Consider the following 144,179-nt stretch of genomic DNA (forward strand, 5'->3'; position numbering starts at 1 on the left):
AATCAAAATTCCGTATCCAACATAGCACTATAGATGTATTTTAATGTATAAAATATAGTACGATAGCATATAGATTGTAAAAGTTAAAAGTCATATTTGCATATTTATTGTATCACAAAGTGAATTCTTAGCCGCTGCGGGTCAGACAACGCCTGCACTGGCGCCTGAACTAGAATAATGTGGTAAGTATTTTAATTATGTATTAGGCCTGAGGTTCTGTAATCACTAACTGGACTCTATTTACATAATTGCTTAGCTCAGTTTACTTAAAACTCTACCCCGGATTTCCTTTTATTCGTTAGAAATCAATACGTCACATTTTTTGATTGAATGACTTTTAAGTCCTTAGTAACTTATTAATTAGACAAAACGCTAATATTATATCTCGCTATTTTACAAATATAAATTCTATCATAATTTTTAATCCCCATTTTTGTTTACGAGCAAAATTTATTGTAAATCGTAATAAATACACTAGTTATCCTAATTGTTAAATAAAATTTATTATATGAGTTCTTTATAATACATTTTAATTTGACATTGACATTGACAGAACATTTTTCGTAGCCCCTCGTTTCACCATAAACATTCGATTAATTACATTAAAATGACACATACCTAAGTATCTCATCTTGTTTCTTTACAATAAACCTTTGATATTTGTTTATATAATAGAACATAATTAATTTTAAATATTATTGATAGCCTTTAAAATACGTCAGATTGACATAATAGGAATGTCACAGTGCTGTGTTAGATGTTATGAGAATATTTGTCATTATCCGGCATTTCTATTAATAACACCCACATTTAGTGATGTAATATATATACCGGTCATTCGATATTGTTTTGAAATCTCATTATAATCTTAAAATTATTACGGTAATTTATGTATCTGTATTTCAAAATACTAGATACATTCCTGTAAATATGAAATTATATGAAATATTGGTGTTTGATTGGCAAATTATTCAACTTGATTTTGCGTGTACGACTTAATCTGCATATATTAGTTATATTTAATTAAATTGTAGATGAAGTTTTTAAATAAAAAAAAAACAACATTGAATTAAAACGCAAACTATTCATTTTTATGTCTCTCTGTTTAGTTGTCAAAGAATTAAAAGAACAGAAACTAACCAATTGAAAAGCATTGTTATAATTTAAATTTAGTTTTTCTACTACGTCAGTTTATAAGAAAGTTTTATAAGATATGTTTTTTTTTTTTTCAAACGGTACACAAATCAAAGTGTGTATATAAGTTCCTGAATAAATGTTTATTTGTACATATATGTATGTACATTTTATAAGTACATTTCAAAATAATTATTACTGACCTCAATAACGAACCGCAAGTGATTTAATATATACAATTTTGTCTGCATATCGATCACTTTATAAACCTCAGTCCATCACTGTTTGTATAAAATGAGTAACCTTAATATATGCATACATTCTTATGACTATGGATAATGTGAATCAAATGAAGCAAATACGTTAGTAAACATCATAATTATCACCAAATATGAAAATACCTGTAAGGTAGAACAATGTCAAGAACTACTTCAGTAAATTTTTTAACAGATGTCGCTGTCATAATTGTTACCAAGTTTTCAGGGATTGTTAAGTTTCTTCGTATGAAAGGGTTGCCATATTGTAGCTTAAAAAAAGGTATTAGGTTGTAAATGTTTCTTTTTTTTTCTACGGCTTCATTCGCACTAGAATCTTGTAATATTTTATCAATATCAACGTTATTATATGTTGTATTCTAGATATTTTAATGAAAAGTAAACATAATTCAAAACAAAAACAAACCAAACCAAGTGTCATTATCATTAAAAATACATAATATATTTTTAAACTCTTTGATATCTATCAAACCTTTTTCTTTCGTTGTTAACTATGTTTATTCATTGACCCCTTGTTACGATAGTCGTGATGGTATAAAAAAGACTGAACATTACATTGCACGATGGATTTGAAATATATAAACTTTAATAGATTCGTAAAGAAGTGAACTGATAAATAAATTTACGCTTCTTTTATTAACAAGTTAATTAAAGATAACAAACTATTACTTATCAATCAATATTAATATCTTAAATACAATGAATGAAAGACGAAAACTGAGAGTTATATTTATAACCTTCTCCTAGTAGGTTCAGTTTTATTTGAAATAGTATGCCTTAACCATGGCTTTGGTTAAGTAAACAATATCTTACAAGTCGTAAACATTACTTTGACATACTAATAATATGACAAGATTAGTAAATTATTACAGCTTGTATTCTATTTATAGAAACTGGTTCGTCCTTAACATAACTTAGTTTATTTAAGACGGTTATTATAAACGGAACTTTTGTAATTATATAATGAAATACAGCATTCGAATAACGATTCCATCTAATGCTACATAAGATAGGTTTTATAGTGTATTAATAATGGATCGTATTAAAACGTTATGATAAATTGTTTCTAAGATTTTCACATAGCGTACATTCTAATTGTTTATTCTTGTGATGTCAGATATACCTGATATTATGTTTTATTAGATAATTCAAATACACGTATAAATAAAATTAATGTTGATTTCTTGTTTATTTAGGGAACGCAGTCGTCGTGCTTAGACACTTAGATTATCATCTGCTCTAATAACAGTTAAATTTTGATGCAATAAAATTAAGTAATTTATGTATTCGATTATAATAATTTTAAGTCTCGTTATATGTGTCTATATATCAATTTATATGTGTTTAATGTATATCATTTCAACATATCTATAAACATACATACATATACATACATATATACATTAGCATTAGCTTAGCATTTCAAAAATAGTAACATAATAATATATGTATGCTTGATGTTGCACGCCTACTCATGCACTTTCTCGTATATCTTGAGCTGGCTGGTAGAGAATGCTGCATTAGCGTTGAGTCCACCCTTTATGCATAACATAATTTTTTATGTGCAATCAATTAAATATGATAATAAATTTTTACTCGTACTGACAGACTCGTAAGTATTTAAACGGTTTCGAGGCCGGAACAAATATTCTCACGTTTGAATATGCAAAATATTACTTTATTAATTGATGTTTCAATAAAAATGGGTAAATTATACGCCAGTTGTTCTCGTGTTTGTAAGTGCATGCATTTATGTATGGTATTGATCTAACAGGACGATATTTAATACGTGAATTTCCTTTTGATAGCTGTGTCATTAAGTTTTAATGTTTAGTAACTGTTGAATAAAATTTTCTGCCAATCGTTTATGCGTTGTTTATAATACATTTGATTAATTTTATTTATTTCTTTATTACCGCCCTCGTATAGAATAAATTGCTTGTTATAAAGAAAAATATTTAATTCGTTTCTTAAAATATATATTTTTTGAGTCTTTGTTAGATTCAAACATATTTAGTATATAAGTTATTTAATAAAAACAATACATGTTGTTAATTGGTTTAAATGTATATTTCTTATAGGAATTGAAAATGAAAACTTCTCTGTCGTGATTCGATTTTGCAACTATTCTGAGAAGGGGTACAAAAGCTGAAATTTATATTTTTCACGATCATAATAGATATGCCGAGAAAAATTGTAGTAGGTAAATTCTAGTCTAGTAAATTGGTAAAATAATTTAAATCATATACAGTTCACAATATGCCATACTAACTATATATTGTATCAGCGTTTGGTATTAAGGTATGTTTGTATGAAAATTATAAAACAGATAACAGAATATCATTATACTATACTATATGTTAGTGCTATTAACAATTATCACAAAAAAATTTTAGAAGAATCTGTGACTTTTTCGTGGTCGTTCCGTCCACTATCAAACCAGCATCCTGTGGATTATTCGCTGTTACAGATATCGAGCTTATCAACATCCTATGTGCTAAATTTAATTACAATTAGAAAAACGATTTAGTCTCGAATTGAACGCCATGTTGTGTCTACTTATTTTGACGTTCCTTGTGACATTTTCCAATGGTCTTCTAACCTGTAAGCTATAATTTTTTTTTTATTACGTAACGCTAAAACCAAATCAAAGACATTATTACTGGCCACAAACAATGTTTGTATTTAAAATGTCATTAAATATATTAAAAATGTTCTCGATCATCAATACAATTTTAATATATTATTATATTTACATACAAAAATTATTATCCGTACTATACATATGACTAAAGCTAGCGCGTAAATTAATGATGTTTTATTGTAGAATCTTAATGATTTCATAAAAAGAATAATAACAATTAAATGTAGGACATAAAAATATGACCTAAAATTATTACATATAATAAAATATTCCAGCTTTATTCAATTCCAGATATAACAAAAAAAATCTCGCCAGTAGCATCACTGGAAGGTTTTTTTTATTAATGGATATGCAATAGTTTAAAAGAAATATTTACTCATTACGAACTCGCGTTAATGATAAAGACTTTTTAGCGGAGCTGACTGAGCCAGAATGGTTGGACGTAGTTTCTGCTGGTGGAATGCATATAGGCCATGGTCGTACTAAGAGATTCGTAGAGCTTAACGAAAATCAGGTAAGCACAAACTCAGCTCTATGATACATTATCTTCAACCCTATTATATAATTTATGTACAAAAATATAACATTAGTACTTAGCTTAGCTTAGCTTAAAATTTTTCCAATAAAAATGTCATTCAGACAGTTTCAGAAGTTCCATTTTAAGTAACTAAAAGACATGTAATTGAAGTAATTTTAAACTTTATTTATTAGATCACAAACTTTTGTGATCATAAACAGAAACATACATTTTATTTATATGTAGAAGTAAAAGCCATAACAAACTGCTGCGATGCATCAACTAAATTTAACCAATTAGATACAATCAGTTCTACCACGACTTTATCACGCTTGAATGTGCAGACGACATTTGTTTGAATAATTGACGCATTCGAATTGGAGAGAGTTTAACAAATTCAATTATGTGCGAGACGAAGCTTCGCGATGGCGCCTGCGAGTCGCGCCCACGTTTTGTGCCCATCCGCAATGATACTCGAGCGAAGTATCATTTGAGATACTTATATCACAATGGTTTATTTTGTAGCCAAACATACCGCATCAGGCATGCCTACTACCGAGTGGCAGAGCGGGACATTGTCGCCATTTACATTACTGTATCCAAGAAGACTTTAAGAGGGACTTCATGAAATTCATGGACTATCTTTGTATTATACAGCATTCGTGAGTATTTTAATTAGAATTCCGTGTTTTTGGGAAGAATTATTAGAAATTAAATACATTAGTATAACAGTTAAATTTGTAACTGAACAAGTAAATAAGATAACCTACATTTTGCTAAAGATATGTGGACAACTAAACAGATTTAACACCCACAGACAGATAACGAGAGAAAGTAAGCCTCACATTGATATATCACAGAAAATTTATAATATATTTTGAATGAATCATTTTATAGGACAAGACATCTTCCTCGGCATATTATTAGTAATATGTAATACAATGAAGTCATGAATGGAGGATATGAAAATCGACCAATTTTTATGTACATTTTATTTTAATTTTATTTGTGATTCTGCCTATGAGTCATGTCTTTTGAAATTATGAAATATGAAGTTATAAATTTATATAATTATCGCATAGATCTATCGGTGTGTGTTGTCCTGATGATCGTACCCCGGATGCTATAGACGCGGTCGCCGGAGACTTACCAGCCACGGCACCTAGAGACGAAAACGAAGTCACTCTGAAGATAGATCGCGCTGAGAATAGAGGTGTGTAATGTTTATATTAAAACATTCTATAAGACACGTTGTTTTATTTAGTCGACCTAAATCAGTTCTCAGCGTAATGAATGCAAATAAAACATTAATTAATAATGATTAAATGTAGTCTGAAACGCTCATTAACAACCAGTATTGTCTTAACTAGTCAAATTTTAGTACACAATTTGATAAGTGCATCCTTTTTTTAATAACATCAACAACACGCTGATATTCAGTTAATTAAGGCGATTGTATTAGAGAAAATGGAATAAATGATTAAAAAACTTATTCTGAATTCAAAATCGAGAGACTAAAATTGATTGTTCAAAACAGAGACTTAAACACTCCAGTCTAAGTATATCAATTTTCCATTGGGAGACATTTTCCAAAATACGTAGAGTATTTCAGGCTGTGGGTTGAGCACTCGCGCGCAGGCCCGAGTGACTGGAGCCAGTCCGGCCAATCCACGGGAATGGCCCTGGATGGCTTCCGTGACTCCCGAGGGAAGGGACCAGTGGTGCGGAGGTTCACTCATAACCGATCGACATGTACTCAGTGCGGCGCATTGCACTTATGGGTACATATCCTGAAGCTAAAGATAGTCAATCAGTATCAGAAACTATGGTTTTTTTTTATTTGACGTTGATATATCTCTCTTTATTAACTTTTTCATTTTGTATTGTTTATAACATTTAGTCCTATCAGTTTTGGACAGCCAGTAGATTTTATTTCTTCCAAATTTAACAGGTCCTGTCAGAATCTTTCATTCATAAAGACACAAAAAAAATATTAACAGAATGTTCTGTCCAACATGCAAAAAATACCGCGTTATTAAAAATTATTGGTTTACATTTTGATTTCAATCCGAATGTAAATATTTTTTTTATAACAGTGTTCATGGCACGATGATACGACAGTCTACAATAAGGGTCTTAACAGAAAATATGTGTTTTTTTTTAATACTATGGCTGCATTCGCATTGGAATTGTGGAATATGGTTTTATTTAAATACATACACAATCGCTAAACTCTGACACATTAACAAGTATTTCAATCGTTCCTCCTAACACATAATATTCTAAAAATTTAGATATACATTTATAATTAAATTCAAATATCCTAAATTATTTTAGAGAAATATAAAATATTTATAAAAATGCAGGTACGAACCCAGCGAATTGTTCGTCCGGCTCGGAGAATACGACTTTAAGAGAACCAACGATTCCCGTTCATATAACTTTAGGGTGATCGAGAAGAGGGAACATGAAATGTTCGACAGCGCTACCTACCATCACGACGTTGTCATACTTAAATTACACAGAGCAGCGGTGTTCAATACATATGTGTGGCCAATATGTCTCCCTCCCCGGGGATTGGAGTTGGACAACGAAATCGCTACAGTGATCGGTAAATACGTAAAAAAAAAAGAAATACTACCAATACTGAATCTCTGACTGGGATGACATAGACAAAATATAATCCTAATTATAATTTAGTAACTCTGTTTACAAGGTTGGGGCACTCAATGGTACGGGGGTCCAGCGAGTCACGTCCTCATGGAAGTTTCTGTACCTATATGGACGAGAGAGAAATGCACCCCAGCGTTTAGTGATTCAGTCTTCAACGAAACGTTATGTGCCGGCGGTCCGAATGGAGGGAAGGATGCTTGTCAGGTAACAAGTCAACATTTATAAAGAAATTAAATAAAACCATACATTAACAATAACCTATTAGATTCGTTATATAAAGACCGTGACCATTTTATTTCGAGTTTTCTAGCCATAATTCTAAACGTTATTAAAAATAATAATATTTTATCAATATATGTGCGTATGTTATCAATATACTTGCTATTAATTCTTCATTCATTTGTCAACAATATTTTTTGGGCTTGTATCACTCCATAAGTATCTAACAAAATCTACAATATCTTCGATATTTCGTCTGCTTTAATTTTTAAATGCCTTCGTTCAGGGTGACAGCGGTGGTCCTCTGATGTACCAGATGTCTAGTGGTCGTTGGACAGTGGTAGGGGTGGTGTCGTGGGGTTTACGCTGCGGCGAGGCCGAGCACCCTGGTCTATATGCCCGCGTCGATAGATACCTCGAGTGGATACTAAGGAATTCTATCTTCTAGTTACACCAATGTTTCTAACGTTGCATATGAATGTATTAATTGCCCCAATTAAAATTCAAAATTGTTATTGTCTATGCATTCATTTATGATAATAGAGATCGGACAATCCCAGCTTACATCCGAGATCATACTCTGATAAATTTAATTATCAAATTTCCGAACGTAGAAATAAAACAATTCATGCATTATGTCACAAAGTATTAATTGTAATTGAAGCTGCATTTTTTACATTTATATTTATCATTTAAAAAGCATCGCATTCACGAATATTCTACACTAACCATTCCAGTAAGCAAACAAATCGTACAGCGTTACATTTAAACCGAGTTACATATTCGAAATACACAGGAAGTGTTAAAGGGACAATTAATTGTACTCCCGGAGGTCACAAATCATTAACTCCTCTATGGTCAGTTAGACCATGTCCGTGTTTACCATTTCCCCACATTCCTCTATAGATTTTAATATCTCCAGGACGTGATTTTCTTCAACAACAGGGTGGAAGGTGAACGCTAGTCGGAAAAAATTCTTGTGATGACGTAAAGGGGTGTAAGCTATCATTAACCGAGAACTTAAGGTCAACAGCTCTTTCAGTTTCGGTGTAATCTGAAATAGATATCAATATTTTACTAAAATCATTTCAACAAATAAAATAATTTTCATACTACTTTAATGTACATATTCTGAACAATAATACATGCCTATTTTATTATCATTATAGTAAAGAGTTTATTATCGTCCTACACATATCAATTAGCAGTTTCCCGGAAGCACGAATTCACCTACTCTTCATAGTCGCTCGTTAGTTGGGTCAGGATAAATTAAAATTAAAATAGGACCTCGGAAATTAAAATGATACACTGGTCATTAATAAGACACGGCTTTGTAAAAATCAAAGCACCAGTTAGTAATGAGCCAGTGGAACTGCACCCGTATCGCAACTGCAATCCGGTGAAGTACCTCGAAATCGAAAGATAATTAAAATAGTAAACTTTCTAATGTAATTTTTTGTATAACGTAAAAGTAATAAGAAAAATTACACTACATTATCACATGTTCTGACATTTTAAGTTATATGGCGTTGACCAGCTTCGACTGTTTGCTGAATACTTTTATCAAACTAGCCATCACCACGAATATTGAGTGTTTAGTCTTTTTACATGTGATTCCAATCATGCTCATCGGATTTTGTGATTTTTCGTTGCTACGTAATGAAAGATTACATATGATACCTCGAAAAGAGAAATTTTAAAGAGAGATGGGACTCCCAGGATCAAAATAAACCACAGAAATATATATAATGATCCAGCTCTTTTGGCTTATCTAGCGTAAAGTACACGTTATGGAAACAATGTGGAGTTCAGGTCGTATAATATCATTTTCAACCCATTTTTTATTCTTAATATTGATAAGAGTCACAAGGATACATCAAATTAAAAAAAAACAGCTTCTTCGAACTCCCGTCGATCCGAATGTTGTGATAATCAAACAAATTTCTATTTAACACTACTTCATGTGTTATTATAAGCTGTGTATAACCGTTAAGTAATATTTCAAGAAAGATAATAAATTCACCTTTAACCGCATACACAAAAATATAATTGTTAGAACGTTAGATTAAACAAAGAATTAATCACATAACTTTCCATAGGATTGTCAATTTCTTACCTTATGAATGAGTGCCCACCACTCATCATTTTCCTCCCGTTTTCTCATAAAAACTGGAATGTACCAGAAACAAATGTTAGGACATTGCAAGGTATCCGAAACTAGTTTGAAACCTTCTCTTTCAGCAATAGATCGCAAACAGAACTCTGATATCCTCATAACATGATCCATCAGCTTACAGAGCCCGATATCTCCTCGCGCCTTCCACATCATCCACAATTTAAAAGAATCTATCTGAAAACAAGAAGACTGAATTAAATTTTGTAAATTTGTAACATAGAAACTAATAGTAAGGTTGACAAGCATTCGAAAATAAACTGTAAACTATCAAAGATAAGTGTGGTTAATGTGATATTGATATAAATGAATCTGAAACAAATAAAAAACTTTAATTTTACCTACAATCAATTCCTATTGACAAAACATAATTGAAAATCAATAGTCGCGAAAGTCTTAGAACTCAAAACCTAATCGACTTAAGTGAATTAGAAGTGAACCTGTCATTAAAAAAAATTTAAATAAGAAAAATATATTAGTGATTAACGATTAATTTTTTTTTTTTTTTGGCTAAATAAGATTTCTTGTCACCTTTCTCCCGCACTGGACACTTTTATCCCCTGTGTCATATCGAACGTCATAAAACTTGTCTTGCTGGAACAGGTACTGTGCTGCAGCAGCGTTGGCTTCGTGCAGCAAACCCTTTTCTTTCAGCAGAAATATCGAACATTGTAACGGAGCGCCGATCATCTTATGTGGATTCCAGGAAATGGAATCTGCACTGTAATTACATTTTACTATGAAATACCACATATTTAAGCCTTCATTTATTAAGGGTTTTATTTTATTTGATAAGCTCAGCAACTTACCATCAAAAGTATCCAAATAAAGGATATTTATCTATTTATTTATGGGAAAACATACAGCTTATATTACAATAAATAATTTCGGTAGGGTAAAAACAATTTGCCAGAACAGTTTTCGCAGTTGTTTTGACATGGAGTGTATTAAACTTTACATTAGATATAATACTAATAAAAATAAAAAGCTTCAAATATAACAAGAACATTAATAGCAAGGAGTATCAAACGTTATATTTACTACAATAATCATTTATAAAGGTAACAAAACAAAAATAAAAACAATTAATTTATATATACAATAATAATGATGAAAAGAAATACATCTGACATCTATCTGTATTTTCAACTTACAATTGAATTCCTTGCAATCTATTTCTTAATGTGGCAGAAAGCATCAAGCCTCCACCCCAACAGGCCTGCAAAAAAATATTTACATAAGTACCTTTTAAAAGAAAATAAACTATTCTTAACTAGTTATGACACAAAGCTTCGTCCTCGACACCGCGATTTCTTTGAAGAAAAATTCTATCGGGATCCGATCATTTGATTCTCATCCAAAACGTTTCTTTGGTTGAGGAAATTTAAATAAAATACACACCAACAAACTTGAGCACTTATAACATTGGTAGGACAACACATAAACTTACGTCAACATGCATCCAAATATCGTATTTTTTACAAACAGACGCAATTGCTTCCAAGTCGTCAATGGCTCCAAGAACCGTTGTACCCGCAGTAGCGTTTACGAACACAGGATATTTTCCTAGACCCAATTGACGTTCTATCGCTTTATTTAGTTCGTTTACGATCATCTGACCAGAACTATTAGTTTTAATAGATATAACACTTTCTGTGCCAAAACCAAGCCAATGAGCGGCCTTTATAATGGAATAGTGACTCTGAAATAGTTAAAGATTTCAATAAATAAAATGACGAGTACATTTTCAATCCTAGGGTTTATTTACTCATTTATTTATTTAAATATTGACAAAAAAACCGTATACATCCTTTCATATATTCATAGATTAATGGGTTAATAATAGTAGTAATTTAATGAAGTAAGAAAATTTTAATAAAAAAAAATTTTGTTAAATTTATATTTTCGGTTTATTACTCGTTTTTAATTTTATTTTAAAGCAACAAACTTCCTACTTTTCTGTAACTTTGCAGCAACCGTGATCACGGGCACATGAGATGAAAATGACATTTCGACAAAATATTAGTTTCATTTATCTTAGATCTAAAAAAAATATTGTAGTTATGATAATTTAATTTACATTATCTTACATCTTCGGAAGTGAATATGGTCATTTCTGGCAGTTTTTGCATGCCCTTGCTCTTGACTTCAGGGAATTTTTTAAATCTCGCAGCTACTAATGCATACAACATGGACACGCTCCCTCCTGGACTGAAGATACCATCCCCTCCAGGAATACCAAACAATTTTAATATATGCTCTATCATTTTGAGTTCTATCAATGTAAATACTGGGGCGACTTCAAATGTGTACCTGTTTATTGCAAAGTTTTCTTTTAATATTAAATATGATTTAAAATAAAATTCAAAACAATCGAGACATGTATATACTAGTATGTACAAGTGTATGGAATGGTGTAAGGATTTTTTTTAAAAACTATGTATTTACATTTATGTACATACGTAAACATTTTTTGAATACGTTAATATTTTTATAGTATATATTGTTTTTTTAAACGCTTATGGTTACTTTGATGGTAACACGTAATTAATATTGATTTGTCGGTCTTAATTTTATTAAAAATATATTAAAAGTATTCAACTAACAAGGACAACGTTATAAATATACCAAAATACTAAAAAAGAGAAGTTATTATGAACCTTGCAATAGTACTAAAGCCTTAATTAATCAATATAATTATTTTAACATGCTGTATATCATATTATTTACTAAATTCATTGTCAATTTAGTTTTTAATATAAAAAGTCGTCAACATACTTAAATTCTTGCGTCTATAAACATTTTATTTTACTTTGTGTTATATTATACGTTGAACTAATATGTAACTAACTGGCTGGTGTTGAAAGCCTCGGCTATCCACGTCCCGGCCAGTCCATAGGGATCCATGGGACCATACAACTGGTTCCTAAAGGTCACTTTGTTTGTTTTAACACTGTACTGCAGAATTTTTCTAACGGAGTTTTCCAGCTCTTTGTCATCCACGTTTATAGATATGTCGAGGTCATTGCTGAGTATTTCCTGTAAACGGTTTATAGCTATTTATTTTTATAGACTTAAAGATATTATTGTCAATATAAAAATTTATTTTGTTTAAGCTTTTGCTTTGTTTGTTTAATTTTGTTCGCGGTAATTTTAACCGAAAGACAAGCGGTCGGAAACATCAATTTTCAGTCTCTTCTTACAGAGATTTAGATTATATAATCATAGGTAGTTATTGATATAGAGAGCTCAACATATAGTTGGCAGCCTTGACAGAATCTTTTTAATTAAAGCTTGTAGGAAGTCAACAAGACTTATAATTTATAATATATTAAGTGATAAAATAAGGAACTTAAGTGACCCACGATAATTGTGGTCAATTAATTATTCATTATGCAGATTTGCGATTCCACTAACGTAGTGTAAACAAGTGATAGTCATAGACCTCAAAGAAGTGTTTTTTTTTATTCATATATATTTTTATATAAATCAATAAAAATGTACGTACACTAGTAAAACCATTGAAAGAAAAGCTTCGAAACTACATAGAAAAGAGTATAAAAACTATAAATACAGAAGCATATAAAGAAACTGGTCTTTCCAAGATCAGTAAAGAAGAAATGAATTCTTATAAGGCTAGTTCCACACTAGGTATTAATTTGGCGAAGACTGATAAAAAATTTATGATGATTCCTCCAACTCCCAAACAGCCTGAACGCGCATTTTTCTTCATATTTGTGCAACAATTTAAGAAGTATGCTTTCGGATATGACGTTAGATGCGTTTTTAATTCTTAGAATTTAGTTTCCTGACTTACATAAGTAATTAATAGCTTCTGGTATATCTAATCTAATATATGATTCCTATAAACATTGATCTCTTTATCATATAGTCTTTTTAATGTATAATGCCGTTGCTTTGTTTAGATAAACAAATCTTAGGAATTTGATAATTATTACTTAATTTATTGTAAAATAAAATCAACATAATAGTCAATATTTTTTTTTATTAGACATAATTATAATTTCGTTTTATTTTTGAAGATTTAAGCAAAGTTTTTAAATAAAAAGTTGATTTTGATATGTTTTACTTTATTTTTGTTACCACTTTCTATTGCCAATACAATCCCGGGATACTATCCCAAGATTAACTGTTGATAATCCCAAAATCCCGGGATTAGACAAATAAACCGTGATTGAATCCTCTATTTATACTACTAACTATTATTTTTATATTTATCTACTACTTAATCAACAAAATATTTTTGATTGTAATAATAACAGAAAATGTTTAGACACTCAAAGTAGAATTCATAATGTTATGAACAACCGTTTCAAAAAGTAGTTATTTCTTAACTTCAACGTTTGAATCTAACGAGATTATGCACGACAAAATTCCCTTAATTATTTTTAGGCATTTTCAAGGTACTCTTAAAATTAATTTAAATTAAATTTTATATAAGAAATAACACTTTGGTTTTATTCAATATTAAAGCCTTGAATCAAGAAAGTAGGATCTTTTGCGAGGTCTAAAGTCTCCCAGTCCTCGTCAAGTACGAGTTGGGATATTATTGTACCTAAATTGTACATCTTTAAAATTAATTAAAAGTAGTCAGCAGTTTAAAAACAATCTTATTTAAATGCCTTAGAATGAAAAAAAATATTTAACAATCTAATAATAAGATAATATAATTTAAATTATACAAAAGCTTGTCGCGAAAAACAATAGTTAAAATCAATCACGACAAATTATTTTATTTAGTCGTTTACTCAGAGGGAATATAAAATCAGTGAATTACCACATGTAATACTCTTTGCGTTTAATACGATCTAAAAAAAATATATATGTTAAGCTCATAAAAATTAACACAATGGCAAAATTTTACATAAATATCTTCTTATTATGAATAAATCTTAATAAATAAGATATGTAAAAATTGCGCATACTTACTTCTAACTCCTTTGGATGCTTAAACTGAATGAGAGGAACTTCGTCAGCGGTTTCATCCTTCAAAATATTAAAAACTCTGTCCAGAAATGAATGACCCTTAGTATCCATCACACATACAAAAATTCATGTGCTTTCGTTTAAAATGCATGTGTTGTATTGACGGAGGAGCGCGAGCAACTGTCACGGAACGTGGTTGGCCCATAACAGTTCATTAATACCATTAACGCGTACCGTAAATATTTATAGTCATTATTCACATCACTTTAAAAAACCAGATATACCGATGTTGCAGTCTGATCTGTGGTCGTAACCTTATTTGTGTATTCACGGTTTACTGAATTATTTCTTTCATACCCTACTTAGGTATCAGTGGTAGAACTAACAGTGAAGCAATCATGAAGAGATAAATATAATATGTATAACAATGTTTTTTAGTAAAACTAATTTTATTGTTATTAGATACTTAAAAAAAATATAATTTTTAAATGTATGTGTCTCCATATTACCCTGGTGTATGGAGACGTTTTTTGTATTTAATATTCGGTTTATTAGAAATCTATTCCACTTCTCGAATGAAAGGAATATTTAAATGATTAGATTAGTATCTTTGTTTCTATGTCCATACATACATCAATAGGATTCAATGTCATCTATAAAAGATAAACAGGTTAAACAATACGACAGGTTATATGTATTTACTTTAAAATATCTCCCATTGCTGACATCAAAACGACCTTCAGTTGTAATCATAATATTGGAATAAGAGACATTTTATTCAACGAAATTATGACTTTGAATGAAATCAAGACTGCACTTTCAAAATCTTTTGTTTCTTCCTGAATATACTAATATCATAAATATCAGAATTGAAATATAACAAGGAAGATCGAAAAACATCAGACGATAAATAGCATATTATTATATAATCTCCATCATTAGTAAGAAAGACAACACAAGAAATATTCTTCCTAAATTGGTAGTCAACTCTATATATATGATAAACAACTGAGATAAAAATATTATAATACATTTTGTATGTACTGGCTATTGTTAAACAAATCGTCTAGTCTCGAATATTTAATTTAACATATGATTTGATATTATCATAATATTTAGATTTAAAATAAAAGTACATTTTCATAGCTTGAACAGTTTCTCCTATATTACTTTAAACAATTTAAGCATTTCGGTTTATTCGTAGAAGCTTCGCATTGTTATTTTTTTTAATTTAATATATGGCTTCTTTCAAAATGGAACTATTTAATGTTTTGCCAATGTTAAGGTTTTCGTTTATCGATCGAATTATAATATTATTTTGAGTAATTTAAGGAGAAAACACGAAGGAGTATGTCTAATGGGATAATGAATAACTTCCAATAGCAAATTAAAATTTTGTAACTGCTGATTTGGGAGCCTTCATTTAAAGGATTAGCAAAAACATATTCTTGACACTTTATGGACATAAAATTATTTTCCTTTGATGTTCTCGCTATGTGACAATGCTATTTAAATATAATATAATTATATGTCTATATGTGTCTATTATATCAATTTAATAGTTTTTTTGAAACCTACTATCCCTATAAGACACTCTGACCTTGAAATAAAATTTAAATTAAAATAAGGAATCCATCCACACCAAACCTCTCATCCTATCCTGAAATTAAAACTACAACACAGGTTAGAAGTTTTTTATTTTACAATAGAATTGCTTTCCTTCCAACAAACAATATTTGTTTTTGTATTTCTTTATATTGATGGAATTTAATTACAGGGATGCGTTAAAAACTCTTTCATTCGACCAATCTTTAAAGTGGAATACATCGATATTAAATTTACAACCGCATGCAAAACTTTAGATCAATAAATGAAGGAACTAAAAAAAATTACATGTCAAAAAAGTATATCACTCCTTAGAAAAATGTTTTGATGTAATTGAAACTTGACAAATAAAAAATTTGACATGTTTATATTATTCCTGAATTGGATGGTTTTGTTTTAGCCTTATAGATTAAGTAATCATTTAAGTTTAAAGTGACAATAAAATATTTAGAATTCAAGCAAAATTCTTGTTTAACAGAAAAAAATGAATTTCCGAAGAGTCAGAGCTAGGTCTCGTAAAAATTCTATGAATATTATGGTAAGCGCCGAAAAATGGCGGACTTATGGTCGAAAAATGTCACGACGTGATAGTGACCAGTTCACAGACGATCAAGAAGATGGTCTGCCAGAAACAGGACTTGAAGACTGGGTTGAAGAATTTTTCATACAAAAATCTTTGGGATCTGAGCAATGCGACCAAGATGTTGAAGTGAAATTAACCAAAAAACAAACACTAATTTTATCTACTCTAGTACCAGATGAAATACTTCTTATGGAAAAGTAATTTAATTACTTTAGCATATGTCATGTTAGTAGTAAGTATACATAATTGGTATTAAATTTACTAACGTAATTCAATTGTGTTATAGCTTCAGTTCAGCGAATCCTAAACGTTTTGTCGGAGTTCTTATGATGGCTGATGTGTCCGGATATACGGCTTTGTCCGAGAAATATAATAATAGCGGAAAAGGTGGTACATACAGATTAACTGTGACATTGAACACCTACCTAGGTTCTCTTTGCGAAATTATTTACAGCCACGGAGGAGATATTATCAAATTCGCTGGTGATGCGTTTTTAGCGCTTTGGAAAACCGACAAACGAACTTTTTTATGTCATACAATTCATACAGCAATAGCATGTGCCCTAATAATCCAACATTCATATGGATCATACGAAACTGATGTCAAAGTAAATCTTAAAGTTAAGCTAGCCATATCAGCAGGAAACCTTATATTTTCTCCAATCGGCTCTGGAATCGACATGAATTATATAATAATTGGTTTGCCTGTTATTGAAGCAAAAATTGCAGAAAGTCTTTGCTCTTCTGGAGAAGTTAAAGTTACACCGACGGCATGGGGTCATTGTTATTCCCGTAACTATGATCACGTGATTTCGGATGACGGTCATGTATCTATAAAAGCAATACTATACGATCCACGCGAAAAAGACGTCAGCAAACCCTTCGTAGGCTTTGCCGCTATGATTCGTCAAGTCAGTAACAAGCCATTTGTTACGTTAGAAAATCTTCCTGATTTCGCCTCAGATGCAACGCAGCTTGATTCAAGCATGACGAAAGAGAGCGAAATATTAAGTCTTCGCAATACAATTCTACTAGCTGAAGAGAAAAACATCGGCGCAGAGATCAGGAAGTTTATGATAAGGCCTGTCCTTACTCAAATCGATGCACATCAACCTTTGGAATATCTAACAGAAATGAGACAAGTGTCTGTTTTGTTTGTTACACTTAAACCTAAAGATTGTCCATCTTCTCAGCTCATAACTTTGGTAGATAATTCTTACAAGATAACTTGTGAAATTGTATGTAAATCTATGGGATGTGTCAACAAAATTATTTTATTTGACAAAGATATTATGATTTTAGTCATTTTCGGATTAAGGGGATTTAAACATGAATCCGAAGCTCAAGCGGCACTTAAATGTGCCTACAGTATTAAAAAATCATTGTCAGCACTTGATGGCGTACTTGAAGTTTCAGTCGGTGTTACAACTGGGCAGGTCTATTGTGGAGTAGTGGGTCATCCACTAAGAAGAGAATTCACAGTTATAGGAGCTATCGTAAATAAGGCCGCAAGATTTATGTGCAGTTTTAGAAATAAAATTACTTGTGATGAAGCGACTTTTATTAAAAGCAAAATGTTTACAGATGCTTTTACTTTACAACCACCAACACAACTCAAAGGAATTAACAAACCGGGTAGAATATATGAATATACAGAAGAAATCAGAGTAAAAGAGCTATATAACATTCCTTTAATATCCCCATTATTGAACCGCAGCGACGAAATGGAATATTTTGAAAGTTGGCTCGATGACTATCAATTAAAATTTAGAGATTTTGATGCTTTATTGCTTATCGGTGAACCGAGATTAGGAAAAACTAGACTGTTAGAATGGATGATCAGATTAACTAAGAATAAAGATTTCAAGGTATGTCATTTGAGTTTGACATCGATACATTCTGCCACTCCGTATTTAGCGTTAAGCCAAATCATCGATCAAATTATTGATTTTGAACCACCACATACGGGATTCGAAAAGGAAGAAAAAATTGTAGATTTATTAACCCATTACAGTGAAGATTTATGTTATTTGAATGATATTATTAAAGTTCGTTTTGCTTACTGCGAAGGTGTTTATAAGCAGAATGAAGCAACAAGAAATGAAAAGGCTAAAAACATTTTTAAGAAATTAATCATGGCTTTTCAAAAAGCATGCGTTATATTTTTAGATGATATACACAATTTAGATGAATCTTCTTGGGAGTTTTTGACAATAATGTTTGAATCTATGAATATTTTTACTATATTTACTGTTACACGGGGTAAATTCAGTTCTTTGCACAGCTGGCTCTACGAGGTATTTATTAAAAGTAATATAAGAAAAATAGTCTTAGGTTCTTTAGATTCTAACTGGATAGCACCGCTAGCTTGCCAAATACTTGATGTTGACGCAGTACCAAATGATTTGTGCAATTCACTCAAGGCTAAGTGCAATGGCAAGCCTGGTCTGGTTGAAAGTTTCATCGTCCACTTGTTTTCTAGTGGAGCTTTAGAGTTTAAAAAAATCTCTAAAGCCGATGTAATTACAGAGATTCATGAAGATTTACAATTTCCTGATCCAAAGTTAGTCCTACCAGTCGCATTGAATATTAAAGACCAACAAAATTTAGACAATTTAATGGAAGAAAATTCAACCGATGAAGTTTCTGTTTGTGTTGTTATTAAAAAAGAAGAGCTTAATACAGATATAAATATTCAAAATATTGATGCACTCATCATGATTCAGATAGATTCACTAACACCCTACCAACAACTTCTATTAAAAATAGCCTCCGTTATTGGCAATATCCTCTCAAGAGACCTCTTAGAAAATATTATGTATGAAAACGATCCATTAATAACTGCAAAGGCTGTTAAAAGACTATTTGCGATGCGAATACTGACCTGTGCTAACATTAAAAGCAATAGAAGTGCTCCTTCCAGCATTGCGTCATATTGTCATGGAAGTTTAAATTTGTCATGCGATTGTTGTTTTGAGTACGATTCTGAAAGTAATGATAATCTTCCAAAATATGCATTTTGCAAAGTAATGAAATTTAGGAATAAAAATTCTAGACAAACCTTTTACGACCTGCTACCTCTTAACCAAAAAAAAGAGTTCCATTCTAGGATCGTAAGTTACCTGCAGAATAACAAGCAAAAGTGTCCCGACTGTGGTGGAACCATTATGGTAGTACAATCAGCAATAAGCCTACAATCGCAAGTAACAAATTATGGATATAATAATAAATCACGGCTTTTAGCAGATGATGACTTAAGTGTTTCAAACGAGGAATGTGAACTTGATACTGTTGATATGATCCAAAGTGAAGTAAATAAAGAAACTATAAAAGTAAAAAAGTCGCAATCCGAAGCTCTGGAAGATAATAAGACAAAGCCTAATTTCATAAACTCAACAAGTTCTTCACGACTCAGTGAACTAAATAACACCAACGTTTCTCAATGTGCTCCGATATTAAAAAGAAAATTTCACATTGACGATGACATTGACATACGAAGGAGGTCCACTAAGAGGGTGACGATGTCTAACATACTCAGTAAAAATGTGAGCTCCGAAGAACTGAAGAATCCAACTATATTTGATATGTTTAGATCTGTTTTAGAAGTATACGAAACAAAAGACTGGCATGATCTCGGAATTATAGATAGTCAAGATGATGTGAGTACCGAGGCTAATGAAAAAACATTCCACATAAAAATAGAAAAAGGAGTATCTCAAATTAATTTTAAAAAATGTTCATGTGCTGATCTTCATATCACGATATATAAACAATTAATTCAACATACAAAAGAAGCTGAGCTCACAGATAAAATGGTAGAGTTTATTTTACAATATAGTTATTTAAACATACTGGCACATAGTTTCGAAATGGCAATACCTAAACTTGATGAAGCCGAAAATATTTGCCTAGATAAGAAAACCCCCCTTACAAGCTTTGAAAGAAAAAGATTTCTTGGCAGAACGTATTCTTTGAAGGCAGCTACATTTTTGTTGAGTGGCAGGTTCTTGGCGGCCAAAATAAATGCCGAAAAAGCATGTAAAATTTACAATATAAACCTAAAGAATATAACCAATTTATTTCATTTCCCAAATATTATATCTGCTGTTAAACTAAGAAGTGAAAAATATCGACGTCAGAATATTATAATGAAACAAGATTCGATATTTTTCTTGAATGTTGCTGCAATACTTTATTCCACATTAGAAGATCAAATTTGCGCCAGGGTAGCCGCACTTCGTTCTTTACATTTAATACAACGTGTTGACTGTAGCTTCATTGATTTATGCGACGCTTTGACCAACGCAATCCAAATTGAACTTGATCGTGGAAATCCAGAAGTAACAGCTAATATAGAAAAAATTGCAAGTATCTCCTTAAAAAAATTTAATCGACCAATTGAGGCTGGCGAACTATTTTCTTTGGGCAAACTATTTTTGATCATATTTCAAGCGCGTTCAGCACGCGGTCAAATCACGGCTGCTATAAGATCAGGATTTAGAGCTCTTGTCATAAGCCGTTTTCTCTTTGCAATTAAAATATCAGTTGACATTATACCAGACGTTTTCTACTTATTATTATCTAGATGTAGAATTCGAGAAGCAGTGGACGTCATAAAATTGCTTTTACAATTAGATGAAAATCAGACAACACTAGAATGTGAAACTTGGTACTACGCTCTTTGTATGGACATGATTTTAGATTGTGGTTTTCAACTGGAGTCACCTATTGAAATTAGTCGTTTCGCTGAATTCTCTATCTGTAAGGGAAAATCTGCTGGTGAAAGTCGCCGGCGTCTTATCGTTGGTGTATGGACATATTGGCTTCGGGCGAATTTTGAGAGACGCGCTAAACAGTTCGAGGATGAAGCATTGAATTGGTTGTCACAGACCGACGACGATTGTACATTGAGAACACTTATAAGCGCCTTGAGACTTGCTGAAGGGATGTTGGAGAGCTTAGCAAAGAAAGTGGATGATTTACGTAAGGTAACCAGTAACGAACAAAATTTCTATTTACAAAATCATGACATGTAAACTATATTAACATCAGGATATTATTATGAAAAAATGTAGGTTGTTGACTTAATGGAACTGCACTCGTTGGCTGATCATGAACTAAGTAGGCTGGAAAAAGATGCTCGACTCTTGCGAACAATTTATCCAAGATGGATGTTAATTAAAGCTTATTCCATGAATGTATCTGGACGACACAGTGCTGCAAACACGTTATTTAACCAAGTGAGTAAAATAAACCTTTAATTTATTTGATAGGTATGTATTGTGTCTTGAAAAGGTTTTGATTGTGTTACTTACAGACCATGTAAAATAATCTTTACTTAAATTTATCAGACCCAAACGAAGGGTTTACAGCTAGTTTACTTGAAACAACCTACACTATCCTATATGAACAAAAAATAATGTTACCACTACATATAAATATAACTTTACCGTACTTATGCCATATGTTTTACTACTGCTGACATTAAGGATTTCAACCTAAGTCTTTCACTTTTAGACGGTGATAGAGGCGCGTAAAATACACAATCATCTGGAAGAAGCTCTTACCCTAGCGGCAAACTCAAATTCCAAGCATTGGATACAATGTGCACTTACTGGACAATTTTTGCCGTGGTACGTCGGAGCGGAGACTGCTAAGAAATCATGGCACCAACTTCTTTATAAAACAACTACTCATCGTGAATAACAAGTACTTACCTATACTGTCTAAATAGATAAAATATATTCTGAAATTTACCTAACTTTGGAACTTACTCAGTTCTTGTGATTATAAATAAAACTAAAATATTATACCTACTATTATAATTTTTTCATGCATATGGTTATTATTGATAATTTAATCATGTAGATTAATAACGGAGTAGATAATCAAATTAAATATTATAATACGTATAGTCATTCTAAGTAATCTTGTTATCTATATTTTTTTTAATAATTTGTAACCTGAATAGATAAAATTAAATACGAAATAGTCAATAGATTTCTTTTTATTTGATTGCAAGGTTTTTGTTAAAAAAAAACTTTTTGTCAATGTGTAGGTATGTACACATTTGAACACAACAGATATTCCATTGGGAAAAATATATATTTTTTCTATTTGAAATACTATACCTAGTTTGAGTATTTGTATATATAATAAAAAAATATTTATAAAAAATACCCATCGTCATAATAAAAAAATGTGTTCGTTCTTATAAGACTAGGTTCAGAATACTGATTACTGACATTACTGCCAAATGACATTTTCAATTCAAATTGAACTATTGGGCACCTAGATAGCATAACCTACCCATTCTTTGATCGCATATAAACATCAAACTTCAAAGTAGAACGTGGGAGCGTTGTTGCGTGAGTGAGTACTGACACAGTCGAAGCCGGTTCAATTATAAATAATACGTAAATACCGAGTGCACTTAATTACTGAAAACATTTAATGACACTAAATTTTCATTAATTTGTGATAAAATTAAAATTACTTTTGAAAATGACGGGAAAGTTTGTTTTTGCTGGAAACTTAGTAACTTCAGATGTTTCTATGAAGTTAAAGTGTTTTCGTGGATATATAGAAGTCGTTGATGGACTGGTAAGCTATTAATATGAAAAATAAAATTCAAAATTTTTACATATAAAATAAAACTTTTCTATTCAAAGTAGTAATTAAATTATTAAAGTGCCACAATGTTATATACATTTATTCAATCTGTTGCAGATAACTAAAATTGGTAATATAGAAGAGTTTCAAAAACAGATTGATAATTTTAGTGATTCAAAAATAGTTACACTTGGAGAGAATGAGTTTTTAATGCCGGGCTTTGTGGACTGTCATACTCATGCCCCTCAATATCCCAACATTGGTCTAGGATTGGACCTCCCATTGCTTGAATGGCTCAATAAATATACTTTTCCACTGGAACGTCACTACAGTGATGCAGAATTTGCTGCTAATGTTTATGACATTGTTGTGGTAAGCAAACTTTGTTACTACACAATCTATTCCTACAGCTTACATTATTCTTGCTTCATAACAGTCAGTTCTATTAAATATACAGATATAATGACAAATTTTAGAGAAGATTAATTAACAATGGCACCACAACGGCCTGTTATTTTGGATCCTTACACTTAGAAGGTACGATGAAGCTAGTGAAATATGTTGTTGAGCACAAACAAAGAGCATTGGTGGGAAAAGTCAGTATGAATGTAGAAAATGATGCTGGATACTATAACAAGACAGAAAAGGAACTGCAAGAGGTTGAACAGTTCATCAAAAGAGTTCTAAGCTATAAGGTCCATATATAACTTTATTTTTATATTTAATATATTTATATCAAGAAATGAGACAAAACCTCTCAGCATTCCATGGATTCACTGTGAGGGTGCCAAGTCCATCGCATTGCAGGGAGAGGAGCTGCAACAGTGCCTGGGACTTGCGACCCAGGTTTAGGTTCAAGGGGCCCCTATCTAACGCGCGTTAAACGCTCACCTCCACTGTCCAAGCTCCTCTCTCTACTTAACCAAATTTGAAACGAACATGCTAGGGCTGCTTTTGACGCACTTTCCAAGAATGAACTGATGTTAGTTCTTGATAGGCCTAAATCTTTTATCAGGTTGTAAAGAGATTTGGCTGTTATAACTCTCGTCCTACTTCTACCGCGTACAAATTTACAACGAACATATTTTCAGTGAGCTCGTAATACTTGTTGACCTTGATGGCATGGTCTTTGGGGATATTGGTTTCCCAAAGGACGCGCTTTATAATTCGCGAATATAAAAATATGTCCGGTCTGAAGGCCGACGCACAAATATCCTCTGGGACCTTATATTTGAAGCCGCTTTTATAATAGAGTAAGGCTTGACGTTTGATTTTCTAACCCTAGTGCCTTCTCTCACAGAACCTATTGATTGTTGGTTCGTGGTTATTTCTTTTTGCGCTTTATAAATGTCTAATCAATTAATCGTACACATCGTAGAAATTACGAATATTATTCATTGGTATCAGAGATCACTAAATATTACTTGTAATTTAAATTTCAGAATGATTTGGTTCAACCCATAATTACTCCGAGGTTTGCAGTCAGTTGCAGCAATGAACTGATGTGTGCTTTATCACAGCTAGCGTCGAAATACAAATGTGGCATTCAGGTGAATTGCAATATTTAAAAAAAAAAATTAATTACTTTCTACTAAAAAAACAGTATTAATAGTCTGAAAATGTTCATAAAAGCTAAATTCTACTATGAGCTGTATGTGTATAAACCAAGTCATGTACAAAGCAGGTGTAGGTGCAGGTTCTGTGGGGGCTTGTGATTGTATATACATACATACACTGTGGCTGAGAACAAAAGATTCTTATTGAAAGTCCGTTAGTAATTAAAAAAGTTTTATAAACAATTCCTAATAACCTTCACATTTTATCATTCTATATTATCTATAAGTCGAAAGGTCTTCCTTAAATAGTCACTTTATATATATGAATGTTAAGATAATATTGAGTATATATATAATTATTTTATAATATTAATTTTATATACTCTGATGTTAATATATTAGAATTGCCTTTATACCTTATGAATAATCACAAGGACTTATGAGCTGTAATAACCTGACAAGTCTCTTTGTATGCAGTAAAATCCTTAACCATACAATCGTTTTATAAATATTCAAGCTAATCATTATTGTTATATGAAATATCACTATATAGTTTACTTAGTGTTGTACTATATGTGGATTGCCATACTATTATTTACATTCAAGAAATTCATTCATTCACTCATTCATTCATTCATTCCAAATTTAAAATAACGAAATTATATTTTAATCATTTAAAATTTCTCATACCGTTTACCGTCCTTCGTACTGGTTTGATATGAAAAATGTCAAATAATTTATCAAAGTATAAATCATATACAAAATATTAAAAATTATCGATATTTTAACAATTATAAATTTATTTTACAAGTCGTTATAATTGTTGAGGTAAAAAACGTTTAAAATAATGCCTCAGTTAAAGATTGCTATTAAGATATGATTTTTTCCTTAAGTCATTTCAAGTGAACCAGTTATATTAAATATTTATCACTTATATATATTCATAGTTGGAGTGCTGTTATATGTTGTCCAGTAGATAATTACTTGTATCATACAAACACATCTACAACTTATATTTTTCATGTATGTCCATCTTTCTGTTTTTTTTTCTGAATAATCTGGGAAAGTAATGAAGGGATCGTAATGAGACTTTTCCCAAATTATAGACGATTTCTTTTAAGACTCTTGTAAGGTAAAAATTGTACAAATTCGTGGTTTAGAATTACACTTACATGTAGTATAAGTACTTGATACAAAAATATTATTTGTAAATAACCGATTTTGTTTCCTATGCTCTGAGGTTTCTTGTAAGGATTTTCTTTTAGCGCATTTTTATACTGCTTGTTATATATTTTTGTATGTGTGCGTCTGTGAATGTTTCCGCATGTGTTTGTATGTGCGGGTGTGTGCGTGCGTATTTGTACCTTTTATATATATATCGGCGCAAGCAGCTTCAATGACGGATGCAACATGAAAATAAGTGTCATCAATTATTATAACAACTTATTGGTCGTCGTTACTATTGTTAAAAGTAAAACGAAATCAAAGAGAATAGATTTATGTTTGAATTCTGGTATAAATGTGACGTCTGGACGCACGACAGCGGACTGCAGAGTTCAGCGAGTGCGGATCATAAAGAATGTGACTATGAAGAACCTTCGAGAAATACAAGAACATTAAGAAGAATTGAAGTTTCATTTTAAAATATCTGGAACGTACTGAAACAAGTGACATTAGTGACGTCAGCGAGGCTGGCGTCCTCTATATAAAATAATGAATTTGTAATAAAATCCGATACATATATACATATATGGAAAAATATAATATTTTAATATGAATATATATTTCAGAGTCACATATCGGAAAATAAAAAAGAAATCGAATATGTGCTAGAGACGAATCCGGAATGTGCGTCATATACTGATGTTTACCAACGATGCGGTATATTTAATGGTCCAGTGAGTAGTTTGATATATATAATATTGTACTTGTTTTTCTTCTTAGTGAGTTGTCTACCATAATCTAAAATACTATATATTTCGATCATAATATTTTTACAATTAGGTGACATATTCTAAATGGAACCTTAACGTATCGTTATTAGTTCGTAATTTCCTTAACAATTGACTTTTAAACAGATTTCAAGTGTTGTGGTGCTATTGAAGCATGTTTGTTAATTACTATTTCATTATATATGTACAAGAAAGATTCCAGTCAGAAAAATGTATATAATTGTCTTTTGTCATACGATCAAATTTATAATAATTAAAATAAATACAAACCTTTAAGTAAAGTTATATTTTGAAATGTATAGGTATATATATAAATCTATTTTGTATAAAACTTTTATTGACTTTTTTTTATCGTCTCAAATATATAGAAACATATAACAGACGTAATTTTTTAATAAAATGTTCAACAATATTTAATAATCTGTGAAAGCCAATTATTATAAAAATTAGATTCATAACGACGAAATATAGCTCAAATTAAAAAAAAATACTTTTTCTTGATCTTCTGTCATGAAAAACTACATTATGCTCACTGTTTTATTATAAAATTAACAAAGACTTAAAATCCATGAACAATAATTACTTTTTAACATGTCAGTGTATAATGGCGCACGCCGTCCACCTCACTGAGGACGAAATCAGTGAGTTCAGTATTCGCCAAGTGTCGGTGGCGCACTGTCCCGCCTCCAACACTAGACTGAACTCGGGGCTTTGCCCCGTCAGGAAGCTGCTAGACAGAGGCATCAGAGTGGGCCTCGGCACCGGTGAGTTTTTAATAACACGTAAAATTCTTTCTATTGAAAAGAATTCGTGAGAAATCTCATTTTCCTACTCACTAAATGAGTAGAGAGTATTTTTAAACGATTGATTTTATAATTTAATTAATTTATTGTCATAATATTAATGTTTGTAAATCCTTCAAGTGATATCTATTGAAAAATGTGCATGTATGATTTATACTTTATAAGAAGTCACGGCTCACAATAGATGGCGCTGTGAGTGGGTGAACATATACTGGTGAACTTTTGTACTGTTTTTTGTCTGGATTACATTCCAAATTCAGGCAGTTTCGGAGAAAACTTAGTATATATGAACAAACAAATTTGTATTTAATGTTATATAACTGTCAAACGTAATGCTGTAAAAGCGAATCTTAATAAAAATATCATTGTCCATTCAGCTGTACTCCCATACGAAGATGGGTGAAGCTTGGGTGTCATTGACCCGAGAAAATTACGTCATCATTTATAAAACATTGTCTTACCGTACATGGAGGTTTTATTTATAGTATACTTCATTGAGAGCTACAGACAGAAAATGCATTTAATATATATCCGTTACTAATGCTTCAGATATTTCTGGTGGTGACAGCGCTAGCATGTTAGACGCCATGCGGCGAGCCATGGATGTGTCACTGCACTTGGCCATGATGGGCCAACCTCATACCACTTTAGACTGGAAGGAAGCTTTCTACCTCGCGACGCTAGGCGGCGCTAGAGGTATGATTAATATATCAATAATTATATAATCACAGATATATTCATAAATATAGACACATCTTTTTCTTCTAGCTTTACGACTGGAAGATAAAATTGGCAGTTTCGATGTTGGTAAACAGTTCGATGCTTTACTAATAGACGTTTACGCGAAGGGCGGGCCGATCGATAAATACGCGTACAATAGTGGCGAGCACGCGCTGGTCGAGTTGGTGCAGAGATTTGTATATTTGGGGGACGACAGGAACATAAGGCAGGTGTACGTGAACGGGGAAACTATAAAGGATTTTGTTATATGAATACGCAATTTTATATACGTTTACTACTGTTCATATATTGAGAGATATATTTCATTATTTACAAGAAATATTTAAATGTATGAAATACATTATGTTGACCAGTGTTAAATAAAAATACTATAACATATTTAATTACTTTATTTCAGTGTAATTCTTTATAATTCGTATAGAAAAAAAAAATGTGCAAATATGGGACAATCTATTAAAAAAAATATATATATATGTATTCCACAAAAAGCAAATACCATATAATAATTAATACTCTTTATAATAAATTATAACTAACAGCTAACTTGCTTGGTAGCGACGGGCTCGGGTCGCAATACAATCAAAATGTCACAAAATTACATTACCAAGAAAAAATAATTGGAAATACGCATATGTAAGCGATTATCTAAATACATTACCATAGTGTATGGATTGTAGATTATCGCAAAACAGAAAAAAAACCTTCAAAAAAAAAATAATCTTCTAATAAAAGCATTTTAACGGTCATTACAAGAAACAAACGTGTTCTTTGTTCAATACTAGGAATCGGTGGAATGATTATGTATACATATTCGAGTTCACTAATTTTAAATTCATATCAAAACAGTCTTATAAGAAAACAAACAAAAAAAAACAACTTTACAAAAAAAAAAATCTTACTCGTACCATATACTATAATCGTAATACACAGATAAAGTGACTATCTATTATCTAGTAACAAAATAATTTTCCTCCGACATACAAGAACCCCTTAACCCTGGGACGTAAAACAAACAAACATACATATATATACTATATATATGTATATGTTTGTATATATATAAACCCTAATACTATGAATGAACACAACTTTAGACGTCAGAGAATTTTCATATTATAATAATTTCAATTCTGAAGCAACTATCAATACTATTACCAAAAAAAAAAACATATATAATAATCGCCTCTAGAATTAATTACACATGGCCACCGGATGCGTTCACATATCCGAATTAAATATCTAACGATCGAATACATTGAGCTGTCTATATAACATTAGTAATATACCTAAAGCACATTTGTACGTTTGAAACAATCGCCTCGACGACGCAGACAACATATCTTGCATTGAAACAACTATTTCTATACAATTAAATAACTAGACTTCAATACAGCTATATTTAAGAAAAAAAAAATCACTTGTGAATCAACCTATCAACACTAACCTCGATTTTAATTACATATATCTATTACAGATTAAAGTAATTTTTTTATATAAAATATATACATATATATGTATATATAGTAAAAAAAAATACATCGAACGTTTGAAAAGCGTCGTCAATAATAAAAGTGACACTATTTCATACTAACATAGAGTTCACAATCATCTAGCACCTATTAATTAAAGTATCATATCTATTAAAACCTCCAGTTTCCAATAATGCCAATCTTTTTTCATACATTCGACAAATAACCAATCAAATCCCTGGATTAATATTCAACTATATGTAATTAATAAAATTGCTTCATAAGAAATTCGAATATTAAACAATCTTCAGTCTTGCCAGTTAGAAAAATACCAAAAATTATAAAAACGAAATACTTACTATATAAAAAAAAAATTTTGCAAATTTTACAAAAGTCAGATAGTGAAATTTAAAAATTATTTCTATATAAGTTTCATAAAATACTCTTAATTTAAATTTAACTTTTTTTATATTAATAAAATTTTGAATATGACTCAGTAAAATCGACATTATCAATGCGAAGTGAGCAAAGAACAAACATTAAACCGCATCTGAGGTAGAGAGAAATGCAAAACGTATTTAAATTCACATAATTTGAAATATCAAATATAATTCTATATAAAAATTAACCCACGTGTAGGAATGTATGAAATTAATAATTTAAAATACAATCTTTTATACTTAATGTGTAATGGCACAGATTATATTACAAAGTATTTGTTCCAAAATTTGATATACTGAAGAGAAAAAAAATTCAAGAAATTCACGTTCAATACATGTCAAGTTTCTAATATTTACATTACAGAGAGCACATTACATACAACTATCTTAAAATATTAGGAGCGTCTTCTGAATACAACGTTCGTTGATATGAAAATGTGCTCACGACTACCACACTGACGGTAGGTACAAAAATTCGCACCAAACGAAAAAAAAACCACATATGTTCATCTAATAGTAATAATAATAATAATAATATATAAATAATCGAGGAACAATCGATTAGGATGTGATGTTAGGACATTCTAATATTTGGTGTTTCGTAATCCTTAAAACAACATCTACCAAAATAAAATTAATTTCAAGTGAAATGACTACTCAAATCCAAACAGCAAGACCACGTATACGCTGATCTTACAAGTATGTGCAGTTAAAAGAAAAAAAAACAATTGTGACATATTATATTTCCTAACGTCAAGACGGTAATTTCGTAGTTATTTGTGTTACACGGTTGATTACCGTCCCGGTCGATTACCGCCCGGCTGATTACCGCGATTACCTGGCCGTCACTTGACGAGGCTGGATAGCGAGCGGCACCTCAGTGTCTGAATGCGTGTGCGCGCGGCACATGCGCGCGCGCCTCGATCGACGACGCGACCCGCCTGCACCATACACACCGTACATATAATAAACCCTTCATAATATAAGGATGCGTTTACATTAACGTGAGATTGCGGTTATATGTATAGATACTGTGCGCAACTCCATTATCAGACACGTCTTAAATCCACTTGATCGCTGATTGAGGTTAAATGAAACGCAACCTTAATTTTTGATCTGATTACATAAAATAACTTTGTATTATTAAAAACAACCATGCAATTTCTTACATTTCAAACAATAAAAATAATTATGTATTTTTCACATATCCCTACCACCAGTTAGAAACGTAACAGTTAACTTAAACGCTAATACTATAATTAGAAGATTTATGATTGAAAATCTTAAAACAGTTTCGCTATACAAACTGGTGGTAAGTTAAGTATACATAAACGAGTGTCGAGAGCAAACAAATCTTTACTGACATAAAAATTAACGTAAGAATAATTTCTAACGAAACCATTGATAAATAAATATTTATCGGACATATCGGAGTTTAATGAGAAGATAATTACATTTTAAGTTATATTTAACATAATATTATATCAGTAAAAATAAATTTAGCTAAATCACGAAAAACAAAACCGTGCAAATTGAAGATGAAAATCAAAAAAAAAAAAACAATATACTAAATCATGCAGAGCACTTAAATATATTTAATACTTCAATTTAAAAATAAATCGATATATAATAAAAAACAAACAACGAAAAATCTTTTGTTCGAATAAAATCTCGACGAAATAAAAACGAATAATCAAAAGAGAATTGAAGATGCAACTTTGTTACATTAATTCAATAAAACCTAACCTTATTACAAGTTCACATCGTTTAAGCAGACACTTACAGTTTTTCCGTTATAGATATTCGTATCAAATCACTTGTCAGTACATAGTTTGACGATGAGAACCGGTACTAAAGTTACTACCATAAATATATACGTTAAAAACATTTAAATTGTAGTTATACATATACGTGTTAATATAAAGGAATACTTAACGTTAGTGTATATACACACATACAATAATATTACAGAAAAAAGCACACACACATACAGCGTATGAAGCGTATATTTTGATAGAAGTGCGGTATTTATAATCAAGTTGAATTGAACAGTGCATGCTAAGCCAAGGACGGCCACCCCAGCCCCGGACACGAGTTACGGAGATAGAGACTAGGACAGTTCGAAACAAACAAACTCACAGACAAATCTCTCAAAACGTACAGACAAAAAAACAACACTAAAACATACGACTGATTGCTGTTATCATATCAAAACATAAATAAAGAATGAATCAAGCTAGAATCAATCAAGTTATGAATACTTTGTATATATAAATATAGTGAACTATATTAAAAAAAAGCGCTGTATGAAGTTTCCGAACTGTCAAGGCCAGCCTCCACCGTGTAAGTGTATGTATCATAACATAACAATACCGATCGCTAGAACAAGAACTCTAAACATGCTACAAGCACGAAGATCGCCCTGTCGGCGGCTGTGGCGCGACTGTCGGCGGCGGGGAGCGGGCTGGGGTGGGTCGCTAGTGCGGGCGGGGGCGTACTTGCGCGCGGGCGGGCGTCCAGAGAAACAGCGGGCTGCAGGAACCACTCCGAGCGCGTCCTCATCCGCGCCCGCTGCCGCTCGTGCACCTACACCGCCCCACTTTTACCCGTCACGATACTATGTTTCCGCGACCGCGGCATAACCGTGTTAACCATTACAGTGTGTATATTAAGATTTAAAAAAAATAACATAACCCTCCATTCACCGCTGCAGGAAGGTTATTAAATGATAATTGATTTTTCTCATAATAATATATACACTGCAAAACTTTGTACATAGTTCGCATTATTTACATTTAGTGAATGTTACGTTAAACCATTTCTATATACATATAATTCTTTTTAATTTCATTGATAGTTTATTTAATTGAAACTAAACTTCTCTCAAGTTTAATGTTTGAGATTCTATCTATCCAACAATGTCTGTATATGCGCTTCTCTTAGGACCATGACAGATAATATACAACTACCCACCATTTATAAGCCATATGATTAGTTACGATTTTCTACATAAACGTTAGTCACTCGTGTTATACAAAATTCCTACAGCGAAATAATCCTTTTACCATACAATTAGTGAACTACGCATAAATATAATATTTTAATTTAGAAAAAAAAAACACAACCTCAAATTGACGCCGTACATTCCTGATGTTTAAAGAAGGTCAAGATAAAGAATAATATATTATGCACAAAAATAAATGGCACGTTGCATATATAAAGCGTATTCATATCACACCGGTGGGGTGATAACCACAATGTATGAGCCCCTTCACACCCAGCTATTTTACATTACAAGAATTAATACCAAAATTTTGCCAATTTAAATGTTTGCTAATCGAAAAAATAACACTCATTGTACGTTATATAATCATTATTTGCATGTTATTAATATATTTTCTAGCATTTTTATATATATATTTTTTCTTATGATATGATTTTTGTTTGTAGCTAGGTGTAAGAGGCGGACAAATCATATACCTTTTTGGGCACAGATATTTGACATGCAACGGATGGTATGAATCACTGTTATTTGAATATACAATTATTTAATTATTAGAAAAACACTGGCCGTATACAAAAGAACAATAAAACTCTTTGGCTCTTTAAAAGAAAAAAAGACATTTTTTGTATCTATGCCGCTTTATTGCCAGTAATTCATACCACCAGACAGAAATAACAAGAACTCGAAAGGATTTTTTTTTCAACGTTGGTATTCTACGGGTCTACAGATTAAATCTCGTCACCATTTATTTAAACAACAACCAATCCTTTAGTGTGCGCTAGAATTCAAACATACAATTTTTTATATCATAATTAATTACGCTACATACATAATACACAGTATGCGTTGTACAGTATTGAGATCAAGTTCTATAGTATGAACAAAAAAATCGAAGATTTAAGAGTACTAGAAAGATCTCGTTAATTACATATGTGGGATCAACAATCCTGGCAGATTTTGTAGGTCGAAATAATCAGACTAAATAGAGAAGTATAGAAGCTCCTAAATTTACAATGATAATAATTCTACCAAACTACAAAGCCAACGAGAATACGGCTGAATTATAAGGTCTTTCGATTATAACCTAACCATGATATAGAGGTCTGGATAATACAGCTAAATTGAAAAGTAATTAGATTATAACCTAACCAATATATACAGGCTTATTAAGTTGAGCTAATTTGAAAAATCCCTAGCAATAATCAATTTCAGTACCAGGGTAACATACACCAACAGTAGCACTAACTACAGGCTTTGCTATATTTAACTTGTTTAATTCAAACCCGTTGATTTTTACTATGTATGATTTATTTTTATTCACTTGATAGCACACAAATGTGAAACCATATCCCTACATAGCTTCTACTTTGACTCATTTCAATATATATGCTTAAAAACTCAAATTTAATCAAAGGCCCTACTACAAAACTATTTCCTACTGTCTCAGCTGTCATTTAACCAGCAATGAACCAGCCACTATATAGAGGTCCAGATAATGCGCCTACATTAAAATGCCCATATTATAATGCGACCAATTTGAATAGTCCCTACATCAACCTAACCAATATACATATGTATGTATAGAAATTTATATGATACGGTTAAATTGAAAAGGCTCTAGATAATACCGTGTAATATATTTTATATATATATATGTTGTTGTATGTGATGTACTGTTGTATGTGGTTCCTATGATGTACATACCTGAGGCAGGTATGAGAGGCTCTTCGTACTCTCAGCGTACTTGTTGATGGCGCGCAGTTCCTCCAGGGTCATGTGAGGGCTGGAGTTACTGCGAGATGACTGTGAAGACGAACTCACAGACACCTGCGATAATAAACAATCATTAATATATTGTAGGAATATGAGAGGGAAGGAGAGGGGCGGACGATATATAAGCAGTTGTCAGAGGAGATCAGGATTCTTTTTTCGTTCGTAATGGGCGTTGGTGTGATTGATTCACCGATCGTAGATTTTCGGAGTGTGTTTAAATCTCGTTATTGTTATATTCAGATTTGATTTTGTATTTGATAAGTTTAAATCGAGATAGCTGAAAGTTACTAATTTTAAATTGTTTCTAGTTTTGTGTACATTTGTTAAATTAATAGTAAGTCGTATCGAATAATTAAAGAAAAAAAGTCAATTCCGATTTTGTGTCTAGGAATATATTATATACAAATATTAAAAACTAATATTATATACAGAATTATTATTAAGTTTGACATCCATAAGGCGATCTTGAATATAAGAGTAACGCTCTTTAGATTATTTATTAATCGAAATTACCAAATACTTTGAAAGAAAAAATTATTCACATCTTTTAGTATTTTTAGTGCATACCATGAAAAAATATTAACAAAAACACAACGAACACGGTTCTATTAAAAACATGTTTTATATACAATAATTTGTGTTACTATATACTAAAGACATATACAAACTGTATGCAACCAATAGCATACGAGTATAATAACTCCGGTTTGTCCGTTACGGATCACTTGATAGCCATAAGACTATACTTTATGCAGTTTTTTATCACTTTTTTTTGAAGGTAGTACAATAAAAAGTAAAAAAATATTTAAAAAATTGTGCGTCGAGTCCCTCCGCGCGGAGGACGTGAAACTTCGTAACTTTAAACGTATCTAATCCATTAAATTTTGTAAATAAAATACTACCCCACTAAGTTATATGTGCATCAAATAAAGCTATAAATAATGAATATCAGAAATTAATTAATATAAAACAACAAGTACGTAATTCAGCTCATGTAACGACGCTCACATTGTTTATCTACCCACTGACTCTCTATCTCTCTCCTACTTTCTACATTTGTGTATCTTCCTCTCTCCCTCAACGTTTAACGTTTAACGCAACCTTGTTGATAGTCGCATAAGAAGTTTCACTTCAATAATAATAGTAATTGGATATTGTTATAACCTTAAAGATGCTCTCCTCCAGCGATATAGAGAGTCTGGTGCATGAGTCGAGCAGACTATGTTCTGGTATGATACCAAGACCAGTGTACGCGCCAGTACCACCCACAGCACCCATCAAGGCCGGCATTGATTGACACTCCTCGGACTTTGATAGACCTGAAGTTAAAATACTTTGAGAATCACTGATATTATAACAGTAAAAGGATTAAACCACAATAGTACTCTGATTTTGATAGACCTAAAGTGAAAATACTTTGAGAATCACTGATTTTATAACGATAGGATTAATTCGTAATAGTAAAGAGGTTTATAACTTTATGACTGTCAATATAATACATTGCTTTTGGAATCACTGCTTAATTAGTCTATAATTATTAGACCTCAATATATAGTAATAGTTCACTTTGAGAATCACTTACAAGCTTTTAATAATTGCGCAATTGCACAAAAATCACGATAGAAATTAATTTAATAACTGAAAATTACGTCACAAAACATGTAAAAATATTAGTTTTTTGTGTAAACAATGAACACACGAATGTCTTAACTTGCAAACCTCAACTGTCATTGGCGTTATCAATAAATAAAGATAACGAACTGATAACAAATTCAAGGTTACTTTTGAATTCAATACCGAACACTAACTGTACCCTAACCACGAGCTAGTTTTGTCAAACTAAACACAAAAAGTTAGAAGTTTTTTCATAAATATTCCTACATTTGTACCATCATATGTGACGATATGGATAAAAAACTTTAAATTGTCTGTTAAATATAACAATAAAAACTCGTGCTAAGGGTTCTCTAGATTGTCTTTCACGTATCCCAACACATGATGTACTAATCCCAACATACATATATATATTACGTCCTATGAATCAATGATTAAAAAATTACAATTTTATATGTGAATATGTGAATAACAATTAAATTAGATAATTTAATACATTTAAGCAATATGTCATTTGTTACCAGTGATCTCTACCGAACATGTGCTATGATACCCGGGACCTCATTAATATCTAAGTGACAACAACATACAAGGGTGACGTTATTTTTTGGAGGTAGTTTGAACTTACCGAACGTAACAAATTAAATTCGTAAGGAAAAAAAATATAAAAAAAAATTATAACTTTGTGATATTCTCAATTTAAACGTAGATCTTCTCGACCTGCCGAAAAATTTTATTATTACGATTTACAAGTCGCATGTCAGGTTTCATATTTTATATATGAGAATGTTAAAATTATTGTAGAGTGTAATATTTAGTATGGTTTCCTCACCTTCTAGCTTAAACTTGTTGCCCCAGCGATCACATTCACACTGAAGCCAAGTCTTCTCAGCCTCCAAAGATAATTGCCCTGGAAACATATACATATATATATATATATATATATATATAACATTCAAAGCGTGTGCCAATTAACATAATTCATAGCCGGTTCGACTCCCGACTGTTACTGTTTACGTACAAGACGATGGTGTCGCGACTACCAAAACATTACCGTGAAGTGGAACACGGAATCTGATATGCGCAATGGTTAAGATTGTACTTAAATAAACACTATCAAAATCGTATTGGTGTATATGTTTGTGTGTGTTAACATTTCTTTATGGATAATAGGTAAAATGTATAGGTTTAATATATTTATGAAGGAAAATTTGTATACGTATTGGCTCGTAAATATATGTGTGTGTATGTACGTATACAAGCACATGTTAGTAATATTCATTTATGTGCGTGTGTGAGAGCGTGCGTGCGTGCGTACGTGTGTGTGTGTGTAGATGAATAGTGTAATAGAAAGTTGATAGAGCCTAGCTGTGATCAAGTAACTACAGCTCGAACATAGGCTGGCTCGACCGGGGAAGTACCACCCTCTCACAGGAGATCGGTGTGAAGTAGTCTTTAATGGCTGAGTTTTGTAAGAGGAATGAGAGAGGCGGTTGCCCTTTCCCTGTTCCCACCTTTTTCTGCGATTTCCTTATTCCCACCCCTCTTTTTTTTACCTGAACGGTCAAGGTTGGCAACGCATCTGCAACATTTCTGTTGCGGATGTCCAGTGGCGATGTTTACTACTGCCCATCACGTGGGCCAACTGCTCGTTTATCACCTTACACGGAATAAATAAATAAATAAATATAGAAACATACTGGCATATGCCTCCTGGTCCTGATGGTGTCTCGGCGGCGGCGGGTCCCTGAAGGAACAGATCCATTCATCCCTCACCCTCAGCACCCTCCCCGTCACCCTCGCGTAGTACTCATAGTTCTCTCTACCGAACAGATCACCAGCACTAAACTGCTCTATCAGCTGACGCATCACACGTGTTGCGACCTGATATAATAAAAAAATAATCACTAAGGACCTCCCATAGAAACACCGCCTTCCATAAACATACTAACTAAATGAAAAAAAAAAACAAAACAAATATCAAATGTAAACAAAAGTAAAATTTTATATATTATATAATTATACTAGTCAGAGAAAATTTTATTATATTTTATGAGATGAAAAATTCTATTCTCATAACATATTATGTCCATGAAAGTGAATAAAGCGTGTGGATCAGGCGTGTTATGACTTACTCAACACTTATTGTAAACTCAATAACGTGTACAGTTAGCTGGTGTATACTTTACAATAACTGTGAACGGGAGGTATTAATGTATAATGTATAGTAATGAAAGGAATGAAAACTGTAAAAAAATATTATATACATAGATATACATATATTAATAATACTATAAAAAGCTTTTAAATTAAAAATGTATCCTATATAGAAGCGTGCTTGTAGTTTTGATTAAGTCAGTGGTGAGTAACAGGAACTAACACAGATTATGAATCAAAATTATATGAGAATTTATGAGATGTTTAAGATAATTCTTATCTTATATGTTGCACGGGATCAAACAATATGAAGTCATACAACAAATATTTTACAGACACTCACATAACTACTTTAGTAATAAAAAAATATATATATTAAAAAAATAAACAATAGCTAGTTATTGTATTGTATAAAAAATATTATATAAAAAAAGCCTTTTCCATACATTTGTAAGTACTTACGGAGACTTCCGCCTTGAGCAGCGAAATTTAAAAAAATAAACGTGAACATCTATTTCGAAGCTATTTACATATTTATAAAATATACAATATATTTTATGTACATTTATATACACACATGTATATAATGTATTTTATTATTATTAACCTTGCATAATTCATATGCATTTATAGATCATGATTGTCTTATCACATACAAATAACATTTGATAACCAAACGATGCTTCCGATAACGTTTTAACATTGAAAATAGATTGACGATCTTATACAGAGACACTAGTATGATTTTATATCGTATACGTTCACACTGATAGTTTGGATGTTATGTAATAGTGACCTTGAAACGTTGTACATCTTCCATGGTAGCTGTCTTCCCATCTGATACGCATGAGTGGAAGAACGATGGTGCGACTGACACGCCCAGGGCTTCCGATGTCATGCCAGTTCCTGTGAACGGACAGAGCCTCGGTACAGAACCGCTCATGTGGAACTATTACGGTCACGGATGTTACTTAATATTGTACAACGTAAAGACATTATTATAACAAGTATATTAAATTCTTATTTGTGATAATAATTTTATTACGAATGTTAATTGAATGAATGAATGATGAATGAGTGAATGGATTTTTTTAAATGGTTGAACATTATTTAATATTAACGAAAGCTAGATACAAATAAACAACTTAAATCACATTAAAAAATTCAGTTGATATAAAATTAAGATAATTCAAGTTTATTATAAAACCTACAAAAGATTTTCAATATATGATATTTATATTATTATTTATATATATTGGCATAGGTTAAATTACAGTGATACAATTTGAACGGCCAGGTAATAGTAAATCTATCGACCGGGTAATACAGAGCTGTACAATTCGATCTACCAGGTAATAGTCTGTGTAACCGTGAGTGACATTTAACAAAATGCCAGCCGACTGGTTAATGGGGATCGAATGACGAGGTTAGCGGAGCGAAATATAAAGGTTGTGGCGATGTCACACCATTACTATATAGAAAAACTAAGGAATCATTCTCAATAGATCAAATCATATCACCTTGACCGATTCATTTGAATATTTTGGTCAGCAAATTATATTTGTATATTAAAAAACAAAAACAAACCGTATGGAATTAATCTAAATTCAACTGGAAGCGACCGTGACACAAAAATATATACGTATTTTGTACCATAAAAAAGTAGACAGACGGTTTTTTAATTTTATAAATCTTCAAAAACATTTACCTAAATACATTAACAAATACTAACTCACAGGTAAAGTTTAACGATGAAAACTCATAGTAATCCTCGAGATATTTACGATGTTAAAAGTCAAAACCGTTCCCTATATATTGGATGTAATTTAAAAACATTATGTTGTTATTTATTCGCTGTGCACCAATTGCTACTATTCAATGGCATAACAGATTGGCTTTTGTTCGTCATACAAATGGTTTATTTCCTCCGTGCGAGTTACTGAATAGTTATAATCTGTGCCGATTTTCTTTCACGGTATTGACGTAAATGTATAAGTTAACATGGAACACTCGTGACGTCACTCGAGACAATGGCGTCTGTAATATGAATATTGTATTGTATCGTGCGATCACCAAATGTGAAAAAATAAAACAACAATCGCAATAGATGAGCTAATTAAAATATTTGATTTGGCCGCCGCAGCGACTCAAGTGGTCCAACCATAAAAATGTTCCGACATCCGGTTTTTGTCGCTTGTCTGGAATTATTTAACGGTCTATAAACGTACTTGGATATTAGTTATGTACATTGGCATTACGCTGTACGTTTTCAACTGTTTCTGGTTCTAATAACAATAAAAAATAAAAAAATAAAACGTACTAATTTTCAATCTGCACCTAATAATCATAAATATAATTCATATTTTTTATGTACTTGTGCATTATAATACTGGACAATTTCAATTTCATCTAGCTGTTATAAAAAAAAAACTATCTATACAATACTAAAATTTATTAAATTCTGCAAATTTTAGTCTGTGCCTAAAAATAATAAAAAAAAACAACTCCTTCATAATGAAAGCGCTAATTCTAAGTAGGTCAACTATGATGGCGGCTGGAGATTAAATAATTGCAACTCCGCTTAACTCCAACAACTATATACGAATTAGATTAATTAAAAGATCCAATGAACTCCCGAGTATTTAGTGTGCTATTATTCTTGTTAAGACATTTTTATATATTATCACATAAAATACATAACAAATATGAACATTTCTCTGAATAGTAGTAGCATAAATATTTACGATCTCACATTATTGAGGACGTAAGCAGAATAATGTTGGGAAACAATATTAATATTACGCTTCAGAGGAATCAATGTAACATTTATTTCGGCTTAAAATCTTGTATATTGCGATAAAATACAGAAAATTAAAAAAAAAAACAAGACAAAAACGGACTTAATGAATTAAATTGGCAAATAAAAAAAAACATTAATTCACTTCAAATATATTATGTATACGTAATTATAGTTACGTTTCATAAACGCTATCAGCAATTTCATTACGTAAATTTAACTTAAATAAAACATATGAACTCACCAGCTTTGTCAGCGTTTGAAGCCATCACACGGAATGTGCCGAAAAGTAGCACCAACAATCTCTGAGTGCACACGGGCAGCGACAATATCTGTCTGAGATAATCAAAACAAAAACTTTTCAATTAAATTAATGTTAGACCTCTTACATAACTTTCATAGAACGTTCTGCATACAAGCGGCATTAGATATAGGAGATCTTAAAAAATATACATGCATATACATACTTATTTTGATAATTTACGTTTTTAAATTACAAAAAAAAAATATATTATAATCCGTTCTTTATTTAAATCTACACAAGTCAGATTTTGAATATTTATATTACGAGTTACAACGTATCTTACACTTTAATTACATATAGAAATATGTATTAATTTTTTTTATATGCAATCTACTTTTAAACAGAAATGGAATTAATATGATTATATTTTTCGTAATTCTGTAACGCATGCGTGGACTTCCAATTTATTAGAATCGGAATATTGTAATATAGAATCAGGTTTCTGACATACAATTATAAGAATAAATAATTAAGATCTTACTTCAAAAATAACGATTAATGACAACATAATGAGCCAATTCGGGACGGCAAAATAAAAACTCCCACGAAACAAAAGTTCAATGACCCGGGACGTCAGTAACTAAGCATTAATAAGATAAGAATTGAGTAATTTAACTTAATTAATCAGTTAACTTTCAACCGACTTCACAATTTGTTTGAAATATTTCTCAACATTTCGGTAATTTTATTTAAGCAAGCCAATTTTCATTTGAATCAGGAATTCAGCCGTTCTGTAATACGGTAACATTTTATAAAGTTCACTTTTACTTTTTTCGTTGTTTACATGCGATTATTCGCATATGAATTTCAGTTGCGTGATTTCAATCGGTAGCATCCGTGTTGTTGTTTTTTTTTTAATTATACGGTAATAACTTACTTTTACTTTGACATATACGACTTATAAACAAAAAAAATATATAAATTTAAATTACTTGTTATATATTATTACGTAGATAAAAAACTTCATTCAAAATAAATATATATATTTTCTTTATATATATTACAAAAATCATAAGTACAGATAATAAAAAAGTGCTTAAATCAAGGCATAGGCTTATTAATACCAAAAAATAAATTTAAAAATATAGTATTTCAAAGACTACTGCATGTATTTTAACATAATGATATAAAATTGGTATAATTAGAATATCAACGAAATTTTTATTTAACAAAAAATATTTAAAAAAAAATCTAAAACTCAATAAAGCAAGTAAGAAGTAAACTGAGAGTTTCTTAACAAATATAAGGAATTTTTTATCTATATATATTATATGTCTGTATCAAATCATGTATTTGACTCTTGCACATTTCTTTATTACCTATAAACAGCATTAAATTGCCATGAATTCCACTTATTCTTGGTTTCCATTCTTTCAGTTCAACTTTAAATGTTCAAAGTGAACCAAACAGATGTGTTTTTTTTTGCTGTTAAATTTATAATATGAATTTTTCAGTAAATTTTTATAATCAAGAATGTTTTTTTTTAAAACCTATGATATCCTTAAACCAGAGGTCTGAAAAACACAAGCGAAAAAGGTTGAAGACCTCTCACATCACAATTATTTAGAAACTTAAGAATTTATTATTAATCATAGATATTATGTTTTTTATAAGAGATCAAGATGAATAATTAAACATTAATGAAACATATCTTTATATAAACTCTTGTTATAAAAAAAAATATATAAAAATTTATTTGTTTCGCAAAAAATACTTAGAATCTAAAATGACTGGATAATACCTTTTTAAGTATAGCAATGTGTAATTTCTTGAACACCTTAACTGCTAAATTAACCTCCTTATACCGGATAATACTTTTTTAAGTATAGCAACATGTAATTCATCCAATACCTTAACCTACTAACCTCCTTATAGCATCGGTCTGTTGTTCCCCCGGGAGCTCCACTGCAGCAAACAAGTGCATCTCACCATCCCTTCCAAACACACCCCCTGGTATTTTCCTAAAATGCAACAGGAACATGTCATACAGTTTTATGTTTCAGTTATTTCTTTTCCCCATCTCTTTCAAACTCAAATGTAATGTCAGCAATATTAAATTCTTCTTGTTGTATAATATATTGCATCAAATGCTCATAATTTTTTCCATTTCCTTTCGAAGCTTAAAATTTAGAACAACTGTTTAGGTAAGTGAAAAAATAAAAAATGCATTTACCTAAGAAACTTCTTGAGAACACTAGCTATAGTGTAAACGGAGTAATTGTCGACGTTAACCAGGCGACCTGTTTGCAAGAAGTGAATGAGTTTCTTCATAGCACCTTGGTGTCCAGGCGCTCGAAAAACATCGCGGCGTAAAGGCGCTTCCTTGTTCAATTTCAAAATCAGCACCTTCGTGTCAGAGATGACATTGTAATATGGGTATCAAATATTTTTTCTTGGAATTATGTTTATTATTGGAACTCACCAACAAAGGTCCTGGTATATCGTCCTTGCACACTTCACTCAGAGGAACACCGAATTTAACTTTCTCAAGTCTCCGTGGATACGGCAAGGAGTTCGGATGACCACAAGATGTGACCACATTGCTTAATGTTGCAGCTCGCCGGTGCATTCGCCTCGCCCAGTTGCTCATTTTGTTTCTCTTTTATTCGATCGCCCAAAATTAATCTTAACGAGCAAACATTTCGCGAACTAATTTTATCATTGCAATCGTAAACCCAAATTGTTATATTCACATATTTTTGAACAGATAGTATTTTCCACTTTGTTTTAACACCACCTCCATTTTCATAAAATAAAATGTAGTAAAAGAAACGTACTAATAGAAAATTGTTTAATAAAAAATCAATATAAACAAAACCACAAAGAACAAACAGATTTATTTATTCTGGAAATGCGTTGAAAATGCCTCATACATCAATTATCTCATCGAGTTTTAATATGAAATTATCCCTCACTTTTCATCGCTGCACTTCACTTTTGTTTGGGAGGGATTCCGAGTTCGGACTGTCAGGAAAACGAGTAGTGATGCGCGATACTAGCGCATTCTATCTGTAACATTATTTAACTTTGTAAATTATAGTCTGTTATGTACATAAATGATACAACTATATTCTCTAGTCCAAATTTTTTTCTAAATAAATTACATATATAAAATATGACTATGTTTTAAATAGAAGTAAACAAAAACATTGCTTTTGCTGAATATCATCTATATTTTCTTAGATGTTAATGAATATAAACACTTTTTCTAATTTGTCAACTCAAAACTAATATTTTTTAGATCCTACATTAATTTAAAGTAATTGCAAATGCAAGCGCATGGGATCTGGATTTTAAGTCAACATAATTGAACCGTTTTTCTATCTCATTTCATTTTAAGTTCTAACTTCCTATTTCGTTTTTAGCTTTCTTACTATTTTAAGATATGTTGTTTCGCATCTAAAAGCAACAATAGTTATATTCCATAAAATTACCTCTAGCATTAGTTGTTATTACCTTTTAAAGACGAATAGATGAAAATTAAGGAATGAATTATTCATGCTATAAAATCTGCGCATCTAATATTTTGTAGTTCTGATACTCTTCTGTCAGCCCTTGCGATTTAAAATGCAGTAGTGGGGGTTAAAATCATTAATACTGTCATTACTGTCAAATATTTAAAGAGCTAATGATTATTGCCGGTATAAAATAACAATTTGAAATATAAGAATCGTTCTTTGCCATCGAATGATTTAGTTGCATCTTGATAAATAAATATTTTCACATACTTATTGCCTACATAAATATTAAACATTATTGAAGTAAATAAAATGGCGGACGATTGGGAAGAGAGTGAACCTGTTGTTGTGGTACCGGCATCAACTACCTACATCCAAAATTCACGTGTGTTTCATCAAACTGGTAGAGGAAGAGGAAGAGGAGGATGGAGGACTCCCAGTGACGATTCCAATCAGAGATTCCGTGGCCAAGACAACAGGGATAACCGCCGAAGTTACAACAATGATCACAATAGTAAAAAAATTATAACGGTGTCATCAGATAAAGTTGGTCGCATTATTGGGAAAGGTGGAAATAAAATACGTGATCTCGAATATGAATCCGAGGCTAAGATAAGGATTGGAGACTCCAGCGGCAGTTTAACCTCCATAACACTGTTCGGTTCCCCTGAAGCAACCGCTAAGGTCGAAGATATGATAAATAAACTGATCGAGGATCGTAAACCGCCAACGAGGGAACATTTTAACAACAGTGACACTGGAAGTGGTTCTAATGATTTTATGAAACAAAGTCAAGACGGTGTTGAGATTATTGATTGGGATAAATTAAATGCTGCACATGACGAAGAGCAAAAAAAAAGATGGGATAGCTTACCTCCAATCATTAAAGATTTCTATAAGGAAGATCCCACTGTGGCCGGTATGACCCCAGCAGATGTAACTCGCTGGAGATTGGCTAACCATGACATTCAAGTAAAAAGAACATTTGATGACAAACCAGAGCTCCGTCCCATTCCCAATCCTGTTTTAACATTTGAACAGGCATTTCATCAATATCCAGAAATTTTGGAAGAAATTTATAAGCAAGGCTTTAAGCAACCATCTCCAATTCAGAGTCAAGCTTGGCCAATTTTGCTCAGGGGTGATGATATGATTGGTATAGCACAAACTGGAACTGGGAAGACATTAGCTTTTCTGTTGCCTGCTTTAATACATATTGATGGACAAACCATTCCGAGGGAAGAGAGAGAAGGTCCAACTGTATTAATATTAGCACCAACTCGGGAACTCGCTCTGCAGATTGAGAAGGAAACATTAAAATACCAATACAAGGGAATAACTTCTGTCTGCCTATACGGCGGTGGAGATAGAAAGGAACAAATAAAAATGTGTAAAGGTGGTGTAGATATTGTCATTGCTACACCAGGAAGATTGAATGATCTTGTCTTGGCTCGTCATCTGAATATAATAAATTTTTCATACATCGTTCTTGATGAAGCAGACAGAATGTTGGATATGGGTTTTGAACCACAAATCAGAAAGTCCTTATTTGATGTGAGACCAGACCGCCAAACTGTTATGACATCTGCCACTTGGCCTGCAGGTGTACGTCGTCTAGCCGAGTCATATATGAAAGATCCAATACAGGTAAATGTAGGATCTTTAGACCTTGCAGCTGTACACACTGTAACTCAGAAAATTGTGTTCCTCGAGGAAGATGACAAGGAGGCAGCTCTTTTTGAATTCATTCAAAACATGGATAAAAATGATAAAGTCATCATATTCTGTGGGAAGAAAGCTACAGCCAGGCATATTTCGACGGAACTCTGCTTAAAAGGCATCGAGTGTCAATCTCTTCATGGGGATAGGGAGCAAATTGACCGGGAAGCTGCTTTGGAAGAAATGGTTGATGGCACAGTTAATATCCTAGTAGCTACTGATGTAGCTTCTAGGGGCATTGATATAAAAGACTTAACACATGTTGTCAACCTGGATTTCCCCCGTCACATTGAAGAGTATGTCCACAGAGTTGGTAGAACTGGAAGAGCTGGAAAGACAGGCATATCTCTGTCTTTCATAACAAGACAGGACTGGGCTCACGCTCAGGATTTGATAAAAATCTTAGAAGAAGCTAATCAAGAAATTCCAGATGAGTTGTTATCTATGGCTAACAGATTTGAGGCTATGAAAATTCGTAGGGAACAAGAGGGTGGGGATAGAAGGGGCCGAGGTGGAAGGGGTAGGAGGGGTAGATACTGAATACCCCAAAAATCCCATTATCTATGAAAATTTTATATTTATATCAGTGTCTAATTATATCCCCATTGTAAACTAAAAGACTTTGTCATCTTTAAGATCTGCTTATAATGTTAGGTGATTGTGATCCTTTTATTGCGATAATTTAATTTATACTGCTTTTCTATTTTGATGTTGGCAAGAGTCTTCGGATTTTTTTTTATAAGTAACTTAAAGTATTTCATAGTCGAGTTCAGTATTATTGTTGTTCCATAAAATCCTCACAAGTTGAATTTGTTTGGTATTGGTAGGGTTTCCTCAACTGTTGGTGATGTTTTTTTTTTCCATCTTAATGATTATATTTTGTATTTTAAGTTCAAAGTTCCATACTGTCTATTATTTCATTGTGATAAAAGGTGGTTAGCCTTGTTTTGTAATTTTTATTACTAATAAAAGCCTGAGATGTCTATTTTCCTTTATTATGTATTAATAAAATTCAGATAGGACTTAATAGGTAATATTCATGATTTGAGTATAGGTAACATTTTATTTAAAAATACAACACTTAAAGCATCTGGCGAAGAATTTACCCAATATTTGAATAAGTTTTATCTTAAAGAGTAAATATTCGTTCAGGTTATAACACTTAACATGGACACACTTACTACTAACCATCGAACTTAGTACAGAGTGCATAAATCAGATTTAAAATTATAGCAAATTAGGTATCTACAGTATAGAAATAATTATCGTTTTAAAAAAACCGAAACTGCGATAAATATATAATTTATGTATAATAACTAAAAATCTATACAATATGTATGGAGAAAATATCAAATATTAAACAATTTCTAATCTTTTCATTTCCTTGAGAAGTTCAACACCCATTTTGGCGGGAGAACGGGTGACAATGACGTTGGCTTTCTCTAGAGCTTTGATTTTATCCATGGCTCCACCTTTTCCGCCGGAAATAATAGCCCCAGCATGACCCATTCTTCTACCTGGCGGAGCTGTCAGACCGGCAATGAATGAAACCACAGGCTTGGCTTTTTGACCCTGCAGTTTAATAATAAAAAAAAACTTGAATTAAACGTATTCAACATTTAATGATGTCTTTTCAAACAAATGATAAAAATACAATCAACAATACAAAGTGAACTAATATTAATATCAAAATAAAGTCATCGATCCTATCCTATAGGATCTTCTCTGTGTTAAAATTAAAAAGTCAATGTACATACGATGAGTGATGTATTTAGTATAAATTAAACTAATCATGTTGAATGTAGATCATAAAACAAATTAAATGTATTTTTATTCTATATACTACTGCTAGTGACGACATTTGATAGAAGTCAAAATGAGTGTTTGATATTATGTAAGGTGTCGCGTATGGTATATCACACAACTATAGACTTTCCAAAGCTTTTTACACTCGTCTATGAATAAAAACAATTTTATTAATGAAAACCTTACAATCCGCGATATAGACGTCTATACCTTGGGCTGTTAATAGAAAAATAAAATATAAGTCAGGAAGAGAAAAATCTTACATTTGATCTATAAATACACCTGCGATTATTTTTATTGATAAAAATTTATTTTCAATTCACTTTAAATAAATAGAATAAGAGCAAACATTAATAACTTTCATTAAATGTAACAAAGAAAAAAAATATGTATAAAAAATCTATGTTAATGTCTTACAGTGTTGTGCTGTGTCAAATATTCAGAAGCCAATTCCTCGGCGTTGCCTCCGATTTCACCGATGAGTATAATGCCTTTAGTCTCTGGGTCCTTCAGGAACACTTCAAGGCAATCAATGAAATCGGTTCCGTTGAAGGGGTCACCGCCGATACCGACACAAAGCGTTTGACCTAGACCAGTCTGAAATAATTAAATTATATTTATCTTCCCAGACAATATTTTTCACATTCGTGAATATAAAAAACCGCCTTTTTTTTTCAACATAACATATAGGTAACGTAAATAATAGAAGATTAGCATTTGTCATGTCTAATTTTTCGTATTAAGCGACTTTACATAATTCATCAGAAGTACAAAACTACGTAATTCATTACGCAAGAGCAAGTTCAATATCATGCAGACGTATCGCAAAAAAATTAACAGATAAAATACTTTTTGTTTTTCTTTTCTTATATAAGTAAACATTATGTTATATTCATTTCATAAATGTAAATAAAATTTATAAAATATAACTAGTTATGAAGCGCATAAATACATATATAAACGTATTTATATCAAAGGCCTAATCAAAACTAAATGTCCTATATCACTCTATCCTTCACAAATGTCTTCTACTCACAACGGTGGTCTGATGGCAGGCTTCATAGGTCAAGGTGCCTGAACGTGACACAACACCAATGCAACCTTTTTTGTGAACCGCGGCCGGCATAATACCGATCTTGCACTTCTCAGGAGCGATAATACCTGGGCAGTTTGGACCGACCAGACGCGACTTGTTCTGACGGAGCAGGGCGTGTTTAACACGAACCATGTCCTAAATATGAAAAAGGGATGAAAAGGTTTAATATAATTATATATTAGCAATATTTGGCTTGATACGCTAAGTCTGTGCTATATTAAATATAAAGATTAGTAACATATGGCGTACCCCAGCAAGATTTAATAAAATATCTTTGTCAATATATGAGTAAGTAATAGTACAAATAAGTTTAATAACTTAAATATATGTATTGATTATACAATTGCTATATATATTACGTATAACCACTATAACCATTTACCATTCATTAATGCATACTTGTAATGTTTATTAGGAAGTAATTGAGACGATGTTTAAATGACAACAAAGGTTAATTACATGTTGCGGTACTCCCTCTGTGATGCACACAATCAGAGGCATTTCAGCTTCAATGGCTTCTAGAATAGCAGCTGCTGCTCCGGGAGGTGGAACATAGATTACAGTAGCTTCAGCTCCTGTCTTCTCCTTAGCATCCTTGACGGAACCAAATACAGGCTTTCCGAGATGTTCACTACCAGCTTTCTTTGGTGACACACCTCCCACAATATTGGTGCCATAATCAAGAGCTTGCTGGCTGTGGAAGGTACCCTGTTTGCCAGTGAAACCTTGTACAATAACTTTAGTCTCATTCGTGAGAACTAAGTTTTTTCTTGTCTCAGCATATGGAGTTGAACTTGCGTATCTGATGCTGCCAAGCTTTAAGCCATCTAAAAGTTTGAAAATTAAATACAATTCATAATAAAGGAATTTTTTTGTAATGTATTGATTTTTTAATTGCTTATTGTAAGTTGTAACAACTGTACAATAGTGACTTTTGTGTTAGAAGTAAGATTTATAAAATATTAAAAAGAAGATATTTATTATTAAAAAGTAACTAATTTGATAAATCACATTAAGATATTTTGAATCTTAACCACACCCATTTTATGAAAATATATTTTTTTTAAACTAAAAATTTATAAATATGCTACTTAAACAATATAACATATTTCATCTGTAAAAAAGGCTGATAACAAAGAGAATTAATATGTATCTTTATGAACAAAGGTAACATAAGTTTTTAAATAATGTACAAATAAATGGCATGTTTAAGTTACAAAGATAAAAAAGAAGAAAAAAAAATGTATAATTCAATCTTTACAATATACAGTGTAACAGATGATATTTTTAGATGAAGGTTAATTCTTTTGAGAATGTCATTGATTATCTCATGAAAATATATTAATGAGCTTATTAGATAAAAAAGAATTGTCTGATCGATTTGCAGTCACATCATATTTTTAAGTGATAAATCAATATAAATTAAGCACGAAGGTTAATCAACTCAGTGTCATGGTTAAATAAGATTGTGAACTATTCACAGTTAAGGGATGTATGTGTTTGGTACTGAATGTTAATATCTGATTTAAATATCTATAATTATAACTTACCTTTGCAGCGAGACAAAATCCGTACCGGTAAAGCCATTGTATAACGAGTTAAAAATCTTTTGCAAAGAATTTTATGACACTGACAAACTGATAGAACCAACCATTACATAATGAGTATGACATAGTTTGACAGTGTCAAACTTTGGTTGACAACTTTACTTTCTTAATAGAAGCAGTCTATATTTATTAATTTATGTAACATAATATAAATATATATACATATAAAAATATTATTTTTATGATTGTTTTAATTTATAAAATTAGCAAATAATTATTTTAATTAATATTTGCATCTTAAAATTTTGATTAGTACACGTAGGCAAAACTAAAATAACGTTTAGGTCTACATTACTAACACAAAAGTTCATATCAGTTTGATTGTCAGTAATGTCAATAAGCTTCATATTTCCATCTATTTTATTTACTACGATAATAATAAACGAACGCCACGTATGTGATAATAATAAAGATAATACATAGTCAACCATTTATCTGGCTTGAAGAAGGTTCAGTTTTAAAAGAAGCGTTATTGTAAACAATAAAAATGTCTAGTGCTGATAAAAAATTAGGTGAAATACGTGCACTCATACTCGTCGGTGGATATGGGACAAGGCTTAGACCCTTAACTTTAAGCAGACCTAAGCCCTTAGTGGAATTTGCAAATAAACCTATATTGATGCATCAAATAGAGGCATTGGTTGAGGCAGGAGTGACGCAAGTTAGTTTATATCTCTACTGCATTCTTGTTCTTGCATATAAGACTTACAATTTGAATTATAATAAGTGTATATAGTCAAAAACGTTTATTTGTAATTTATGAAATTTTAGTAATGGCCTGGAATATATGTTATAGTTAAAAAATATTATTTTTCAGGTCATCCTAGCAGTTTCTTATAGGGCTGATGATATGGAAAAAGAGTTAACCGAGCAAGTTTCTAAACTGGGTGTCTCACTTACATTTTCTCATGAGTCTGAACCACTTGGTACTGCGGGGCCACTGGCTTTAGCAAGGGATCTACTTACCACCAGTACTGAACCATTTTTCGTCCTAAACTCTGATGTTATATGCGATTTTCCATTTAAGGAATTAGCAAAATTTCACAGGAGTCATGGAAAGGTTTCTTATATAATCCATATTTATATATTTTTTGAATATAAAATACATTGAAGCTAATAATCTATTTTTTCAGGAAGGCACAATAGTTGTGACTAAAGTTGAAGAACCATCAAAATATGGGGTAGTTGTTTACAAAGATGGCGGAGAGATTGAAAGTTTTGTCGAAAAACCAACAGAATTCATTTCAAATAAAATAAATGCAGGTAGAAATCATAGTTTTCATAACATTTTTAATACACTGACATTAATTGGTGCAATTTCCTTTTAATTTAGCACTGTATATGTTGTTATGTATCATAAATGAGTGACATCACTATTATTTAGTTAGAAGCTTCAATTAAATAATTCTCAGTTCTATACTTGGTCTTAGTTTATAAATATTGTAATGTCAACTTTATCTCATATATGTTAATATAAATAAATAATATGTATACAATTTGCTATCAATAAAGAGATCTGCAATTACATATACATCATAATGTAATTAGTGAAAAAAAACTGGGCTATATTTTTTGTAATAATTTTTGATCAATTTAAAATTAATTTGATACTCTCAGAAGAAAAATTGTCCAATTATATACAATTTGGTTATAAAAGACAAACATTCCACAATATCACAATAAATACTTAACATATTTTCAAAACACGTCTACAGCTATTGTAATGGTAATCAAAGTGAATAGAACTCTATTAACATATGCCATACAATAATTGTCATACATCTCACTAATGAGATATATCTTGAATTCAGGAATATACATACTTAACCCGTCAGTACTAAGTAGAATAGAATTACGACCGACATCCATAGAGAAAGAAGTCTTCCCATACATGGCTAAAGAGGGTCAGTTATATGCCATGGATCTGCAGGGCTTTTGGATGGATGTTGGCCAACCAAAAGATTTTCTTACAGGTAAATATAACTTAACCATATCATAGACAATATCAGCTTTAAATAAATGTTTTGTTTATTACACCCATAAAATGTTGTAAAATTAAATATTAATTTTTATAAATTAAAATAGGTAAGTATTTAAAATATAGGATATATACACATATATATTATGTAAACACATAGTTTCATATATATTATACAAAGTAAAACATAATTGTTCATTCGTAGTCATATTGAACTTTGGAACAAAATGTTTTAGTGCTCGGGTATGACAGCCATTTGTGTCAGCCACAATAATAAAATATCAAATTACACCATCAACAAATTCATATTACTCTTGTTAGAAAACAAATTTTTTGACAACTTATTTTACTTTGAAATGTTCTAAATACCATCAATTTGTATATATAATTGCAGGTATGTGTTTATACTTAAACAGTCTCCGTCAGAAGAATCCATCAATGCTGTACGAAGGTTCTGGGGTTGTTGGCAATGTACTTATAGATCCCACTGCAACTATCGGCAAGGGCTGCAGAATCGGACCAAATGTCACTATAGGACCACATGTTGTTATTGAAGATGGTAAGAAAATGTTTTAAAAGTTTGTATTTAAAAATTCACAGAATTTAATATTTTTTTTATTTTCTCTTGTACTCTCATAATGAATTTGTAAATATTAATTTTTTCTTATCTGGCAACTCCTGTAACTATGTCAGTGGATAATATTCTTCAAAATGCTGTGCATTTCTTTAATTCTTCCATCTAACCCGACTTACTATCGTCTTTTTAAAATTAATTAAAATTTATATGACTTCATATTCCATGTTCAGATTTGTAAAAACTTTATAATGGTAAAAAAAAATATATATTTGTATTGCTTAGAATGTTTAGTAAAATATAAAAGATCAAATAGATAAAGCGCTTATCAGAAAAAAACATGATTCATGTAAAGTTAGCAAATGTTTTCTCAGAAATGTGTCATATTATTGAAATGTTCATATTGTGTAATTATTTACTGACGTCACGAATTAACATTATCTGTGTGTAAAACAAACCAATTTCCGAATTTACTTGTGCCTTTTGTAGATATCCATCTATATTTTATAAAGATATGTGATATACGTTCAAACGTTTCAATCATATTAAGTCTTTGCTTATTTGTAAAATATTTCTAAGAGGAATTTCCGAACGCCTTTTTTTTACGTGCATTATATCTGTAAGCTACTATTATTAATATTAGGTTATATAATAACAATAATTTTTCCAGGGGCGTGTATAAAACGTAGCACAATCCTACGCGGCGCGATTGTACGACAGCACGCGTGGCTAGAAGGGTGTATAGTTGGTTGGCGGTCAGTCGTTGGCAGATGGGTCCGAATGGAGAACACCACTGTGTTGGGGGAAGACGTCATCGTCAAAGACGAACTTTACGTCAACGGTGGACAAGTCCTGCCACATAAGTCCATAGCTTTATCTGTGCCCGAACCACAGATTATAATGTAGTATATATAATTTTTTCTTCAGCCAGATAAAAAAAAAAAGTTTTAGCATAACATATGAAAACTTTTTGCAAGTTGTATTGGTAATAAAACGGTTCTGACACTGTCTTGTTTTACAAGATGTATTTAAATTTTGTATCGACTATAAAGCCTAACTTTTACATTCTACTATTACTGTGATGGAGTTTTGAAAAATGTTTCAAAAAATAATACTTATTAAATGATAATTACTACTTATTGTAATAACACCCATATTTACACGTGAACATCAAATTACAGCCTATATTGTAATATACAATACCTTTTCAAGCCAATACAAGTATTAATTTAGATTTATTTTAATTTTATGATGGGTGTTTTATAATAATGAGTTAGTCTTTTAATATTTAAAGTTCAATAATGCTTTGTTAGCAATTGCTATTTAAAAATAAACCAGAACTAATAATATTTGCGTATAAATACTGATAATCTAAGAAAACTATCTACAGAAGGCTGGCTAGAATAGTTTCAATCTTGTAGTGTCACAATTGAAATACATTTATTATTCAAAATTTTTCTAACCGCATCAGATCGCACAATTGTATAATGTGGTTACTGATATTTTTAATTTTAATTATTATTTTTTAATATTAAATGTGTAATATTCACATAGATTTCTTTATATTATTTATGTTTATATTTTTTCTGGAAATAGATTTTATTTAAAATTATATATTTTATTACATTTTGTTATAAAAACAGTTGTAAATTTTGATTAGATTTAGTACATACATACTTATATTTCGAATTGCATTTTTTGTTGCTCCTTAAATGTTATAAACATTCCACAAACAAGGCATTTTTCTTTCGCTTAAAATGAACATAATACATGGTATTGTTACTGCCATTTTACACCAAAACTGTATCTATATTTAGTTTTAAGTTACATCAATCGGAGCTATTGTAATATTCTTAATTTTACAGATAAATAAAACAATTAGAATTTTATTTATTTCCTTATGTTGTATGAAATATCTTTATAATATACGTCTTATTAAAACCGCCGAAGCCACAAAGTTCCGACCAAAATAACTAAAAAAAGTTACACTTACCCTTATTTACTTTAGCAAAATATTTTCATTTATAAATCGTTCTTAAATAAATTGGAGTTAATTTAACTATTATTTGTCCACGAAAGTATTTTGAGATATTAATTTATTAACTTAGGGGCTCATCGGTATGCAATCGTTTGTTTCATGACTCTTACCAGATTTAATGCACTCAATATATAAATGGTATCCAGTATGAATATAATCAATGGTATGAATATATTCATTAGTTGTGTTCAGTTAGAGAATTTCAAGCTAAAGAAAAACATTAACATTTTTTTGCCAAAATCCTATTGCCATTTTCTACTTCGCAATGTTTTTCTAAGCTAAATTCTTAAAAGTGTAGTAGGAGCTTATTTTTATCTACCTTGTGTGTGACAGTTCGCAATTGACAGTAGACCCAAGACAAAAGTTGCGCCAAATTACTAAATCGGTTGATTGTCTAGAAGCTATTTCTTTCAATTAAAACATAAATGTATGAAATAACAAAGGAAAATTAACGATGTCAAAACGTAATTCAAATCCTGGTGCGAATACACTCTTCAATTATTTTACTAAAACTCCGCCTTGCAATAAAAAACTAAAACCAAGTGAGGATTCTGAAACCGATAATGTTTTAAATTCCCCCGTGAGCAGTAAAAAAGGGAATAAAACTGAAAGTAAGTAAATGAAATATGTACTAGAAATTGGAAGAGATACGTTCGTATTGCATAATAATATTGTATCATCTTTGAAGGCAAGAAGCGAGAAAGACAAGCGACACCTTCACCAGACCCGAGAAAGAGTGATAGTGAAGACGACGTTCCAGTTGTTGTTAAAAAGAGGAAAAGAATTAGACTTAATCCAGTTGACTCCGATGACTCTGATATTGAAAACAAAGGTGTGCTTTGTGCTTTTATTCCTTCACTCATTTTTTTCAGCATTATGAAGTTTTTTTGATGAATTTAAAAATATTAATATCATTTAATTTTTATATATAATGTTTGTTATTAGAAGGATTATTAAAAGCTAAATATTTTTCAGTAGATAATAAGATTGGTTCACCAGAGGATAAAGTTTCTTTATCCACCAGGAAGTTGCAGGATAATTTCACTTTTGGATCTCCTAAGAGTGCATCACCTAAAGTCACCAAGACTAAAAAAATTCCAAATGAAGCTCAGTGAGTTAATTTTATTGACTAACTTTGCTTAGAATTTTGTTTATCCGAGTTGTTTTATTAAATTATTTATGCTAATAAATATTAATAATATGTTTAATATCAATTTAGCTTTGATTATTACTTATAACATTTTCTATCTGTCAGTAAATCCTGGTAAAAAGTCCATCACTTTCACAGAACCAAATTGAGAATATTTATTAAAAAAAATTGGTATTTGTTATTTGTATGGATTTATCAAAAAGTAATTATTTTAATATGTCGACCATATTACAATTTTATTTACATAATAAAAAAAATATATATTGTTAAAGGCCCACCATCAAAGAAGAACCAACGTCCCAATACACAGAGGATGGTAACTGGGTTCATTGTAAACTGGATTGGCTGAAACCGGAGAAAATCAGAGATGCTACGAAAAGGAAACCAGATCATCCCGACTATGATCCCAGCACTTTATATGTTCCGCCGGACTTTATGAAGAGTCAGACACCAGTGAGTACATATAAAAAATATATTAATATCATTAATATTGAGAAAAAACTTAAATAATCAAGGTATACAGCTATAAATGGCATATTAAAGTCATACATTGTTTCTTTATTAATTTTTTGACTATAAATAATATTTATCATTTATGAGAAATTTTTATTTTATATGCAGAACAGTTCCAATCCAATTGAATTTTTTACCTACACTGTTACAAATTAGATCCGGTCGCTACAATTTACTGATGTGTAGAATTATTATATTGGGGGTAATCAGTCGGTAGAGTTATTTAATTTAATATTATATGCTTATTAAATAAATTTAAAAGAATTGCCTATTACATAGAATGTTGTAATTCTTTATAAGATATTCAACTGTGTGTCAAGAAGAATGAAGTGAAAATATTAATTAATTAATAAATACAAATATATATATAATAATGTAATAGATATTTTCATTAATTTAATAAAAATAACATTTCCTTTGTCCTTAAGGCTCACAGGCAATGGTGGGAAATGAAGTCTAAGTACTATGACTGCGTATTGTTCTTCAAAGTTGGAAAATTCTATGAGCTGTATCACATGGACGCCGCTGTTGGGGTCAATGAGCTCGGATTCTCTTATATGAAGGTGATCAATACAGATAATAAAATCATATTTTTATTATAATATCAAAATAAGATTTTTTTGTAATGAAGTGAGTGATTAAAACCTTTTTGGTTGTATTCACATAATTAATGTTATAAAAGAAACATACAGTGTTTAAAAGCAAATACATATTGTTACATATGTAGATAATGAATATATAAAAATATTTACATTTTACAAAATAATTACAAACAGGCCATTTGCGGTTGTAAAATAATCGAAAACCGGGTAATATATATAATAAGCAAGTTATATGAAAAATATATATGTCTATTTGTGTTATGGTGGAAATCTAAGTAATTTTAATATTAAATCAATCAACAGTTTTTTAATCAGATCAGTTCATCATTTCAGGGGGACTTCGCTCATTCTGGTTTTCCTGAGAGTGCTTACTCTCGTATGGCATCCACATTGATATCTAAAGGATATAAAGTAGCGAGAATCGAACAAACTGAAACACCGGAGATGATGCAGGAGAGGTGTAAAAGAAGTGAGTTGTAACACTTATATTAACATTATTCATTATTGATATTTGAAGCTAAAATTTTGTTCATTTGTAAGAGAATCTGTCACAGATAAAAAAAAATAAACAAAGTCAATGCTTTTATGGAAAAAATGAGGACTAAGAATTTTTTTTTTTATTGATAATGTATTAGACATACAAAATACATTAAATAAACATCACGCACACTATCGCGAGTTTGACACACACATGTACATACATATTGTCACTTAATGTCATACATAGTATTACTATTTTATGACTGAATTTGAAATAATCAACTAAGGTCGAGTCGTATTGATCGTTAGCCCTATGTTATATATATATATACTAGCAAACCCGGCGAACTCCGTTTCGCCACCAGATGGCTTCGTTTTATGTAACGTTTCGTTTGGTGATTAAAAGATGAAGAAAATTTTTTTTTTTTGTTTTATATTTGAAATGAAAAATTTTATTTCATTTCACAACAGTAATGAATTCATTTCGATTAAAAAAATTAAGTGTTATTTAGTTGAACTTCTCTAAGTAAATGAAAGTGAATCCAAAGTAAATACTGAATCGAAGCGTTATACGTGTCCGCAAATTATCCGTTTCATTGAAGTGCTCTTTGGTAAACCACATTTTTTGTTTTTTGGTCTGACGTTAACACAAACAAAGCGGATGGTTTCCCAACTCGTGAACACGCAACGTATAACTGCCCATGTGAAAAACAATGATTTTCTAAATTTATCCCGCAAACACTAAGCGATTGGCCCTTGCGACTTGTTAATTGTCATTGCGAACGCAAGGCGAACTGGAAATTGCAATCGTTTGAAGTCAAACGGAAGATCAGTCGGAATCATTGGTATTCGAGGAATACATACATTTTCACCTGCGTACTTTCCGTTAATAATGGTTGCCTCAATCAAATTCGGCATAAGTTTTTACCGCAAGTCGAGTACCGTTGCAAAGTCGTGGTGGATTCAAATTACGCAATATCATAATAACTGTACCAACTTTGAGTTGCAAGTTATGTGGTGGAAATCCTGGTAACTCCAGAGAGTTCAAAAACTCCGTTGGATAATGTACTACATCATCGGGATTTGTTATGGAATCAACGGATTTGTATGTCACCAAATCGCCATCGATTTCTGATTGAATGGTGAAATTCAGTGCGTGTACATCATTATTCTTTGCGGCAAGAATTGCTCGTTGACTTAACCAAGCATAATTCTGATAATTCTCACTAATGTTTGGGAAAACATTTTCAATAAGAGCTAGTTGAGAGTCTACAAATCGGCAAAAGTCGTTGATAAGAGTAATTAATCCAGATGTCGCATCAACTGGGACTTTTCCATTTCCAACAGCTAACAATTGTTTTGAAAATTGTGCAGCACTTTGATCATTTTGAATTTGAACTCTCATATTAGTGGTTAGCTATAATGTTTTTACGTTATTCCATAAAGGTGATGCCTTCAGGCAAGCATTCAATTCATCTGCAGGCGTTCCCCGGGGAATTACTGGCAACGTCTGCCTGAAATCGCCTGCCAACAATATCATCAAGCCGCCAAAAATGTTGTTATTTCGCCGAAGATCCTTCAGTGTGAAGTTAAGTGCTTCAAGTGATTTCTTATGTGCCATTGTGCACTCATCCCAAACAATGAGCTTGCATTGCGTCAACAATTTTCTCATTGCACTGGATCGGGAAATATTGCATGTTGGAGTCTCAATTGTGTTTAAATTGAGTGGCAACTTAAGCGCAGAATGTGCAGTACGACCGCCATCTAGAAGAGTCGCCGCAATTCCAGATGATGCTAACGCCAAAGCTATGTCACCTGTTGATCGAATAGTGGCCAAAATCAATGAAATGACAAATGTTTTCCCTGTCCTCCAGATGCGTCCAGGAAGAATAGACCACCAGTATTATTGTCCACCGCTTGCATTAATGTTTCGTATACTGGTTTTTGCTGTTCATTCAGCAACGGCACATTATTTTGAACGAATTCCTGCAATGTATCAACATTGTATTGCAGCTCTCGATTTAATTCTTGGTTGAATGCATCGTGTATCGATCGATTTGGTGCAATCATTCCTACTTCAATCAGTAGCTTGTTTGCAATAGTCAAGCATTGATCCTCAATCAGAATCAATCCTTCATTGTAGATTTCATCGGTTATTTGCATGTCAGGATTATTCGTTTGAATGCGCAAGCGATGCAAGATATCTTCACATATGTCGTCTTTGTATTTGTTCCATAACTGAATTGGTTGTGAAGGAAGACATGTGGTGATGATAATTGCGAACAGCGTTCGTATTTGGTACGCATTTGATGAAACAACTGAATCCGCAAGTGTTAAATCCCAATGAGAATCGTTCTCTAGCAAACCCAATAGTTGACATGCTTCTCGATATGTTTGGCATTGGTGGCCACTCACAGTTTTCAAATGCGCAAATGATTTTGGTCCACGTACATTTACCAACAGCAGTCGCAAATAAAAACATTCATCATTTCTAGGATGAACAGTATACATGCGACCTAGTGCATCAGTGGAAAACACCTGTGGCCAATCTGGAACTGGGGTTCCTTGTTTGCGACGTTGGAATTTCTTTGTTGATTGATTCCAAGTGTAATACTTAGGTATTTCAACGTACATCAGCGTCGCTGCGAATGGATCTGCTTCACACATTGCAAAGAAGCTAGTCAATGTTGTCGATGGTGGTCTCTCAGCTCGTTGTGCTGCATTAGCTTCAGTGAAGTTAAAGAATATGGTGTAACTTTTGATCGTGTGTGTTGTATCTTTTACCTTGCAAGTCGGCATGAAGCCGCCTTCTCGAATGATATTAGCTCCAAAGGAAGTCATGCGAAAGCAGTTATTGTATTCAAGGATGTGTTGAAGAAAATGGCTGGAATCGGGATCACTTCCATCGAACAATGGTTTCAGTGGCTGTGGTGGTGTAAGTAATGGATCCAGTTTGACTTTTCCACTTGCGCAGCACAATCCAGCCGTTTCTCTTTTGAACTTTAACGCATTGCAATATCGGCATACAGTCGTCATTGGTCCAATATTTAAATTTTCATCGTCACTGTAGTTCGCAGTGGGATCATTTTGGAATGCCAAGCGATTGTATGATGCCAATGATCTTCGTGTGCTCACGCGTTGTCTCAATCGGGCATTTTCTCTTATTATATCTTGTCTTTCTTCGCTTAAGTTCTGTGAATACACTTGTTGCTGACTTGCATGTCTTGTGCGGCGGCCGATGTTCGCACGTCGACCTCTAGGCATTTTTAACTATGGGCAGAATGGTGAATTTAACCTCAAATGCACGATCCACATAATTTACACAGTTCAACGTACCACCTTAAAGACAAATACCTGCTGTTGAAATTGAATAAAAATGTACACAATACACGTGATTGATTTGATGGTTTCCAATTAAAATGTTAAGAAACGAATAACTTATTTTTTTTCACAATTTCACACCGGTTTGTCACATGAAATTAACTGAGAAGAAAACAATAAGTAGCTGTCAAACAATGTGTCACGCACCGGCGCCATCTACTTAAAATATTGGTTTATAGTACATGCTATGTATCAGAGATGGCGCTGTATTAAAAAATTATTTCCCTATTTTCCCGCTTTTCTATTGCAATTTTTCCTGAATTTTCTTTGCTATAAACCTCACGGAGCCCGAGACCTTTTCGACAAATGCAAAACTGTGGAAATCTGTTTGTGCGTTCTGGAGTTATAGCGTCAGGAAGGAAAACTCGACTTATTTTTATATTATAGATATATATATTTGTATATATATTACATATACTTATATATATATATATCTTAACATTTTTGTATGAGAACATTTCTTTTAGAATATTAATTTAGAATTAATTACCCATTGATAGAAAAGGAACTGTTTTTGTAATACAAAGATTAAATACTGTATATTATAGTTGATTAATTAATGCTTACGTTGCAGATGGCACGAACAGTAAATTTGATAAGGTGGTGAGTAGGGAGGTATGTCAGATTGGTGTACGAGGAGTGCAAACGGGAGGTTTGGCTGAACCGTTACCGAGCTCGGCGAGAGCTGAATACTTGTTTGGTATTGCTGAAGAGGTACTATACTGTTTAAACATTAAGTACTGATTTATATAGTCTCATATATTAAATATAAGGTTTTACATCGACTTCTTTGTCGATTTTGGAATTGGGTTCAGAGATGAACAAATAGGTTTAGTGTGCATAAAAATGTATGCATAAAAATATGGTGACTGATAACAGCGCCATCTATGGTCTGTGGTGAGTGTTACAGCAGAAATCATATGGAATAAAATCTAAATTAAATGTGAAATATTTTATTCGGATTTCCTGGCTACATTATCAGAGAATATCATCAAAGTCTGCAGTAATTTTTTGAGTGAATATATCAACAGACATACATACATCCTCATTAACTTGCACATATATAATATAGAGTGCATTGAGTTTCATAACAAAATATAATGTTCTTTAGAATTTTTTTGTCAGAAATATTTATGTGTATATTTTAATTATACGCGAAGGTACAATAAATTATCCCACTACCACTTATATTTATTCTTAAAATTTGTTTATTTCTAGACTTTTAAATTTTATACTATTTCATTATATTTACAATTAGGGTCAGTACACATGTTTATTCTGTGTCATTCCAGGAATACAATGGCGTCAGCAAGTACGGCGTTTGTTTTGTAGATACGACGACAGGACAGGTCTACATCGGTCAGTTTGAGGATGACAAACATTCATCTCGTCTCCTCACCACCGTTGCACATTATCCGCCAGCTTTAGTAATAACTTTAATTATATTTTTCTATATCATAACATTTTAAAAATTCTTATATATATAGTAATTTAACTGGAATTCAAATGTAAAATATAGAATATAAATTTCATGAACACAAATAACAATCCTACAGTATACAATATATAGAAACCCAGTCGCTGTCCCAGTTAGGCTATTGACAGCTTTCATATATCCTATTTGAATTTTTTATTTAAATTTTCATTATGCGTCATACTTTATAATATAATTCATTCACTCGTACATATTTATTCCTTGGAATATCCTTTAAATATAAAATTCGTTTTTTCATCACAGTAAATTATTTAATTATTATTATACTATTCAATATAATTTCAGATTGTATTCGATCGTAAAACAACAAGTGCTCGTACAAGTAGACTGCTGTCAACGCATTGTCACAGCGCGAGACGTGAACCCACTACACTGTGGGCTCCCGAAAAGACTTTGAAGATTCTAGCTGAGAAATATTATAAAACTGACGGCGATGGAAAATGGCCTACCGGGATTACGCCCTTCCTACACGAGGGTAAATAGTTTTCATGTATAGTTTATAAACCTTTTTAAATAGTTTAATATGCATTTTTAGATTTATGCTCGTATGACGGGTACAAGGTATCACGCACTATGAAAGATAATACTAAATTTGATAAATTATTTGTAAGTAATTATTTCAAAGGATCGTAAAGGAGAGACTTCTGCTATGACGTTACTGAGCGTTCGGTCCTAACTGAACAGTTGCATTATTGTAGTGCTTGCTTGAAGTGTCTACATTATAACTCTGCCAATAAAAATTATTAATAATATTTAGGAAGTCTTCCGTTTTGTAATAAATAACCGGCTACAACACGCACGCACGCACACACACACACACGCAGGCACGCACGCACGCACGCACTCAGGCATACACAGATATATGTATTAGAATAATTTGCACATAAATAATATATAATTTGCAGTGGTACTATAAAAGTTCTTGGCTCTCAAAGACCTAATAAATTTTAATCAAAAACAATTATTTTTTCTCGTTTAGTTTATCAAGTTTTAAATATATAAACTTAAATTTAAGCTATGTAAACATTGTACTAAAGTGTTGCTGTAACTACTAACAAATGTTTACCAGGTGATGTCTTGGGTCTCACACCAGCAGCCAACTGTTCTTTGGCCGTTCAAGCTTTAGGAGGTTGTGTGTTGTATTTAACACAATGCTTGTTGGACATCCAAGTACTCGGTATGGCTCAGTACAATAGATATGTACCGCCTGATATGCTAAATAGCACCTTAACGGAAGTCAATAACGATCAAAATGACTGGCAAGGCGGCAGTACTATGGTGTTAGATGCGATCACACTGAAAAATCTACGTATAGTCCAAGATGAGGGCTGCTTGTATGACAGATTGAACTTTTGTTCTACAGCTATGGGGAAAAGGTGGTTTTAAGCATATTTTAACTACATTTACCTAAAATCTAAGCTTTATTTTGATACCTATACTAAATATATTGCTATATACAACAAAATTGAGTATTTAAAACACATTTATAGTGCATTTTAACTGTGATGGTACCTAATTGTTGTTATAATTCATTTGATATACCATATTTAAGGTTATTACATCAATGGCTGTGTTCACCGAGTTGCAATATATCGGTTATAAAGGAGAGACAAAAAGCTGTGAAAATGTTGTTTGAAAATCAAGAACTTTGTCAAGATGTTAAAGCGATATTGACCAGCCTACCTGACCTGGAAAGACTGTTGGCCAAGTAATCACTATTAAATATCTTGTTTATCTGTAATGCATATCGTTTACAATAATTTAATTTAAAATATTAAACTTAAAGTAATACGTATGCTAAAATAAAAAAAAAATTTAGATCAATAATGTATTTTTGCTAATATTATTTGATCAAATATTTATAAAACTTAATTATGTTGGCTATTATTTAAGGATACACATCCTTGGTAATTCAACGAGAGCAAAATGTCATCCGGACTCCAGAGCTATATTTTATGAAGAAAAAACTTATTCGAAGAGAAAAGTATTGGATTTCATACTATTGTTGAACGGGTTCACGTCTATATTGAAGCTGGTTGACTTATTCTCCGATGTGGATGCAGAGTTACTGAAGAAATTAACCCAATTTGCTCCGGAAGGCAGATTTCCTGATTATAGAGATACTTTGAAATTTTTCAAGGTGAATTTCAGTTATAACATTTGCTTTCTCTATTTTAATTAATAGATAACAATCACAATCATACCAACTGTCTAATAATACTATGACTGTTCTTATGTGCTGATACATTAACTACTAAGGCTACAGAGTTTAATAATATTGAACTATAACAAATAAAATGTTGCTCAAACTAACTCCAAAAAACTCAGAACAGGAATAAAATTATATAAAGGTATCATTCCCAATCGTCTACAATGGTTTTTTTTTAAATAATTTTCCAGGAGGGTTTCAACCAACAAGAGGCGGAGAAAGAAGGTCGTATACTACCTGGTAGCGGTGTTGACGCAGACTACGACAACACTATACAACTCATACAGAACATACAGGATGAATTGAAAGAATACTTGAGTGAGCAGGAGAGATACTTCAAATGTCGGGTGTGTAGTATACAAGTAACGTTCTAGTTATCAGGCAATGCTAGACGCCTCCTACCATTTATGAGTGAAAATAAATGAAGGGTACCTATGTGTCCCATATTGTTTTTGTTCGCTCTTACGGCTAAGAAAAATAGGTAGGGTACTTACTGGAACTAACGTGTTTTATTTAGCGTTTATCGTCGGATGCATCTCTGGATATCTATATCTTGTGTGTTAGAAACAAGATGGTTCGAGCAATGGAATGGAAATTACTATGAGATATCTAGCCCGTCTATGGTTCATATACATATTAGACTAGCCTATAGTATTATAATGTCGATGTTATATTCTTATCTTTGTTTTTAACATAAATCGTAACATTTTATCCCCAGTATCACTTGTGTCTTGAGTTGTAATAAAGTCAACTACATGTTTTCCTGGCAGCTCTACTGCTATATTGACATAAAATATTATCAAAATCGGTAAAGTTTTCCGCCTGCTTCAATAACAAACACATTCATATACTTAAAGATTTTCTTGCAATATATTTTTTTAATCTAGTGTGTACTTAAATTTAATTTCAGTTAACGTATGTTGGAAGTGATAAGAAACGTTATCAAATAGAAGTGCCACAGAGCGCAGCGGGGAAGGCAAATTCAGATTATCATCTAGAAGGTGCTAGGAAAGGATTCAAGAGATATTCAACAGTTGAAACAAAGGTATACTTATATATAATATTAATTAATTGACGTAATATATTTACAATCACATAAAAATTATCTCTAATCCACATACATATTTTATTGCATTAAACTTAGCCACTACTTAGCTAAAATATGTTTAAGGATCTGCTGGCGCGAATGATAGCCGCCGAGGAAAAGAAAAGTAACGTACTGAAAGATCTTAGCAGACGGATGTTCGAGAAATTCTCATCGCATCAGCACCAGTGGGAAATGGCCACCAAATGTGTCGCCACTATCGATATATTGTTAGCATTCACAGAGTTCGCTAGGCAACAGACTGGGGATATCTGTCTACCGGAAATCACGTACAATAAGGACCAAGAGGTATTAATTGTGAAATTAATTAACTTTATTAACAAAATAATACAAGTCCTATATAGTAAAACCTCTTTTGAATTAAATTTTCAGCCCTACATAGACATAGTGGAGGGTCGCCACCCGTGTATTTCTATACCAGAGTTCATTCCTAATGATACGAGGCTGGGTGTTGACAACCCTCGCCTGCTGCTGCTGACTGGTCCCAACATGGGCGGCAAGTCTACACTCATGAGACAAGTCGGACTCCTCACCGTGTTAGCGCATCTGGTATAACGTCATCCGTTATTGAACTGAACTAATTATATAGTCCCTATTTAAATAACTAAGATCAACAGTCCGCTTTGTATATTTTGTCGTAAATTTTTGTTCCAGGATTGCCATTTATTATTATGGAATATTTCCAGGGCTGCCACGTACCAGCTTCAGAATGTCGTCTGAGTGTGTGTGACCGTATCTTCACCAGACTGGGAGCCTCGGATGATATTCTGTCCGGTCAGTCGACGTTTTTGGTTGAAATGAATGAGACAGCGGCCATAGTGAAGCACGCGACCAAACACTCGCTGGTACTACTGGATGAATTAGGTTAGCCCGACTTATATTCAATACATTTATCATAAGTCTGTGTCGCCACAGCACATATGTAGTATTTTAAGTTTTTCCACTTGATACTAGCGTGCAAACTGCAAACGGTTCTTATTTAGTTTGAAGAGACACTCTCAATAATGATATAGAATACAGACTGTAAAATTATTAAGTCTTAGGGTGACACTTTCACAAGCCTTGATATTTCTGATTACATTTTGTTTCTTGTCATAATATTCGTATAGTGTAATGTGTCTAATGTACAACTTCCCGCTCAGGTCGCGGTACATCTACATACGATGGTACGTGCATCGCGTGGTCAGTATGCTGGTGGCTGGCTGGCCGGTCGTGTCGCACGCTGTTCTCAACACACTATCACTCGCTAGTCCATCACCTGGCTGATCATCCCGCCGTACTTTTAGGACATATGGTAATACTACATCCCTTCAATACTACACAATATACATAGACCTATTTATATAGCGGGTTAATATGACACATGATGTATGTTCCATAGTCTCTGTATCATGAATCTTAATATAATTCATGTATTTCAATCCCCTGAGACCGAAAATAAACAGCCAAAACAACAAAAAAAAATATTATATATTTTCAGGCGTGCATGGTAGAGACCGACGAATCAGCCCCGGATGGTGACCATATACCGGAGGAAACGATAACCTTTTTGTACAAACTCTCCCCCGGTGCCTGTCCGAAGTCATACGGCTTCAACGCGGCGCGGCTAGCGGGGATCCCCCGGGAAATAACGCAACGCGCACACACGATATCACGCAACCTGGAGAGCGAGGCGACGTGTGTACGCGCCTTTAGAGATGTCATCAAAACGGACAACGCGGCTGAGTTGAGGAAAATATTGTCAGCCCTGACCATATAATGATTTTTTTATTTCCACTTTAAATTGTACCTTATAGGCGAAACAAAATGAAACCCACCTCAATAGCTGTTGATATTAATTATAAGCAATAATAATAAGAATGGATCTTTATAAACATTTTGAAATGCGATTTCTTGTTGAAAGTGATTTTAAATTGTTACCTTTTTTGGTGGCCCTGCTATTCAAACGCTGCTGGGCAGAAAATAGTATTAGGTTTTTGTGTTACCCAACTTGTTAAAAATTATTTGAGATTCACTTCTATCTTAGATTCAAATGTATGATTAAACTTCATTTTAGACACTAAGAATTTTTGTTAGAAATCATAAAATATATACTCGGAGAGTATCAACATACCCACCTACTTTTTTTAAATTACTATCTTTGTAATCCTACAATGTATTCTCATTTAAAACTGTGATTATGTGAATCTTATTAAAGTAAAAATATTAAGTTTTTTTTTCTTGATAAAAGACAAATAGATTTTCACTCTTTTATTTGCTAAATCACAAATTCATATCCATATCGTACATGCATTTGCGTTTTTAATAAAAAATCTTATAAAATGTCAAACTCTATCAACTATATAAGTAATGCTTAAACAATATTAAGTACTTAAACCGCTAACGACTTAAGTAAACATTAAGAATATATAAATAAAAAAAAAACATCAAAATGTAACCAATAATGTTATGGAATATTTGTAACAATATTGACTAGTTATTTTGCTATAGAAGAAATCGGTTAACTTACATATATGATTAAAAAATATGCAACGACCGACTTCAGACAGTATAGAGTTCTTATATAAATAACACTAATTATATAACCTCGCCCAAAAAAGTTGAGATTTACAGAGATACGGTAAGTTAAATATTTCCTTTAGTAGTGAATAACTTATAACGAACTAATGATTGATATTAAATAAATCGCTTTTTAAACAACGAAGTTATTTATACATATATATATATATAATTATTCTGTTAAATTGAGAACCTTTCACTATAGAAATTTATAACAAAACCAATGCCTTTAATTCAAATGTTACGCACAGATGACTTAAAATCATTCACTGACATATAGACTATTATTAAGAACAGGATTTAAATATACAGCCAAAATAAAATACAAGTGTAAAAATAATAATATTTAAGACAATATTTAATAAAACACCCGAGTAAAATATCGGTGCAATCTAACTCAAAATAGTTAAGCCGTGTCGAAAACAAAAGCACATATAAGAAAGCTTCATTTACATGTACTACGGCTTTTACTTAAGGCACCGAATATTAATTTGGCTTCGATTACGCTTTAATACCTCCATTCTACTCGGCTGATAAAATAGTCGGCGAGCCAGACGTAATTTTTGTCCGTTCCAAAAATATGAAGCACATCATAGCCTTATCTAAAACGTCAGGGCTTAGTTATATAAATACAAACTAAATCGCCTGGCACATGATTTGTTCTTATTAAAAATATCTACCTATATATATATTTTTCAACGATACCTAATAAGCAATTGCTTTTGCTGTAAATTAGACATTATAAATAGATCTACTAAATATAATTAATAACTTAATGCAATATATAAACATGTGGTACACGAAATATGCGTACTTATACAAAATGATGATTTAATACAATCTATCGTAAATCTATTTAACAAATTTAGTAAATGGGGAATCACTAATGGAAGACGCTATGAGCGTCTCCCGCCATGACACTGATAACAGCTGTCAGCACCAATCAAAACTACTTAAATATGTCACACGATTTGACAATTCACCAATTACATCGTGATCGAATGGAGCGCATTTAAGGAGTTTGATATTTATAGAAAAGAATGTAGCATTGGTAAAAGGAGCCGAAATTGTTTATAGATTTCATCAGTACAGTCACTGTAAGAAAAAAATCAAGTCTTGACAGAGAAAATATTTTGCGACCCAGTTTGTTTTGTTTTTAACTATTTTAACTTAAAATTTGAAAATATACATAATTTAATGCGACGCGTTTAGTACGCAAAAAAAAAACATTTTCACATAAATTATAAAAATGTGATGATTTGTACAATTATTAAAGTTTATGATTTTAATCTTAAACGAAAGAATAGGTTCAAACAAATTCTAAATTTGAATGTATTAGCGGGAATCTAGTTACATATCATATAATTCTCAAGGATAAAAGACTCACCGCTTGAAATCATAGTTCGCTGATACTGTCATAATTTGTACACAAAACCTTAATCTAAAAAGTAGAACAGATGAAACAATTTTTAAATTTGAAATTAGCGGGAATGTAATAGCGTATAGTAAACACATTTTGAATTTAGAACTCACTAATGTCCAGTTATAAAGGCGGGGGCTTAGAATCATAGTTCGTCGAAGGAGCTGCTGCCGTCGAAGGGCCTCGCTCGCTGTCCCCACCGCTCCCAGCGCTCCGAGCTGAGCAGAGACTCTGTATCCTCGTCGGTGGTCCGCTGCGGGTACACGAACCCGTCCCCGAAGCTATGTTGCATAATGTTTTTACTATGCTATTTGAACCTCCATGACAGTTACTTCAACATAAAGCGATGGTGCTCGCCAATTTACAAATTGTGCAATATAATTCTTAATAAAAAAAATATGACCAACGAAAAATAACTATGTGTGTAATAAGTGAATAAATTTGATATTTGTGAATCTAAATTTATATTGTTTTCTTCAAATGTGCTAGTGTATAAAGTATTTTTTTTTATAAAAGTAAAATTATTATAATAAAACATATTCTTAAAAAATAAATTATAATAGAAGCTTATCTACGATGATCTAAACGGCTTAACTACAGAACGTGCAGAAGACACAACCAAACGTCTCGTGGCAACAACTTACAACTTAACTTAAAATAATAATCAGTCGTCATAATAATATCTCGCTAAATAAATTAGCATGCAAAAGGACACAAACATCAAAATATCAACTGATAAAAAGAAGTGAATGACGGTAGTTTAAAAAAAAATTTTGCATCGGTCACGTGACATCGCCAATGAATGAAAAGCATGTGGTCGTTTTGTATGGTTTTTATTTTTAATACCGTAAATAAAATATATATATATATAATTTATATTGAAATGCGTTTCTCCTTATACTATTTGCGGGACGGTGCGGCCCCGTCGGGGGCAAAGTCTCCATCTCTCAGTCTCTTGTGCCACCTCCACGCTAAAATGTTAAAAACCTTATTCGAAAACTGACATCAATGGATGCGGTATATTCATATGAAATTTTGATATGAATGATGATCGATTAAATATTCGAATAACACTTGAACGAATGATGATTAGAAAAAATTTTGTGATTTTTTTTCTTGTAGTGTGAATAAATTACGTATCCTAAGATTGAAAACGAGCGGAAGACTGAGAGAGAACGAGAAAAAGAACACAGGAATTAAAAATGCCAATAAAATGTGCGTAAACATATGATAAGGCTGAGTCATTAAATTATATTATGTCATCGCTGTAGTATAACTGCCTTACTTGGCACTGCTTATACATCACACAGACAATCTCAATGTATCCGTTTGCTTGCTAAAAACTATAACTATCTGCAGGCATTGATGATAAGTGATTAAAATAATAATTATTATAATAAAAAAATAAATAAAAGAAACACAAAATTAAACAACAAAAAAATGTTTATTGTGCACAAAACATACTTACAAAATACAGAGTTCACTATAGCTTTATCAGTCTTGTGTGTTGTATATAGCTCGAAAATAAATGCGTTTAAAGCAATCAAATGTTTCATATATAAGTTACTTGTGTATCAAAGACATTACGAGCCTACCTTCAGCACATATCTTGAGGATGAATTCATAAAATTACATTTTATTATAGTTAAATTTATTACAAAAAATACATTTAAATATGTTTTTGTATAAAAATTTATGAGTATAAATAGTGGATATAATAACCAAAATATTAACATTAAAGATATTAAGGTGATAGAAAACATAGTTTTCTTCTCACAAATTTTATCTTTTCTAAACTTTAAATATATTATGTTTAGTTTGGCACAAAATGGCAAGTAACTTTAGATCTAAAATTAAATATTCTGAAACTAATTTATATTAAACCTTAAAGACTTCAACTAATTAATATTATTTATTAAAAATTATTGCCCCCATTAGAACTTTATATATATAAAATCAGCACCTTAATTTAAAAAAAAATCAAATAGTCACTCAGAGTATATCAGAACAATGTCATTTAGTTAGTGGTATGGATGCGTTCTAAATTTGAATCTGAATGTCATTCTCAAGGTATGTGTTTGGAGTCGCCGGGCTCTGACCTGGAGCGCGTGGTGCCCATGGACTCGTAGCCGCCGCCGTCCTGTGGCGTCGTGAACGTCTGCAGCTGATGCTCGCGCCGCACAGGGTACTCGCATCCGTCGCCCAGGCTGGCAACACGACCACTGCTTGAGTTACCGTGGCGCGGAATTACTTTTTCTTTGCCCTTTCTTTACGGCCACATATTTCAAAATTACATGTTTTTTTTTTAAACTTAATATTGCTAATGGCCAGTATGTGTGGAGCTTTTTAATTGTGCTCTCTATAGATTTTTTTAAGGTTTTAAATTGTTTTTTTTTTTACCAGGATTGTCGACACGACTTCTCTTAATCGTCTTATTTTTTTTTAATGCTCACAATATTAAAAATCATCATGCTGAGATTTTTCTTATTGTGCTCCTAATAACCTTATTTCAGTTTACCCTTTCCTTACTATTCAATTTTTAAAAATGTGGTTTTGCACTGTCTTTTTAAATTATAATTTTCATTCAAGCAATGAATAATGTTATACTAAAAATAAAATTTTGAATGATTTGTTATGACTGAATAAATTATTTAAAATTCAATATGTGAGAGTCATTGTTGAAATTGGAATCAAGGATTTCCCATTTACTCATCAATAAAAAACTATACTTTTGTACATATTTCATACTTTGAATAATTCCGCACCACTTTCAATGTATTTCATATTTTTAAATGCCCTTACCTCAACTATGAAACCTGTTACTGAAGTTGGATCAAAAATACATAAATACTACAAATATATACAGGTGGTATTAGTTGACCTGTGAAACAAATGTGAATGATATGCATTGTTATGTTAATGATTCATGATATGATGACAATGATCTAATGATAACACGACATGGTTACGTATCACTCAATGATAACAGGGCATTTTCATACTATCATGACATGCCTAGTTAGTCGGGTATCAAAATAACTGTTTAGTTTGTTGTCATTCACTTCTTTTATCATTTTTAACATGCACATGTTAATTCTTGACACATGTTAAAACACATGCTCAAAATCCATGCCTAACACATTCACTTTGTTAAATCTATATGAACACAATGAAAAAATTACTTAATAATAACAAATTTAAAACACATCGTTAATTATTTTAACACCACACAATTTTAAATGGTCCAACAGAACACACATTTTTCTGAGAGAGAAACATCATCTAAACTATAGTGTCTTAGACTATTAACCTGTCATATTTATTAACATGTAACTCCTAAATTATAATGTATCTCGGACTATACAGCTCCTACACTATATATAAAATTTACTATACATTTCTATACATAATATGCTTATCTCTTAGACTATGAATGTATTCTGTAAGCACATACCTGGTGAATACCGGAATGGCCCACAGGTCAGGGCTGGCACCAAATACTTCTTTGAAGTTATTGAAAGCTCCAATCGAGAAGCCGTTTTTGTCAGCTCCGCCACGGAACATCGGCGCTCTGAAGGCCTCTGAGAATTAATTGATACAATATTTTAATACACTATATTGGTCAAGTGTGGTAAAACAAGGGAGTAATAGTATGAAGACAGAGTTTGACCTTATATAAAAATTATAATATAAGTAATTCTATTCAATCCGACAAACTAAATACTAAGACAAATTATTAATTTCTATTTATTCCTCTAAACTAGACTTCGAACACAACTGACAATATCACAGATCAGGGGTCACATGCTGTTTGATGATCTTATATTATTAATAAATACATACATACATATATGTTTACCGTACACAGTTATTCAATACTAAAATAATTCCAACTTTAAACGAAACCTATTTAAATACCTCTGTGCGGAATTAATGCGTAATTGTAATAAAGATTTACAACATTATGACGTCACTTAAACCTTAGTACTGACTAACTATCGACTATGCGTTTACTTTGACGGTGTATCCTAAATACAATTATATAGAACATGAAATATTATAATTGTCGTCTACTTATAGTGACCGAAATTACCATAAATCATGGTTTTAAGCATAGAGTTAATAATCTGACCGGTAGGACTTCCAAACCGGCGATATGAGACCAGCATATCTGAAAACAAATTTCATGTCATTCTATGGTAATTGCTGTCACTTTCGACTAAATATTACCTTACCCAAAGTAACCCTTATCTAATAGATAAAACTTACCTAGAAAATAATGTATTTTACAATAATAAATAATATAAATTAAACATCCATTGTTCTTTTTTTTATTATCTCACATAGATGTAAGCATTACGTATAACCATGTAGTAAATTATTATTATAATACTAGATTATATGTACTAACCCAATGTAGTCCTGTTGTGGGCTACGAGGTAGCAGTGGTAGCCAAATAAAGAGCCAAGTGATATGGCAAACATTAAGGCCACAAAGAAGGCGAACACTATGTGGTAACGACCGGCACTGCCTGATGTGCCAAAGTCACCCTGGCAAGAGATAATATTTGTGAATATATGAGACAGACGGACATAAAATAATCTATTGTATGCAATATTACGATTAATGACAATTAAGACATATATATGAACATTTATTTCACGTTGCTTGAATATTCATGACCGATAAATAATTTAAATGACAAGCCATTCCCACTGCGATGTAATAAATTCAAGCAATGTGAAACATTACTGAATGCATTTCACTGTCTATGGTACAGAATTGATGTATCAGACAACTATAATACATTTACAACGAGTTTCTACATAGAACTATGCAATTAATTATGGCCCAAATATATTTTGTATGTGATACACAGATAACCTATTGAACTCGTCTCAACAACTAATCAGAATCATTGTATGATTATGTTACACTCAATAAATCCATGCATTGTTTAGTATAAGTGCCAATGCCAATCAAACTATCGCAGTGGGCCTGGTTGTACTCTTGATACATCTGTAATTACAAACATTTATACTCCTATACTTACATATTATATAGCATTATAACGATTGATAAAATCTAATCAGTTGCTGTCATATTAAAATATACAGTTAGAATATATATACATACCTTCCAAAAGCGTATAAAATATGGTAGGCAAGTAGACATAATGAAGAGGCAGTACAACAGTGCGTAGCCGAGGAATAGCATGAAGAACTTGTAGTTATGGAAGCACACACAGTTATTGACCCACGGGCAATGATGATCCATTTTGAGGACACATCGAGCACAGATACTGCAATGATGTGCACGATCAGGCTTGACTAGAACACAACGGTTACAATACCGCACGGAGCCTGACATTGTCCTAGAATGGAAACAATGATCAAATATTACATGTTACATAATGTTTTTATATATTATGAATACTAATTTAATCACTACGATATTACTCCTAAACTTTTCTCAATTCTAGCTACGTACAGTTAAGACAAACCTTGTCAAAACATTTACAGAATTAGCAAAATTTTCAAGAATCTCTTTTTTGCTTTCCATCTTAAAGAATCTCCTGCTGAATGTTCTTATTGAAATTTTGATTCTAGGATTGAGAAAATGTATGAAGTGAATAACTTTAAGCAATATCAATCATATATTTAATATTAGTTACAATACCTAGTTACTATAGGGAGATCTTTAGCAAAGTTCTCTAAGATTGTCCTTTGTCCATCTTCCGTCTCCGCACTGAGCAATTTTTCCAGTTCTGTTTCAGGTAACTTATACTGAAACATGAGTTCATACAATTAATAGGTGAAATAACAAAATCCTTTATTCCATCTTATTAAATTAATATTAATAATAGAACTTTAATAACTTAAATAAAATACTAATAAACATATTATTTAATTGTTTTATTTTACCCTTTGTAGAGTAAAATGTAAAGTAAACTGCAAACAATGATGATGTTATAAAGTTTTTGTTAGTATATACATCTCTATTATATTGTTTAGGGGTTTTATTAACTCATTCTTGGTTGTATTAGATATTCAAATGATGAATTGAAATGAGGTTACAAGCACAAGTGTAATTCATACTTTCTCTTTCTTTTAAGGCAAAGGTTCAACACATCATAGTATTTTAGTTTACATGTTGTCTTTGTTTGTATCTAGAATCTTATATATTTAACAAATATTTAACAAATGGCATGTTTAAATATAAATTCATATAAATATCATTGTTGTGAGCTACAATTTTTCTTTTTTATCAATGACACTTACTGTACTGACATTACTAGAATAGTTGACAAAAGATTTGTAGGGTTATAGTAGTCTTACCTTGTCTGGAATAGGTTTGATATCTGCAAAAATGGTGCGCCAATAGGACCATAAAAACATTATTAGTAGAATATGATATAGCACTAGATATATACACTTTTGGGCTGTACCATCAATAGTAACTGTAAAATTAAATTATGTATTTAATAAACAAACAACACGACTTAATTAATACAAAATACAATGTTACTCACAAATGCATAGCTGTATAACGTATGCATAATAAGACCATGTCACAATCGACACAATAAGCAATACTGGAAGCCATTTGAAGGCTCTCCAGCACCACATGTTGCAAGTTCTGCAACAGACACAGTATCCAGGTGACGAAACTCTGTTATTCTGCATTGATGAAGCCATTAGGGACAATTTATTATGAAAATATCCATACTCAACTTGAAAATAAAATGACAGTCATAAGATGAAGGTTTCGGTTGTGTGTTACTACATAAAAACAACTGTTAAGTTGCTACTCTTTTGTATATACATATTTTTTTACCATTGACAAAACCATAAATGAAAATATGTTAACAAATTATTTAATTTTCAGTCATGAAATATATATGGTAAAAATATTCAAAAAATAGATACTTAACTAAATATAGTTATATAATAAAATTACACTTTTTAAATTATACAAAAATTGCCATAATTTAAACAAATTCATTTTCTTTTTCTTCTCTGTATTGATCAAACATAACTGCTTTTACCTGTCAACAGCTATTAATTTGGGAGTTTGAGATTTTTCGTAGTGTCAAATTTTGTTGTTTTTATATTTTTCAGAATCATCAGAAACTCTGATACCGTTTAATTTGTAAAAATGGAAGTCAAAGAATGCAATGACTTAACAGAGGAAGTAAGGTTTGACTAATTTACTTATTTTCATTAGTTATTCCTTGTTTTATTTACTTCTCATGACGTGTTTCAGAATCAATTTATTGTGGATGATGTGAGTAAAATTATTAAAGAAGCGATTGAGAATTCTATAGGGGGTAATGCATATCAACATAATAAGGTAAACCAATGGACATCTGCTGTTGTGGAATCGTGTTTGGGACAACTTACGAAATTGCAAAAGCCTTATAAGTATATAGGTATGTACCGTTTTAAGTTGTAATTGTTTGGTTTTGTTTTTTTTTTATAAAGCTTTGTGCTGCGATGGTTAAAATATTAAAATTATAAGATAATAAAGGAAATTTTGTTATTCATTCTTTAATTACCCAAGTAAAATTTATAAGTAGAATGTAATCTCACCCAATATTATAAATGATATCTGAACATTATTTTTTGCTATTATTTTATGATAGGACTTACATTAATTCAAAATGAATTAATCTAAATATGTATTTGCTAACATGTGGTTTTTACTCTAGTGACATGCACAATAATGCAGAAGAATGGCGCCGGGTTACATACAGCCTCTTCCTGTTTTTGGGACAACAATACTGACGGATCCTGCACCGTCCGCTGGGAGAATAAGACCATGTACTGCATTGTCTCCGTATTTGGATTAGGCATTTGATTTAAATATAACAGCCTCTTACAATTATGAATAAAAAAAAAAAATAAGTCAACTGCACGTAATGATCAAATTGATATGTTTAAATAGCCTCTCAGAATTGCTTATTATAAAAATATAATTAATCAATATTAAATATGTATAATTTTTTCTTAACACCACATATAGTTTATACTGTAGTATTCAAAAAACTGTTCCGTAGAAAATATGTTTTCTATGCTTATATTGTGAAGATTAAATTATTTATTGGTAGTATCTTTGTTTGTAACAATGACAATATATATCAGTCTAACAGCTTAAAATAAAGTATAATAGTCATTACTTAATTTTAGGTAGGTAGGATATATTTTCGTACACAATAAATATAATTACACAAAATTCTATGCTTTGTATCATTTTAAACATAAATAATTTGTGTACCCATAAATTCCATTTTTTTAGATATTTTAAATTGTTATCTAAGATTTTAACATCCACACATTTAGTTTTTGGGATACTAGTTAGTAGTAAACTATATTTAATTTTATAAATCTGTTATACCAATAGTTAAAAATTCTTTAGTATAGATTCCACGTCTAAGTCAAATATTTTCTCAAACATATTTACATATTTTATCCAATTTTATCATATATATATTTTTACTTTGAATGAAACTAATATTTTCGGATTACTTAAACTTATTTTATTAGTTTTAAAACTACATACTGCTAACGTTTCGGTTACTCTGCAACCGTAATCGCGGGCCGACGAGATGAGGTCTTGGATCTCATTATTTATATAAAAAGTATTTATTTTCTAACACATACTTTAATAGCCTACTTATAGTTTGCAAACATAGAAATTTTCAAAGTAATATTGACAAACAGAAGGAAAAGGTCGTTTGATTTTTTTTTATCAAATCAGTATTTTGTATAACAATATGAAAGTATCTAATATAATTTACGTTCATACACGTAAATTGACAGAACGGTATAAGTTACAAAAAATGAAAAATATAGAACGATGTTTAATTTACGAATGTTTTATATATGTAGTAAAAATCAAAAACATAATTGGATGTAATTAATCTTTATACTAACAATGTTTCCTTACTCGTCGCCCTACACGTTTGATATGCGTGAAATTATAATAAAGATCAAGTTTGCGAGGTCTAGTCATACAAAGTATCCATCATGGTGTCAATGATATTGCATCATAGAGATTAACGCAAAGAAGGGCGTGCCTGGTTTATATTACAAGGTAAAGATGAGGATTGCTGAGGCAGGCGCAGAACGCGACTGCAGTATTTATAACCCGATTCTTTTGTTCTAGTTTTTTTTTCAGCCTATCAAATGCTCTCTAATGATTTCGTGTTAATTTTGTACATTGCAATTAATAAAGATTTAAGAAACATCTAATCGTAAAACAAGGTGAGTTTAGCTATAATAATTTTCTCTTATTTGTTTGTTATTCAGCATTATTATTTTGATTCATAACAGACATATATAAGTATTTTTTTCTCACATCTGCTTTTGAATTTTCATAAATAATAAAAATGTGCTTTATATGAGCTCAAATGAAACATATAGCCATTGGCATGAAAGTGTGTAATGTAAGTTGTTTTGCTATGAATAATTTAAAGTTTCGCGGGAAGTGAAGTGCCGCGCGACATATAAAGTCACGTGACTATCATCGATCCAATGGTTGAGCGCGTCTCGGGTCCATTCAACTCAGTTCGAGCAGCGCCGGGGAGGGACACTTCACAATACTGATTCTATTCATACATAGGAAATATTTATATATTTCTATCTCTGTCACGCGTATTGAGAAATAATTAAATGAATGGTGAACGAGCGAAATGGAAATACGTTCGAGTGGAAATTATTATGGGCCAGGCCAGGCCAGTCGCCATGTAGGATTTTTTGGTGTGGGTGTTTTGTCTTGGTTTGTCAAATGCTTCAATGATTATTATTTTCAAGTGGACGTAAAAAATTGTTCAAAACCTCTTTCATATACTTAATCTGTGTTGTTTTATCAAACTGGTAATTACATTTCTTTGTGATTGTGAACTATATATGTGCAGTGAAGACAGATAATAAATAGGTGGGGGGTTGCTAAAATACTACAATACTATAGTCACAACGTTTTACAACTGGAGAGGTGTCGTTCGGACGCTCATAAAATTCCTCATCTCTGTGCTAGCAATTCGGACATCCATTTTGTTTTATTATGAGGTTTGGTTGTTTACACTGTGCGTCGTGCTCTCGACAATGGAAAGTGGTGAGTTGGGTTCCAGCTAAGAGTGTAGCATATAACGAAACGTTGGCTGCGCATGTAGGCCGCACAAGACAGTCATCTTTCAATAGTGAATAAGTAATGGTATTCGATTCAGTGTGTAGTGTATCACAGCCGTTATTATATAGGTCCACACGGCATGATAGCAGTACTTGAAACATTAGTCATAGTTTATATACACGAATTTGACGTGGATTCGTAAAACAATTGCGGGCTGATTGATTTCGGCAGAATGTAAGCATGCGCCAGTCGTATGCAACTTGGCTGCGTACGTCGCGTCGTATTGCTCTTATCAGCTGATTACACTGCATAGAGGTACTGTCAGCCTTGCCATAAATGTTTACAAATAATAGTGGTAACCATGAGCCAGGCTGTTATTGTTTATTTATTCAAATCTTACATATCGACCTATTGTACATAGAAAATCACCTATGTAATTCCAAATTAACCACACATTGAGTAAGGTGAAATATAAAAGTAACCTATTTTGCTTTTCTATATACTACATACTGCTTTTTATTAACACATTCAAGCACAGATACAGCTGTATATAGGTATAGAATAATTAAAGGTCCATCAGCAGTGATAATTGTTGATTCAAATAGAGCTATAAATATAATGGAAGGAAATATCTGATAAAAATAGCATTATTCTTCCATTACAGTGGTAATTTTTAAGGTTAATTTGATGTTTTTATTTATATTGGTAATGTTTTGACTATAATTTTATCTTATGAATGTAAAACATTGCATCAGAAAGTGTTTGTATGGCAAATGTGTCATAGTCTAAAAACTATGACTAGCTAAATGAATATCATAAATGTGTTCATGTAATAACTATGTACATATTTTTTTAAATAATACCTTTTCTTAATATTTTTTTATATGAACAATAACTATAGATGTCATACAATAGTTTACTAATTTTAAGAGTAATTTTTTATTTCTCATATGATAAGTTTTATCAGTTGGTAGTTAATTTATTATTAATTATTTAGTACAATTAGACTTAAGTGCACTTCATATATTGTAATATTTATATTTTTAACTCCAGTTACCAAATGAGGTTATAGGTTGATAATGAAAATTAACTTCACTTGTTTCTAGATTATTCTAGAGTAAGGATTATTACCTTACAGTATAGGAAAATGTTTTTATAAACTATTTGTTTCTGTAATATAATTAAACTGTTGTTACTAGAACAATAGAGAATATATATAAACTCAGGATATAATTCTGTGACAAAATTTACAAATGATATCGCAACTTTTTGCTTGAATCTGTACAGATCTTCTCTTCTATTCTATTCTGTGATTTCTTTGAATCGGGCTTTTACTAATAGAATTCCCCAATTTCATGTGTGGTAGAAGTAAATCTTTATTCACTAAAATAGTTTTGTGTATAAATATTTTAATGACAGTAGCGTACACCGTTATAATTAAAATAAGGTACATATGTTTTTTGATAAATAATCTTCTTTTCTTAATTTGTTTTGTATTTCTGATATGAATTGTATGCAGAAACAACTGTTTTCCTGTTTCTATTTCAAATGGCATCAATTTAGACTTGTTTAAAATAAGAACAATCAATGATAAATACTTTCAATAGTGTTGTCGCTGGAATATTCCACTTAAAGACATATAAATTCTTAAGTCACTTATATTCATTATAATTTTGCAATATTTGTAGAGGAGTTTTGGTAATTTGTTTTTTTTTTATCGTGAGAACCAAAAAAATAATTGTAAAATACTTATATTTTAAGTTAGAGAAAATAATAATTGTCTTAATATTTTACATTATTTTGAACAGTTAAGTTTTTTAATCTCTAACATTCAAGACATATATTCACCAAAAAAAAACTCATTAATTCAATTAAGTTGGTATATTGATTAAAAAAACTATTTGCTTTTTTTATATTTCTCATTCAATTCTTAAAAAGTTATGCAATAAGCAATTATAGCTTTTTTTTCGAATGTAGACCTAAAACTGTTGGATTTTTAACTATCACCGATGATGAATATTATCTGTGTGGGAATCTTTATTCTGAACAACTTTAGGAGGAACCATCTGCCGCCTTCTGGGTTGCCCCTTTTTAAACTTCCGCCACTGATAATTTGAGCCGGATTTTGACGTAGGCATTTAAATATATTGTAGGAATATGAGAGGGTAGGAGAGGGGCGGACGATATATAAGCAGTTGTCAGAGTAGATCAGGATTCTTTTTTCGTTCGTAATGGGCGTTGGTGTGATTGATTCACCGATCGTAGATTTTCGGAGTGTGTTTAAATCTCTCGTTATTGTTATATTCAGATTTGATTTTGTATTTGATAAGTTTCAATCGAGATAGCTGAAAGTTATTAATTTAAAATTGTTTTTAGTTTTGTGTTAATTTAATAAATTAATAGTAAAATTGTATCGTATATTGTATTTACGTATTGTATATGACAACGCATTCAATTTGAAAAACATTTTTATTAAATCGTTTTATCAAATTACTACAAATAATTTAAAAAAGCAATGAAGAAGGGAAAACGTGGCAACATTTAATAATTTAAGTATGGAGTATACGTATACATATGGAGTAGTAGTGTCGCGAGATCCTTTGAAAGCTTAGCCAGCGACATCCGTGATGCAGTGAAAGTTGAGTACCTCAGCGAACCGAGCAAAGGGGTTGAAGATTCAACTTTATAATTTTAAACGTTTTATACATTTATATATCGCGTTTTTACTTATACATTATTTAAACGAGCCAATAAAAATCGTACATTTGTGAACCCCTAAAATTTTTGTACATCAGATATTACACGTGTTTATATTGAATGTATCACGTTTAAGTTAATTCAGGTTTTTTTTGCATATTTAATAATCCTTATTAATTGTAATTCGTGTATTAACCTAAAAGTTGTTTTATAATATATAAATTTTTAAGAAAAAATTTTGTTCAACATAAAATAATAAGAATGTTTAAGCTTTTTGAAAATAATGATTATTTTATATATTTAGTCTCCAATACCTAAACGCGGTTTTTCATTGGTAATGTTCGAAAAGTTTATTGCTTCTTTATAACTTAGGATAACTTTAAACTTGGGTTCGTTGTCGTTAGTCATAAAAAATGTCAAACTAAAACATCTTTATGATGTTGCAACGATATTGAATATTTGAATTTGGAATCACTGTTTTGCGACTTTCCATTGTAATTGTTTGAATGTATTCTGCCAATATATATTTTTTACCTTATATAACAAATTGTTATAGTTTCCCTTAAACTGATCATTATTTAATGATAGCATATAGGTATGTACTATACATTTAGGTACATAATACCGATACCGTGTATCAACAATTAGTAATATGAAGTCATCTCCTTTTATACGTTATTAACATAATAGTTAATTGTACAATAAATTTGTTCTAATACAAGGATTTTTTTATAAAGTGCAATAATTAATTCTGATAATAAATAAAATGGTTGCTAATGAGCACTAACGAATTGTATCTGCTACTTACTTATCTGTACCGGGGAATTCAAAGTATTTAATATGTGTGTTGTAAATTGTAATCTATTTGGGATTAACTTATTTCGTTAATTTAGTGTTCACAATATTTACTTATTATTAGGTTTCCCTTTATTTTTATTTTTAATATATCATATTATAACATACTAATTACTTGTACCGCGGACATTAAACACAGTTATTAAACGCTATATACAATGTCATAGCCCTATTTTATTTTATTTTTTAATTACAATAATCGGTCAATAATATTGTCTATGGATTCTAAATTCAAAAACGTCTATGTTTAGCTTTTTTTTTAAATATTCGTATGTTTAGTTGGAAGTATCAATTTCTTGCAATAAAATTCCTATTTTCTACTATACCGATTCGATAATATTAATTATTAAAACTAAGGAGTCAGTCTACGATTTTCCAAAACCAATCAAAAGGCCTATAAATTTGTATCAACTTGTTATTCTCAAAACAAATAATGGAATTCGATTCAAAAGACTACGAAGTGACGAATATCCACTCAAACAAATACTCCCATTTAAATATATGTATGTGACATATCAGTCAACATACAATTGTAATACAATTACCTACCACCCTGACTTGTAATTTGCGACATGTAATATAAGTTATTCGAGTCGAACTAATGGTTTAAGGATTCACAACCAAGTATTCTCGTCAAGGTCATCAGAAGTGAGGTTATTGTGTGATCGGGTTTAAACATGTCGGGACATGACTTGAGCGGTTTAATATTGCATTATATAGGTATTAGGTAGCTATAATTTTATATTTCGAATTCGGACGGACATTTTAATTGTTGATTGAAATAATAAGTATAGTTTATTGACAAAGTTTATTTTAAGAAATAAATTATATAATATGAAGAATTAAATAATATGTTACATTATTTTTGATGTTAAACTTTTTACGACACACCTAATTTATTAATTCACATACCACAGTGTCCGTTGTTAACTTCAGAATGTTATGAGTCACATTACTATTATCTGACGCAATTGGGTCGCAAATCTCTATATATTTTACTGTATGTGACAATTAATTTTATTAAATCCCTAGCGACATTCTCAGAACAGGTTATTGATCCATACTAAGTCTAAGTCTTAGTCTATTTCGATTTAGACCTAAAATAGATGGCAAACGCTAGTCTCAATGGTTAATTTATAAAGCGGCCAGGTGATAATGTATTTATGACGTAATCAGCTTTCCTATATTGTGTTCGCGGTTATAATTTGAATTGTATTCGAAAATAGAAAACGTTATTAAGTCAAATATACTACAGTTCGGAAATAAACATTGATGATCTGTTTCGTATAATATTATGAAGGTATTTATTAATAAAATGTTATAAGAATTTATAGGAATAAAGAAAATCTATTAAATATTTAAATAAATTACGCCTACGTAAGTATTTGATATTAATAATTGAAGTGTGAGCAATTATTTTGTATGGAATATAGGTTTATTAAAACCTTTTTAAGCTTTGACCGATAGCCGCTACTTCTACGTTGTTGTTTGATATTTTGACAAAGTTTTCGTATGAATAGGAAAAAGACTTTTGCTCTTAAATATTAATAATTTCATATTAAGTTATGGTTACCGAATCCCGGTTCAGATAAACGTAATATAATGTCTATGGTCAATAGCGTAAGAATAAAAACCTAGAAAATGTTATCGAAATCTATCCAGCAGTCGTGTGCAAGCACAACAGCACAAATCCATTCTGTTATACAGATTTTAGGTTAAATCTTTTTTTTTTAAGTTTGACGTCATCCGTTTACAAAATAACTGCCATTCATTTTAAGTACCTTCAATTCAACGAACGCTTCCAACCATATATAATTATCTATCAGATTAAATATGGTTTGATGGCTTTCTAACGTATACCTACCTATATGAATAGAAAAAAAATTTTTTTTAGTGCCTTATTATATTTGTGCGATTTAATTTGACACGCTGAGTCATCTTTTGGCGGTAAAAAAAACCAATTCAGTAGCGCCTCTTAAAACGTCATTATTATCTTATTTATCTTTTATTATTACGTAATAATTAATTTATTTTAATCTATATTTCTTATTTTTTTCTTGTATTTCTTTCCTAAATCACCGTATATAAGAAAATAAAATAAATAGATAGTGACGGATATGATTATATTAAATCTCGTGTAAGATATGATTACAGAGAAATACAGGTCATTGACCCCCCCCGCGTTAATAATTTTAAAGCTCTTAAGTATAAACGGTAGATTAAATGTCATCGTATTAAGACAATGCGGTTAGAAAAATTCAAACATGGATCTGAATACAACGTTTTAATACTATTGTCAATAATTATGTTCTCTCATGGAGCGAATGCTTATTGAAAAACGACGCCCCTCGTGTGGCTAACCTGTTTTTAATTAAACACCAAGAAGAGAAAATTATAGTGTTATTTTTTATTTTTAAACGTTAGTACCATATATATGTTTTGATGTATATAGTTTATATTAGAGATTTTGTTATCTAGATTCTAGATAATGAAAGAAAATAGTGAAAACAGTTTTTTTTACTCATATAATATTATTACTATTCTTCATGTTCTAATTTTAAATTATTTTATTTCTTTTTTTAATCTTAAACCTACTCCTTACTAGTTTTTTGTTCTATTGGTTATTTGGTACGAATATTACGTAATAAATAGGTATAAGTATATTAGAGATGCAAGAGCTTAATTCTACTGCTCATGTACGTCTCTAATTGGTTTTTCAATCGATTTAGATCATTTGCATTTAATGATGTCTGTTTTTATGTTTAAATTATTTTTCATTAAAATCTCTTGAAAGATTGACGTTTGAGTTTGGTAAATATTTTTAACAAGATCTAAGATGGCAGTTATAAAATCTTAACAGATTTCCTTGTGTATGTTTGATATCTTATAGATTTATAAATTATTTTATTTCCATTTCGCAGGTGGTGATGTAATGTACGGGCGGTGGTAGCCGCGCGGTGATGCAGCGGCAGGCGGGCGGTGCGTCCTCGGCGCAGAGCCCGCGAGCCGTGTACCGCACGCACGCGTCGCACATATACGACATTGATGATCAGGTAATATATATAAATATATATGCATACAAAAAAAATTAAGTACTCTAATACTTTACTGACCAGTTCTTTTTTTTGGATTCTATCATCTATAATACAACTATACTATTAAAAGAAAATAATTAATAATGTCACATTGACATTTTTATTATATTATTACAATACGATTATTTTCCTTCATTATTAATATTCTATATTAATTGAATAATGAGTATTTTATAGCCTGCGTTTCGTTATTGCTGACGTGAGGTGACTCACGTTTTAGTTTTTTTTCATGCTCTATCACGTTTTGTTTTTTTTTTCTTTCATGATTGTAATGCTCATTTCTTGACGGCCTTGTAATTTTGTTCGCTGTTCGCTTAAACTTTTTCGGAGCCTTCTATATCTCCGAAAATACATACTAAAACTATAGTATAAATAAATCACACTACACTTTAACTTAATAAATTATTCAATGTTCACTCACGTTGTGAAGCCGACGTAATAATTAATGCATTGGAGTTCGTAAAAAAATGTTTAGTGTAAGTATATGACTCACTCGTTTTATAATGACTGTAGTTTTTAATAGTCGTCAGTTTCAATATGGATTCAAAATTTTTAATGTGATATTCAACCAATGGAGAAGACGGAAGGAAAAATGTGTATACATATATTAATGCATATTTAATTCTGTGACGGAATGATGTATCTGAATGGGGGAACGTTATCCTTGTAATTTTATCATTTAATAATGGCATGTATGAAAGACAAAACGACCTTTATAAAGACATCTTTAAATTGAAGCACAAGTTATGATTTATTTATTGATATAGAATATAGGTGTCTCGTTAATATGAGATTCCATTTACAATTATTATTTTTTTATACAATGAGTGTATAGTCTGTTGCATTTTAGTTATATGTGAATATTCAATTCATAAATTTTTGTACTTTAAAATAAAAATACGTTGTTTTAAAAATAATACTAATTTATAGTACCGTATTAACATATAAGTAAATTAATATTATTATTATTTTAAACTATTGATATAAAAAATATAAAAGTCTGAATTAGGTTTTAGGTGTTTTTTATAATGATATATATTTTATTATAGATACCAGCGTCTGTTATCAGTAGTGTGGGTACAGTGAGCCTGTCACAATCGACAACAAACCCAACGTCGAACACAACCATGGCCAGTCGCGGGAATACGATCTCTAATAACAACACACCCCAAACACAAGCACCAGTACGGAACCTTCCCAAGAAGCGTAAATTTGATCCGTCTGAACTCGAGGAGATAGAACGTAATTGCGTCAACAGTATCGCTGAGAGGAACAGCCTGAATATACCCACAGCTGTCACGAATTCAATGGATTACACGTCAAGCTATCAGCCAATAGCTCAGCCATCCGTAGTACCGAGGTCTTCCCCCCACGATACGAAACAATACATCCAATACCCTAACATAGATCTATCTGAGTGGCGTGATCACCGAGTGCTGGCTAAACATCGCGGGTTATACCTCCCAGGGGTGATAAGGCAGGCTGACGGCTGTAAGGTCACAGTGGAATTGGATGGACAGGATATTGAACCGATAGAGTACAGTGATTTGTTCGGTGTCAATAGATATGACGTCATAAGTGACGCGAGTCCTCAGCTCAGTCATTTACCGGTGGGGTCCGCCTGCGTGTTCAAGACCACAGACCCCGCCAGAGATGGAGGGCACAACGTGTTCGTCGAGGGTCAAGTCTTCGAAGTTAATAATTCTCCTATCAGGATTCGTGTTAAGGTGATTATGACTATTATTTAATTATTATTATAATTTGATTGACACGTCTCGATTATATTGAGATGTCAATGAAATTATGATATAAAAAATGTAAACACTATTAAGATATTTCTCAAACTTCAATTAAATCATAGAAATCGATTTTCATTAAAAAAAATATAAATATACTTATTAAAGACAGCTTTAATATTTTCTGAATAAAATTAATTTATTATTTATAAAATACCCCAGGTTATAGAGGGCGACACTTGTAAGGAGGTGGTAGAGGTGAAGCGTGCTGATATCCGTCTCCGTCAACCGCCTTGGGCCGACGAGCTGGAGGACGCCGGGTCACACGCACCCGCTGTCCCTCATATGAGACAGCAGTGCGTCTCTGTTCCGGTAATATTTATATTAATTTTAATTAAGTTATTGTTATTACATATAGTACTGTTATTAATTAGTTCATATAATTAACTTCATGAAAGAGGTTCATTACTCTGTTGCGATAGTTCCGAAAGGATTGAATATAAATATTTTTAATAAAGTAATGTGTACTTAATAGTTAGTAATATTTTAACTAAATCATAAATTTAAGCCGAGTGGAACGTTAATATGTAGGTATTATTATTAGTTGTAAATAATTAGGGTAACATTTTATTCTGCTTTTTACTAATGAATGTAGTCTTAATATTTATAACTTGTCAAACTTCAAACTTATTTTAATTCTTACTTTTAACTTTGAAACACTTATAATGTACACGTAGTCTCAATTTTGAAATATTCATAACAGACATTAAGTTCTAAATTTGAATTTTTCATAACATCAATCGTGTTCTAAATTTAATTTTTTTAACATATAATTCATTCTCTTAATGTAATCCGTCCAGTACTCTATGGGTGATCACTTCGCGACGTCGTCTCCTATGCCGGGCGCGTCTCACGTGTCTGTGGGGGCGCTGTCTGCTGGGTCGCGTCCCTTCGACGACTACGGCAGCGACGACGACCTGCCTAGCGAGAACATTATGTTCCCCACTGACGCCTCGCATATGGGTATATTACATATAAAACAGAATAAGGCTATAGTTAAAGAAGTATCTCGGTTGTAGATTACTGAACTAGGGCAAATAAATAAAATTAAAAATAAATATAAGCATATTTATTGATAAAGTATGTCCTAAGTATGTTTTGTCTCACTCAAATGATTTTTTGGTTATACTGCTCGTGAACGCATAGCGGACGAGACAAGCCATCACAACCGGTTTGCAAACTAAAGATCCTTCGTCATGAAAACACATACGTGTATACAGAAATTGATTCGCAAGGCTATCAGTTTAATTTCAATACAGAATATTGTTTGCAATTATCTAAAACAAAATCTAAAAAAAAACAGTTGTGCTGGCATACATCATTGGCGGTTGATGATACATAACAAGACCAATCGACAAACATTCACATCTCGTCTGCCCGTGATCACGGTCACTGTAGAGAAACCGAAATAATATCACGAATCGAATACTAACTACATCAGAAACTCATAGTTCAATTTAAATATGTACTCGTGAAAACCTATGAATATAATATTGTTTCATTGACTTTTCCTTTTGACAGATTGTAATAACAGTAAGAGGAGCAGTCTACAGAGCAGAGGCAGCACATCCAGTCTGGTCGAGGGTAGCCTGACGCCTCGCTCCCAGCCACCTACACCTAGGTATCATTCTTATATAATATATATTTGGATACTAACAAAATCATAAAAAAGATAGTTGTCTTATAAAGCCAGTGATTTTCCCGCGTAAAAGTGAACAAAACAAATGTCATCGCTTTAATGTCACTTCGGGTGCGTTCGGGAATTTAAAGGTTCGGTACAAATTAAATGTGTGTTCACGATATATATATAATAGACTGCCACTCTTTGGTGTACTCAGTCAAATAATATTAAAATTTTCAGAGAGTTTTCCCGATGCAAGTGTTGGTTTCTTGTATGATCCGTAAAATAAAATTTGTAATTCGTTGGCGATAAGTAGGAACAAAAGCTCGGACATAAAAACGTAGACTACTTTTGTATAAGTCATGTAAGATTTTTCAGACAATACGAGCATTTAATATATTATTAAAATAAATTACTTTCTTATATAATCTGCATCAAAATCTAAGACAACCGTTATTTGTATGATTTTTATTATACATAAATATTTATCATTAAATAAAAATCAGTTCATTTTGTAGATCTCAAGCCGCCACACCTCATAAGTACAAGAAGGGTGACGTGGTGTCCACTCCCACTGGGATAAGGAAAAAGTTTAACGGGAAACAGTGGCGAAGGCTGTGCTCCAAGAACGGGTGCGGGAAGGAGAGTCAGAGGCGAGGGTACTGTTCACGACATCTCTCGCAGGGAGGGGTCAACAGGTCATCCAACACGCCGCTAACCCAGGGATCCACACATACTCCGCAGCAGAGGTAATCGATCTATTCATATATGTAATAAATTTACGTCAACTGTCGTCCAAACCACAGATTATAAATAAAATTAATGTGTCACTTATATCTTACATAGTTTATATTAATATGTAATAATATTTATACGTAATAATTAAAATTAAACTCTCTCTTAAATATCAAATTACGGTAAATGAAATATATACGACAGTTACGTCTGTGTGATTCGCTTAATCTCCAAAACGGTTGGAAATTTTGACGTGAGATTCAATAGCAAATGCTTATTGTCATAAGGAGTAACTTAGGCTATTTTTTAACCACCTTCGAAAAGGAGGAAGTTCTCAACTCGACGGCCAATATGTTTGTTACGTAACACTCTTTTCATTTAAAGCCGATTTTAAATTTATTTAAAAAACGAAAGGACATTATTCTGAGATAGTTTCATTGCTACTAGTTCGGGAGTACATATTTACTAAAAAATAAATTCTCATTATTAATTGTATATCTATAACTGAAACAACTTTTACTCCGACCTCTACTTGTTTTTGGCAGATACTTATTTAAACCTCAAAATCAATACCTCTATAGGTGAAACAAATTTACCGTTCCCTTGACTTGACGTCTTACTTAACCAGCTAACAATTTATATAAAGTAATGTTACATTTATACATTTCGTGATGCTAACATTCCGGATCAATAACAGGTTCAATTTATATCTCGTTATAATCTTAAGAGTTTAAGTTGTAACAGTAAAAAATAACGAAGTCTATTCAGATAAATAATAATATTAATTTAAATGTTACAATATATTCTATATATAGTAATTAAATTTAAATTTCCTATAAAATCACCTAATACAGTAACTTTAACATATAAATGTATATAATTTACTAAATATATATGTAAATGTTTCAGAAGCAGCAGTAAGTCGTTATCATCGAACGGTACTGGTGTAGAGGGAGATGATACGTCCCGCGAGTCGGACACCACGCCGCCCAACTACCGCGTCACCGGCAGGTTCGACCAGGACGAGACAGAGGCCGCTAATATGCTTGGTACATATCGTTAACATTGCACATGTAAAAATATAATAACTTATATCAATGACCTTGAAATTAGAAGACTTAAAAAAATCGAAATACACATTTATTGATCGGGACTACCATTCTGTTAATATGAAGCGACTAATCCAGTAATCGTGCTTTTGAAAAATGTCTCAAATGATTTTGTAAAGAGATAATACTCTAGCACTGCTGGATTGTTATTGATCGAACATAATCAGTAAGCATCGCGTTGAGGCTGGCCTGCGAGTGAAAAAAACTGCAGCGAAATCGGACGTTTCGTTTGTGAGCTACAATGCCGCAGACGGATACACAGACATCCAGGTCAAACTTACACCATCCAACTTGTGAATCGGGTGTTGAAATTTATTATAGCCTCTAGGTTATTTTGCTGTAAATATCATAAGAATATTTTCTTTAGCTTTTTAAATCGGGAGTAACGAATTGTTCAACTTTTCCCTTTATAACGTAAGCCATATTATAATTTTAATTGTATTAAATAAACACTATCATATTTGTTTGCAGTGTCACTCGGTAGTTCTCGTTCAGGCAGTCCGGGCGCGTCTCCAGTGAGCGGGTCGCCGGTGCTCCGCGGTAACGTGTTCGTGCCGATATCATCGCCACAGCCTCCGCTCAATAATCCTCCGCACAAGAACTACCATCACCACCTTATCAGGTAATAGAACGCTACGTATAACTTACAGCTTCTCAGCTTTTGATAACAGAATATTATAAAAGTTATATATAATGAGGAGGCAATTAAAAATATGTTACTATGTTGTTTTAATAATACCTTTTTTTTTCACAGACCTGAGTCACTACGTCCAGCCATAGTGAGTCCACCGGTGGGGGGCGTGGCCACTAGTGTCATAAGAGTCTCCCCCGCCCCCACCCATCACTATCAGGTTTAAATCAATACTGAACTTTGATATACCAACAAACAATGGGTCCATATTAAACAAATTCACTCGCAGGTAGATAATCGCAACGGACAAAATATTCAATCGAGCCAACCGAATATGATGGGACTACAAACGACGCCATACAACATACAGAGCAACATGCCATCCAATCTGAACGCGCCCACGACGATGCAATCGTCACTAAACTTCCCTACCATTATAAACAATCTGAATCAAAAATTTCAAACGTACGCCAGTTCAGTGCGACCGACCAAAATAGAGGATTCGTTACACAACGTGGTTGTCCACCGCATGCCCAGCAACGGCACGGACTCGGACTACAGGAACAAAGCCTACCGCAGGAACGGTATACAGGAGCAGTTCAGGCGAGACGCGGATATGTCACCGCCTTTGAATAACTATGAAAATTTTCTGAATAGAAGAGTCTCGGATTACGATGAGGAGGACCACTCGGTCCCTCAGCCAGATAGCGGCCACTTAGAACTGTCCGAGGCTCGCTTGATAGACGACAAGAGGATCGTCAAGCCGGCGCCGCTACCTGGCCGGTACATCTCACTGGTCGACGACACCAAGGACACGCTGCGGAAACTGTACGTCATACCGCAGAACACCATCGACAAGAAGATAGTACTCATCAAGAACGAACCCACAGACATACAGGTATACCCTACCCTACCGTACCGTACGCATAATAATGTCGATATCATACTAAACGTCTTTAATATGTTGTTAGATAGAACACAAGCCGCAGTCGCAGCAGCTGAACAGCAGCGACCAGGACATGGAGCATCGCAGCACGGACAACGGGGACACTGTGAGTTGATAAATCAATCAAATTATATTCTTGCTTCATAACCAAAATACTCACAGTCATGTGACAGGCGGGGTGCATGGATAACTGTTGACGCTTCGTATCTAGTTTGACGATCTCAACTCGGACTAAGTACATGGTCCAAATTGCACTGATAAAATTATAAACGTTTCAATTTATTTGTAAAGTGAGATTAAAGAAAATAAAACATTATTTATTTATAAAAGTAATAGTTATTTTGTTTTCAGGGTAATAAGCTCAACAACAGCGCCGTTATAGTACATCCAAGTCAACTACTGCCGGTGTTGCCGCCGCCTTCCTCGGCTATTATAGGTATATTTAAATTAATTGACAATGAAATAAAGAATTAGAAATTTTACTTACAAAAAACAATATTTATCTATTAAAACATATATATATTACACAATGAATCAAAAATAGTTTTTATTATTAAAAAAACAAAAAGTATAATAACAGTAACGAGACCAATTGAATTAAACTTATCTCAGGAACTATCGATTGGTTGAAAAATCCTTCTTCATGGTTGCCATACTTATCTTACTTACGCTATAATGATATTAGAGTCTACAAAGTAAATTTAAATTTAATCTCTCAGTTTCATCTAATGTTCAGTGAACTTAAAGGATATTTTCAAATTATATTTATATTATAGTGTCATCCAGCGGTGTGCCCAGCGTGTTCTCTTGGCAGTCACTGGTGCCTCTGCTAAGAGCGGCGTCTCCCCCGGCAGTGCCGCACTCGCCACGCACGCCACACACGCCGCACACGCCCCACACGCCGCACACGCCACACACGCCACATACACCACACACGCCACACGTCAAGACAGAGGATATCAAGACTGAGAATGGTATGTCACTAATATAATTAGATAGAATTCGTTAAATTTTACATTGAGTCCAAGTTATATTGGTCAGAGAAGAAAGCTTTTTAACGTGTTTCGATGGCAACCTTACAACATAACGTCAGTTAGCTATCCAAAGCATGTATCAATTAAGACTAGGGCCAATTTCCAAAGATCTCAATACATATATATTAAGTTGACTAAGTTAATGCTATATACCAGATGGTACAACATCGATGTGCACGGATGAGGACGACGAGGTGTTTGAATGCGAGGACTCCAGCAACACCGACAGCAGCAGACGGACGAACAGCGCGGCCTCCATGAACACACAGGCCGCGGGGCAGGAGAAGGTACCGCTTGATGATATAAACAACGACTCATTTTGTGATGATAGGGATTTATCAAACTGAATTTAGTTTAAACACCTGAATAACTATGGCTATAATTAAAATTCTGCGTAAATTCATTTAGATCACGGCATAACAGTTGTTTTATTATGTCACGCTACCAAAACGATAGATGTCGCTACCGGTCGTTTTTACTATGTCTATTACTTTAAGGAACTTTTATACATTTTTCTCTTTAATGTAATAATGACCACGCAGACAAGTAACGAGTTAAAATTAATAAATATGTATATTACACCGGTGCTGAGGAAATTAATTTCCAGAAATCTGTTTATTCTATGACAGCCTAGGATTGCTTTACAATTTGCATAAGTTACTTGTAATTATATGTAAGTTTAGTTTCTATAAAATAAATCTTTATGACAAAGTTATACACTTATATGTATATTTAAGCATTTTTAACTTTACTATAGAGCAGTGAAGTACTTCGTGTAAATACAATTATAATATAAAAATTAATAAGAGTTATGTCATAATGTATTATCTTCGGCAGAAGGAGCGTCGCATCCGCCGCCCGATGAACGCTTTCATGATATTTTCCAAGCGCCACCGCCAGATAGTCCACCAGCTGCACCCCAACCAGGACAACAGGACCGTCAGCAAGATACTGGGAGAGTGGTGGTACTCGCTCAAGCCCGACGAGAAGAAGAAATACAACGAACTGGCCAGCGAGGTGAGGGAGTAGGGGAAAGTGGTGGGGGCTGGGAAACTGAGCGAGTGGCTTATTATTAATGATCGACAGGTGAAAGAGGCTCACTTCAAAGCGCATCCGGAGTGGAAGTGGTGTAATAAGGATCGCCGTAAGTCATCGAGCAGCAGAGATCCTACGGGCTCTACGCCGCAGGTTAGACGCCTCGTTATTATATAATATAATAATATAGTGTATAAAGCGCTTGTTCAGCGCTGTTAAGTTCAACCTTCTATTACTAATATGGAGATGAATTTTAACAAATTGTCTTAGACACATAAAGGATTCTTCAAAAGATATCATATTATGAACCTAAAAAAAATATAAGAATTTATAATACTCATAATGAGATTTAAAACGTTCGTTACTATTCATTTAAATTAAACTAATATTTTCGGATATCTATGTACTACGCTTCATTTTATCATTTTAAAACTACTACTCCCGACGTTTCGGTTACTTTGCATCAAAGACGGGAGTATGTAGTTTTAAGATAATAAAATAAAGCGTAGTAATCCGACTACATTACTTTCATTTATAATACGCATATAAATATTTTATAACTTTATTTATGTGTAATAACAAAAGCTAGCATTGTTATCTTAAACTAATATAAATCACTTAACTATTACTATTGTCACTCGATCGACAACTTAACGATTTTATTTTTCAGAGTCCTCGAACTCCATCCGAGGGGCCAAATCCCATGATGGCCAGTGCGGACATGTCTGTGAACTCACAGACATACACACACATCGGCTCGCCGCAGCTCAGCGACGACGAGCCTATGGTGAGAATTTTGATTTTTTTTTTTAATATTAAAAACATTACTTTCTCATTAAATAATACTTTTATTTAGTACAAACGAGAATAACTCAAGTTTTTGGATGTTATTGAGATTAAAAAATACAATTATATATGTATTATAATCCAGTCTTCACAAATCACATACAAATTTTCATGCACATATATTTATATAACAATAACTTATTAATGTCATTATCAATTACAGCAAATTAGTCAAACAGTAGAAGAACCGTCGGCGCCGGCGCAGAACATCGAGATCGATCTCAAATGTGGCGAGAAAGTGACGGACTCGGACTCCGAGGGGATCGACACGAGAGAGTATCTCACGCATCATGACACGAGGCGGCCAAAACCTATTAAAGCTAGGTACACATCGATGAAACTCCAAATTAGGCTGAGAACATATAATCCACTATGACTTTTTATATTTTTTTTAACATTTAGTGCCTTCAAGGTAACTATATGTTATAATAATTTATATTTAAATGATTTTCATTTCATCAGTATCCAAATAATAAACCAATAGGCCAACCAAAACCAATTTGTCTTCCCTTGTATTCCGATTAAATATATTAAAAGTAGATATTACTAAAGTTTTACTTATATTTATATGTAATTAATTTTGCCTAATATTTATTTAAATTATGTATATGTTAATATATAATGTATTAATCATTTCTGTCCAGGGCGGGATCGTCTGATAATCTGTTGGGTATAACAGCGTCCAGTCCGGGAGGCTTCAAGGTGTTCCAGCCGACGGGAGGAGCGTTTAAATCAACGCATGCTGATAGCGGTATGTCTTGTATGAAAACAGTATTACGATGCGAATAATGTACACGGCAGCCTTATTAAGAAATTACTTAATTAAATAGATAACACCGTATGTATTTGTTATCGTTTGATGTAAGCTATGTAAAACTTTTTGATTTTTTGCTTCATTGAGAAATAAAGACACGTGTAGGAAACAATCTTGTTATATCTATTTACATATATATATTTTCTTTAAGATATTTGTACTCGTGTATACATAGACTGTCCTATGTTAAGAAGTATATAACATTTCACTGTTGTAATTCATGTTCCTATATTAATTATATTTGTGTTCTGTTATTTATGATGAACAAATTCATTTTTAGGATAAAAACTTAAATAAAATTGGCCTTTATTCGAGCCTATCTCAGCAGAGAATTTTATTTGTTACTTATCATGTTGGTTGTAATATCTCACAGACTTAACAACGGTTAGACCTCCAAATTTAAGTAGAAAACTTTTTTTTTAAAGTCAATCGTTTAAAAATGTGTTTCAAAATGGAATCACAGGGATCTGTCGAACAATTTTAATATATACTATTTTAACCACAGGTGATAACCATAGACAATGGACGGCGTTTACATCGGTAAATAAACCGAACATCAATCAGGATCTGAATTCGCCTCACCCTAACACTCAGAGCCTAACGAACAGCGTCCAGGGTATATCGATAAGCGCTCCGAATCTATCGACACAGGCGGCCCTAGACAACGCGATCGCATCGATAATAAGTCCCACCACTAGTGGTGTGCAAGTTATATCCAGTGGGATATCGATGCCGCATACTATCTCCCAGTCGCAGGCTCCAACGTCCACCACTACAGCCCTGACGAATACTTTGTTGAAGAGTGTCACATTGGTGAAACGAAACATTGGAGACAATACTGCGGGTTAGTTAATATTTTGCATATTTTATCAACGACCTCTAATATACTGTTTCTTAGAGCTGAGCCAATTTATATAAAGTATTCGCTATATTCTACCTACACGTAAGCAATCTTTGCTGCCTTGACAGGTTCATGCTATAAATCAAATTCACACATGTTTATATCTGAAAGCATATACATTTGTACCTTAAATTAATTTTCAGTTCCAATAACCCTGTCAGTTGATACATCCGGCAACATAGTTATAAAGGCGAGTCAAGCGAGCGACTCCCCCGCTACCAGCGACTCTCAGCCTCTACATTACGTACAACTACAAAGACTATATGTGTCATCGGTCAATACTGGTAAATATATTATATGCGAAGTAAACGACATTTTCATATAACAAATTTAATCCGATTTGAAGTATTTTATAGTCCTTAATGAAATATCTTGTTGTTTAAATTTAAGAAATCAAATTATATTTTGACTTCATTGACACTGGAATAGGTCATTATAGGTATTAAATGAATTCTTATATTTGTGATAACACTTAACAATGTGTATGTTATTTTTCTCAGTATTTTTTTTCTATTTGGTCATTTTTCAACAGCAGAATCGGAACCAGCTAAGACACCCGTCCCGAACCCTCAAACCGGTCCATCTGTTATAGTGTCACAAAGTAACAACCACATATCACCCAGTAACGCGTAAGTTGAATGTTAACTTTAAGTAGTTAGGTAGAGAGAGGAGGTTGGACGGTGGAGGTGAGCGTTTAATGCGCGTCATATAGGACCCCTTGGACCTAGCAACCAACCAACACTGTTGGAGCTCCTCTCCCTGCAACGCGATGGACCCATTGAATCCATTGAATGCTGAGAAGTTTCGTCTCGTACACAAAGCAAATAGCATAAAAAAAAATATGGTCCTTATTTAATAACATTAAATATTGGACTTGCATTAAAATTCTATTTAAAAATTACATCTCTACATGTATATGTATGTCTGTGTGTCTAAAAATGTATGTACATGTGTATATTTACATATACATTTCATTTAATACATTTACATTTTTGTTCAGGTACGTTTTAAGTGTGTACTAAGCCATAATGAGATCTAAGATTTTCGCGAGTATTCATTTAAATGAAACTAGTATTATTCGGATTTACTACGCGGATTTTATTATTTAAAAACTACATAATCCCGACGTTTCGGTTACTTTGCAGCAACCGTGATCACGGGCAGACGAGGTGTGAATGTCTGTCAGTTGGTCCTTGTTATTTATCATCTACCGCCATCGATTTCTTAATTTTCTGGCGTACCGCTCTGGATGCCGGCAGAATGCGCTCACGGTGTCTTGAGGTCCTGCGGTGTGGTTTCGGACATGGGATTTTATATTTTTAAGAACGGGGTCCCAGGTGTTTGATAGGTTCCAGCCATCTTCTCTATTGAAATTGGGATGTTTTTTATGTCATACATTGGACAGACGAAGAGGAGCATCGGTACAAGGGTTAAGGAACACATCTCAGACATCAAACACAGGCGCGCGTCGAAGTCAGCAGTGTGTGAACACACAATGGACAAACCAGGCCACTACATTCGTTTTGATAAACCTCAAATCCTCGCTCGGGAAGACAAGTATATACCGAGATTAATTCGCGAGGCTATTGAAATTAAAAAACATCCCAATTTCAATAGAGAAGATGGCTGGAACCTATCAAACACCTGGGACCCCGTTCTTAAAAATATAAAATCCCATGTCCGAAACCACACCGCAGGACCTCAAGACGCCGTGATCTCATTCTGTCGGCATCCAGAGCGGTACGCCAGAAAATTAAGAAATCGATGGCGGTAGATGATAAATAACAAGGACCAACTGACAGACATTCACACCTCGTCTGCCCGTGATCACGGTTGCTGCAAAGTAACCGAAACGTCGGGATTATGTAGTTTTTAAATAATAAAATCCGCGTAGTAAATCCGAATAATACTAGTTTCATTTAAGTGTACTAAGCCATTTAAATTATAAAATGTGAAGTAAAAATGTATAAAATAGTAAGTAAATGTCTACAATTAAAAGTAAATATTATTTTTGTTATAGAACAATGGAACCGATGGAAACCTGGGATACTCCGATGTATGAGGCCCGGCCATTCCCTCTGGCACCCACACCGGCGCAATTGGGACGGGCGCCACTACAGAAGAGACTCAGTAGAGGTATGTAGAGAGTCTGTAGAAAGGTCATTGATAATTGGATGAGAAAAATTATCACAAGAGACCCCTTTAGCGAGTATATCCTTAAAGATGATAGATTTGTGTAAAATAAAGTAATTTCAAGACATTTCTGAGTTATCTGCTGTACCCTTATAACAAAATTACATTAAAAAAAATACATAGCCACTCTAGTTTCTCATTCATTAATCTTCACACGAGATAGTAATAACTTAAATTTATAATAGAAAAACCGGAGACGAACAATATTTAATAGAAACATGCACACTTACCGTAAAGCTAATAATGATTAAAGTTCTCATATTCTAATTCTTCTAATCAGCTTTCCTCATGAAATGTATACTCCAGATGTTATTTTTCAGTAATATAATGTAGACATTTTTATAGGGCGTTTTAGGACTTGTAAAACCACTTCGTCAGTAATGGATAACTGATGTTTTATTGTATTATATTGTAGGTACGTCAACTGGTTCGACTGGTAGCAACGAGGCTACGATCCCTCGGTCGGAGAGCGGGCCCACCACGCCGTTGGACGTCGGCGAGGTGGGCGTACACTCACCCAAGAAAGAAAACCTGCCCAGTCCATCGCTGAAGAAAAGCCTCTTCAAGAAAGGCAACGAGGATGGAAGGGACAAGTCAGTGTTTCTAATAACTACAGCTTTACAGTATTCAGTATTAAATAGTTTTGTGTTATATAGAGTTATTGTTAGAAAAATTAAAAATGTTCATATATGTTGCTGAAAAAGTTAATACTTAAATGAATCGAAAATTGAAATCGTAAATTAAAAAGCGCTAATAAAATGGTTCCCTATTAATGGCTATATAATATAAGGATATAAATCGAAATAAATATTTCATATAGTACTGTAATTTAAATATTAATTTTATATTACTTTATAGTGTTTAAATTTGGAATGCATTTTCATCAACAAGAGCTTGTTTTATTTGTAAAAAATTATATATACCGAATTTAAAAGGATTATCGCATATTATATACATATCTTAGAACTTAGTATCTTATATACGTATCCGTCCTCAGAGTTCTAGAGACGGTGAACTTCTCAGAGAAGTTCAATACGTTGCCTCAGTTCAAACCGGAAGCGTGCAGTCCCAGTGCGATGGCGGTACCGCGCTCACCGCAGCTCTACCTTAGAAAGAAACACCACAAAATCAGTATGGGTATGTAACGTTGGTTGTATCGGAGTGAATGTTATTCTTAATCAATTTCTATGAGATATTGTTTGGACCACAGTAATGTTATATTTAAACGAGTATTTTATGATCTTTGCTTACCATGTGCTGTAAAACGCGATAACAACAAAGCGATGTAGTTCATAAAATAAAAATATCCATCAAAATCATAGTCTAATGTAAAGAGCCAAATAAAAATTAATTCATATTTAAAACGCCTTGTCTATTATTTTCGCAATATCAAAATAATGTAAGTACTACGTAGCATTAATATTTAATTTTATCTTACATATGAATTAATTGATTTCAGAGGAGGATCAGACGGTGGTGACGCCGCAGATTGAAAACGAAATCATGAATGGTAACGGTATGCCGACACCGCACTCATACGGAACACCTCACTCTACCACCAAGCTAGTTGGTACCACCTTCTTCGGACCTGACTTCAATCCTGAGAATTTTAGAGGTGATTCAAGCTACATACCGGCTATAATACTTATTGAAATGATAAATCTCATGGTTTGATATGTAACAAATAAATAAGTTCTGTGCATGACTTAAATTACAGAAACGTTTCACTTTACCTTTCGTTTTTAAAATAATTATTTTGTTTTTTTCATTAAAAATTAACATTAATATGATTTTAATTTAATTATGTTAACTTCTTTAGTAATGCGTAACGGAGAAGAAATATAATATCTGTTTACATAAATTACAAAATATATAATAATGTTTTTAATAAATAAAAGTTATATAACTATCTAATATTAATGTTCCAGTGCCATGTTCGGAGGCTTCAGAGGAGATGTCTCCCCGCACACCCTGTTCGGCTCGCGGCGAGGCTGGTCACCGGCGGGTGTTGGAGCAGAGGCGACATCTGGTGATGAAGCTGTTCCACGACCACGGCATGTTCCCCTCCACACAGGCCACTACACACTTCCAGGTCACAGAAATTATAGTTTTGGGCTTATATGTACTTTTATATGTAGTTTAGGAATTATATGCACTTCGCCTATTACCTATTTTCTACAAAAATATTTCCAAATATTTCTATATCGTTTGTGGATATAGTTTTTGTATCTACTTTTAATACAAATTTGCAGTATAGAGCGAATATTTCTAATAGCGGATGCTACCACAAGTATCTATGAAGTTATAGTAATGATTGAATTAATACAAACTTGTTCAATGTATGTACATTGAAAGTTTTCAAACTTTTTGTTATACAGTAATCACATTAAATTACTTTTTGAACACAATTTAATGGTTTTACTTTTTATACATTCTTAATTATTGTTATAGTATAATATTATTTTTAATCATGCTCGCTTTGCAGGCTGCTCATGCCGACATCTTCCCCAGCAAGGGCTCCCTGCAGCTGAAGATCCGTGAAGTCCGTCAGAAACTGATGGCTCAGTCCAACCTCACACCGCACTCCGATCTCAACACTCCCACTAGTTAGTATAATTAACATTTTAATATACAATAATTCTATAAAATTTCCCGGCTTCACTCAGGAACTTATCTCGTTTTTCCTCTTTATATCTACACCAAACTTCTGTCTAATATTTAGTTGCAAGTCATACGGACCACTTCATCTAGGACTGAAAATTTGTTTGTCTAAAGATTTTTTATGGAAAATATTATAACATTTACACGAGATCTTAGATCACCATTATTAAAGTAGTTATTAACTGAGATGATTTATTCAATATATATATATATATAAATGTGACTTTCATTATACTATTTCGCTATACAAAGAGGTATTTTTCTGTAGAAATTCTTCTATATCAGCTTGTGTCTTACTACATGTATCTCATATGTTTGTATACAATTTTTTTTTGTTACAGATGTGAACTCTCCTATAGTATCGTCATTGCTACCGACCTCTACAGCCAGTTAGCGTTTCGGATACACTATGACCATCTCAGTGCGACAATAGTTGAAACAAAACTAACTAACAATACGCAGAGAATAGTAAAGTTTGATATGTTGAAAGAAACTTAAATGAGAATAATAATAGTTAGGGTTAACAGCTGTGCGGTGGAAATATTGCAGGATTTAAAGCAAGCTAAATAACATAGTGAGAAATGTTTGGATAAATTTCTTAACCACAAATCACCTACCTCGCACATCCAGTGGAAACGAAGCCTTAATTTTATTGTCAAATTAATGATAACATAAGATCCTTCTATGATGTTCATATCCAAGGTACAAACAGTCTAATTCTAAATAACAACGTCCATATAAGGTAATATTAAACATAGATCTCGTGTATGGAGCGGACTGTAATATATTGAGCGTCTCGAACGCTGATCGGCTATAGAATAATTGATAAGAACAGAAAATCATAAAAAAAAAAATATATAAAAAATATTGATCGTCTGAGCGAATGATTGTCGTGATTCGATGTGGATTGGTTCGAGTTGTAAGTTTATATTGATTTTCGACCTTCGCCCGTTTTAATAATATGTAATTTCCTTCAATGCCAACGAATTGTGGTATTTAAAAAACAAAATCCTCTATTCCTTTGCACAGTTTTAAATCATATCGAGCGTTTGTCAATTTTCCTCTTGATCAAAATATGTCGTCTTAATTATAATTCTTGATATAAATAGCTGAGTTCATGCGACGATTATTTTAAAAGGCATTCTAAGTGATGCCGGGGTTGTTATGTCTGAAACGTAGTCTCATAATCATTCAGTATAGCTAGCACATTACTCATACGAGCACGATCTCAATACATTTAATTGTATGTAATTTTATAGTCGAATTATAAGATTCTTTTAATTATATATGTATGGACTTCTTCGAGGTTTTGAATTACTTGAAATTATAATATAAATATAATTTTTTTTTTTTTGGTTTAAATAAATAGAAGTTTTCGACTCTAATTAACTGCATTTACGGTACATAATGGTATAACATTGTTGTTTGTTTTTAATACGGGGATTGCAATACGAAAGATTTATCTCTAGAAAGGTCCTAACAAAATTTAAGCAATACATCGTATGGGTGGTATATTAATAACTGGACTGTGGTGCGTACATTTATTATTATTTTTATTAATAAGTCATTAAATTGTATCTTTTTTTTAAAATATATATATATATATCTATATTTATGTTGTGATGTCGGTCTTCCACGTGTTTTAAACATTTTTTTTTTTGTCATTTTTATATCATCTACTTATTTAATATAATCTATGTACACTGTACAGTGATCTTATTTAGGGCTTGTTAATTTTGTATGCCGTTCTCTTGAATACTATTTGTATAACATAATATTAAATATTAATCATCTGGTCTATGACTATGTGTGGAAACTGTTATATTTATAATTGTTCCCAATTTTCATAACACAGCTCAAAACACTTACGATACTAGTTAAATCAATATTTATAAAATAACAATCTCATTGTAAATATTAGTTATACGAATGTATGTTCTCCTGGCTCTCAAAGTAATTAGTTGTTTAGAGAAAGGCTAATACGAAACTGAAATGTTATTTATGAAAACGGAAATTGTTCACGGCCAACGTGTTTTATATGACGAAATTGTATTTTTTAAATGATCTCTTTGGCGTGTTTGTTAGTTAATTGCTTTCGGAGTCCGGAAGTTAAAAGAATTTATTAAAAATGATAATAATATTAGGATATATTTTCGCACCGTTAAAATATATCTCCATTAGTGTAGACGGTACAATCAGATTCCCGTTAATCTGTGATTATGTGAGAATACAGAAATTTGTAGTCAATTTTGATCGATTGTTGTTATTGTACTGAAACATAACGTACAGTTGTTACCACTTAGACATAACGCACTTAGATTTTCAACATATATATAACAAGAGAATATTCAACATTAGAATATGAAAAAAAATATATAAGAATAACCTTGAAAATAATTTTAAAACGTCGATATGACGATTGATCGAGCGAAATATTTTTTTATACATCGAACGAACATTTTATAATATACGATCTTTTTAATAATTGTTATAAACTGGAAATGTTAACGCACGAATCACTTTGTCTATGGGTAGCTATTAAAGTTTTTCTTTCGAATAGTATAACCTCTTTTTTTGAAAATAAACCACTAATACAATAAATATCATTATGAAATGTATCATACATAAATCATGCAATTTAATATAATTCCGCTAGTATTCATGTCCACTCGCTTGTTTTAGTTCACTTTAGTTATTATTTAATTTTAATAGTTATTTATCTCACGGGCCTACTAAAGTAATAATTTTTCTCAATAAGATTAAATTGATCAATAAATTAATTAGCTAAATTACGAAATAGATACAAAGTGACAACTTTCATTAAAAACATTTGAAAAACATATACAGCAGTAGTTTTCTCGCAATAATATTATTAATAACGTAGCCTGTCAAATGTCAAGTAACAATTTAAAATGTCCGTTTATTTTAAGTTCGCTTTGTGTTTGAGTCTGAATGTCTGTTAGAGCGTTTGTGGAATAACAAATATGAAAAAAAAGATGAATGCTGCCTATTATTAGTGCCTTATTGACTTTCAGACCTTAGATGCGGTGTGTTCTAAATTACATTTGATTAACGCTAGGCTTTGTCAGTCAATAAACGTGTAATAGACAGTTTTTTTTTAGACTGAAATACTTTGTTACAATGTTGTGTTTTAAGAATATTAGCAATTATATCAAAAGGACATTTTTTTAATGAAAGCATTTCATATTCGTTATTTATTTCTTTCTTTATAAGGCATTAGTCTAATTGTTTAGCCAAAATGCGTACATGTAAATATATTGTTTAGACAGGTTTATTTAGATTTAAGTGTTCCATTTTAATGTATACAAGTTTGAATTAGACGAAATGACCTTCAATTAATAACACAGGCCGTAAACATTTGTAATAACATAAGGGATTTTTTTTTAATCTTTATGAATCCAACTGATGGACCAATGGATAGCAATTTTTAGGGCAAACAAATAATTGTGAAAGGAAACATTGTGTGCTGATGTAAGAGAAACAAACCCATAGGAATGTGGATAAGATCAAGCATATTGGATCATTGTAAGAAATTATGTTAAAATATAAAACCACGAAAATTTTGCCTTCTTATTTATCAACCAAATATAATAATTTAACTTTAATAATATTTTAATGATACTAAAGAATGATTTGTCAAAAAACTATTTCTTGATTAATTCTACAAAAGTGTGTTTAACATTACTATGTATATAAAGATAGAAATTTTTGGAGCAAAAACTATATATTCAAAATAAAACCATATATCTTTTCTAATAATTTATTTCAACCACTACATAACTGACTAGTCTGAGTGATATTTTTTATTGCTTATCATGGGCTGCAATTAAAAGTCCTGGTTTAGATGACTCTAGCAGCGACAGTGCTGCCTGTACTTCAACATTATCCCCTGGATCAGTAATAGTGAGATATTTCAGGGCTGGCATTCTTGCCAATGCATATATACAACCCACACATAATTGACATCCCTGTAGATCCAAATATTCTAAAGTTTCACCATTCTGTCCCGCCAATCGGTCTAAACACCACACATCTACATGTTTATTGTTCTTAAGAGACAACCATTTTAGGAAATTTAAACCACTCAAGTTCTTTATCCCTTCATATCTGATACCATTGTGATGAAAGTTTGTACAATCGACAGCTTCAACATAATAACCTTCCACAAAATGATCCGGTAGATTCAGTGTTGTTATATCACCAGTAATCCATTGTTTTTCATCTTTGAGTCTAAAAATATTAAAGTTAAATATATTATGCAACTTGTAAAATTTTTATGACATGATTTTTGTAAATAATAATAACACAATTGTGGATAAAAGGAATTGTATACCTCACTGCACATTGTCTATATGTAAAGAAGTGCACAGCTGCTAAGTTAGACCCTAAAGCAGCTATTCTTTCAGTTAAAAATTTTTGATTGTGTATTTCCTGTAGAACTTTCATACTAGCCCACCATTCCTTCACATCATTCACAGTTAATTTTGGTATTCTTTGCATGGCATTTAGTATGCTCATGCTGGGTGCCTTTTCTACAAAAATAGATAATTTGCTATTCCATTCTCCATCACGCTGTATCCAAGGTCTTCGCCATTCAGGATATTCCTTTCCGTATACTTTACGAGTCGGTCGCGATTTGGCTTTCGCTTCTTCTCGATCGTAAATAGATTTGTATTCGCAATAATTTCGAGAGGAATTATACAAGGGGCGAATTAAAGTAATTCGTTTTAAATTTAAAGTCATTTTGATAACAATTTTATACTAAAATTTTTACACGAACAATATTTTACACATTTCTTTAGTTTTTTAAGCTTAATGTCCTAAAAAAGACGAGTCTTTGATCTATCACAAATCATTGACAATTGGCATTAAGACTGTCAGTTATTAATTGATAGAGGTACCATATTTGACATTTAAAAAATCTTTGTAATTATAATTCCGACAAATAAAAACGTTGACTTGGATAAAATATTCTACAATTCCATTGTGAATGAAACCATAACATTAGAAAAAAAGATTATAGTTTCCTATAAATATGCCAAAAAAAAAATGTCCTATTTGATTAAAAGTAATGTAAAAGACCTTATATTATATACTCATTTTTCGATTGAATTATTAAAATAACAATTAATTTAACTAAATTAATGAATTATGAGATGTGTCCAGAAAACAAAACAGGATACATGGTCAATGAAAAGGTTGAAATTTTTTCAATCCTTATTATTTATTAGTTTCAGAGGTCCCAACTTCATTGAAAATATATATTTGAGTTTTAATGTCTTATATTGGCGATCTTGGGCTGTCGGTGATATGTAATAAGATTATAAAAAAATATATATTAAATATAAATTTATCTTTAAATTGAAAAGCCAGACTATATGGAAATGAAACCATTTTCACAAAAGCATGGTAAATATTTTATGTTTTGACTTTCTAAGGCCGCCATTTTTTTGACAGTACTGTTTAGGTGTTTACTTTTTTATTTGGTATTGTTTATTATTACACTTACGTGAAGGTGGGAGTCCTAGGCTTTTCTTATTTTACGAATTATTAGAATGTACAAGTTTATTTTAATAAGTTTACTGTTAATAGATTTGAGAAAAACGTTGATTTAACAGTACTGTAATATGCCGATAAAAAGTGACAATTTTTTGCCTTCTGAGATATCTATAGATGTTTCTCAATTATTAAAACTTTGGATTACTGACGAGGTAGGTTGTTTCTATAAATAAAGCTTGTTACAATTTATAATAGTGTGGTATAAATCATTCGAGTAGTAAGATACAAATAAGATAACAAAAATATAGGTATTAAGGCTTTGAAGGAATGAGGTGGTCACTAACGATAACCACCATGACTATTGCTATAAATAAAACTAGGATGATTGTGAATGTTATTTAATAGACAAATCACCATTACAAAAGTACAAAAGTAACAAAAACTATATATTTTTTTATGAAAATTTCCAAACATGTTTTTATTGTTGTGTAGGCAAAGAGGCACATTACATCTACTATACTGCCATACAGCATGCACTAGAGATATTTTATTGCTACAATTGCAGCATCTTCTTGATGTGCTTCTTTCAGGTTGATGGCTACTGGATTCCAGACAAATTTCCTGAGGGAATGTAGGTTTGTGGTGTTTTATAAATGCAGGTCCTGAAAAAGAGGCTGCAGAATTACTGCTGCTGTTCACTGAAGCTGGCCTGTTTTTGTCTCTGATATATCATGGTGCCAGTAGGCCCCAATATACTTCTCGTCTGAATTCTTTCAGAATCAGCTGGTCTAGGTCTGGGCATATAGAGGAATACAAGAAAACTATAAATCATAAAAGCATTGAGACAACACAACAATCAAGATAGTGAAAAAAAGTCCTATGCCATCACTTATTGGGTTTTCTGTCAATAGCATAGCTTCCTTTGAGCTGATCAAATTTGTCAACTAAATTCATGTTTGCGTTGTAGTGGATGATGGCTTGAGGACAGGACACTTCAGTACTGGTGCCTGTGCCTGGTGGTTTTCCTTTTCCCACATTCTTCGAATCATGGTTGTTTGACAGAATAAAGACTGATCTCTTGTCCCTCCATTTACCCTACCATCCGGTAGGGTAGACCAGGGTCAATTGAAACATCTTTGAAGAAATAGCTCGCTAAAGCCATGTATAGACCACAGCGTATTAGAAGCTTTGTTTTAAATAAACTTTAGTTATCTAACTAATTAACGGCTGAGGTTTAGGTGGCAGTATTTGGTTTTATATGGTCATCCAGTGGGATTTAAAAAAAATGGATATTGTTTCAAATGACCCCATACCTGGGGCAGTGAATGGGGTCAATTGTAACACTGAGATATAAAGAACATTGTGCTTTTATTTATGTGTTTATTTATTTAAAATCACATGCATTTAAGATTTACATCAACATCATTTTAAACTTTAGAAAAAGTTAAAAGCATTCTATCGCTCCTTTTATATTAAATAAAGTTTTTACGGATTCATCATTTTGCAATTCTGAGAGTTCTTCTTGATACTGCATATTTGATATATCAGTCGAATCCACTTATATTGGCTGCATCATTAACGTGACCATTTATTTTTTTTGGTCAGAGCGGGACATCGGATTTATATATGTAATAAAAAAAATATTTTAGTGTTTTACAAGTTTTTTATTATAGAATAATACAGAATAATCAAATCACTAAACATATAATAGATAAATAGGCACGATTAAATCGACAAATCGTATTTTTGTATTTGTCGGCTGAACAAATTTGCTTCAAAATATCGGGTCTTGTTTTTATATAAATGTGGAACTCAGTGCATGATATATTTATATTAATCTTCGTTATTAAAATGGCCTTCATCACTGAGACACTCAACTGTATTTTGTCACTGGTCCATATTTTATTCATTTGAGAAAAAACTCTTTCGACAGGTGCGTTACTTCCAGGCAGACACATGACGTACTCAATAATTGTGAAAAAGTTTCTTAAATTAATATTATCGTTACGAAAGTCCTGTAATAGTTCGACCCAACGGTTTTCAGTTGAAACTTTCTCAGCATTCCAGGCAAGGATTTTTTCGTTCGTCGCAAAGTTAGAAATAAGTGCAAATTTGTCAAAAACTGCCGTATCTTGGCTGCTGCTAATAAACCCTTGCGTGATCAGTAAATCCAGCACTTTCCGTACCTCTTCCCACACAGGCATATTTGATAAATTTGCCCATTCAAACACTTCTAGTTCCGTGTTGAATTGACACCACTGCTCCAAGTATTGTTTACTTGTTTTATAAAACTCCGCCGCCGTCGTTTTTACATTCTGCTGGTCAACAGCAGCTTCTCCTTCTTGTAATTTAACATTATTACGGACGATTACGGACGATGTGGGGAAGGAAAATCGTATTCTCTTTTAGTGCAAGATTATCTCTAAGACGATTAATTTCCATAGCGGACTCTAAGGCTGATACATTTTGCCCTTCGATTTTCAACACAGCTTCATGAAAGGTCGCTGCTTGTGCGTGCAAAAAGTATAACCACAATTCTGAGGTGGGATTTTCGAAAAACGTTTTCAAAATATTTGGACATTTATCGATACTCAGGAAATAGTTTTTCAAAGGCTGAGACATTTTTATAACTCTTTCAAGCGCTGGCATTAACGCAAGCCACCTTGTTTTACTGTAGCCCAGCATTTTATGACACTCTGTCTCAGAAGAATCACAAAACTCTTTCAAAGCTTCCACTCGAACGCTGTAGATGTAGAAAAAAAGAGAAAATTTTCAATATGATGCATTCAAAGTCAACGGGAAGACAATCAGCGGCAGTTTTGATTGCGTTGTGGACTATGTGAGCTCCACATCCAATTCCAATAAGCTGTCTGCCGAGTGATTGGTTCAATTTTGAGTAAACATTATTACTTCCTTTCCAATTTTTTTCCCCAAAGTTGCAGTTCGTGTTGTCTCCACAAAAGGCCACAATTTTTTTATACAGGTCATTAATACTTCTTTCAAATAATCGGCTATAATATCCGAAGTTTCGCCTGGTTGCTCCCGAAACTCTAATACCTTGACTTTCACACCTTCGTATGGTAAAAAATTGCAAATCAAAACTGGAAATAATTTAGTTGAGCCATGGTTGGAGGCATCCGTTAATAGAGTAATGCAGTTTGCTTTACATAAATGCTCTTTCAAATCCTCTGTAGCCATAGTTGACAGCACATTTACAACAATAGCTTGAGACTTTGTTCGTGCACATCTACATTATTTACTGACAGATCAACGACGACTTTATGTTTCTGTTTTGCCTCTCGCATTGGTTAGTATACATAATTATTTTTTTAATAATGACAAAATTTTTAAAATAATAAAATAGCAAGATCCGATTTCTTGGGGTCCTCGTGAAGCTTCTGACTCGTCCCAAACAAACATGTTGGCATCATCTGTCTCCATGTTGTGGATCCCAAACCAAAATGTCCAAAGCTGTCTTTTGTAATATACAATTCCAGTACTCAGCACGGGGGTAGGTAAGGTTTCCATTAAGTCAAAGGTGATTACAGTGACTTCACTTGAAGATTTTGCCAAACTCGTGTCATCTTTTAATTCCTGTCTGGCACTATCATCTTTCCTCAGGTGTAATTTTTGTTCACGTTGTAACTCTTGTTACAGCTGTTCGTTCTCAGCACGTTTAATTTTGTTATTGAAGAGATCACATTTTTTACAAGAGTCACTGATGGGTGCGTGCAAACGTAATTTAAAACATTCATTGAAAATTTTACTGAATATAAAAGATGAGGCAGGTTCATGTGTATTATCTTTATAGAGAGCATACATTTTTTCAAGGTTTAAATCTGGAGAAAAGAATCTCCTATTCTCGCTTTTATGTCTGGTATAATGAGACTCATAGACTGGAAACCTGCTAATGAATTCTTTTACCTCTGTGATGTTATGATCTGGTTTTTGTTTAATAGATGTTTGTCTACCTTTTTGATTAACAGGTGGAATATGTTGAATACTTTTATGTCTTATCACACACGGCCATCAGAAACTAGAAAGGTTCTTAGAAAGAATTTTTTACACACCTGTATTTCAACACCATCATTGCCCAATAGATGGTAAATATGTGTTTTTTGCCTTCTTGATTCCTCTCTTCCCGTGTAATTTCTGCATTTGTTTGGGGTTAGTTGTAACATCTATGGGGGCATGTAGTATCAACAATACAAAACGAGAGTTTTACATGTTTAATAATTTATTCTCTTCCAAGTTTGCTTCGTTTTCAACGAATAATAAGGCAATTAACAATAATAATGAGGTACTTCTTTAATTTTTTTTTTATTAAATAGTTAACTGAAATATTTTTTTTCTGTAAGTAATAAACAAATTAAAGATTTTGCTTTTTAACTATTAATTTTGCTTTTCTTTAGCTTTATTATTATTTTCTTTTTCTTAATCTTTCCATCATATTCAGTTGTCAAAGCTTCTTATTCTGGTGTAAGAACAGCGGACTTTCTCTTGCGCCGACTATTTATATTTGTTTTCCGTGGTGGTGTCTTTGGTATTGGTCTAATCTTCGACGGGGAAAATTGGTTTTCACGTGAACAACTCGGAGTTGGTATGTTTGCAGTTTCTACGTCACGTATAATTCCAGTCGTCATCATCATCATCATCATCAGCCTGTACTGGTCCACTGCTGAACATAGGCCTCTCCAATTGCACGCCACTGAGATCTATTTTCGGCTACTCGCATCCAGCTCCTGTCAGCTATCTTGTGTAAATCGTCACTCCACCTTGCCTGAGGACGTCCTACACTACGTTTGCCGAGACGGGGTCTTCACTCAAGAACTCGTTTGCCCCAACGGTTGTCGGTTCTGCGGCTAATATGGCCAGCCCACTGCCACCTCAGCTTGCTAATCCGGTGGGCTATGTCGAAGACCATCGTTCTCTGCCGAATCACCTCATGTCTGATGCGATCCCTCAGAGAAACTCCGAGCATAGCCCTTTCCATAGCTTGCTGAGCGACTTTAAGTAGGTGAATTAGCCGTACCGTTAGTGTCCACGTTTCGGCACCGTAAGTCATTACGGGTCGGACGCACTGATTCGCACGCACTTCCGAAACCCAGCCTGTTCCGGTGGTTGGAATTCGTCGAGTCTTTGCGCAAGACGATTTGTGATCACTCTTAAAAACAGCTTATAGACGTGGCTTAGCAGGGAAATGGGTCGATAGTTCTTCAGCAGGGATTTGTCTCCCTTTTTGAAGAACAGGATGGCCACAACCCTACTCCACGCCTCCGGAGTTTTCCCTTCGAAGAGGACAGAATTGAATAGCTTTTGGAGCTCCTTCAGTACGGGTTTACCTCTGGCATTCAACAATTCTGTTGTTATGCCGTCCTCTCCAGGGGCTTTTCTATTTTTAAGCTGCCCAAGAGCGATCTCGATTTCGCCAATGCTGACTTCTGGCAGATCTTCAGAAAAGTGGCGTGTTAATGTGGCTCTAGGATCCTCACACACGGGATCAGACCGGGATGTCTGCGATGCGTAGAGCCGGCTATAGAAGTCTTCCACTTCTGAAAGGACTGCCGGCATTGAAGCAACGACTTCTCCACTTGCTGTAGTCAACTTCGTCAGGTGGCTTCTTCCAAGAGATTGTACGAACACTTTTGACCCCCGGTTCAGCTCGATTTCTCTCTCGATCGAAAGAGTATTAGAGCACCGGAGATAGTGTCGTACGTGTCTACGGATCTTTTGGTTTAGAGTCCGCCTTGTCGACGAAGTGACGGGTGGGTTTTCACGTCGTTCCTTCATTAGCCCTAGAGTCTCCTCAAAAAGTTTGGACTTCCTACTTCTACGCTGCGTTGCACAGAAACTCGTACCCTTCTTCCCTGAGGATCCGAACCACATTCCCGAAGTTTTGGTTTACGTCCGTTGTGGTTTCCACGGCAGCGAATTGGTTCTCCAGATTTGACTGGAACGTTTCGGATCTTATTATGGAATGGAGTAGGGTATGTCGGAGCCTGGATTTCATCAGACGGACACGTTCAGCCTTAAAGTTGATATTCAGAGAGCTTCATACCAGTCGGTGATCACTACCGGTATTAAACCTGTTGATCACGGAGACGTCTCTGAATATGTGCTTCTTATCCGCCATGATGAGATCGATCTCATTTTTAGTCATAGTATCGGGGGCTTTGCCACGTCCACTTCCTTTGGGGCTGGTTCTTGAAGAACGAGTTCATCAAGAAGAGACCCTCTCGTTCCAGGAAGTTAACGAGCATTTGCCCCCTATGATTCCTGCTTCCAAATCCATGGGATCCTACTAACGATTCTTTGCAAGTCCGTTCTCCCAATTTAGCGTTAAAGTCTCCCATAACAACGTTGTAGTGAGTCTTAGTAGTGTAGTGGAGGGCCTTCGATATAACATCGAACATTTCTTCCACTTCACCATCCGAGTGTGTCGAGGTCGGAGCGTACACTTGCACCACCTTGAGGCTGTATCTCTCGGTGAGCATTACTATGAGGTACGCTACCCTGTTCGACACACTAGACATTTCCACAACGCTATCGGATAGGGACTTATTTACCAAAAACCCCACGCCACCTTGGGATTGTTGGTTTCCCTCGCGAAAGTACATTAGGTGGCCCGTTTCAAGGGTTACGGTGTCCTCCCCCGATCTTCGGACTTCACTTCACCCTAGTATGTGCCACCTAATCTTCCCAAGTTCCATCTCGAGTTGCGCCAGATGCTCGTCAAGCCGTACCGTGCGTCCGTTGTACGTCGCCAGGGTCAGTTTATTTTGGTGGCCTCCCGTAGCCCGGAGATTCTTCGCACCCCCCGTCCCGCCGTTACCATGGTCGCCACCATTTACTAGGAATAGCGGGACCGCCGAGAACTGGGGACCGTGGCTTTTTTGTCGTACCCATTGGATGACTTGCCCATAATCGCCACGCTGGGCAGGCGGGTTGGCGATCGCAGTTGAATGATGTTCGGTTTTCAGAGACCGGTGCTGCCCGGTCTCTGTAAAATGTATACTCCCTTAGTCGGCTCTTACGACACCCGCGGGAAGAGAAGGGGTAGTGACACCTGTATTCTAATCTGCCGTCACTACACAGCCAATTTCAGTCATGCTGATATGTAAATCAGGAATCGAATCTAACAGTTCTGGATGTTCAAGATTCAACGATCAAAGAAGGAATTAACTTTAGTCTTATTAAATGATGTTGCTCGGCTCATTGATGTCGCTTTTGGAGTCCTTAAAGACAGGTGAGGATTTCTGCGCATAATATTTTGAAACCAGTCCGGACCAGCACTGTTATTCTGTTGCCAAGAAGGGGGAATATTTTTCAATTTGACGCATGAACGATTACATAACAACAATTAGAAAAGAATGTATTTGTATACTATAAGTAAGAAATAACATTAAAAGACATATATTTATAAAAAGTTTTTATTATTTAATAATTATAATATACATTATTTCAGTATTCCGCATTTATTTTTCGCATTTTTTGCACAAATACTCAATTTTGTTTATACACTTTCCACAAACAACCTTTTTACATATTTTGTAGATGTTATTGCTCCTGTTTCTTTTACAAAAGCCAATTTGGCAAGTCTTGCATTCTCCCGAAGTACTAGTACTAGGTAATGGGTGATTATAATCTGTGTTTTTGTATTTTTCCTTTTCTCCTTCTGCAAATTATTTGGCCAACTGAAATAGATAATCTTTTCTGGATATTTTTGATCCAGTACACCCTCTGTATGAGATCCATGCGTATATTGCCGCTAAGTCTAAAATGTCGAAGAATACCTGGAGAGGCCATAGAAAAGATGCTGCTTTGGTGGTATATTAGCGAGCCATTTGGTCTACTACGTCAACTCCAAACTTTGTCTCATTGTAATATGCTATTGTTTCTGGAGTATGTTTTTTATCGTCTTTTCAAAACACGACGTGCTTCATCGTCAGTACAACTCTTTATATGATTTATCATTTTTTTGGTAATAATCAAATGAAAAGCACTGCTTACGTTTCCTTCCATCACATTTCGTTTTGCGTGGCTAGTAGGCCCAGCGATGTCTTTGATGATTTTGTAGGAAGGATATCGACCACTTGATCCGCCCACTTCCAATTATGTCCAAGTTGTTCCATCTACTGCTATTTCTGTGTCACAGAATGCCTCTTAATTTCGGGAAGTTTCCGTTATACTAGTTTCATTCTCAGATTCAGCATCGGATAGGATACGCATTCTTTTTCTGTGATAACTTAGCTTTTGAAGGTTTTCTTCTTTACTGTCTGATGATTCCTTTGCTTGCATACTTTCATCAGATTCCAAAATCTCGATCTCATACTCGTTTTGAATAAAATCAATATCCTCTTCAGAGCCCGAACACTCCTCACTAATACTGACTATTTTATGAAAAATTTTATCTCCTCTTCTAGACATATTTAGATGAAAAAAGGGCTATTTGTCAAAAAGTAAAAAATAGAGGTTTACAATAATATTCAACACTTGAACTAAGCTACTGAAACCTAGAAAATCTCTTGGCACTCAATTTATATTCTGCGTTTCGTTCTTTCTATAGTTGCTTTTCGTTCTTTCTATAGTTGCTTTTCGACATTTGTTTATCACTTGTTTTATTTGAAATGACGATACGGATAACGTAGATAAAGGATAGGAGTATTGTTGGTACATTCCTATTTACTCTTAGTGTGGCTTTGCGTGTTTACTCAAATTTTTGTCTATAATGCGAGCGCGTCAGATTAACGCATATCGTTGAGATAGGTATACCACATAGAGGTGTTAAAAATTTCAAAACTTTTAAAGAAAATAGACTTCAATATATATTTCCCTTGATCAATGAATAAAAGTCATTACAAGAGAAAAAATAAAAATGCAAACGATTTCTGTAATTTCCCTTACAAAATTCAAGATGCGTCAAATTGACGCGCCCCGTAAACCTAGTGTTAACATAGGCCGAAATTTTTACTCGCCTTCCAAATACTTGTTTTCTAAAACTTCAGCTGCAGCTAACTCATATACTTCCTGGCTTTGTATTGCCCGCTCTGTGTTTCTCTGATACACTCTCATTCTAAAAAAAACAAAAGAAGGTAGATTACATTACAAATAACATACATCAATATGGGGGCAAGTTGTAATATGTTACAACATGCCTCAAGATTTTGTTACCATTAACTCCAAAGCATAGTTCTTAATATTTAATTCATTTACTATTAAATCAAGTTAGCAATCTCGAAAACTGTTACAATACATACAAAGATAAATTTGAATACCAAATAAAATACAAAAAGTTCAAATAAGTCGATAATAATAAAGTTAACCAAAAGTTTACGTAATCAAAATAATACGTTACCTTTATTCATTCATTCGTTGATTCGTTCATTTCTAGAAATATTTTTGGTTGTACTAGTTTGTGTTAATTCTGATTTCGGTTTTGGCGCTGGTGTCTTTTTAAGTTTTGCTAAAAATAAACTAGGGAATTCTGTTGAATTTGTGAGTTTAGGCGTATTTACTATTTGTGAGAATAAGATTCCAGAGAGCCTTGCATCTCTATCAGCAATTTTTTTAAATATACAGTCCCGAAATGGGGAGGGCGGGGCTGGTACTAACAAATTTTGTATTATGATTTATATTTTCGTTGATGATAGACTTTCATTTTATTTTTTATTGAAAATATGCTTTGGTTATTCAGTTATGATATTAATAACTAAAATCATCGGGTATGTAAGTGCATCCAGGAAGAGAGCCATGAAAACCAAAAAATTCATTTGTTAATATATACCCTACATGTGGGGCCAATTTTAACGGAGCTGGGGTAAGTATTTACGTAAAGGGCTATTATTAACAGAGACTAAAATTTATCAAATACTGAAATGAAATATCACTGAGATTAATGAAAATGTTTTTCTTTACGTATTTAAACAGCGTTACATGATAAATATTGTATTCAGTAGCAACATCTTTATATTTCTTGTTTTTTACCAGAACTTCAGCTGCTAGCTCAAATACTTTTTGAGACGTAGACCCCCTTGTACTGTTCTTTTTATAATTTTACATTAAAAAAAAAAAACATTTATTGCAAAAAACACTCGCTCAATATCTCACACCTACATATGGGATAAGTATTAAGATGTTAATACTGATCCCACTCAATTTGTTAATTTCAGCCACATGGTCACTTTTTATATTTGATCACTTACAGAAAATAAACTAGTCAAAACAATAATTACAAACAAGTATAATAGTTTGAAAATCAATTAAATACAATCCCATTTTGGATAAACTTTGGTTAAATTTTGCGATAAAAAATCTTAAATCAATTTATTACGAGGTACAAAAAGTTTGTTTACCTGTCAATTCGAGATTATCAAGCACAACTGTTATTAGCGTCGGCCGAACGATAACTGACAAGTTAGGGCACGTTCGGCTGTGTATATAGTAATATTCTAAACCGAGTCTCATTTTTTTATTTCTCTTTAAGTTTGGCGAGAATAAGCTTGTTAATTCTTACCTCCATTAAAACCAGCCCCGCCCTCCCCTACTGCAACATGTGGTTCTTAACATTTAATAAACTTAATGAGCTAATCATCAGGTCAATTAGAAAAGTGATGTTCCATAGAACAAGTAGACGCTCTAGAGTAGATTTGCAAATTTTAACCCTATGATTATATCTAAAACAATTTATAACATTGTATAAGAGGTACTTTGTCTTTACTGAGACGAAATTGGTATATATCTAGTTTTATAAATTAAAAACTAAATGATTTTTTTTAATATAAAAAGAGGAGGTAACCTCAAACAGATTTTCATTTTACAACGCAACTAATCACAAATTTATGTCTGCTAAATACGTATCGACTGAGGGTGCGAGAGAAATGAGGATGAGTCTCTGTTGAGTCTGTCCGGCCACCGACGAGCGGCGGCAAACCGACAACCGACCGATGGCGACCGTCCGGCGACGCCTGCACCGATCATTCTATGGGACGTCACCGGCTCGCGCCACTTGGCCCCGCCTCCTTGTCAGATATTTCTAATACGGCCCCTTCTGACGGCAAGTCGCTCCCGAGCGCACTTTGCTAGGGTAGCTCCTCACGGTCCTGATCATTGTTGGTGCCATTTTTATCTGAAATGCAACATCGTCTTAGTAAATCATTTTGTAACAAGATTTGTGACAACAATTGACATCGCCGTGTCACAACTGTAAGCGTGGACTTAAATAGCTATGACTGGAGCAGGAGCATTGCTATCTAACAGTTTCAATAAACAGAAATCCCAACTAGTGAGACGTCACTATATAAAAACTATGCCAGCAATTATAATCTTACCAACCCACACCATAGATAGTTTGCTTCTTGTCTGGTCCGTAAGGTGCATTGATGATTTCACCCTTAATTTTATTGTTGGTAGCCTCAATGGCTTCATAGCCTCAATGACCAGGTCCACCGATATTGGTGCTAGTGACTGAAATCCCTCAGCCATTCATCCTTTCGGTGCGTAGCAGGCCTTAGGATTGAGGTTATTTTTTTTAAGGAGGTTTTCTTCCTCTTGGCTCAGGCGATTAAGACAAGGCCACCGTTCTTAAGAGACATGACCGCAAATTTACGATTTGTAGAAGTCATTACCTACCTCCACGAGAGCTAGCCGCTAAGCCTGCTTAGTAGGTTAGTTGACTGCCGCCTACGGTTCGGCGTCCTCGTTCTTTAGCACCACCCGGGGGGCACGTGTAGGGTGGTGCTTAGGTAGCTCCTACAGACGCGAACAACTTCGCCCCCCTCATTTGAAGATGAGAGTTTTTTAAACAATTCTTAATTTGATATACTTGTGGAAACAAATCTTACTACTCCTATTATTTCCACGGCCCTGACTGGTATGTAAGCTTTTAAATCGTTGTTGGTATGAAAATCGCAATTATTAATAAAAGCATTGGCGTTTATTGTTTGTTCCAACAACGCTGTTTGTTTGCATTAACTCGTTTAATATTTTTTTAAGCCCTTGACTTCATTTTTGAATAAACTGGCAAGTGTCAGTGGATTTTGGTTACCAAGTTAATTGTCCTTAGTGCTCTCAACAAAAACGGAATACTCACCCTTGCTTGTACTTCCAGGGAATACACGTGTGTATATATGTTAATAGTAGGGTTTATAACAACTGTCCTCACTGTTACTGTTCCGCGAAACCTCGTCTCCGGAATAATGTCTTTTAGGGGGTGGAGGCCTACAGGCACCGTCCAGGAGGGTATCCCCCGAGTATTCATCCATATTTTACACTATTTATACTTTTGCTTATTATTTACAACTACTTTTTATAACTCATTAAATTAAATGTTTGAAAAACTTTAAATTTTCCTGCTTGTTCTTTTCAAAAGCCCGCCATAAATACTGTATACCAGTGTTGTGTTGCCAACTCTAATAGCTGCTTGACCGTCATTACATTCTTCGCTAGCACTCATACTCACGATTGCTACAAGAAGTTAAATGTAAAATATGTTAAAATGTATTTTATTTACAAGTAATTCAATTACTGCCATACCCTGGGTGGAAAGGAGAGCAGCACTATTCCATTTTCTTTACAAAAATCTATGATTGAAATATGTGATGCATGGCGGGCAAGCAGTAACAAGCATTTTTTTAATCAATTATGGGCTTGACTTGTCGTTTAAAATGTTGTAGAAACAGTAAAAATCTACTAGCATTCCCAGCTCCAGCCAAATAACATGACCGGTAGAATACCGACCTAAATTTAAAGGTTTTTGTGAAATCTCATTCCAAGATTCCAATAATTCTTACAGCATCTAAAACATTGAATTGCTTCCAAAAGTCTTTAACAGAAAGCTCATTGTTTTGTTTCATAGCTTCATGTAGATGTGTAAATGATCGAGTTGTGTAGTAAGCTTTAAATGTTTTATTGACTCCCTGGTCCATTGGTTAAAGTGAGCTGGTAGTGTTTGGTGGCAAAATTACAACTTCCACTCGTGGATCGAACTTGTCTTGTTGTCCGATGGCAAAGCCAAAATATTCTTTAGCTTAGTTACTAATGGTGTCAAAATCCTACGCTGCTTTTTAAAAGTAATGTCGCCACAAATGTAACAGAATTTGTCTGGATCATTTTTCACTTTCTTGACATGATTTAAGAATCACACTCAAACAAGAATCACTCGAAAACAGAACAAAACACTTCGCTCTTCAAATAAACAAATTCTTTCAAACGGAACATTAACTTTTTAATTTTGTGTGTAGTGGCTGTAACACGAAAACTAGATCTGATAGAATCAAAATGAGTATGACAATAAAATGAGGGTAGATAAGTAATTTAAAATTAGAAAGTACCTTTCTTGTTACAGAATTTTGTTAACCAGTGTAATAAATACATGGTAGGAGCAGTTAAACACGATTGACCGTTTTCTAAACATCCAATCCACTTCAGAGTTAAAAAATGGTATTGGCCTTTAGTCATCTGTATATTTAACATGTACTTAGAGAATTCATGGATTATTTACAACCATGTAAACAAAGATGAGACTATCCCTCTGCTTGATTTCAGAAGAAGGGATTGTCTTTCGACAAACTCTTCTTCAACCAAGAAACTTGGATAAAAAAGACGGAAGGCAAAGTAGGTAAACCTACTTCAGGTTCTTCAAAAGTTCTTTTATAATCTTGGTCACTCTATGACGAAAAGGGATAAAGAGAGACGAAACCTCTTAGCATTCAATGGATTCACCGTGCGGGTGCCGGGTCCATCGCGTTGCAGGGAGTGGAGCTTCAACAGTGCCTGGGACTTGCGACCCAGGTGTAGGTTTAAGGGGGCCCTAACTAACGCGCGTTAAACGCTCACCTCCACTGTCCAAGCTCCTTTCCCTACCCAACCATATTTGAAAAGAACCTACTAGGGCTGCCTTCGAAGTACGTTCCAAGAACGAATTGATGTGAGTTCTGGACAGGCCCAAGTCTTTTAGTAGGTTGTAGAGAGATTTTTAGTAGGTTGTAGAGAGATTTAGTAATATTTGTTGACGTTGATGGTATGGTCTTTGGGGATGTTGGTTTCCCAAGGAACCGTAAGCTCTATCATCACAACGCGCTTTAAGATTCGCGAATACATAAATATGTCTGGTCTGGAGGCCGACGCACAAATATCCTCGGGGATTTTGTATTGTTTTTCACACGTATCCATCATTATAGTCCAATCCGTAGCCGCTTTAAGGATGGAGTAAGGCTTGACATTTGTTTTTATAGCCTTAGTGCCCTCTCTCACAAAACCTACTGAAAGACTAACCGCTTCACGTATGATTTCCAGAACCCTATCGTGACGACGCGAGTATTGACCGCTATCGAGGAGTACCCTACATCCCACCAACAAATGCCTAGCAGTTCCAACTGCCTTCCCACAGATATAGCAAATCTTTTCGGTACCTTTACCCCATCTTACTAAATTACGCTGATCTGGGAGAGTCATCTGGAACGCATTGAGATAGAATTTAAGCAATGCTGGCGACCAATCATGGATTAAGGTGCGGCATTTTAGTGCTAATGGGATGCAAAAATCTCCTGTGTCTAACCACTCGTTCTGCATTTCTAAACTCATTGCATGGATCTTATATTTATCATTCTCGTCTTGCCGAATAAAAGATTTCAATATATCCGTATCTTGGACCTTCTTACTTGATCCTAACCCTACTCTGTTACTTTGCGCTTCTATCATAAACTCCTAACATAGACGTTGCCAAGGACAAGGTTGTAAAGAAAAACTAACCTTTTATGCTAAATGTGAAAAAACACTTTACAGTGACTGTTATACCTTATCATACAAAATATTCTCATGCGAGTTTATTTCTAAAACTGACTGTTTACATATTTTGAAATAAAGTTGATTTTTCCTATAATTGTTAAATTTCATTTTACCGATCTTTTCTATTTATAGGACATGCTTGCTCAGCAAAAATGGTATTATTTTATTGTAACATTATTTTCTTGGCGTATTAGGAACATTTATATGAAAATAATACTTTTTTGATAAACTACGCGTGATTTATTTTTGTAAAAAACTACATACTCCCGACGTTTCGGTTACTTTTCAGCAACCGTGATCACGGGCAGACGAGGTGTGAGTGTCTGTCAGTTGGTCCTGTTATTTATCATCTACCGCCAACGATTTCTTAATTTTCAGGCGTACCGCTCTGGATGCCGGCAGAATGCGCTTACGGTGTCTGGAGGTCCTGCGGTGTGGTTACGGACATTTGATTTTATATTTTTAAGAAGGGTTTCCAGGTGTTTCATAGATTTCAGCCATCTTCTCTATTGAAATTGGGATGTTTTTTAATTTCAATAGCCTCGCATATTAACATCGGTATATACTTGTCTTCACGAGCGAGGATTTGTGGTTTATCAAACCAAATGTAGTGGCCTGGTTTGTCCATTGTGTGTTCACCCACTGCTGACTTCGACGTGCGCCGATTTTTGATATCTGAGATGTGTTCTTTAACCCTAGTACCGATGCTCCTCTTTGTCTGTCCAATGTCGAAACGTCGGGAGTATGTAGTTTTTTACAAAAATAAATCACGCGTAGTTTATTCGAAAATTTTTATTTTCATTTAAATGAATAAAACTCGCGAAAATCTTAGACCTCATTAGGTTATATTATTTTACGGTATGACTGTTACCCGATTGTCTCAATAAGTGTTAAAATAAAAAAATATTATTAACAACAAATACGATATTGGAAATATATACAATTCCGAGGAAATTTATACATTTCCTAGGATCTCTATGCATTGAATAGTTTTTCGAACAATATTTTATACATTGCCTAAATAGTATCGGAATTGTACACATTTCCCAGGATTTGTATACAATTCCTTGATTTCATACTTTTCCTTTAACATATATATAGATATAGTAGGTTTTTCAAGGATATGAATCATACCTAATAATTTAATGGATTATGGTATTAAACTCTGTGGCTAATTCAACTATTATAATAGTAATATACTAATAGTAGTTATATACATTATTAGGTTCGGAAGAATAAATAACTTACAAAAAAAACTAACTACGAACAAAACTGTTTAATAATTCTTACAAATTAATGAATTAACTAAAGTAATAGGTTTATTAATCACGCTAATACAAAATGGTTACTTTAACAAATCGAAGAGGAGGGTTGCTTATAATATATTTAAAATATTTTGTGTAGACGAATTGTTTTAATAAAACCACTTAATTAAAAGGATCTTTATATTCAATATCAATCAACAATATTTAAATAGGTAATAATTATTATCGGATATTCATAGTCTTGGGTAGGATGTTAATAATACAAGGGTTAGGGTGGGATGCTAATCTCTTCGGCCAAAGGTCTTGTTTATTTATGATAGAACTTTACGTATAGGTACTTAATTATTATTTATACTTGATCTCTGTATTCCAGATTACTATAAGATATACATTAAGAAGTTAATGTAAATTATTATTTTAAATGTATCTGTAAAATAAGTAAAATAAAACAATTTCTGATATTGAATGATAATGAAATAAAGAGTGATACAGTTTAGACGACCATGATTCTTATACCTAATTGTAGTTGGGTTTGTTCATTATCTTACTAAAACTAGCTTTGCTTTGCCCACTGCATTTATTTAAAAAATATTTCGAGTGTATGTGAAAAACAATTACCTTCACAGTGTTATGTTTCTGGCTGAAGTACACAATGCACTTACTTTTTGTTTTTATTTATTAATTAAAAATAGTATAATAAAGTTGTTTAATAAAAGATAGTTGAAACAAAGAAAAAATATCAATTCTAAAACAAAATAAGGGAAAATAATCATAATCTTAAGTGTCAGTTAGAATTGGGAATTATGAGACTGATAGGATAACTTCTCAGAAGCATTGAATCTAGAATGGGTTGAGACTTGTGAGTATTAGTCTTTAATTAAGATGTTAATTTGATTGAATCGGAACGACTTTAATCATTCTTGGTTATAATTTTGGTTGTTTTTCTTCTCTCAAGGACAATAATAGGCATGATGACAAATTTTGAAATTTCTTTGTATTATGTTGGTATACGTCTATTTTATTCGAAAAATTATTTTTTTTAAGAAAATGTGAATTTTTTAATCAAACAATTGTGTTTTTCTCTGTTATGGCGTGTTGTGGCGTCGCACAATTAAGTTATTTTGTGTCATTAAATATGAATTCGAAAGTGTATAAGTGGTGTGGGTTTTTTTTTTTGAAAATGTAATTAAGACGTATTTCCGAGTTGACTTTCTATGCATGTATGTATATTGATATACATGTTATAAAATTTACTTTATTTATGAACTGTATTGTTTGATGAACACGCAAAAAAAGTTTTATTTTCACAATACACTTAAGATTTAAGACATACATAATTTGCTGTCAAAGCCAATTCTGCATCTTGATGATTTTGAGCTAGCAAATATAATCTGCATCGTAAACGCTAGGACTGTTGTAGAGACGTGGACAGTTATTCTTGTACCAAGATTTTTTAACAGTAAATAATAAAAAATTGGTAAAAAAAAATTTTTTGTGTTTTTTTTTGAATATTTGTCTATTAAACATATTTTTAAAAGAGGCCAAACTCCGAAGGTTTTAAGGTAGTTTCTAATTAAAGGCAAGTTCGTTGGAGGAACTTCTGAAAGGTTTTACATTTTTAACTTCCTATAATTTATAGTTTTTTTTGTTGTGAGTTATGATGATTTTATGATGACTTATTTCATTACAAATCTACAATGTCTTCTATTTCTTCCTTTCACAACCCAATGGTACTCAGAATTAATTTATCTTGGATCGTAGCCAGCTGTATGATGTATGACTAGCTTTCTTTCAATCTATTAATCATAGTTAATTGACTACGTTTATTTTCATTATAGGTTTTTCATTCTTGATTTACTAGGCCTACGTAATATGTCAGTTTCGTTCACTATCATTGGATTCAGACAATCTATAGAATAATATTTTTATTTGTTTATTATTCCGATTAACTAAATGTATTATATATTTATTTATTCATTACCAGTTGATATTTAGAAAAAAAAGTTTGTCATGTTGAGACTACCATGGGTTTTTGGGTAATCCTGGCTTCATTTTAATTTATTTTATTGGAAAATATAAGAAAAGTTAGGAATATATTAATGAAATTCTCTTTTTGCTTTTTTGAAATTTTAATTTGAAAATGAAAAATTTAAAGTAGGTACGTTTATTAAATAATAATTTCAATTGAGTATACGGATGTTATTAGTAATTATTTCTGACGAGACGAAACCTCTCAGTATTTCGTGAATTCACTGTGCGGGTGCCGGATCCTTCGCGTTGTAGGGAGAGGAGCATCAAAAGTACTTGGGACTTGCGACCTAGGTGTAGGTTTAAGGATCCCCTATCTAACGCGCTCTAAACGCTTACGTCCACCTTCCAAGCTCCTCTCTCTACCTAACCAAATTTGAAACGAACCTACTTGGGCTGCCTTCGACGCACGTTTCAAGAATGGGCCTATGTTAGTTCTGGTCAGGCCCAAGACTTTTAGTAGGTCGTAGAGAGATTTGGCTGTTATACCTCTCGTCCATACTTGTACCGCACACAAATTTACAAGGAACCCATTATTAGTGAGTTCGTTAGTGAGCTCGTAATATTTGTTGACCTTTATGGCATGGTCTATGGGGATGTCGGTTTCCCAAGGTACCTTGAGCTCCATTAGCACAACGGGCTTTAAAATTCGCGAACATAAAAATATGTGTGGTCTGGATTCCGATGCACAAATATCCTCTGGGATTTTCTATTGCTTCTTGTACATATCCATTATTATAGTCCAATCCGAAGCTGCTTTATTAATAGTAAGGCTTGACGTTTGATTTGTAGCCCTAGTGGCTTCCAACACAAAACCTATTGATCACTCGTTTGTGTTTATTTATTCTTGCTACCGAAAGACTAACCGCTTCCCGTATGATTTCCAAAACCCTATCGTGACGACACGAGTATTGGCCGCTATATACTGAGTTTTACTTTCCTGGTCAGTTTCCGCGACTGCCATACAAGATGGACTTGAGTTGACCTAACTTGACGAACAAAGGCTGTTCTTGATTTGGCGATTGTCATATTTTCATGCCGGATGTCTTCGTAGTTTGATCGGTCCGTTTTTGTACTGTATTGATTTCGAAAATTTTTTGAGTCTAGGTAAGCGAGTGATTAGCCCACTAAACCCTAGCTCACTGGTGGGGCTGCCACCTTAGAGTCTTTGAACGTGCTCGTTTTGTCTCGCCTTTTGCCCTGAACCCTCAGCTCAGCTGCGTCCTATGGTGGCGGTCACGTCTCTGCGCGTTTGCAGCAGGTCCCAGGAGGGCCGACGGGAACGTGGGTGACTCGTACTTGTTAGTGTTCTGCTATAAAAAGATGTTTCGCCACTAACACAGCAATAGTTTATTGGCATTTTGTAGGTAATACTGTCCTTACCAACATTGATTCCCACCAACACTATACCCTGCCTGTCAAAACCGTGATGTTATACGGATGCGAGACGTGGAAGGTTACTAAGGACATCTCGCATCGGCTTCAGGTTTCCGTCAATTGCCGCTAATGTTTTTTAAAAACAAATGTTATATAAATTTAAGTGTAAGAAAGTAATTATTAAAACTTTATATGATCCTTGTGTGTAAATGTATACATGTATATTTTAATGCCTTGTCATATATTTTTTCTCATTAGTTCAAGACTTTGGTCTTAATTTCTTGAAAGTGCATCCTAGCAAATCGCAGAATAAGTGGTAAATCCTCTAGTACATTTAACTAATTATATATAATGTTCTAAAACATATTATAGAAACACATAAAATTTTTCAAGAGCTCTCGTATATGTATATTCTCTTATATAATCCTCTATAAATACTTGTACATATACAATTATATCAAATTTACTCGATTCAAACCAATAAAGTGTTTTATAAAATGATCTGCGAAAGATTTACTCTTTGTTTTAAACATCAATTCTCCCTCCTGGGGACAGTCAGGTTTTAGCGACCAATTTAAAAACAATTTTTGTTAAAGATTTCCCAGCAGACTCACAAAATGTTCCAAAATGGCTCATACGAATATATAAAAGATGGAAATTCCATTTTTCAATATATATATGTTTGTGCTTATATTCCATTATCATTACGACTGACGAAAAAAGAAAAAGCGTGAAGTGGAAAGTTGAAAATATAAATAAAACTGACGAAGTCATAAAAATATACATCATTAAAAATCATGTTACAAAATAGTAAAACAATAAAAAACCCTGAAAGAATCTGAAGCATCAAAACCAAGAGAAGAAAGAAACCTTTGACTTAACGTTTTTATAATTTTATATCCACAAATCCATAAACACCTCAACAATCACAAGTAAAAATATATAAGCATAAAATTTAATTGAAAGCTGTTTCAAAATACTAAGTCAAAGAAACAGCGAGTCACTTTGTTTAAATTATTTTATCCACAGATTTTATGTTTAATTGAAGTGAGTATTCACTAACTATAAACATGGCCAATAAGCAGTACTTATGTATTGTTCCTTGAAACATTTTTAAATGACAGAAAACCACGGCCATAAAAATAATATTTAAGACAATAAAGTATTTCTTAGTGACTTAGCACCATTTGGGATCATTAAAACAGATTAACGTTTTTTTCGCAAATAAGATACTATACGACTGTATGTAAAAGGTAAAATATATGTTATGAAAAGGTTAGAGTGTGTGATACTTATGACACTTCTTGAAATATACTGTTGTAAAGATCCCGGCTACTATCAAAGCACTGGATTCATACACATGAATATTGTATTATTGCTGAAAGAAAATAAGTTAATATTGTTAATTTACGCTTGAAATATAGTTAAAATATGCGCATTATCTGTTTTTGTACCCTTTAATGTACGCCAGAGTTATTATAGAGCTACTATATTGTTGAGTGAGTGAGTTGAGAGTTGCACTCCATTTCCCTGATAAGAAAAGTAGTTTTATATGGTAGCTTTCTTATAAATAAGATATGTATATTCATATGGTGAGGCTGTATGGTTGTAATTAAAAAATAATAAAGTATCTAATAGTTATCGCATAATGAATTATTAGGATTTTTTTTTTAAATCTATTTTCTATCAGTCAAGAGTAGTCATGAAGTGGAAATACTTTAATTGAATAGAACCTAGATACGGGAATTAAAAAAAAAATCTTTTTAAATTCGTACCGACAGATATTTCACTATTTAGTTTATGTTGTTGCTATATAATCTTGTGGAATAATAAATCACCTGTTCATTACGATAAATTTGATCAAAATCGAACGGTTAAAAAAGACAATGTTGCATTTTTAAATTTAGATGATTTTTCCTTTTCAGAACTCTTCCTTTTTAACTTGTGAAACAAAGAGGACTTAAATTTTATATTATACCTACAAAGCTGATAGCTTCCAAAGCGTTAACAATATATTTAAAACAGTACAAATAATCAGTATATTAAATTCTATTACAAAAAAATAAATGACTAAACGTTTGAGATGTAGAATCAAAAACGAAAAATGCGTTACCTCATTTTTCATAGAAAAAAATATTAGAGCTATTGTAGAAGACGTAATATTTTATGAATTTAAGTTTTAGGAAACATAATGATATCTAAGACTTTCGCGAGTATTAATTTAAAACAGACTAATATTTTCGTATAACTACGCTTTATTTCATTATTTTTAAAGAACTACACACTCGTTTCGGTTACTTTTGCAGCAACCGTGAGCACGTCTCGTCTGCCCGTGGTATATATGTATATATATATGTGTGTTTGTGTGTGTGTGTATTAGGGAATACAAATTTAATTCCAACCGGACCTTTAAAACTCCGGAATGCACCCGTTACTGAAGCAATGATGTTTCCTTTGTTCATTTGTGAGCCGGAAAGTATTTGTCGACGCGATTTGTAACTTAAAATTTTTGTTATTTAAGGTGTTTTGGATTTATATAATAATTTGAACTCTTTGAGACAAGTTTGCTTCAGTTAAGGTTTGGTTTATTATTTAAAAGTTGTAGTTTTATAACACAACTATATTTATTTTTTAAGATTTTGTCCGAATTTTAAATATGCATTATTGAACTCGAATAAAAAATATTTAAGATATTATATTTTATTTATTACATTATCTTTACGTATCATACTTTTAACCGTCAAATTATAAATTTTTACGCTTTCTTTGATTTAATTTTGAAGAGTAGTTTAAAAGGACTGAATTAAAATTTAAGGAGGTTTATATTTTAAATTGTAATAAATGATATAATTCCTTTTTCCAGCTTTGAATGATGAACAAAGACCGTAGCAAGGAAAAGTTTCAGTAACAATACAGATATCTATAAAGTTTAAACTAAATGTCTTTATTTATACACTAACTCGGCGTACATACATAAGGCTACGTCTACATTACGCGCTGTACATTAAAAGTTCCAACTAAATATTTTATCTGTATTTGTTGTTTTATTGAAACTTTGCCATCCCAAAAGTTATGACTAATTTAAAACGTGGGTTTGGAATGTATCATGTTTTATTGTGGTAAGAATTTGGGTGAAAAATGACCAGAACATATACTTCGCCTTACTTTGATTTTAATAAAAAAATATAATTCATACGCATACAAAATAAATAATATTCTTTCTAAATTTTTTTAAAGTTTAACACGCACACACACGCGGGCACACACACACAACTTAGTTATTGTATTATAACTTGTTTGTCAATTTGAATATGTGCAAATTAAATATATATTTTTCTCTTTATTTATGGCCCACATGGATGCAAAACCATTCACACTAAATTCTGCTGATTTCACATAGAATCAATATTTCTATAAATTAGGCCAAACGAATAATTATTTCCAAACTTAAACTTCAAATATAGTTTGTATAATCGAGCCTTTACGTCGGATGTAGTGAAAAGTTTTTCAATAAAACGGAGCTCGTAATAGAGAATGCGCTTTTTAACAGCTTTATTGGCAACCGTTCATCGTTGTTGCAACAATTATAATAAAAATAATGACTCATCCGATTTCCGTCTGTTACTGTAGCAATACTTACAATGATCATTTGAATACAATTCATGAGCGAATGTGTTCCGTTTATGTCTCATATAGTTTATACTAATATTAAGCTATTATAATATCTAATAAATGTAAGGGTCCATTTGTATTTTTTTACTTATGTGGTGTTACTAAAGACATATAAAATTATATATTAAGCATATATGTATGTAAATTATAAAGAGCATCTCAGGCTACTTTTAAACTGTATGGCGTGGGATGGTCAGTGCGGTGAGCTGACAGCCATGGTTGTTAGCAGGGTTTCGGTATCAGGTGTCATAGCAAAGATGCTGTATAGCGAGACCGTTTGGGTCGCCATGGATTCCTTTTGCGAGCAAGTCGGGTAGACGACCGGGTAGAGGGAGATGGGAGTATGCTTGTTACCTCCTCATCTTGTCTGTAGAGTTCGAACGGGAGTGGTTTTGGAGTCACCATAAAGGCCTATGTCGTAAGGAAGCTCTCTCGTACTAGAGCACCTTTATTTGAAAAATTCCACCACAACGTAAGGGCGATATATTGAGGTGATATAGGCAACCATTTGGTTTGGTGGGGAGTCCCGCATACCCCTCCCACTCCACTCGTGGGTTAAGTGATAAATCGCTTCCCCAACGTCAAAAAATATGAAAATATATATTACCATAAAAAGGACTTTAAAAAGAAGAAAGTTCTTAATTGGATTAAATGTTGGTATGGCTATTACTAGTTCGATTTAGGGCTGTTTTAAAAAAAATATTACTTTTTATTGAAAGTACATTTTTCTGAGATAGTTCTAGTGTTATGATGTCTTGATTTGATCAAGGGATGTTGGACAAACCTAAAAAAACACATAAGGAGTTATTGCAAATTAATTGAAGTACGATTAGTTGAGCCTTACGTGTACTTTGTTCATTTATAACGTTTGTGACGTGTTATTTGTCTAAAACAGAAATTTTTATAATCGATCTTATCCACTATAGGAAGTCATTTTCTTATAAGTATGTGATTAAAAAAAATGAAGATACTTTTGAAATATAAATAAAGTAGCATGATTATCCTATTTATCAATTGTCTCCACTTAAATGTCTTGGATTTTCTTCTCCAAATGTGTTTATTTTAAATGAAAAGAATAGAAAAAAATTAAAACCAACTCTACAAATACAGGTAAAAATCATAATTAGAATTTTCACCTGTATTTTTTCTATTGTAGTACATAGGTATTTATATAAAATTTATAAGAGTTTTCCTGTGTCTCTGCTCTGTGTCCTTCTAACTAGAAATTGATTTCTCAAGCGTCCACAACCTTATGCCTTTATCCCACCAGATGATATTCAAGTATTATAAAGACGAAATAAAAAAAAATTTAAATACCCTTATATGTATTGGGATCTATATAAATAATAATGTAATTTTATCGAATAGAAGGTTACTATGTCTTGTATCTTTTTTGTATTCTCTGTTAACAACAAATATGCGCCTAGTCAATTAATTGTTCATAACATAATTATACTAATTTATTTTTATACTATGAATTTAAACAGTAACAGTTCATGATACGGGAAATCGGATCGGTCATTTTTTTAATTACAATTGTTACAACAACGACGAACGTTTGCCAATAAAGTCGTATAAAAACGCCCTCTCTATTACGAGCGGCATTTTATGGGAAAAAAATTTACTACATTTAGTGTAAAAAGGTGACTATGCAATTTCTCTTACGTAAGCCATTAATTAATATGCTGTCAATGATTGAAGCTTTTTGTTAAAATTACTTATACAAAATTATTTACTTCTCCCATAATATTATAATAATGTATTTAATATTTTACAGATGGGTTATATATAGGTTATTATTGAGAATATCTTTAACATTTTACATATATAAATAGGTCATAAATCATATAACAATACTTACACATAACAAATATTAACTTTTCATTAATTGATTATTGTTATATGGTAAACCGATTGGGTTTATCAAATACCGTAGACGATTCAGCAACCGATTTCATGAAAAACAAATCCCTAAAAGCGATGATATTAACAGTAGAGAGAGTGACAGACACAAAAACATTTTATATGAAGCGAATAAGCACGTAGACGTGTACGTTATAATGCTGAATATTTGATTTAAATAATATTAAAACTGTTAAAAATCAATATTAATTTAATTTAAATTTATAGAGAGATTTTAATTATTACAATACAATCAAGAGTATAATAGAAAGTTCTGTAATATAATTCAGTAATTCTGATATTATTTTATATTAAAACTAAAGGTTATTGGAGCGAATAAATAGATTTATGTGGCAATTTGGAGTTGTAGTAAACTGCATTTATTGAAAGCGTTAAGTCGAGCTTCGTTAAATTTGATATGAGATTTCTTCAAACATAAAATAGTGCTTACTGTTTTTAATATGTTTTAATTGTAATTAATTAATTTTTTTTAATGTGTTTCATAATGAAATTATTATTCAGTAATTAATTAAATTATTTTCTATTATATAACAAGCAAACAGTATAGAATAAAAAATATCTTAGTGAAGTAACTGAAATTTACAAATACATTTATATTTTTATTATAGATTAATTAAATAAATGACTTACTTAAAGTGAATAAATTTATAATACATATAAAATTTTATATCATGACGTAAATTTTATCTAGTAACTATAATAATTTCTTTCAGCGAAGGTTTATGGGAAAGCTACTAAAATAAGGATTATCTACTTTAAGATTCTCATAATTTCTAATAAGGCAAACCTACCTTTTTTATTCCTTTATAACAATAAAATTTGCTACGATTTTCAGTAATGTTAACAATAATGGAAACGTATTAAAAATTGAGGTGGAAATTGTAATTTTTGAAATTTTACAATTTTTTTTAATTTAACCTAACATTAACAATAAGACTTTGTTAAATGTTTAAATTAGTTATGTGTTTTATTTTTCAACGATGTATTTTTTGTTATATACGTTTATCTGTACATATGTATGTCTTAATTGTAAACAAGTACCATCTTGATTGCATGTTCTCGTATACACCAATCAAATTTTAATTTTCCCCTTAACCTTAACCTGAAACAGACGAAATAATCAACTAAACGGTTTCTTGTCCAATAATTCTGGTTTTAAAACAATTCCTATTTCGCAGTAGATAGCATAGATTTTTAAAGTGCACTCGATCTTTGTACCTGTTGCTTTGCAACTCATAGACACAACAATTTTTTGACTAGACTCCACAGTGCTACAATAATAATTTTTAAAACTCGTATCTGAAACTTGCATTTCTCGTATATATCAAACAACTTGGCTATAATAAAACTCTGCATTTTTATAATAATTGAGATTTTATGTGATACCATTGCATTTTATATACTTCGAAGTTTTTCAATAAAGTAATGCTCGTAAAGAGAAATGTACATTTAAAAATCTTTATCAACAGCACTTCAATGTTATTGCTGCAATTAAACCGAGATGACTAATACCCTATCGATTGATAGGTATCAGAGGACAAGAAATTCTATTACAATTTTTATAACGTAGCGAAGTTTTGTGACAAGTCTGTGACATAAATTTTTTTTCACACTTAGTAAAATCCGTCGCTCCTTTTAAGTCGCGTTACATAAAATTAGCTGTACTAAATTTATTTTATTGCTACTCCAACAGGCATAAATACATGATATGAAAATATTTAAAATAACTTTATTTACCTAAATAGTTTTTGTAATAGTCGTTCTATGAAAGTGTCGAGCAACCTTGTTCACATAATGGATATTGGGTATCTCTAAGCGCAATCAAAATTATTGCTTTGACTAAATAGCGGTTTATAAAATTATCCTGAAATTGTAATAACAATTTAAATACAAGCGATTTAACATATCACATATTATGTATATTTAAATAACTATATATTTTCAAATCAACGTTCCAAAAACTATGCTCTAACTATAATTTTGTTGCAAATTACTTAACCGAACAAACAACTTAATACAACGTTGTTTCGAAGTAAGTCGTGTACAATCCTACGAACAATGCTTCTTCGGAACATTAAGGTAAATAATGTTTAAATTACAAATTTACTTGAGGCAGAAACAGTTTGAGCTCAATGATATAAAGATAATCATTAAGACTGATTAAATTTATAAAATAATATCATAATGTTTACAGAGGAAAATATAATCTATTCCGCTCCAAAACAAATGTATTGTATGTATGTATTATTAGAAATAAGTCTATAAAATTTTTGTTGAGCAGTTAAATTATTTTTTTAAGACTTAACTTGAAACGATCATATAAATTTGTTCTGATTTTATGTAACAAAAACGCTTGCATTTTGGTATCGTTATATATAATATTAAAATGTATACATTGTATTTAACATATATATATATATATATATATATATACATATATATATATATACATACATATATATATATATATATATATATATCATTACTAGTAAATGAAGTCTATTATTCTACTGAATCCTATTATGTGAAAACATTAATTGTTATTGTATAGTGTTTATGGACGCTGGTGGACACTTAAAGCGCTTCATTAAGGGATCATTTTGTTAATTTTCTGATTACTAAAATTTTGGTTAATTTTGGTCATTAATTATTTATAAGCAAACTAGTTTTTGCCCGCGACTCCATCTGCGTGGACAACAGAGATGTTCTTTGCCATTACGGTCATTGAACCCGAACTGCACTTCATGATGCCACGTAGTTTCGGGGTCGGGATCGGAATTCGGAATCGGGATAAGAGTTAGCCTATGGCTTTCTCCAAGGTTCCATCTATCTTTATACCAAAATTAATCAAAATCGGTTCAGTGGTTTGGCCGTGAAAAGGAAGCGGACAAACAGACAGACAGAGTTACTGTTGCATTTATATTATTAGTAGGGGTCTACTTTCTAGTTTCTTAGAAATTTTGAATCAGTAGATCAAAATAATTTAAATACCATTTAAAGAAAAAAAACCATTTAAGCTAAGTATATTTTGTGTACACTTTTTTGCTGATATGCAAAAATAAAACTCAGTTGAAGAGACATTTTACTATCTTGAAGGAAGATATTTCCGTGGAAGTTTGATTTGATTCATAAAATTTCGTGGCGAAGAATAAAATATTGCAAAACTCGGTTTCGCGAAGATATAGGAGTCGGAGATGTGTGTCAGCATATTGAAAAAATATTGTTGTACGCAGATATGTCTATTCTTATAATAGGGTGTAGGAATATTTTTAATACAATTTAATAGTTTTAGTTGTGGTTAAAAACTTTTAGAATGACTTGATAAGTTAGACAATGATAAATTGGATATTTTATTAAAATTAATTAGGTTTATTTATTTTCAATAAAAAAATATGAAACAAAATCTTCGTTATAACTAAACTCAACTAAAAAAATTCTAAGTATTTTTTAATTTTTTTTTCATACAGTTTTTGATAACATATTTCTTAATTTAATTTTAAATTTATATTCAATAAAAGTGTTTAAAATTTCTCAATCACAATTGTAATATAATTATTTGCTCGTTCACTATAGAAAGCTGACGAAGAAGCAAATGTAATGTAATATTCGGATGTGATATTAACAAACAGGCTCCAAGTAAAGTCGCTTAAAGCAAAATGCACTTAGTTCAATGGATGTGCTTTTATGATTTATTTTATGATCTTTTGTAAATACTAAATGCATGAAATCCCGTTGTAAATCCAAAGCGGGACAGACAGTGGTTTCTTGAATATGCTACTGAATATTTTAGTAATACAATTTATATGGAAGTTCCCTTTGTAATATTCTTAGTATATACTTGGAAAGCGGCACCTGACAACTTCTCTGCTTGATATTTATTTTAATAATAATGGTATAGCGCTTTTAAATTAGCTCTAAATAGTTATTAAAATCAAAGAAATTATTTCATATAAAATATACATATGCACATAACATGAAATGTCTTAATTATTGAAAACTGGGGGACTAATTGAGCACCTTATAATCCAATATGCCTGTACATTTGTATATTGTATGACTTATTTACCTTTAATATATATTCATGGATACGTTACCTTAATATTCTTATTATCATAATTGATTTACCTTCACTTCAGACTAGCAAAATAACAAAATACATAAGTATATTTAAAAAAAAAAACTGCAAAAATTTCAGTCTATGAAAAAAGTTTAAGTTTGTGTGAAGAGCCTTTTTTAAAATAATACAATACAGTCTTTAGACCTTTGACCTTCTAATATTGTTTATATAGGACTATTCTGTCTACTTCATACTTGCATAATTTACACGCCGGATAATTCGATGCCTATCCATAATTAATGGGAATGTAATTGACTTATCTATATTTGGTATGAGTAAATTATTTATTATGTTGTATTCAGACGCAAACAATTTGGATCTAAATATGATTTCGACGGTCGGCGGGTGCCAAACCAAAATTTAATTGACTTAATTTAACTTTAAAACAATATTACAATAAGAGATGAAACCTCTTAGCATTCAATGGATTCACCGTGCGGTTGCCGGGTCCATCGAGTTGCAGAGAGAGAAGCTTTCATTAGAGCCTGAGACTTGCAACCTAGGTGTAGGTTTAAGGGGCCCCTATCTAACGCGCCTTAAAAGCTCACCTTCACCGTCAAAGGTCCTCTTTCTACCTAACCTTTGAAAAGAACCTACTAGGGCTACCTTCGAAGTACGTTCCAAGAATGAATTGATATTAGTTCTGCACAGGCCCCAGTCTTTTAGTAGGTTGTAAAGAATTTTTGCCGTTATACCTCTCGCTCCCACTTCTGCCGCGTACAAATCCACGACGAACCTATTTCTAGTGTATTAAAGAGCTCGTATTTTGTATAGACCTTGATGGTATGTTTTTTGGGGATGTTGGTTTCCCAAGGAACCGTGAGCTCTATTATCACAACGCGCTTTAAAATTCGCAAAGACATAAATATGTCTGGTCTGGGTTTCTCATACGTATCCATCATTATAGTCTAATCCGAAGCCGCTTTAAAGATAGAGTAAGCTTGACGTTTGATTTTAATTTTTGTAATTCTAATATAAAAATTAAAATTTTGAAGGTTATCCGAAACCTGAAAGTAAAATACTAAACAAATATTTATTTTAGAGTAATTTTGAAACGGTAATGTTGCAAAAGTTTCTGTTATCAGTTCATATCATCAGTTAATTCAATTCTGTTAAAATTACGACATCTTAACACTATAAGGCTTTCGTTCTACAGCTACTCGCTTCTGTCACATGAACTTTTCGGCTTTACAAAAGTATTTTTCAATTTAGGATTCCATTTAGTGATTTAGAAGATCGGTTTCTAGAATCCGCTGGTAAACTCCTGATGGTGATCTTGATGTACTCTCAACCCGTCCTTGTGGGACTGAAGTATGGGATTTTTTTCAGTCCATAGAACTGGTTCTTAATAACCAAAGTACAATTAGACCATGTTCAAAGATAAGTCAAATATACTATGAAAACACAGAAACATTATAACTGTTTGTAATATTAATACTCAGTTTATGGATCTTTAACCTTTAATTAAAATGTTATTTATTTCTTATAGAAGCTTCATATTTCAAACGTGGCACTTTGACTTCTCGTTGATTCTCAACAAAAATATTAGTTGATGTTTGTTTTTCTTCTACGCAACAACTGTACTAGATAAAATAATGTAATTATTAAAGTTGCCTTCTAAATTTTAAAACATTACTTAGTAAGTTTGCCAGAATTTTGTTTATTCTTAAATTTCTCATTTATGTAACATTACCATTGTTTTTAGAGCTCGTGAAAGTTTTATAATTGTATTTTGGTAATGTTTTAAACTAAAATCGTTTTCACATTGGCTTTTTAAAAAGCTACAATGTAATATATATTTTTTCCTAAATTAAACTAAACTTATTTATGAATAAATATTATAAATAATATGACAGTAATAAAAGTCATGGTTGCATTCTACTATTTCTTTTCTTGGCAGATCAAAGGGCAAAATTATAGATAGAATAACAGAAATGTGGAGTACAAGGACTTTGCATATGTTGTTTAAATATTATATAGGCCTTTTTCAAAATTTATGTAATTATGTTTTAATCTATTTAAAATAAACATCACCCTTTGAAAAAGTAATATTCTTGTTATTGGTAAAAAAAAAATACTTTTCATAGAGAAAAAAAGCCTCCCAAAAAAAAAATTTATTAAATTATGAAAAAGCTGTCAAATGCGTGTCCGTTATGCAATTAACTTTTATTTTTATAGTAGTTTTGTGCAGAAAACATATTAGGCGGGGTTTTAATTCCAGCAATACTATCAAACAATTTCTATTAAACCAATTAAGGTAACGGAACATACATAAGTTCCACTCAGAGACCAATCTTTTGAGCGTTAGTAAACTTGTCTACGCTTACATATGTATTTCGACTTAGGCCGCTATATTGCACCTACAATACATAAGTTTCTTTTCACTCAAAAAAACAAAAGTATAACTAAACTACAGTAGCCAGGTTTGTCCTACTTTTATTGACCACATGATATTGTTTCTCACCATAATATATAATTCTTCGTAGGATCCTCAGAAATTTTTGATTGGCTTGCGACTCTCAGACATGTAACAATACAAGTCTTAGTCAAGTTCCTATCTCTAGATTGCAGTGACTTGAAGATGTATTGTTAAACTACTCCAAGACACCTTGTCTTATAAACGTACCATTGGTTTAAAATACTCTGCTACAAACGGACAAGAATATGATCCTATAAGAGTTTCCATACAGTCAACTAGGCTCTAGAACCCTTTAACTTTGAAAACAAATTCGAATTTCTGATTTACATAATACTAATACCTTAAATAAATTTGCTACATGTTGCATCGGTAGATATAATTGTGTTGGAAAGTTTTTTTTTTTTTAAGAAATTAGAACAACGACGATTACCAAGACTTTAATCTGTAATGCCGAAAGTGTTTGACTTTTTGAAAATATGACATGTCATACCTCAGTTTATGTGTCCCTTTTTTCTCGCAAAACTTTTAACAAACTGTCTTTAAATGGATGATGTGTTTAAATCATATGAACAATTTAAATGATCCATTATCCTTTTCATAGAACTCATCAGTTGGTCGAATGTGATCAGCTGTTTTAAAAGCTCTAGGTTTCTTAAGGTCCGACTCTAACATTCAAGTTCAACATACGCACCACGGTCTGAATATTACTCAGTAGTGTAATTTTGAATTACACACATACCTGATGTTAATGTTAAGGAATAATAAAAAAAAGAGCTGCAAGAAAATCTTATAGACTGGTGGTGTTACACTTTGGGATAGTTAGAAGACTTTATTAAATTTGAATTCAAAACGAATTTTTCATGGACTATTGGGCTAGCTCTTTTAAAATGTTATCATAACATTATTTCGCTGTGAGTGTGATTATTTCACTTCAAACATGTTATTTGATGTTTTTCAGGAATTGAATTTTCCTCGATTTATTCGATTTTTACTGTGAATATTGTTCATGCGTTCTAGGGTCTAAAAATTTATGATAATAAAGCTAAGCATTGAATGAATGAGCTATATTGAAATGGTTCATTTATTTTATTATAACTGTTACAGTAATGGTAAACGGTTCTTAACTAACTATAAAACGTAAGGTAAAACTTATATAATTTTTTGTAAATAACCAGATTTTAAATTAGTCAATGTTTATTCAAAATAACATTAAACATAACATTAAAGTATTAGAGTTAATCTTAAAATGTATTCAAATGTCTTGTTTTATTGTCTATTATATAACTAAGAAAGTTATGTGCAGAATAACAATGACACAGAAAGTAGTGGTAAGACATATTTCAACGTCACAGTTATATGTATCGTCGATATATAGGTATTGTTGTTTTAACTTCCTGTATAAAAAGGCTATTCCGTTTTGAGGCAAAGGCTAGATACATCTTTATCTAGTTTTTGATCTAAATCATAACTTTTCGTTATATATGTCACGTTCAAAGATCGAAAGCATCCAGTGAGCGGAAAAATAGCTCACAACGCGTTGTGGTCACAGTAAAAAAATACATGTGGCGAAATTCGTGTTATGGCTCTAATGAAAACGCTCACGCCGTGTTGTGGCAATCACAGAAAGACCAAATAGCGAAATTCGTGTCCTAGCTGACATGCTGTTCGATCCCAACGATTTGTGGCAAAGAACTGCTACAATATACTGTTACCATAGATAATATATATGTCGGATCGCCGAGACCATTAGGGTCTTGTGATTCACTCATATTGCAATCCAATTACAAAAACATTATAGAATAGCAAGTAGGAAATTGAGCCACGTGGATTTGCGAGTGTGCGTCCAACACCGCGTCCAAATGAAAACTGTACATACAAGTTTTTTTTTTTGTAAGTACAATGTGACTGCTCCCATTTATATACTTTGGTGACTACTACGACATTGGCGCCACTCGCAACCCCACTCGATAATCTAACAGGCGTTAGCGTCGGATCTTTGCAAAATTAATATAAATTGAGTTTTTTTTTTTAATTACATTCCCAATATTTATCAACTTATAATAATCAAATAAACAAACAGAAACATAAAAAAAGAAATACACTTAAAAAAAAAACTTAAAATAAATATAATCACATGAACAAATAATTGAGTGTCTTCTCTTTTTTTTTAAATTCTTAATTTTTAGCAGCTAAATATAATCACATAAATAAACGAAAACATATAAATATAAACATAAAAGAAATATAATCAAAATATCAATTAATTTTCTTAAAATGATTTACTATATACAATATATTGTGGATGTGGGGGGGAGAGCCGCCACATACATATATGCTACTAAGCGAACTTTTAACGACCAATTTGAGGGCACATCACAAATGTTAGTAAAGTTGCTTCAGAAACTGTAAACTCATTACATGCATAAAGTCTATCGAATGTACCCTCCTTGTTTCTTAACTGGTAAAGACTTGATGGATTAATACCATAACAACACACAAAACACTCCTTTGTGCTGCGCGTCCTCTGTTAATTTCAGGAACTCTAACTAAAACGTTTTTAAAATGTTGTATCTTTCAGCGTAACATTGACAGCAATGAATGCTGTAATATTCATAAATAATTAATCTGCATGCAGAAATGTTGATTTAAATACTTAGCCCTAAACATACAAACTTAATGCAATGTTGTTTCAAAGTAAGTTTGTAAAATTCTACGAACAACGCTTCTTCGGAACATTTAGGTAAACAATGTTTCAACTACAAATTTAATTCAAGTGAAAACAGTTTGTGATT

General features: G+C 32.3%; 13 protein-coding genes across 29 annotated transcripts; 8 read left to right on the forward strand and 5 right to left on the reverse strand.

Moving 5' to 3' along the window:
- Positions 1–3,879: 3,879 nt before the first annotated feature.
- On the forward strand, positions 3,880–7,984 carry LOC116773863 (venom protease-like). Its single transcript, XM_032666399.2, has 8 exons — positions 3,880–4,013; positions 4,467–4,567; positions 5,096–5,232; positions 5,653–5,783; positions 6,183–6,351; positions 6,937–7,181; positions 7,287–7,447; positions 7,749–7,984. Exons 1-8 carry the CDS (start codon positions 3,956–3,958, stop codon positions 7,908–7,910), a joined length of 1,164 nt encoding a protein of 387 aa, XP_032522290.2. The 5' UTR covers positions 3,880–3,955; the 3' UTR covers positions 7,911–7,984.
- Positions 7,985–8,091: 107 nt separating this feature from the next.
- On the reverse strand, positions 8,092–14,797 carry LOC116773862 (cysteine sulfinic acid decarboxylase). Its single transcript, XM_032666398.2, has 8 exons — positions 14,586–14,797; positions 12,487–12,674; positions 11,726–11,948; positions 11,086–11,337; positions 10,790–10,854; positions 10,167–10,356; positions 9,579–9,812; positions 8,092–8,516 (listed from the first exon to the last, which is right to left on the reverse strand). The coding sequence occupies exons 1-8, from the start codon at positions 14,691–14,693 to the stop codon at positions 8,325–8,327; spliced, it is 1,452 nt and encodes a 483-aa protein (XP_032522289.2). The 5' UTR covers positions 14,694–14,797; the 3' UTR covers positions 8,092–8,324.
- Positions 14,798–16,588: 1,791 nt separating this feature from the next.
- Positions 16,589–22,777, forward strand: LOC116773946 (adenylate cyclase type 10-like). The gene is made up of 4 exons (XM_032666537.2): positions 16,589–16,967; positions 17,057–21,758; positions 21,846–22,010; positions 22,288–22,777. The coding sequence occupies exons 1-4, from the start codon at positions 16,672–16,674 to the stop codon at positions 22,474–22,476; spliced, it is 5,352 nt and encodes a 1,783-aa protein (XP_032522428.2). The 5' UTR covers positions 16,589–16,671; the 3' UTR covers positions 22,477–22,777.
- A 227-nt stretch (positions 22,778–23,004) lies between these two features.
- Positions 23,005–28,812, forward strand: LOC116773947 (guanine deaminase). Of its 2 annotated transcripts, XM_032666538.2 has the most exons (8): positions 23,005–23,373; positions 23,500–23,754; positions 23,859–24,077; positions 24,825–24,932; positions 26,729–26,836; positions 27,489–27,654; positions 28,243–28,389; positions 28,462–28,812. In XM_032666538.2, exons 1-8 carry the CDS (start codon positions 23,275–23,277, stop codon positions 28,683–28,685), a joined length of 1,326 nt encoding a protein of 441 aa, XP_032522429.2. In that variant the 5' UTR covers positions 23,005–23,274; the 3' UTR covers positions 28,686–28,812. The 2 variants fall into 2 exon arrangements, with proteins under 2 accessions (XP_032522429.2, XP_061379787.1); XM_061523803.1 differs by lacking the exon at positions 23,005–23,373 and having other exon boundaries at positions 23,614–23,754; positions 23,840–24,077.
- On the reverse strand, positions 28,808–44,970 carry LOC116774149 (uncharacterized). Of its 4 annotated transcripts, none has more exons than XM_061523801.1 (12): positions 44,415–44,970; positions 44,166–44,338; positions 43,858–43,953; positions 41,933–42,024; positions 39,688–39,797; positions 39,354–39,365; positions 38,435–38,618; positions 37,567–37,644; positions 36,285–36,439; positions 35,052–35,174; positions 32,842–32,929; positions 28,808–31,284 (listed from the first exon to the last, which is right to left on the reverse strand). In XM_061523801.1, exons 1-12 carry the CDS (start codon positions 44,580–44,582, stop codon positions 31,178–31,180), a joined length of 1,386 nt encoding a protein of 461 aa, XP_061379785.1. In that variant the 5' UTR covers positions 44,583–44,970; the 3' UTR covers positions 28,808–31,177. The 4 variants fall into 4 exon arrangements, with proteins under 4 accessions (XP_061379785.1, XP_061379786.1, XP_061379783.1 ...); XM_061523799.1 differs by having other exon boundaries at positions 31,145–31,284; positions 32,717–32,929; XM_061523802.1 differs by lacking the exon at positions 32,842–32,929 and having other exon boundaries at positions 44,415–44,969.
- A 603-nt stretch (positions 44,971–45,573) lies between these two features.
- On the forward strand, positions 45,574–48,431 carry LOC116773808 (probable ATP-dependent RNA helicase DDX43). The gene has a single exon (XM_032666287.2). The coding sequence runs from the start codon at positions 45,763–45,765 to the stop codon at positions 47,707–47,709; it is 1,947 nt and encodes a 648-aa protein (XP_032522178.2). The 5' UTR covers positions 45,574–45,762; the 3' UTR covers positions 47,710–48,431.
- Positions 48,149–51,776, reverse strand: LOC116773810 (succinate--CoA ligase [ADP/GDP-forming] subunit alpha, mitochondrial). Of its 2 annotated transcripts, XM_061523793.1 has the most exons (6): positions 51,622–51,776; positions 50,531–50,898; positions 50,012–50,206; positions 49,393–49,572; positions 49,157–49,191; positions 48,543–48,741 (listed from the first exon to the last, which is right to left on the reverse strand). In XM_061523793.1, exons 1-5 carry the CDS (start codon positions 51,656–51,658, stop codon positions 49,180–49,182), a joined length of 792 nt encoding a protein of 263 aa, XP_061379777.1. In that variant the 5' UTR covers positions 51,659–51,776; the 3' UTR covers positions 48,543–48,741; positions 49,157–49,179. The 2 variants fall into 2 exon arrangements, with proteins under 2 accessions (XP_032522180.1, XP_061379777.1); XM_032666289.2 differs by lacking the exon at positions 49,157–49,191 and having other exon boundaries at positions 48,149–48,741.
- A 209-nt stretch (positions 51,777–51,985) lies between these two features.
- LOC116774009 (mannose-1-phosphate guanyltransferase beta) lies at positions 51,986–56,119 on the forward strand. Its single transcript, XM_032666616.2, has 6 exons — positions 51,986–52,339; positions 52,496–52,738; positions 52,812–52,941; positions 53,490–53,651; positions 54,051–54,215; positions 54,901–56,119. Exons 1-6 carry the CDS (start codon positions 52,166–52,168, stop codon positions 55,134–55,136), a joined length of 1,110 nt encoding a protein of 369 aa, XP_032522507.2. The 5' UTR covers positions 51,986–52,165; the 3' UTR covers positions 55,137–56,119.
- Positions 56,120–56,610: 491 nt separating this feature from the next.
- On the forward strand, positions 56,611–69,903 carry LOC116774148 (probable DNA mismatch repair protein Msh6). 2 transcript variants are annotated; one of them, XM_061523742.1, is made up of 19 exons: positions 56,611–56,879; positions 56,957–57,100; positions 57,244–57,379; positions 57,691–57,871; positions 58,360–58,494; positions 58,867–59,002; positions 62,969–63,108; positions 63,687–63,821; positions 64,175–64,364; positions 64,959–65,265; positions 65,442–65,597; positions 65,783–66,029; positions 66,290–66,445; positions 67,009–67,143; positions 67,270–67,491; positions 67,576–67,752; positions 67,890–68,067; positions 68,346–68,497; positions 68,684–69,903. In XM_061523742.1, exons 1-19 carry the CDS (start codon positions 56,723–56,725, stop codon positions 68,960–68,962), a joined length of 3,363 nt encoding a protein of 1,120 aa, XP_061379726.1. In that variant the 5' UTR covers positions 56,611–56,722; the 3' UTR covers positions 68,963–69,903. The 2 variants fall into 2 exon arrangements, with proteins under 2 accessions (XP_061379726.1, XP_061379727.1); XM_061523743.1 differs by having other exon boundaries at positions 57,247–57,379.
- Positions 69,904–69,954: 51 nt separating this feature from the next.
- On the reverse strand, positions 69,955–77,973 carry LOC116773903 (palmitoyltransferase ZDHHC15B-like). Of its 7 annotated transcripts, none has more exons than XM_061523745.1 (9): positions 77,715–77,973; positions 77,521–77,642; positions 76,862–76,968; positions 76,319–76,556; positions 76,118–76,201; positions 75,594–75,732; positions 74,637–74,763; positions 71,296–71,463; positions 71,188–71,203 (listed from the first exon to the last, which is right to left on the reverse strand). In XM_061523745.1, exons 1-8 carry the CDS (start codon positions 77,878–77,880, stop codon positions 71,328–71,330), a joined length of 1,119 nt encoding a protein of 372 aa, XP_061379729.1. In that variant the 5' UTR covers positions 77,881–77,973; the 3' UTR covers positions 71,188–71,203; positions 71,296–71,327. The 7 variants fall into 7 exon arrangements, with proteins under 7 accessions (XP_032522367.1, XP_061379729.1, XP_032522363.1 ...); XM_032666472.2 differs by lacking the exons at positions 71,188–71,203; positions 71,296–71,463 and adding exons at positions 72,000–72,153; positions 73,282–73,404; XM_061523744.1 differs by lacking the exons at positions 71,188–71,203; positions 71,296–71,463 and adding exons at positions 72,000–72,153; positions 73,282–73,407.
- A 243-nt stretch (positions 77,974–78,216) lies between these two features.
- On the forward strand, positions 78,217–79,420 carry LOC116773856 (dynein light chain Tctex-type). The gene is made up of 3 exons (XM_032666387.2): positions 78,217–78,376; positions 78,449–78,614; positions 78,894–79,420. Exons 1-3 carry the CDS (start codon positions 78,341–78,343, stop codon positions 79,040–79,042), a joined length of 351 nt encoding a protein of 116 aa, XP_032522278.1. The 5' UTR covers positions 78,217–78,340; the 3' UTR covers positions 79,043–79,420.
- Positions 79,421–80,895: 1,475 nt separating this feature from the next.
- LOC116774008 (protein capicua homolog) lies at positions 80,896–107,863 on the forward strand. Of its 5 annotated transcripts, none has more exons than XM_061523686.1 (30): positions 80,896–81,298; positions 87,787–87,918; positions 89,010–89,687; positions 89,919–90,068; positions 90,557–90,719; positions 91,278–91,377; positions 91,884–92,126; positions 93,022–93,161; positions 93,693–93,843; positions 93,976–94,072; positions 94,142–94,750; positions 94,824–94,904; positions 95,150–95,234; positions 95,575–95,772; positions 95,989–96,119; positions 96,670–96,849; positions 96,919–97,020; positions 97,538–97,654; positions 97,877–98,037; positions 98,358–98,464; positions 99,033–99,371; positions 99,572–99,712; positions 99,964–100,057; positions 101,449–101,564; positions 102,037–102,214; positions 102,619–102,758; positions 103,081–103,236; positions 103,550–103,713; positions 104,107–104,227; positions 104,624–107,863. In XM_061523686.1, the coding sequence occupies exons 2-30, from the start codon at positions 87,826–87,828 to the stop codon at positions 104,674–104,676; spliced, it is 5,088 nt and encodes a 1,695-aa protein (XP_061379670.1). In that variant the 5' UTR covers positions 80,896–81,298; positions 87,787–87,825; the 3' UTR covers positions 104,677–107,863. The 5 variants fall into 5 exon arrangements, with proteins under 5 accessions (XP_061379670.1, XP_061379668.1, XP_061379672.1 ...); XM_061523684.1 differs by having other exon boundaries at positions 80,897–81,298; positions 99,961–100,057; XM_061523688.1 differs by having other exon boundaries at positions 80,897–81,298; positions 91,896–92,126.
- A 186-nt stretch (positions 107,864–108,049) lies between these two features.
- LOC116774007 (distal membrane-arm assembly complex protein 2) lies at positions 108,050–109,168 on the reverse strand. The gene is made up of 2 exons (XM_032666613.2): positions 108,637–109,168; positions 108,050–108,533 (listed from the first exon to the last, which is right to left on the reverse strand). Exons 1-2 carry the CDS (start codon positions 109,044–109,046, stop codon positions 108,107–108,109), a joined length of 837 nt encoding a protein of 278 aa, XP_032522504.2. The 5' UTR covers positions 109,047–109,168; the 3' UTR covers positions 108,050–108,106.
- Positions 109,169–144,179: the final 35,011 nt, after the last annotated feature.

This window comes from Danaus plexippus, chromosome 20 (assembly GCF_018135715.1).
Source record: "Danaus plexippus chromosome 20, MEX_DaPlex, whole genome shotgun sequence".
NCBI lineage: Eukaryota > Metazoa > Arthropoda > Insecta > Lepidoptera > Nymphalidae > Danaus > Danaus plexippus.

What these genes read in the sequence shown, in the direction of transcription:
- LOC116774009 (XM_032666616.2), top strand. Translation starts at nt 52,166, where the DNA reads ATGTCTAGTGCTGATAAAAAATTAGGTGAAATACGTGCACTCATACTC. An exon ending in TTCACAGGAGTCATGGAAAG is followed by an intron (nt 52,739 to 52,811) that starts GTTTCTTATATA and finishes CTATTTTTTCAG; the next exon opens with GAAGGCACAATAGTTGTGAC. An exon ending in ACATGTTGTTATTGAAGATG is followed by an intron (nt 54,216 to 54,900) that starts GTAAGAAAATGT and finishes TAATTTTTCCAG; the next exon opens with GGGCGTGTATAAAACGTAGC.
- LOC116773946 (XM_032666537.2), top strand. Translation starts at nt 16,672, where the DNA reads ATGAATTTCCGAAGAGTCAGAGCTAGGTCTCGTAAAAATTCTATGAAT. An exon ending in GAAATACTTCTTATGGAAAA is followed by an intron (nt 16,968 to 17,056) that starts GTAATTTAATTA and finishes ATTGTGTTATAG; the next exon opens with CTTCAGTTCAGCGAATCCTA. An exon ending in AAGTGGATGATTTACGTAAG is followed by an intron (nt 21,759 to 21,845) that starts GTAACCAGTAAC and finishes GAAAAAATGTAG; the next exon opens with GTTGTTGACTTAATGGAACT.
- LOC116773808 (XM_032666287.2), top strand. Translation starts at nt 45,763, where the DNA reads ATGGCGGACGATTGGGAAGAGAGTGAACCTGTTGTTGTGGTACCGGCA.
- LOC116774148 (XM_061523742.1), top strand. Translation starts at nt 56,723, where the DNA reads ATGTCAAAACGTAATTCAAATCCTGGTGCGAATACACTCTTCAATTAT. An exon ending in TCGGATTCTCTTATATGAAG is followed by an intron (nt 58,495 to 58,866) that starts GTGATCAATACA and finishes TCATCATTTCAG; the next exon opens with GGGGACTTCGCTCATTCTGG. An exon ending in ATACTTTGAAATTTTTCAAG is followed by an intron (nt 66,030 to 66,289) that starts GTGAATTTCAGT and finishes ATAATTTTCCAG; the next exon opens with GAGGGTTTCAACCAACAAGA.
- LOC116774008 (XM_061523684.1), top strand. Translation starts at nt 87,826, where the DNA reads ATGCAGCGGCAGGCGGGCGGTGCGTCCTCGGCGCAGAGCCCGCGAGCC. An exon ending in AGAGGCCGCTAATATGCTTG is followed by an intron (nt 93,162 to 93,692) that starts GTACATATCGTT and finishes ATTTGTTTGCAG; the next exon opens with TGTCACTCGGTAGTTCTCGT. An exon ending in ACAACGAACTGGCCAGCGAG is followed by an intron (nt 96,850 to 96,918) that starts GTGAGGGAGTAG and finishes AATGATCGACAG; the next exon opens with GTGAAAGAGGCTCACTTCAA.
- LOC116773863 (XM_032666399.2), top strand. Translation starts at nt 3,956, where the DNA reads ATGTTGTGTCTACTTATTTTGACGTTCCTTGTGACATTTTCCAATGGT. An exon ending in TTCCAATGGTCTTCTAACCT is followed by an intron (nt 4,014 to 4,466) that starts GTAAGCTATAAT and finishes AAGACTTTTTAG; the next exon opens with CGGAGCTGACTGAGCCAGAA. An exon ending in GCGGCGCATTGCACTTATGG is followed by an intron (nt 6,352 to 6,936) that starts GTACATATCCTG and finishes ATAAAAATGCAG; the next exon opens with GTACGAACCCAGCGAATTGT.
- LOC116774149 (XM_061523799.1), bottom strand. Translation starts at nt 44,582, where the DNA reads ATGAGCAACTGGGCGAGGCGAATGCACCGGCGAGCTGCAACATTAAGC. An exon ending in CAGACCGATGCTATAAGGAG is followed by an intron (nt 42,025 to 43,857) that starts GTTAGTAGGTTA and finishes TGATTATCTCAG; the next exon opens with ACAGATATTGTCGCTGCCCG. An exon ending in TGGAGGAGAGCATCTTTAAG is followed by an intron (nt 35,175 to 36,284) that starts GTTATAACAATA and finishes TTATTATCGCAG; the next exon opens with GTGTCTGTGAGTTCGTCTTC.
- LOC116774007 (XM_032666613.2), bottom strand. Translation starts at nt 109,046, where the DNA reads ATGACTTTAAATTTAAAACGAATTACTTTAATTCGCCCCTTGTATAAT. An exon ending in TATAGACAATGTGCAGTGAG is followed by an intron (nt 108,534 to 108,636) that starts GTATACAATTCC and finishes TAATATTTTTAG; the next exon opens with ACTCAAAGATGAAAAACAAT.
- LOC116773862 (XM_032666398.2), bottom strand. Translation starts at nt 14,693, where the DNA reads ATGGATACTAAGGGTCATTCATTTCTGGACAGAGTTTTTAATATTTTG. An exon ending in ATATTTGGATGCATGTTGAC is followed by an intron (nt 10,855 to 11,085) that starts GTAAGTTTATGT and finishes ATTTTTTTGCAG; the next exon opens with GCCTGTTGGGGTGGAGGCTT. An exon ending in AGATTGCAAGGAATTCAATT is followed by an intron (nt 10,357 to 10,789) that starts GTAAGTTGAAAA and finishes ATGTAATTACAG; the next exon opens with TGCAGATTCCATTTCCTGGA.
- LOC116773903 (XM_061523744.1), bottom strand. Translation starts at nt 77,880, where the DNA reads ATGGCTTCATCAATGCAGAATAACAGAGTTTCGTCACCTGGATACTGT. An exon ending in ATTTTATACGCTTTTGGAAG is followed by an intron (nt 76,202 to 76,318) that starts GTATGTATATAT and finishes TTGTAATTACAG; the next exon opens with ATGTATCAAGAGTACAACCA. An exon ending in ATGGGCACCACGCGCTCCAG is followed by an intron (nt 72,154 to 73,281) that starts GTCAGAGCCCGG and finishes TTAACATTTTAG; the next exon opens with CGTGGAGGTGGCACAAGAGA.
- LOC116773856 (XM_032666387.2), top strand. Translation starts at nt 78,341, where the DNA reads ATGGAAGTCAAAGAATGCAATGACTTAACAGAGGAA. An exon ending in GCAATGACTTAACAGAGGAA is followed by an intron (nt 78,377 to 78,448) that starts GTAAGGTTTGAC and finishes GACGTGTTTCAG; the next exon opens with AATCAATTTATTGTGGATGA. An exon ending in AAAGCCTTATAAGTATATAG is followed by an intron (nt 78,615 to 78,893) that starts GTATGTACCGTT and finishes TTTTTACTCTAG; the next exon opens with TGACATGCACAATAATGCAG.
- LOC116773947 (XM_032666538.2), top strand. Translation starts at nt 23,275, where the DNA reads ATGACGGGAAAGTTTGTTTTTGCTGGAAACTTAGTAACTTCAGATGTT. An exon ending in AAAGAGTTCTAAGCTATAAG is followed by an intron (nt 24,078 to 24,824) that starts GTCCATATATAA and finishes TTTAAATTTCAG; the next exon opens with AATGATTTGGTTCAACCCAT. An exon ending in GCGGTATATTTAATGGTCCA is followed by an intron (nt 26,837 to 27,488) that starts GTGAGTAGTTTG and finishes TTAACATGTCAG; the next exon opens with TGTATAATGGCGCACGCCGT.
- LOC116773810 (XM_032666289.2), bottom strand. Translation starts at nt 51,658, where the DNA reads ATGGCTTTACCGGTACGGATTTTGTCTCGCTGCAAAG. An exon ending in CCTGCCATCAGACCACCGTT is followed by an intron (nt 49,573 to 50,011) that starts GTGAGTAGAAGA and finishes TAATTATTTCAG; the next exon opens with ACTGGTCTAGGTCAAACGCT. An exon ending in ATTTGACACAGCACAACACT is followed by an intron (nt 48,742 to 49,392) that starts GTAAGACATTAA and finishes ATTAAACTGCAG; the next exon opens with GGTCAAAAAGCCAAGCCTGT.